We start from the raw sequence: 123,404 nt of genomic DNA on the forward strand, positions 1-123,404 counted from the left end.
GGAAAGGAACGTGACTAATACTAACTTTAAGAAAAATGACATATTTGTTTGGTTAGCCATTTATTTCTATTTTTATCAAGTCATTTAAAAATAAATAAAATAAAAACAAAAGTTAAGGAGAAATAAATAAATAATCTTTTATTTTATTTTGTTTTCATTTTAGTTTAATTTCAGGAAAAAGTCTTTAAAATTGAAAAAATGTATTTCATTTTATAAGCGGTTGTTTTCTTTGTAGAAGACATATTCATGTCCTGTGCCGACAACTAAAGAGGGTTTGGTATAAATGTATGCCAAGAAACGAGCCATGGCTGCTCTTTTCCTACATAGACTTAAGTAGCCTTTTAAAGGAGTAGTTCAGGAAAGCATAACATTTTTGTATTTCTGCTCCAAAAGTGTAGCCAATCAAATCAATTCATGTTTGGCATCTAAAATTTCCTTCTTTCATTTTGGACAAAAGTATGAGCTAAACTTGGGCTTCAACACAGCTGCTAATAGTATTGTTAGCTACTCAGTGTATTTTTATAGAGATCTTACAGTGTTGGAAACCACATCATCAGGCCTATTTGGGGATTACTGGGCAACTTGTTTGAGGCAAGGATATGATTATATAGATAGGTAGTTTACTGGATGGTAACTGGTGGGGATAAGCTTCCGTTACTTGCTAGCTACATAGGCTAGATTTAGATCTAGATTTTTAGATTAGATAAACTACAACTTAAATACCTGAAAGAACAAACTAGTATAATTACTTTGGGCTCTTTTCGCCACAACAGTAAAACTTTCTATGACAAGACCAGCGTTTGATTGAATCTTAATATCTGTTGCTTTCTATCCCAGAATATTGGCTGTGGCTCAGCAGACTGATCAAATAAACATGCCTGTGTGATAACTGTTCTAGCTGATATCCTTATCAGTTATTTCACGATTAACTGTGTTTTAATCGTTTATGCCATGACTCAAACCAACCATTAAATGAGGTATCTTGGTGAAAAAGTGCAATTTGTATTTATAGGTGTGTAAGTCTGTGTGGGAGTGTGTATGTGTGCTTGGGCCCTTTGTTTTGTGTGTGTAACCTAAGCCAGCCCTCCTTTTGTGAAGCAGCGTAGTCTCATTAACAGCAAGCCTCTCACACAGTTCCTGCTTACTGTCGTGAAAGCGTCTCTCTGCCACAGCCTAAACCAGCAAGTAGGCAGCAGCTTTCCTCCCTGAACCTAGAATGTACACAGTAATTGATGACAAATCCAGATTTGTCCTGCAGCCAGTAGTAGCCTACGTGATGTTAAGAGGTAATTGGTTTAATCTAATGGTGGGTGGATGTATCACTGCAACCTAATTGTTAAAGGGGAGCAATAAGATCAAAAGGCAAACTGAGAGAACTGTGACACATGACATGTGAGTGTTCAGAATTTCACCAAGTTCCTGCACTACATGCATGATTGAGCATTACCACCATGTTGTCCTGTAACGTTAGTGAAAGTACCAAACGACATTCCACAGTTTACTCTAATACACACCCACTATGTTGCTTGACTTGGTAAACAAAGCGAAGGCATCATCCTCACTTTCATTCCCTGATAAGCTGCACTAGAGGTAGATGATACAGAAAAAAATATAATATTGCGATACTTCAAGAAATTTTTGCAATATTTATTGTCACAATATTTATTTCTTTAGACATCTGATCAGTTCAAACCAGAGAAAAAAACTCAGTAGTGCTACGTTAAAAAAACTGTGAACACTGATTTTTATTCAATATTTGCATAAATCCAGTTAAACAGGACTACTTTAGCACTCATAATAATAAAATATGCAGCTGGTCAGTGTTCAGTGCATGCTGTATTGTATTGTCACATCATTTATCATGATAATAATGTAAAGTCATATTGCCCACCCCTAAGTTGTAAGGTAGCAACATAAATGAAAATCCGTGTATCTCTCCTTTAACAGTGCAATGACTTTCCCAGAGTTTAGCTTGAAAATGCTTGTTTATTCGTTCTTATGTCACAAACAAGTTGATGTTCTCGAGGCCTCCCACTTCAGCATGCTTAAATGTTTACATCACCTGTTTAAGAGTTAAAATTCATAAATAATTGATATGTTGCAGGTTGTGAAGGATCCAATTGGTTACCATGGATGAGATTTTTATGAATCGGAGGGAACTGAACAGATGTCAGTGCTGTCTGTGTAGTGTTGATGGAAGCTAACTGGTGAGGTATGTTGCTAAGAAATAATTTTTTTCTGTGAGTCATGGGTGTACAGATGTGGCAGCGTCTATATGAGGGCCTAATAAGGTTGTTAGGGGGCCTGGTTGCTATGCCACTGGTCTGGGCTTACTGTTACTGTTTGAAAACCTCGGTTTTGATTCGCAGTTGAAGCGAAGTCTGGATGAGCCTCTGTGTAAAGACTTTGAGAAAACCATAGCCTTACATTAGCAGATACTGTCATAAAGTAGTTCAGTACACTGTTCATACATGTTTGAAGGCTTTTTTTTCTTAACTACTGCTGAACCTGCAGCCATTGGCAGTACTTTTGTGTTAAGTTTAGATCATTTCACTTAATGAATTTAATTTAAACACGAGCTCACTCGTTAGGTTGCAGTGGCCACATCACAGTAACCGTCAGAACGGAGTGAACTTCAATTCCCATAAGCCCCTTCCGCCACTCCAGCATGTGCGCGCGTCTGATGTGTGTGTGCCGAGCCTGCTGACGTCACCGCTGGAACTGCCCTGTCACGCGCTGTTAGTAAAAGTTGGGATAGAGAGAGAGAGAGAGAGAGAGAGAGAGAGAGAGAGAGAGAGAGAGAGAGAGACGAACATAGAGAGAGAGAGAGAGAGAGAGAGAGAGAGAGAGAGCAAGAGGAACATAGACAGAGAGAGAGAGAGAGAGAGAGAGAGACGAACATAGAGAGAGAGAGAGAGAGAGAGAGAGAGAGAGAAATTTTACGGACAGCCCTTTCCACGACCGTGTTGATAAACATCGCCGAGTCTCCTCCCGTGCACGGCACGGCGGAAAATTACACACTCAAACTCGGTGCAAACTTTAGAGGAGCCGAAGTCAGCCGAACTCTCTGTGAAGGGTAACGGAGTTTGTGTCATCGGCAACACTCAGAGGGAGAAACAGAGAGAAAGAAAGAGCTTCATTAACAGGCAAAACTAACACGCTGCAGCGTTAGAGGCGAATTCCGAACCACGGACTAAACCCAGAGCAAAGTTTCGAGTTTTTTAGTAAATGTTGTGACGCGAAAGAGTTGACAGGCGAGAGTCGGCGCGGAGTGACGGGAGAGAGAGAGAGAGCCCGAGCTGCCGAACCCGATGACTAGTGCAAACTGCAGCGGGAATGAGGAGCTGGACTTCAGGCTGATTTTCGGCGAGGACGGGCAGCAGCAGCCGCCGCCGCTAGGCCCTGCAGGTCAGTGCATTATCCCCGCGCTGGGGACACTTTCTCCTTGGGACACCACGGTCATCTTGGTGCGGTTGTGTTTTTCGCCCGGAACGTTTTGGCAGTTAACGTTAGTTTTCAGAGCGCTAACAACAACGACTAGAGCCGGTGTTCGGCCGAGACAGGTTGGCGGGTTTTGTTGTGGAGAAGCCGCTTAAGTATTTCGCCTGTTTTCTTCGTTGTTGCAGAAACTGCCAAAGTGACCAGCTGAGTTTAGCTCCGCTAGCGACAGGCTGCTGGCTAGCCGCGTTAGCAGCCTTGCTAACCAGTATGAGACATGTAATTTGTGTTGACTTGGCTAAAAGTTAGCTAAGCACAACATAACGCCGTCTTCAGCCACCGAACTGATACTTCCTTCCGAAACCATTATCCTTGTTAGAAGCTGCTGAGTTAGTTTAGCTGTTTATCCAGTTCATGTCTGCGGTTGCCACATTACAGTAGTCAAGAAGTCCTGCTGAGCTAGTTTGACAGTTCGGTTCATGAGAGCCGCGATATGATGGTGCCCTCCACAGCATGACATGACGTGGAACGTTACTTGCACACACGTTGTTTTGCGGTCTTTTGAAACTCTTGGGTCAAAAAAGAAGTTGAAGCCAAAAATATATGTAATTTTTAATCGTGAAATGAGCCTTTGCACCGAATGAACCGGAGTATGCCGTTCACTGGCGCCAGAATGTAACTGCTGCACCATTTAAGGTGGAACGGAGAAATTCGAACAAGCAGCTGACGAATAAGAAGCCGACTTCAGCTCCGTGGAGCGTGACAGCATCTGTTCCTCCCTAAAATCTCTCTTTTGCAAACTTTCAGGACTTTGCTGAAACGAATGAAGATTGATGTTGTGCACATTTATTAATATGAAACGTGTAAAATCAGTGAAGGTGAATCTTTTATTATAATGTTATTAAGGTTGCAGAACAGTATTAGCTAACCTATAACACGAGTGTCAGTATCCATTGTAAATAGGGCTGGTCAGTATGACAGTCTTTATCGTTATCCTGCGATAAATTACGTGATAAATTACATCCCACAGTGTCACAGTGTTTTTTGAGTATATCGTAAATATCGTTAGTTCTTAAAGAGCACAGACTAATTCCATGATTTATTACAGGAGCAGAGTTAGTCCTGCTTTATAGCAGCACAGTATGTGAAATCTACAATATAAATCATTATGTTTATAGTTTAGATTTTGTTTCTTTTAATTTCCAATTCATCATAAAGTATATATTGTGGTATATCATGTATTGTGAAAGCTTCACATATATTGCCCACATTTATTTCATATTTGCAAGACAAACAGTCCATTTTTAACTTTTCCTGTTTCTAAAGTATCGTGATATTAGACTCTTGCTATATTGCCCAGCTCTAGCTGTAAATTAGTTAACAAGCATGTGAGAGGAATACAAAAAAGAATTAAGATCCACGCTTTCAGTGATAGTTCTACAAAGCTGCGCACTGTATCCTATGATGACAACCAAAGAGTCCCTGGATTTTATTACACTCGCCTAAGTTGAAGTGGAACCCCACCAGTTTGCCAACATTTCCGCAGAGTTAAACTGTTAATATGTGCACAGAGCCATTCAGTCTAAATATCAGTTTACAGATCAAAATATTAGATTTAGGCTGTAGAGAGTCTAGGAATTGTTCACAGTGGTGGTGAATGGAACCAGATGTCTGAAGTGTTTAATAACTCTGAAAGCTACTCCACGGAAGGCACGTGTGAAACGATTAGAGATATGTTGCCTGCCACCTATAACTTTGTTATGTGACAGTTTGGAGAAAGTTTTGGTTTAAAACATGTTCATTAATGCCGCCCATGCAGGATGTTGCAAGGCATAATACTGCACAAAGATTATTTTCCCTATTTACCAAAAAAAAAAGATAGAACTCAGATGATGTATGTTCTCCGGTCATTTTGGATCGCTACTTTTGCATTGTGGACATTACAACCGCTGGTACCTATCACCAGCATTGTAATCAGAAGGGGAAGTTTCTGCAACTCACTCTGAATTACTTTGTTTACACCTCAGCGATCAAATTATTCAGAAATTTCAGAGGAATTCCCCTTTAATGTGAAAGTATTATTCTATGATTGTGCATAGTTAGATTTTTCTCTCCTGTATTTGCTTGTATTTGTGATACGTTCACGATGCGTGATTTAGGAGTCCTCTGAGTGCTGAATAATTGTGAAAACTAAAGTGAGTTAGGCAGTGCCTCTAACTCCTGTCACCGTTTAAGTGTATGTGAACTGAAACTCTGTCAAATATATGAATGAATAATTAAATTGGGAGTGCATTGTGCTGCTAGTGGGCATTTCTGAAAGTTACAGTTACATTAACAGCTGTAAGCTGGTTTCGAGACCGAGATGGTTTGGTGAAACTTGTCTCTGTTTTGGCTCCTGCTCTGCCGGCACATGCAGAGTGTGTTAGTTTGATGCTGCCTCACTCAGTAGGGCCTGTTGTTCCCAAGCTGTGACCAGGAGGCCCTCAGTTTGAATCTGACCACTTTGGAACACATCTAAGTTTGCGTTTGTGTACTGGTCAGAGAGAAAATAAGACTTTGTTTGGACAGAGTGGCACAAATCAGCATCTGTCAGTCTGCTGGAGTGTGTCGAGAAGGAAGCAGATTTGTATAAAGTCAGCCCGCCATGCCTGGCGTGTAAGTGTGTGGGTGGATAAGTATGAGCCTGTTTTTATATTTTTATTGTACAAAGCCGCTTCATGAATGCAAAATGGCATTTAAAGAGTAGCAAGCAAGCCGTTTTGCATAGGAACACGACACAGCACCCGGTGCTCTCGTGCGGCATTGTGCATGTGGCTTAAATAAGTGGCGAAGAGGCAGAGAAAAATAAAAATCCCCACAAACTACTTGTGTGTTGTTACTTTGATTCCTAAATGTTTGAAGTCAGGCCTAGTTAAAGTCCTCTGTATAGTAGGCTCAGGCTAATTAAACTGGAAACCCAAACTGCAGTTTTTTTTCCATCTGTTCTCGACGTTCATCACATTGCCTGTTTCTGACGCCACTAATGGCCAACTGAAAACTACACTGGGAATGGGACATGTGGGAATGAGACCTTTGGCTATATTAAAAAAAAAAAATCAATAGATCAATAAATACGCCAACAAATAAATGCCATGTTTTCAGTTTAATATTAAATATAATATTAAAATCTTCAGCATTCAGTGTGTCCACCCTTCATCTTTGTGCTGTTTCTTTCCGTGGGCTAGTAGAATGTTTAAGTAGTTTGAGCATGGCGGTCAGCTTTTACATGCTCCTCTTAAAGGGGAATTCCACGTTAATGGAATGCGTAATTAAATGGGAAAGATGTGAATAATGTCATTCAAAGTGGTTTGATGTGAAATGCGACATTCTGGAGAAACTTAAGAGTTGCTTCACAGTTGTGGTGTCTGAACCACTAAGCCACTATCATAGAAAATTAGTACATACATTGGTTACATATACATTGCCTGATGCTTAAAACATTGTTTTATGATAGTTTTGTGGTTTTATTTTTTTAAAGCCACTGCTGGCAGAGAGGTACATTCAGGGCATTCTAAGGTGAGATGGATCACTTCAAGATTGATCACTGTTTATTTATTTAAGACAATACATATAATAACTCGGAGGACTCATGAAGGTTCATGGGTCATTTTGAATGGTAAATAAAATTGGCTGGGTTTGTGTTCTCTGGTCATTTACGACAGTAAATAAAATGGCTATGTTTGGGTTGTAGACATCACAACCCCAGGTTCATATCACCACTATCGTAAATAAATCTGGATTAGAAAGTTTCTCCACAATGCATCATTTCTCAGTCAGCCACTCTGAATGACGTTGTTTATATCTTAATGATTGAATTGTGCTGACATTTAGAAGTGGTGGAATGAAGTGCTTTGATCAAAAAAGGACATTTTGAAACAGTTTATACAAAAAAAGATCAGATCGGCTCAAGGTTTTAATGTTTGTATTGGAAAAGAAAAAACGTTTATGGCATTGTTGCTAATGATGGAGAAGGAGTGTTGATGAAAATTTGTCCCATCCGGGATTCTGCAGGTGAATGATTTGTCACATTTTCCCCAGTCATATCGGATTTTGTCTTTTTTTTTATTTTTCTGCTAAGCTCAACATTGCCTCAGTCCTTGGGTCTTGACATTGAGGTTTTTTTTGTTTTTTTTGCCTGCGTCTTTTTCTTGAATCTCAGGAAAAGTGATGAACCGAGAGCCTGGAAACTCTCTTACTCAATTAAGTTTTCCCTAATTTCAGTAAAAAAGAGTAATAATAATAAGGGCTGGAAAATGGGGCGTTTGGAGGGAGTATTTTGGTTGAAAGTGGATTTGGACCCAATGATGGAAAGTGAAAAGTCACTGTGTGGTTTTCCTCTCGCTGGACTTGTGGAGAGTCTGCACAGACTCACACACGTGTTAGCTGAGTGTTGAACTGCATCGCACAGCTATCTGGACCAGGGAGTGCATCCTGTCCTTGTTGAACCACTTTCAGATGTTGCACTGGGTCCCGTTTAGGCTGGAATAGAACCATAAAGACCCTCATGCTCATTAGAGTCCAATATGCAGAATTTAGACTTAGGACTTTTTGACAGTTTCAGTGATTTGATGATGACATAAATGTGGTCTCTAGAAAAGTTATCAGACAGGTTCAGTTGTATGCAAAAGTTTGGGCACCCTGGTCAGTGAAATAAATTTCCTACAGAGAACACACTTCTGCACATTTTACTGCACAATTACTGTTTATTTGTTGGAATTTAACAATACATACAAAATGTATTTTACATTTTAATTTTTCTCAGTATGTTAGACTGAATGTTGCACTGGAAATTTGCAGGCAAAATGCCATATTTAAGTTTGTACTCTGTCATGTTCATTTATTTTTACTTTACAAGGGGTCTGTAAGAGGGTCTCCTGTTTAGTTAGTGGCTGAGACATGTAGGTGTAAGTACATAGTAGTTATAGTAGTTATAGCAGTTAAAGAATAAGAAGTCTTCAGGTTAATAACTCTATACTAAGCTCAGGGTTCATAGAGTTCAGATTAATAATTTGAACTGCTTTATACTAGCTGTTTAATATTTATTATCACAGTCACTGCCACTTTACTGTATTCATAAGAACGTAAATCTTGTGTACATATTGCAAATGTCTCTTTATCTTTGTTTTAAATTATTAAAGTGTTTATTCTTTTACATAAATGGTTGCAATTGTAACAGCTGCAATATCCCTCTGGGATCAATAAAGGATTCTGATTCTGACAACTGCGTAATAAGCCTGTGGTAAAGCGGTTAACTGAGGTTAAGGTTGGCATTTGCTGATATGAGACGTCACTGTGAGTTGCAGCTTATGCTAGATAGCTATATTGCAGACAGAGCACTCAATATGGTTTATACCTTCTTTTATCAGCCACAGTTATGCCACTGTATAAGTGTTAAGACATAAAAGGCCTGCATTCATATAGCCTCCTGTCAATATGATTGGTTGTTCCATACTTCCTAACAGGCCAGGTAAAAATCATTTGGATAATTTTATGGTGATGTTTGCAATACAGCCATTAGGCTGTCACCTGATGTAATCTGCACAATTCAGCGTATTAATTTTCTGTATTTTAATATTACAAAGCAGCGGCATATTTCATATTTTACAAAAATGCATTGAAGTCTGTGGAGGAGCTTTGGGAAAGCATGCCACGCTGTAGCTTGGATGATTGTTGTTTTGGGAGAGAGTAATCTGTCTGTAGTCCTGAATTCTGCACAGACAGAGATCTTGACCTTTTAACATCCTGGTTATTTGCGGAGTTAAAGGCAGAACTGTCAGGTTTTTTTTACATTGCTAGGTCATCAGTAAAATTTAGGGGTGTCAAAATATACGTATTTTTGGGTCTGAGATGATTTTTGACTCAGTTATCAATATTTTGTGTTTTAAAAGGGTTGGGGTTCCACAGAGCTCATATACTGTGTTATTGGTTTGACTCAGAAAAATACAAGCCTTATTTCAAAACAAAAGATTGTAAAGTAACATGTCCATGTGAACGTACAAAACTATAAACAGTCTAGGGGTGGGCCATATGAAGATATTTATTGTAATCATGAGAAATTGTATTAAATACTATCACATACTGTATTGAATCTGATCAAGAGTAAAGACTGTGGTGTAAAAAGGCAAAGATGGTCTTATTGTTTTTATACCATTGGAAACCACTAGTTGCCCTTTACATTCCATGAACATTTCATGGTAAATGGGCCAATAGCAATGATCCAAAAGTACTTGGCATGAATATACAGTACTGTGCAGAAGTCAGAGACCACCAATATATTTTTAATTTGCAATAAAAAGAGAAAGAGGAGAATCGAAAGAAAGTCAGTGAAAATTAGGAGTTCTAAAATGTGAAGTTCACACAATGATTAAAAGCTATAGAGAAAATGTGACCCCTAAAAACTGCGCAAGACCTGGTAGACCACCAACACTGTCCCTATCAGATAAACAGTACTTAAAGCTTTCATGTTTGAGAGGGAGGAGAAAATTAACCTCCACTGTTGCTTCAGGTCTGAAAAAAATCAACAGGTGTTTCTGTCCATCCTTCCATTGTGAGTCACAACTTGACACTGTGAGCCTGAAAGGGTGTTTAGGTGTCGAGAATCCAACATCACTGAATGTGTTTGGGATTTCTTGGATCAAGAGAAGCAAAAAAATGCAAGGAACTTTCAGGACTGAACTTTGGAGATGTGGAAGAATATTCTTGCAGATTTCCTTGATAAACTGAAATTAAGTCTTTGAAAAAAGCTGCAATAAAGATGAAGGGTGGACACACTAAATGCTGAAGATTTTAATATTATATTTATTATGTAGTTTTCTATTCACTCTGAAAAATGAACAACTTGACTGGAAATTATGAAATAAATGGTGGTCTCTGACTTTTGCACATTTTACATACATTACAGAAGGTTCTTTCATTCTCCTTTGAAATTACTACTTTACAACAGTGAATTATCTCAGAAGGCTCATGTGTTTCCTTTCGGTGTTGCAGTGGTACAGCAGTGTTATGGCTGTGAGTCCTAGTGCTTTCATGTGTATTAGTGGCATTACTCAGGGCAGAAGGTTCCCTCGCCAGACTGTGGCGCTTCAGATATGGTGGAATTCTGCGCGCGTGTGTGTAGTTGTCTGGCTGTGTGCCCAGGCATGCCATGTGGTCCTCAGATGGCAGTGGAATTTAAGGGGAGGGACAGACGGACCACCGCTTCTCTCCCACTGAGACAGGAACAGGAAAGGTGCTCTCTCTCTCTCTCTCTCTCTCTCTCTCTCTCTCTCTCTCTCACCTCCTGTAGCCTGTAGTCTGGCGGTTCAGTTTCTGTCATTATATCAGCGCACACACTGCTCGAGTGCCTTCCCTCCTTCCTCTCTGGATGTGAAAGACCACCGATTACGAATACCCACGGGGGACTGAGCAAGACTACAAGTAATGAAGTTACTAAAGTTTGCGCTTAACTGATTGTTCATGCGTAGTGTAGATCAATGATTAGTATAACGAATGCTGTTGGCATTTTTACTTTTCTGGGATTCACTCTTTTGTCACGTTCTAACTTATCACAGCTTATAAGTCACTCATTAGTCATCTCAGAGAGTGGCTGCTAGTAAATTAGCACTATATTTGCCTCAGGTTCTAATGCTTTAACTGTTAGGGGTTGCAGTTATTGGCAGTAATAACCAAAACAGAATTATGTCTCCTTCGTAGCAGACAAATTTAGTAAAAAGTCTTTATTCTAAACGTTTTATCAATGTCACATTTGTATTTGTACGTCGTAGAATTCTACATTTGACGATGTTATTTTGTATATAGTTTTTTTGCAGGAAGAAAATATTCTATACATTTTTGCCATGGATTTGTCATTTTCTGACTTCAAACTAACAGTAAAAGGTGAAACTGTAGCCTCAAACCCAAAATATAATATTAATTGAATGTAATTAATTACATTAATAACTATGTAATGAACTATGTTTGGGCATAATTACATTGAAATATTATAGCAAAGCAACAGTAATAATTCTAGACTTCTTAGGCTTAGCAGCGTTGTGGACAGAGAAAGAGAGAGACCTCTATCAAAGTGCCAAATTCAGATGTAGTGCAAGGAGAAAGTGGCCAGTGAATGTTTAGCCTGCCCTGTTTGGAGAGGTAGTGCTAGCCTCACGTCTTGCCCCACTGGCCGGCTGTCTCAGTCGTGGGAAAGACTGAAATTACATCGCTCTCAGGGCCGGTTATTTTCAGCCACGGCGAGAGCAGGAGAGGGCAGACGCTCGGTCCTCTGGCCCCCTCGAAACAGGACGGTCCCGTCAGCTCACATCCCATTAGCAGCCGCACAGCTGAACAAGAATGCTGTGTGCTACTTCCCCAGGTGAGTGCGAACGCTCAGACGAGCCTAGGAGTTTGTGTATGTGTATGTGAGTGTGTAGCGGCTTGTAGGTCAGAGCGAAGGGGGGGGCAGGTCATCTCAGCCAGGCAGCTTTATTTAGACCTGCACTGCATGATAATAAGCTTCACAGGGAAACAGTGAGACGTGCAAGCAAATAGACAAATAACAAAATAATGATAATGGTTTATATCACACTAGAACGTATGTAGCCAGAGTCAGATATTGTTGAATATATTGTCGTGTTTAAGCTGTATTAGACATCTCCTGCGAAGTGATAAACTTTGCTTAGTTTCTATAAGACATGCTAATGTTCAAATAAAACTGAATCATGATAACAGCGTATACTACTTTAAAACATCTGAATATATATCAAAAGTCAGATGTTGCAAGCTGGTATTCAGAAGCACATAGAAAGTCTAAAGTCCTGTTTTAGCAACTTTATTTAGACCTGTACTATGTACTGGTAAACTTATCAGTGTAGCTCCGAAATATGCAAGCTTTACAGATGAAAAAAAAGGTGATATTATAAACTACATTCAAACTAATTTTGCCAGAATAAAATAAAATATTGTTGAGAATTATATTGAAAAGATCTGTGTGTGTGTGTGTGTGTACATCTATATATAAAATGATCTTGGACTTCAAGTTTAAATGAAACTAAATCATGATACCAGCTTATACTATTTAAAAAAATATTTGTGCAAAGTCAGATATTAGAAACCCCAAAGTCTTGTTTTAGCTGCTTTATTTATACCTGTGCTATGAAATGAAGCTCTGCACAAGCTATCTATAAGACATGTGAGCAAATGTTGAAATAAAGTCTTGATAACAGTGTATATTACTTTAAAATGTATGAATCCAAAGAGAGATACTGCCAGATATTGTTGAGAAGTATAAAGACAGACCAAAGTCCTGTTCTAGCAGCTTTATTAGACCTGCACTACATAATGATGAGCTTTTCAGGGTAACTATGAGACATGTGAGCAAATGTACAAAGGAAAGTAAATCATAACAGCTCAACTACATTAAAATGTATATACATAGTCAGATATTGTTTAATTAAATACAAAGGACCAGCGTGTGTGTGTATGACCTCTATAAGCAGTGTTGTCCATGTAACTCTTAATAATGCCATACTGTGTGTTCAGTGGACGACAGCTTCATTAGACAACTATGACTAGGCGGATAATGTAGCCTGCTTCTCAGCTGTTAGTGACTCAGGCATTGTTTAGGCAGCGATAAATGGGGACAACACACTGTGCTCTGGGCTTGAAAACACACGGGTACATGCTGACTCACTCAGGCCCCTCACTCGACTCTGTTAACATTTAACCCAAACGTGTGAACCAGCACCCTGCAACACTGAGTATATAGAAGGAACAAGGCAATTTATTTAGCTCCAAAAAGCTGGTGAACCCAACAAAGAGTGTCTGTCCACATGTATTTATGTCTCTGTTTAATAGATTAGACAGACTGAGGCTGCCCATATATTGTTGGCTAATCATTCGCATGGCCTTTGCAGTACTGATATCGCAGATAAGCCATGTGCAGATGAGGCCTCTAACCAATACCAAGTTAACCAATCTATGCTTTGCTCAATGCGTGGACAATTTTAATGTCAGAAAATTCATCACTTTACAATAGACAAAAGTAGGGCTGGGCGATAAAATGATAACATTAATTATTGCGATGTAACTTTCCTCGAAGGAGCGATAAGAAGTATTCAATAAATGTTTGATATAATAGAGCATCCTCACACTTCCACGTTCTAGGTACAGCCGTTGCGTTTTCTACTGCAAGGAAAGCGACATTACTCTGCTTTCACTGCAAGAGGGCGCACTTCCAAGTTTTTCGACAGGGGAGTGTGTCGCCAAATATACTTCAGCAATGTCTGAGACATGCGGTTATATGTTCCCCCTTTGATTGACGTGATAGGCGATCGGTTCTCCAGTGACCAAGTGTGAGTGACTAGATCAGTGGTGTAACTGTACTGTCCTACAGTGAACTCACCCCTTTCCTAACACTAGCTTTAGCAGCGGTAAATCATGTCTGCTCCCCACAACTAACAGCACAGATTTTACTACAAGTGCATTCACAAGCAACAAAAGTGAAAGAAAGCAGTGGAATAATACAAGTTGCAGCCCTGATTTAAACGAAAGGAATCTGAGGATGCCCTGTGTGTGGCATTGAGAGTTCGAGAATGCTAACCTAGCTTCCCATGCTAGCTGCTTTCAGCAGCTGGCTAACTTGAAGCAGCGCTCCATCACTCGTACAGCATGGCGAATTGATACTGTAGATCAAACAAGACAAAACTGATTGTCTGATTTCAGTTTAAACGCACCTAAAAAGAGGACTCACACTGCAGTTAATGTTTTTACACAGCGAACATCAGATACAGTATATTGCGATCCACCCCTCAAACTGCTGCGATAGAATAGAGAAATCCTCACGTCTTGTTAGCTGGTGTCTGAATACTGTTAGCGTAGGTACCCCTGTTATCGACCACCTCAAAACAAAACATCGGGAGTCTAAGCTAACTGTAAATAAATAAAAGCATTTTACTCACCCAAATCAGTGTTTTTTGGGAGAGATACATGTGTAGATTAATGTCCAAGAGTCATTTGACATGATGAGAAAAGAGTTTTTTCAATAATAACGTTTTAGTTTACTTTGACACTAGTATCACTAGAATGATGGCGGCCCCCTAATATCAGCCACCAGCACTTCCGGTTTTCCGAGGGAGCAATTTTTTTCCATCCATAGTTGTTCTTGTTAAACTGAAAGCCATGCTGCAACCAGCCACGCACAGAACACCTTTCTCCACAAAACATTAACCTGAGCTCAAATCATTTAGATGCCAAACTATAATAAAAATAAATCCTATTATTATATTAGTATTATAATAATAGGCTACGGCTACAGTAACGGCAGTCATTAGGCTACGTCACACAGCAACCTTTACTCATTTTATTGATAGGCTATTAAAGAGTGAACACTCCATTTTTAAAACCTACTGCAAGATCTACCAAATCATGGCAAAAATGACCAAACCATACAAAGTACTAAGTTTGCTTAAACGTTAAGAGCAAAAACACCAGAGGATAAGATGGTCTTACAAGTCTATTGGCCTTGCTCTGTCTGGATGGGTGGAGTCACCTTCTATCACTCTGAGATTTTAGCCCCTAAGGATTCTGTTAGCTAACTGTTAGCAGTTAATATTTTCCTCCAAGCATGTTCAGTTGTCCAGAGATGATGTGTTAATGACATCCAAGAAAGCTGAGAGACTTAGAAAACTTGCTACCATTCACCTTCCCAGGTTGTTAACATTGCTTAAAGAGGGAGATCGGTGAGTGGAATTGGCTACAGCTAAACTGGGGAACAATTGGGGGGGGAAAGTGCTATTTAACCTAATTAATTTAGGATGGACGTAAGATATGTAACATTGAGTTGCCAGTTTAAAGTGTTGTGCTACCTGGCTGGGTGTCCAGGAGAGCATAATTGGCATCGCTTTATCTGATTGGTTAGGATGGCCCTGCCCTTCCCCATGCTAGCCATCTCAGGCTTTTGCTGGTCAGTGTAACAGAATTGGCAGTTAGCGTTCTCTTTGGAACGCATTTAGCTGTCCAGTGATGTTGCGGTTGGCCATGGCAGTCTGAAAAGATGCAGTGGTGCTATAGGCTTGTGCTAACCTACAGTTAGTAGTGTGGTGTGATTGAGAAGACAACACTAATGGGTGGGTTTGGATATGAGCATTAGTGTTAGCGTACACGCCAACTTCAACCTTTTACTTGACAAATATTTCTGTAATACTTTTGTCCCTCATAAACACAGTATGCTGTGTTAGAGGGCTTGAAGACCAGTGGCCATTGCAGGTCCATTTGTGAACTTTAGTTTATTACATGTTTTTGTTTAACAGTTTATTTAGCGCATGACCTGACCTATGTAAGGTTATGTGCCATACTAGACTCCCCTCACCTAGTAGACCCCAGGGTCAGAGTGTATAAGATAGATTACTGTGTGTAGAGATGACTCTAACATGGCAAGTGTGTGTGGGAGTCATTTGTTTCCTGGGGCGAGGCACGAGCAGATATGTGTGGCATTTGTCTAGTTTAAATTTAGTGTAACTGAAGCCAGCACAGACTGCTCTGCATCAGCTTGCCTGTGCCATGTTACAGCGCAGGGAATGGAACTCTCACATTTTAACAAGGAACAAGAAGGAGACTAGAATGTGGAGCATCAGACACAAAATCCATCTCTGGCTCATATGGTTCCAGTACCAAGCGAATCAAAGCATTTAGAATTAACAACCATTTGTCACTGTGTTTGCACACTGTGAAATTAGACCTCTGCATTTAACCCATCCGTGCAGTGAAACACCCACATACATGCACACTAATGAGCACACACACTAGGGGGCAGTGAGCACACTTGCCCAGAGTAGTGGGCAGCCCTATCTACGGAACCCGGGGAGCAATTGGGGGTTAGGTGCCTTGCTCAAGAGCACTTCTGACTGTCAGCCAAGGGGATCAAATTGGCAACCTTACGGTCACCGGTTCCCTAACCTCCAGCCCACAACTGCCCCATTATACATAAATGTCACTTGTTGGTAAATCTGGGGCAAAATCCAAATTACTGCCAAACAGGAATCTTTGTTTTGCCAGTTTTTCAGAATTGCCACAACGTAGGCAAGTGAACAGCCTTGCTGCAACATGCTCAACAGGATTGGTCAGTGTTGATGATTAGCATTAGCATTAGAGATAGCACAATAGCATCATAGCACTTCTTCTTTTGCATTACTGTATTGAAACCTTAACACTAATCTTCCACCAGCTACGAAAATTTTCGTAAGGGAAACCAGCGACCATGTAGCCAGTATCTTCTTTAAAATCTTATTTATTATCTTCTCCAAATCTTCTTTAAATACGACTAAATTTAACTTTTTTTGTATTGACAAAATTAAGCATGCCATCTTGCTTATACTACTCAAACACTACTATCCCACAGGAAGAAATACACAACTAACATCACATCACACAATGTTAGTCTGTGCCATTTCAGGATAGATTTGTTATCAGATTGTGCCAGACTTATTTTTTCCCTCCTATATCTGATCTAACATTTCTGCTAATAGCAGCCTGATGCCTGGTTTCAGATCAGCACTGTCTCCAATTACTACTTTATCACATTTTTCCATGCTCTAGTGCTTCAGTTATGTACAGTCATATGCAAAATCTGAACACACCAGATCAAGTTACGTGTATTGTTGATTTTCTTAGGAAAAATATGTTAGCATATTATAGAAAAACACACTTTTTTGGGCAAATTTTAGCCCATAGATTCCATTTATTTGTAAAACATAATATGTAACATTTGAACATATTGGAGACAAATAAAATGTTAAATGTAAAAAGTGGCAACACTTAATTTCTCTTAGCTTATGTTTTAGCTGGGAAGTTCTTCAACACACCAGTGTGAAAAGTGCTCTCTGACATCTGCCCTCATGTGAACTCACAGCGGGGTAAAGCATGCTCTGCTGTTGATTTTCATTGATTTGTACCAATAAAAAAAAATGTAAATCTAGGACAGCAAGGATAGCATTTAAACTAGTTCAAGTAGTTCATTTAGCTGTGGACTTATTTAGAAATGATATGGAGAGTTTTGTGAAAGTTTGTTTGTAGTTATTTTGTGCTGTTGTTTGCTACTAATTATGGCTGGGAACAGTTAAACCAGGAAACAATTGACTGACCTGATGGCTACTAAAAAGCTAAATGGGTAACCTTATCTGTCCTTATCTGAAAGTGCTTCATATCATATTGAGGTCATGATAAACGTTACAACATGAATTGTTGTCCTTAGGAATATGCAGCTATAGCCTTGTATATGAAATAATGCTTATACAGCAGGGTTTATGGATGTCAAGGACATCTGCCTCTATGCAAGCCCTGCATGTTTACTCCTTCGATTTAACAAACAGCACTCACATTTTATTTTGTTGGCACAGAAAAGTTAAAGTCACGACCCTGGTAATGTGATTTCCCAACATGAATATATAGTGACCCGTAAAATGTTTGCATACCCCAACTCTACCACCTCACCCCAAACCCCCCCAAAAGAAAAAAAAAAACCCCGACCTAAAATCCCCCACCCTCACCGCTGACAGACTCAGTGATTAACTTGGCAGGCAGTGAATCGTGTTGAATTAGTTGAAACTCATCTCTGGCCCTTATAATTATGATTTAATTGCCTGTTCTGTAAGTTACACCCATTGCCCCCTCCTGCGTAGTGAGGTAAAATAGAAAGGTCCCCAGTCCCACCCTAGAGAATCTTCACCCACATTTGGCAGAGACGGTGGTGCTCATTTGAGAGCCTCGTATTTGGCCCAGGAGCAAGATGCAAGTTTAGCATACCATCAGTTCAAAACAGCAAATTAAAATCATTTAAGGTCATTTGGAAAGCCTGACATTTAATGTCTACAGTGGGTTTTCATTCATTTATAGAACTACAGACACGTACCTGTTTCTTTGAACCGTGTGTTTATCCACTGTCAATTAGTCCTGTGTTTTGGTGCAGCAAAGTAAGGAGTAGCAGTGCATTTTCGTGTTTTAGATATTTAAAACCCAGAAAGCCTAAATCTGTTTTCTTTCTGCATAGGTCAGTCTTGCTCTTGTAGCTACACAATGTACATGTACAAAGTATGGCTTGTGAACAAGTTTCCCTTGTTTAATAAATGACCAATGGATTTTACAAAACTCTCCTCTTTGGATGTAAACTAGGTGATCCTAATCTTGGGTAAAGCTTATGTAAGCAGTATCTTTACCAGTCACAGGGCTGATGGGATTGCCCAGCCCACACAGCTTTAACAAAACTGTGTTTTGCTGTACTTGAATCAAACTTTGAGAGAGAAAGCTAACAACCAAGCAAAAGCTAACAGGCATAACTGAACTATGTCAAGGTGTATTGGACCATGCCCAGGCAGTTCACAGATATGACTGATCAACAGTTTTTAACAAATGCTTTATTATATTTCCGTTTTTTTTTTTTTTATTCAAACTTTGCCAGATGTTTAATATACCGCTGAATTATAGTTTCATAGACACATTTTTATTATTTTACTTTGGGGGATTTTTAAGATATTTTAATTTTCAGTTTAGTTTATGGGATGGGGTGTATTTGTGTGGTAGAATCCAAGGATTCTTGGATGTGCCATTCCTGTCTCTGTCCAATTTTGTTGCATTTTGTCAGGAAAAAATCATGATGGACTAATAGAAATTCATACATTAACATTAACTTCCATTGAAAGTTAAGAATATGTTTTTTGTGTCCTATAAAGTTGCCAATTTAGAGATAAAAAGTTTTGTTCCTCACAATGATGATATGAGTTCGTCCTCTTGCATCAGTTTACCAGTGTGGTGTAGACAGGGTGATCAAGCGAAAAGTACAAATCATTTGAAATTGATTGGAATTGTAGTTTATAAATACCTAGTGTTTCAAAAAGATTCATCCGATTTCAAAATGTCTTATTTTTACAACCATGAGGCGCCTAGGAACCAATCACATACCAACTGAAAGAGAGGGGGTCATAGATGTTTCTGACTGTCATTGGAAGATGGCTCCCTTCAGGCAGTGAGGAGCTGGAGACCCCTGAGCAGAAATCGTTTCGCGTTCTCCACTTCATGAAATTGGATGAATCTTTTTTTAATCAACCTGTCTAATATTATACCACTGATTTATGAATGATAAGGACTTTGTGTCTTCTAAACAGCAACTTTTCAACGGATGAAAAACTCTTGTTGTTTAACACTTAATAATTTAAGCCGCTTTCAAAGGAAGTTTCATTTGTTTAATTTTACTCAGAGCTATAAAATTCATAACTACTATATTAATATGTAGACTTAAAACAAATAGCAACAAAAAAAATGCAGTGTTTTTGTGTTTAGTTTGCTAAACTATATATAGTTTTGGGGGGGGGGGGGTTAACACATTCTCTACAGAGAACACAATTACTGTTTATATGCTGAATTTAACATATTGGAAAAACATATATATAAAACATAAGATGATGTGGCCTGTGGTAAAACATTGTATAATTTATATTTAATGTTTTCTTTTTATTTAATGTTAAACTCATAAAAGCAAATAAAAATTTGCAAAAAAAAAAGTCATATTTGAATTGGTCCTCTGTACAGGATGCGCTTAGAGAATGATTAAAACATATCATGGTCAAACCGCTGCATACAGCTGTACCTGCGCTATAATAGTAAAATAATAATATGGCGGCATGGTGGCGTGGTGGGTAGCGCTGTTGCCTCACAGCAAGGAGGGCCTGGGTTCGATTCCCCGGCCGGGCGACCGGGGTCCTCTCTGTGTGGAGTTTGCATGTTCTCCCCGTGTCTGCGTGGGTTTCCTCCGGGTTCCCCGTTTTCCTCCCACAGTCCAAAAGACATGCAGTTAGGCCATTTGTGTAAAAATTATCAAATTGTAAGTCGCTCTGGATAAGAGCGTCAGCCAAATGCCGGTAATGTAATAATAGTAAAAGAGTGGCATGATTTTGAGGTTTGAGGGTGAATGGTCACAGTGTGTAAGATCCTGTCATTCTCCACTGGGCCACTGCCTCATTTCCTTCCCTTTCTCACCGTCCCTGAGGCAGCCTTACACAATTTGCCTTCTGGACTGTTGTGTAATTAAGCATGTGTCACACACACACACACACATACACACACACACAGAGGGTGGAGGGAGGTATGGGGCATCCTGTCAGTGTGTGAGGTGAGGGTCTTTATAGAATCATGTCTTTCTCTATCTGAGTTGTGCTGAACGTAGAACATATTTTTATGACTTTTCTTAAAAGAGGTGTTTTCCCTTTGTGATGCTGGGCTTCTGTCAGACACATTCAAGTAATTGATGTACCGTAGGACTGTGTGTGTGTGTGTGTGTGTGTGTGTGTGTGTGTGTGTGTGTGTGTGTGTGTGAGTATTCTTGCTCTGTACTTGAGGGGCTGTTGGTGTCAGACATAGCAAGATGAAGACTGTGCTAAAATGAGAATATTTTGTCACAGGGTTTATTGTGGGCTCTGTGGTGCACAGAAAAAAATATGAAAAATGAATTTTTCTTTTTAAACATAAACAGACATGTAATTTTTCTTTTTGAACTGAAAATTTTATTATTAGGGATTCAGAGTTAGAATTGGACAAAATCAGAAATGGCAGATTTCTACTTCAGAGAATCCGACAATTTAGTATTTGTGTTTTGGTCCTGTGTTGCAGTTTTTTGGTGTAAATAATGTGAGGCAGGTAAATGAATGAATTTGAATACTGCTGCTGTGCCTGTACCACAATGTCACTTGTAGGTAGTTTGACCAGAGGAGGATGGGCCCCCCCCCTGGTGAGCCTGGTTCCTCCCAAGGTTTCTTCCTCAGTTCTCAGGGAGTTTTTCCTTGCCACTATTGCCCCTGGCTTGCTCACCGGGGGGGGTTTTGTACATTCTTACAGTCCTGTTAAAACTTTGTCTTTTCCGAAATTCTGTAAAGCTGCTTTGTGACAACATCCGTTGTAAAAAGCGCTATACAAATAAATTTGATTTGATTTGATCATACCATAATTATATATGACTCTTTGTGCTAAATAGCTGGTTTCCTCTTCTCCCAAGTTGCACATTATCTGGTTTTCATTTTTTAATAGGAAAGGATCCAATCATGTTATGTTGTAACTATGGTTAATAGAAAGTACTGGAACTGTGCTAGTGTGTTTCATGAGTTGATTTAGCACACACACTGTAAACTTTGGACTAATAGAAAAAGGCTAATAAAATTGGCCAGTTTGACTGGGATCCTACATGATACCTAAACTAATGCACTTGTCCACATGTTACTGGTTATGCCAATATATGAATTTACTGGATATGTTGGAATGTTTCTTAGCTCAGGGCTCTTTTACATCTACCTTGTTTGCCGATAACCTGTTGAACTTTTTTGTGATGTATGAACGTTCCGCCCATATTCTTTGTTCTGCGACAAAACTGAACCATCGTCCAGCAAAAAGCAGTTTTTTGGTCTGCTTTCAAGTGAGCCCTGCTTCAGTTCACTGCTGATGGGAACACATTTTTTATAGTGCAGACCAAATGAAAGAGTTCAGCGTCAGAGTGTGCTTTTCTTAGTGCACATGAGAACAAAATGTCTAAATAATCTGACTTAACATTTTGTTCTTTACAAAAGAGCTACTGTTAATGGCAGACCCATGAAAAATAACAATATGCACTAGATTTTTTTGTGCTAAGATGATTTTGGAAAACCCAGTCTTGATTGGTTAAATTCATATTAGTAAACCATACGGAAGCGGATACAAAGTGAGGTTTATTACATTGGATGTTAAGACTATGATGTTATGTTATATGATGACATGTTAATTGTATTGTGAAAGATCAGGACGTTCCGATGATGCTGGGTTACTGTGCTAAAATGTCTTCATATGTTTAACTGCATGTCTAATGCTTTTTAAGTGAGTGTTGTGTGTTTCACATTCAACATGTTTTAAATAAATGTGTCGGCATTCGCAGAGATGTACATGAAAAATATTGGATGTTGGCATCTGTCCAAAATTCCGTCAGTGCATCCTCAGTAAAAATTAATTAACTATGTGTTTGTGTGATTGTGTTAATAGTATATCAAACAGTAATGACTCTAGACATCCATGGGATAAATAATTGTCTGTGAATCAGTATATATCCCATTGCTCTGTGTTTTTTTATTAGTTTTGATTTGTTTTCAGGCTTTCATTAATTTGCAGTGTCAACTTTATGTGAAATTTATCAGTTTTCATGATTTCTGCACTGCAAGTGGTGCTACAGTAGGCACTAAAAGGCAGTTACAGTAGAGACAGAACTGAGAGCATCCCGCTGTAGTCCATCCGTGACAGACACGGTCCGGACCAACTGGACCTGAGGCGTTGGCTCACCCTGCCGTCTGGGCTTTGTTTATCCTGTAATATTATCACACCATGGGATGCCTTAATCAGCTGGCTTTATTTAGAAAGCAAACATACGTTCCTGTTGGCTAAGGCCGCCGTTGGGCAGCACAGCGGACGTCCGCAGCCTGTCAGTGATGTAACCGGCTGCGGCGCTGCGAGGCTGGCCCTGGCTCAGCCGCACTGGGACATAGGCTGCATATCAGATCCTGTGATTATGAATGGTACTGAGCTTCAAGGTGTTAAAAGCAAAGCAGCCAGCGTTTACAAACAAGAGGGATTTGCAGCACAAGGAAAAAGCTTGCATGTAAATTGTGCACTAGGCAGACTGTTCCAGTTAGAGCAGAGAGAAAATGACCTTAGAATGAATCCCAGCTGTACTCTTTCAGCTCACTGTCTGATCGACTCACAGCATCCAGCATCGACCGATAAGACACGAGTGCACACACGTACACGCTTTGTCTCTCAGTCTGTGTCTCCCATTCATTCAATCACACCACATACACACTGGCCATGAGCATGAGAATTCGAATTTACAGGAAGAAAAACCTGTAGCATCTTATGTTTTAGTGCCTTTTTACATGAGTGTGTTTTGTATAACCGCAGAGAATATGTGGCTTCTAGTTTCTAATATTGCATCTCACATTAAGCAAAATGGCAAACCGTGTAAAAGTCAGTGACCACCCTTCGCTTATTTAATTTACAGTCAAAACAACCATTAATTTATATTCATTTTAACAGAAACTTACACAGAAGCCTCCACATCTTTTTTCAGTGTGTTCAGTCTTTTGGGAAATCTGCTTCAAAGTTGTTTTATTCTGTGCTTCTGGCAAACATCTCCAAAGTTCAGTTTTAGAAGTTGGTTGGGTTTTTTGCTTCTTGTGATCCAAATAATCCCACATTTAGTGATGTTGAGGTCTGGAGTCTGCGCTTGCCAGTTTATTGTTCTGAGAATACAGGCAACTTCTTTGCTCTCCGTTTCTCAGTAATGGCTTCTTGACAGCTGTGCATCCTTTCAGGCTCATAAAGTTGAGTTGTCTTCCCACAGTGGAAGGACAGGCAGAAAAACTTGTGGATTTTTTGAGATCGCAAGCAAGAGTAACACTTTATTTTCCCTTGCCCACCCTTTCAGTAGCATTAATCTGGTGCTGACAGTTTTGGTGGTCAGCTAGTTCTTGCATGGTTGTTAGGAATCCTGTTTTATGTATGTTTATTAGTTGAGTTTGGGAAACTTTTTTCACTTATTTTTCTTTGAATATCTTTTCCTATGTGAGTGGAACATCTGCTGTCCTCTTCTGTCTCATCTGTAACTGGTATCGTGTGATTGGATACATACAGAACACAAAAACGCAGAAATAACCCACTAAAACAGCGAAACTATCAGCTAATAGATGAATGGTTGTCCTTCTGCGCTTATTCATAACTATATAAGTATTCTCTTGGAACTGGAACAGTTCAGTCAAAAAGGCTAATGTTGCTAGCATGAAGTAGCAACAAAAGGCACTGCTTAGCTTTATGAAGATGACATCATGCTAATTACTGCAACCTTTAATTCATTGTGGAATTAGTGTGTTTAGTTGACCTATTGTTTATGTAAATGGGTAGCTATTCAAATGACCAAAAATTGGTTAAAATGCTCATCCACAAAGCAGACTCGCACTGTGCAGCCGCAGTTGTGAGTTGCTGTGTCAGTAGGCCTGCAGGTGTGGGCTGGGCTCAGGCCTGCGTCAGGAACTGTGTGTGTTTAAGAAGTGAAGGCACTCTGCCAGCAGTTCTTAGAAACAGGAGCTGAACAGAAGCCTGTTCAGAGAGCCTTCTGCCAAGCTACTGCATGCACAGTAATGACGCATTTGGGCCACAATTATGGTAATCATAGGCCTTTCCGTTTATTGGGTACGGGTTCAAGTTATCATACGTCTGAAAAGCATTTTTCTTATAAAATGAAAAAGATTTTCTAAATGTAGGTTAAATGCCTTTTGAAGTGAAAGAATGCCGGCAGGCCATTTTGGCACTGACTCAAAGCGCAGGAATTGTGAGTGAAGCCTTCTGCTAGTGAGAGAGTGCTGCATCACAGCGGGGACCCGGGCTTAAGTTACACCTGTCCCCACATAACAAAAGTGTGTATACACACACACACACGCGCGCGCGCGCACACACACACACACACATGCGCACTGAAGCCAGGATGTTGTGTAAGTAATGTAGTTCAGGAATCGACCTTGAGAGGAAGTAAGTTTGTATTACACAGCCTGTTTTAAAGCTTTGACAATGGATTGATATTAAAATTCAGTACTTTTTGGAACTTTCTGAATTACTTGATTATCGGAAAATTCATTCAAAATCAAATTTTAGTACCTAAGATAAGGCACCCACTACATGCCACTACAGACTTGACACTACTGAAGACGTAACATCCTGTTATTACAAAGAATACAGCAAAACAACAGAAGCAGAAAGGTCCTGTTAGCTCAACTACATCATCAGTCAATCAGTGCGAAGTATAACTAAAAAGAAATGGATGTCATTGCCTTGAATGGCCAACCGTCATCTCTGTATTCACAATACTGTAATCACTTTAGTAAGATTATCTTATATAAACTGTTCTTTAGGTCAGCTTAGCTTTGTCTTGAGTTTGTCGATAAAAGTGTGCTCTCTTTGTTACCTTGTAATTTTTATATTTAGTTCTATTCATGCTCTTTATACAAAAAATATCAATAGAAAGACAAATTTCGGTTGCAGTTTTCAGCCAGATGAGCCTTGAGTTTTGAGGGAATTTTTTATTTCTGTGCATCACATTTTATACAGTCAGATGCAATTGGAAACTTTAAAATGCTAGAAGAAAATATGAATATATGACGTGCTTGATTATGTGTGTGCAGGTGTGCTTGCAGGCTCCTGTGTGTGTGCTCTGACGCAGCTTTCCCGTGCTGTGTGTGTGTTTGTGTGTGAGTATTGCTGTGCTGTGAGAGCAGGTTTGAGCAGCAGTGCTTTATCCTCTAATGAGTGTGCCTGCGTGATGTCACACACACTCAGAGACAGAGAAGAGGTAGTGATGGCTGCCGAGCCTCTATGGGCAGAGAAAGCCCCGGCCGGTGCGTGCGTCATGCCGTGGAGTGGACGGGGCATGGAGCGGCACGCTGTAACGTTTTCCTGCTATTATTAGCTTAGGAACAGCAAAGCTGCTTAGGGCTCTTTATTTAACCGGATAGACAGACTGAAGTGGGGCTTAACGTCTGCTGTAAGCAGGCCGTGACAGGGACACCTCAGTGCATTCAAACTAGTGGACTGACCTAAGGTCAATTGATGACAATATAGGATCATACACAGTATAGCCTTAAGGCCAGGGCCTTTGTGTAAAACATCTAATTATGATTCTTCATATAATGTGTCTGCTACACGTGGATGTATGTTTGTATTTCTGTTTACAGTTTCTATGAAGGAAGGCACATGTGAATGTATGCATGCATTTTTGTTTTAATTGTCCATGATTTAAGGTACAGACCTGTTTTTGTTTTTTTTGTTTTTTTTGAGTCATGAATAACAGTACAAACACGTTTTCTGACTTGAGGCTCAAACACTGAACATAGTCTGTCAGTCTGCTAGTTGCTGTGGTTGTCATATACACAGCTTGTCATATACACAGCAAATAAGTTTGGCTGCTTCTGATTGGCTGAACTCATCCCCTACAAGCAGTTCACAAGGTCTGTGTTATTAGATAAAATTTTGCCCCTTAAAACTTATTACAGCAGCTCTCCACTCTTTGAGATTGTGATTTTTATATAAAAACAGATCATTTTCATTGTGGGGAGTCCAAGGGAGCACAATTGGCTTCACTCTTTGGGTGCGTAAGATGACCCCTCCCATCTCCTTTCATCAATCGAACGTGATGCTAGTCGGCACAGGCGTCTGTTAGCTTATGTAACAGAATTGGCGGTTGGCGTGTCCTCAGAGCACGCTCAGCTATTCAAATACATTGTATGAGCGGCAGTTCGAAAAAGATGTGGCAGCCCGCTGCACAGGTCTTGGATAACGCCTGTGCTAGCCTTCACCCTCCTAGCGCTGGTGGATTTGTGTGATTGAGGGAGTCCTAGCTAGGGGTTTAGAATTTGAAACGACTAAATTAGGGAGAAAACTGGAGAAAAAAAGTTCATCTTTAGGCACAACTTGTGGCAAGAAGTTTAGCAAGTTCATTATTAAAGAAGGAAAAAAAGGTTTATGTTCTACAGGCACTCTTGCAATTGTGCTCTCGCCATAAACTCGATGATTTAAAAATCTCTGATAGTAGGGCTGGACAATTTGTAGAAAATGTCCATAAATAAACGTGGAGCTGTTTGCTGCTGCTGCTGTTTTCTCTGCACAGTAAAGAAACAGCAGATAAACATGTTTTAAAAATGGATTTAAATGGATTTAAATGGATTTAAATGGATTGTGCTCATGCCTTAAACTCAGCTCATTATAAAACTTGAATCCACACATTGCTTTTTTGCTATTTGTCTTGGTTTACTTTCTGTATTTTTTTCCTTTGTGCCCTCAGTTTTCATTGGCTGTTGGAGAAGTTCAGACTGAGTCATTGAGCAGTATACAATACTAGTCGGGTCGAAAAAATCTGCACCCATCACACATTACAGCTTTTGCCATTTTAAAACTTGCACTTATTCAAAATGCAATTTTGAGGAAAGAATGATTAAAGTTTCAGTCCTTTTTGCTACGTCTGAATTTCTGTTTTGCCATCTTTTTCAATTGGCCTGTTGTATTTACCTTTTTCACACTCTCAGTTTTCCTGGACTTGAGAGAAGCTATATAAACTGAGTAGTTGAGCAGTGTGCACTAACGATTACATCTGTAGTCAGGTTGAAAAACTCAAAACATTTCATATGCTCTCATTGGTCTCAATGAGGAGGCCAAAAATCTGAATCTGCACCCTTTCCTCAGTCAAATACTCAATTTCCACCTCCAGCCCTGGACTCAGACTGCCGCAAAATCTGTAGACCTGGAGCATTGAAATTGGGGGACAATTGTATATTGTCACCCCAGGTTTAGACATGAGCATGTTCCGCTTCACAGTTGTTTCTGTGTACATCACAATGTGTGTAAGGATGTATAAAGATTGCATAGGAGGATAAAAACTCACACCAACATTTCAAAAGCCGCATATTTGGATTGCCATACAGAGGCCATCCATTGTAAGTAATATGTTAATGCTCACCTTTGATAGAATTGAAGCATTTAATAGGTGAAGTACATATAGATATGGTTATGTGCCGTAGCCTACAGCAACTGCGTTGTTGTCAGCTTTGCAGTCATCTGTATGGCCCTTGTTATACTTGTCTGCTCCCAATCTTGTTTTCTCCTCCAGAGGCAGGTGGTCCTGTCCTGGCCAGAGCAGGGTGCTTTCCCACTTGGCCTTAAGACAAGGCCATAAGCAGGTATCATGTAGCTGTCAGTGTCCTTACATAGTTCAGACGTGTGTTTGGGGGGCGGCTGTGTGATGAAGCAGTATTTGAGAGGGCAGCAGGTCCTCCATAAAACTTGCCCACAGCCTGCTCTCACACACACAAACCTGGAGCAAGAAAGAAACAGAGGATTAGCAGGGGGCCTGTTCCACACTTTCCAGCTTTGTGGTCTTCAGTTTTCTGTGGTGTGGTTTTATGATATATAGCCAAATCTTACAAGCCTTGCATATCAAAAGACTAGCAATGTATGCTTGTATTGTAATTACAGATTTCGATCACTAGGATGTACAAAATCATCCAGGGTGGTTTGATGTGAATTGTGCTCTTCTAGAATCGTTTGAATTGTTAGCAGTAGTGGCGGTAGGAACCAGACATCTGAAATGTGTAATGCTTCTGAGGGCTTTATCACAGAAAGCTCACTGAAAGCTGGTGAGACATTGTGCAATAGTTTTGAGAAGGTTTTGTCCTAAAACCTATTTTATGAAATTCATTCATGGAGGAGAGGTACGTGAAAGGAGCTGTAAGGCAAAATAGTCCCTAAAGAAAACTTTGTTTTTCAGATTTTTCCACTATTTTTTCAGATTATCCACAGATTTTTTACTATTGTAAGCATTTCAAGCAACAGTTTAGAAGACGTGTGTAGTTCACTGCTCATTTTTGATAGTAAATGAAAATTAGACATTTTCTTTGCACCTAGTGTGATTTTAATTACAATTTAGCTTGCTGTTTTTTTCTTTTATTATAGTAATATTCATATTAATAATATAGTAATTCTCTTGTAAGTCTCTTGTAAATCTCTTTCCTAAATTTGAAGCTGAAAGCAGTCATTTTTGACCATTATTAAAATATATTTTTAGGCTAGATAATAGAAGTGTTCACTTCATGAATCTCCACAGGTAACTGAAGCATGCTTACCTTGTTTACAGAATGGTGCCTATTTATCAGTCTGTTGCTTTGCCCAGCCCTTTGCTGTATCCTTCCATCATTTCGTTTATTTTCTAAGTTGCATTAATTTACAACTTGCTGTTAAATTTAAACAGAAAATTAAGTGAAGAAGGGTAGTGTTCTATATTTTGGGTAAGACTGGAGCTAGGGTGAAAGATATGTTGTTGTTTGGTAGGCAGAACGAGGCTGGATGCTTACCATGTTCAGTGAATGTTAACATCCATCCATCCATCCATTTTCTAAGCCGCTTCTCCGTCAGGGTCGCGGGGGGGTGCTGGAGCCTATCCCAGCAGTCTTCGGGCGGAAGGCAGGATACACCCTGGACAGGTCGCCAGTCCATCGCAGGGCGAATGTTAACATAAATGTAAAAATTATTATATCATTTCCCACCAGGATGGACATGATAACATGCTGTGTCATGACTAGCATGTTAGCTTGTGGCTAGTGCATTAGGCTGGTACACTATACAGCATAGATTTTTGCAAAATATCTTATTTAATATAACGTTAAATACTGTAATAAAATGAAAATGTAAACTAGGTTCTGTTCTGGTAAAACCTCATTTACTGGCATTTAAAAAAGGCATTCTCCACATGTAAACATAAATTAATATTTAATTGTTGAGTGAAACGACATCCTACAGTAATAACACATTTATTCTACCTACGGTAGATGAGCTTGTTGTAAAACCGCAGCTGCACTGGTTAAACATGCTCTGTGCAGCAGGTAGATATCATACCTGTATAAAAAGTCCCCTCTATTTATGTACATTTTAAGACACCACAGCGTCAGGTTTCAGACCAATGAGTGATTTCGGTTTTGTGACGAGTAAAATCGTGTCTCAGTTCTCGTTCATCAGGAGAAACATCACTTTGAATGAGCTGAGGTAAAAAGGCTTGAGAAAAGGGCAGTGGGCTAAGCTAAGTTGTCACAAACTCTCAGACAGTGAAACATGTGCTGTCCCGTTCACATGGCCAAATTAAAGAAGACAGTGTACTAAAGCCAACTTTAACTAAACTGCACTTTATTAAGTTCTTTCATTTGACAATTTTAAGAGTCAACACAACTATCTTCTCACAAGTGCACATCAGGAAAATTCTAGGAAGAAATACTTATGCATAGAAGGAATATACCCCACCACTCCACTCCCACCAAGGTTACAGTTTACAGCAGCTCTTTTCCACACGGTTAACTGAATAAAAGGACTCTATTCCTGGCACAGGCATCATGGAAATATTAACATATTAATGTAAGGCACAACTTCAGCCACTTTTTATTTTTGTTATATTGAAACATTTATTGAATCGAGTGTGCGGCCCTAGTGAGAATGAACAGAATTCTGTTATATTGAGTTAATAGTGAAGTATTTATCCCCAGTATCATTCAGCTCTTGTTACATTTCCTTGTTGTTTCTTGCCATTTCTTGCACCTTCAGCTCAATAATGGGTAATTCATTATACAGAAAATGATTGCTTTGTCTTGTTGCTGGAATCAGACATACATAAATGAGTCAGTGAAATGTAGTTTCCAAGAAAAAGAAAACATTTTCAATGAATGGAGAGAGAGAGAGAGAGAGAGAGAGAGAGAGAGAGAGAGAGAGAAAGAGAGAGAGAGAGGATGACAAGTCTACAATAGAGTATGCTCTGTGTCCTTCCTGGGTCAAAGTGCAGATTGCGCCCTGTGTGACATTCTGGCCTGGCGTGTGTCCTGTCCATCAAGCTCTGTTGTCACAGATATGCAAATCTTGCAACATACAGGACATGTGGAGCCGCTATAAATAAAGCCATTTATTTATAGGTTGAGACGTTGGTCTACATTTATTACACTTCTGGTAATAAAGGGCATGCATTCTGTGGAATACAGTCTGAGATAATACGAGTCTGATACTCTGATATTTGATATCGGTATCGCTTTGTATCGCTGGATCATATGTAGAATTGTATAAAAAAACTCCTGCTGTAAAAGATCTAGCCTGAAATAGTGCTGGGCAACATACCATCTATACCAGCATACTGTGGTACACACACCATGATGTTAATTTGCAGTGTTAAATACCTTATTATTGCTAACCTAAATGTCATCTAATACAGTCATACTATGAGGCACTAGCCTGAAATATTGCAGTGCTTACCAGCAAGGTTGTAGTATCTGTGTTGGTATCGGAAAAGAAAGACGTGCCATTGTGCCTTCTCTAAATGCAGATACATGGACAATGGACCCTGTGCCTAGATTAGTATTTCTGAGATGTTTCATACAGTAGATATGGATTATTGTGATCCACACAGAGAGTCTAAGGCTACGTTTACACAGCAGGTAAAAGCGACCCAAATCCGATTTTCTCCCCAAATCCGATTTTTTGTTTGGCTGTTCACACTATGTTAAATGTGATCTGTATGTGACATCAGTCTGAATAGATCAGCTCCGAAACCGACCCGCATGCGCGAAAGAACAACATGTCACGTGTCGTGCTTGTCCAGAGGTAAACAGTCATGACGGCCAGAGAACGCCAGTCGCTCCCGGAGCTTTCAGTTTCATCTTCGTCAGCATCACAGGAGCGATTAAAGTTCCAATGACGGACATCAACACAGTCTGTTTGGTTTTGCCGTAAAAAGGGCATGTTATTTGGCCACAGCCACTTATTTGGTTCGTGTCCTCTTTAAACTGTTCTCTGGCACTGCAGCCTTGGGCCCCTCTGGCCGCACTCGAAACCTCATCAAACACGGAGCGGCTGTGATGAGTTTCTTCTATTTTTTGGTACAGAAACATCAGTTTATGAGTCTCGGCAGCACGAAATTCTGACTAATGTCAAGTTGAACTGACATAAAAGTCGCATTAATTACGATCTGGCTGTTCAGAGTCGTATTGCCGCAGATCCGGTACGCATTGGATTTCAGTACCACATATGGAAGCGTCTCAGATCGGAATTGAAAATGTCAGATTCACTGCGTTTTTTGCTTTTCACACAGCCACGCAAATGACAAATCTGTGTCTCATATGAGGAAAAAGATCGGATTTGGGCCACTTTGTGTGGGAAACTGTTAGTACGAGTGAAGTCTGAAATATAACCTGGCCTCTATGCAGTACTATGCAGTCGTCAGACAGCTCTTCATTTATTTAACTTTCAGTCAGGACAGCCATTAAGTGTAAGTTATTTGTTTCTCAGATGTTTCTGAGGATAATCAAGATGATCCATTTCCATGAGGAAAGTGAAAGGAAATAAGCGGAAAGAGCAGAGTTTCCGAAGCAGGAGTTCACCAAAGGCCAACAAAACTGTTACCATCAGATAAACAGTACTTAAACTTTCATCTTTAAGAGATAGGAGAAAATCAAGCTCCATTCTGGCTTCAGATGTGAGAAAAATCTAAACGCTGTGGGACTGAAATGATGTGTAGTTGTACTAAGCTGTTACTAAGAAAAGAAAATAGACAAAAAAGAGGAAAATTCACACATCAAACAAAGAAGCTACTGGTGTTTTCTGAACAATATACTCACGACCCCAGAGTCCGGAGCCTTTTTTAGATGTGCTAACTTTTCACCCCTGAACAGCTTTTGTGTAGCTGTCTGTTTCCACTTGTTTACTATTCTGCTGTTATGTACTATTTTTACCTATCTTACCTTTCTTTGTTGAAACTTTCCCCTTTCTGTCCCTTCATTTGGTTGTCTGGTGGAACGTGCTCTCCCTCTTGCTCACTTTCCCTCTTTGGTTGATATGGATAGATCAGCATTGTTTGTGCACTGTAATACTTCTTTTGTTGACCTGATGCCAGAGTTGTAGTCTGGGTGGATTCCCTGGTGGCTTGTTTGTAGACAGCCAAAATCTTCTTCGGTCAAGGCCACCATAAAAGCACTCCAATAAAGGAGAGAGAAAGAGAGATGAGGAGAGCGTGCGAGAGAGTGAGAGAGAGAGAGTGAGTGTGAGAGAGAGAGAGATGGAGAGATGGAGAGACTGAGAGACCCAGAGACCTGCTTGAATGTTTGCTTTAATCTGTCTTATCAGTCTCCTGGGACTCCGGCCTTGAAAGATAGGAACAGATGGCATGTTAACCACGCCCACACCAGGGCCAGAAAAAAAGCTTGATATGCTACCTCAGTGATGAAAGCAGGCGGGTTTGCCATTTAGGTCATGGTCTTTAGTCTGGTGAATGTGATGAATAAAGCAAATGCACACACTTTTTCATGTATGGAAAGGCCATTTACCAACAGATGATGCTGTATTTAAAGTAAAGTTCACTTGAAATCTGAAGAAGTGAAATATGCTGAATTCAGTATATGTTACCTGTATAGTGAACTTTCTAACAGTTGTTTTGGTCAGCCACGTGCTTTCTTCGTCTCTGTTGACATCTTGTTGTCAGCAGGTTATGTGGTGACAGCTCTTAGCAACATCATACTTCAGCAAAACAAGGGTTGTTGCAGTTGCAGGCCTGCAGTGTCTGTTTGCAGGACATTCTTAGGTAACATTGACCAAAAAAACAGTTATGCATGAAATCAGCAGCTTCTTGCCGTGAATAATAGCACATTATATACTATATCATGATTATGTTACAGTTGTTTCTTGCTTTTCAATGATAATGATCTTAAGCACACCAGCTTCAGACTGTCAGTTCAAATATGTGGTATTTGTAATACATCAAATGCTTTAATTGTTGATTTAGGGAAGCAATCTTCAATTCCAGTTATTGTGCTAAATCGTTTTAGTTGAGATTTTTTATTGGAATTTCAACTTGGCTGAATCTTGACAGACTAGCTAACATTAGCTAAGATTAGCTAACATTACTTTTGTAGCGTAGGTCTTATGAAGTGGGTTGTTGATCTTCTACAGTGACAGTCGAGTTTTATTTGACTGGCTAGCTATCAGATGTTATTGTACAGGCAAGTCATAGTTACCTAGGTTAGCCGGTTTGCTAAACATTTATAGGAATCCAGTGCAAATATTATTATTTATCCTTTACATACTGGAATTATAACTTGCCCATGTAGTATGTGCTGTACAGATTTTCATTGTTCTTTCTTGTGATCTCATTTACCATTACCTATCAAGTTAGCTAGATGATTACAGAACAGAAAATTTACTGAATGGCTAGTCTTCAGTCCTGGCTGTCATGAATTCCATAATGAATGTATGTATTGGTACTTTTCTCACTACTGAAACAAAAAAAGACACAAAACTGAAAAAGATTTTTTTTGTAACTGCATGGCAGACTGTTGACATTGCAATTGGTGATCATAACGAGGAAGAATATTGGCTGTTTGTAACAAAGATGGTGATATTAATAGCATCAGCCTGACCAATAACTGGATGTGGTCCCAAGGTTCGCCTTGATAAGCCCTTCATATGTGTCAATAATACCTTCCTAAATAAGACTAGGGCATTCCAAAACAGCTTTCTCCGCTTATTTGTAAAGCGTCGAGATGTACTATGTAGCTTAATGATATCAATGTGTTGCTCAAGTTTAATTATAATGGTTGTAAATAAGTCAACTGTAGAAATTCAGTCAAGAGATTTTATGTAAAATGTAATTATTAATTCCCCACACAGACAGACAGAGAGATTCTAATCTTGTGGCTTAATCAGTACTTAACAGAAATGTTTTTCCCTCGTTTGCAATGGGTGTATAAGTTGCATGCTGTGTATTGAACATTTAATATGCCAGAAGTCATATGACATTTTCTTTATTAATCATTTCATGGGGTAGGAATTCAATGCGGTCAGTCGATAATTGACAAAATGTTTTTTTTATATTTAGGAAATATAATCCTTTTTTGAAAATCACCACCATCATCATACACCATTTTTTTGCTTCTCTTTTTAGATCTGGAGCCAGATGACAACACATCGTTCTACATCCTGAATGCTGCTCAGCCTCCATCAGTGACCAACCAGTCCCTTGGCATCCAGAGGCATGGAGTCCAGCTGCATTCACAGCTCACTGCCACCTCTCCTCCCCTGCAGCCGCTCCTTAAACCCTTTGAGCCTAGCTATGAGTCCCAGGGCTCCAAATACCCCCCTACCGGAGGGGGAGGAGTGGGGGGCGGTGGAGGTGGAGGGGGCCCACCCAAGGCCTTTGAATGCCCCAGCATCCAGATCACCTCCATTTCTCCAAGCTGTCAGCAAGAAATGGACGTGAGTGAGGACGAAATGAGGGCCAAGGGTCCGGATGGAGATTACCACGACAGACCCCTGTCCCGGGATCACCTGTACCTGCCACTGGATCATTCGTACCGGGATTCATCACTGAGCCCCAGCCCTTGTAGCAGCCTGTCGTCCCGCAGCTGGTTCTCGGATGCCTCATCCTGTGAGTCCATCTCGCACGTGTATGATGATGTGGATTCAGAACTTAACGAAGCAGCGGCACGGTTCACACTTGGTTCACCTCTGACCTCGCCAGGTTGTTCGCCCCAGGGTGGCCCACTGGAGGAGCCATGGCATCAGCAGCAGCCACAGCAGCATCATCACCACCCAGCCTTTGCCCACTCTCTCTCTCATCCGCATGCCCACTCCCTCTCGCCCCGCGGATCACCCTGCCACTCGCCCCGTACAAGCGTAACCGATGAGAACTGGCTCAGCCCTCGGCCGCCTTCACGCCCCTCCTCCCGACCAACGTCTCCCTGCGGCAAGAGACGCCACTCCAGCGCTGATATCTGCTACCCAGGCTCGCCCCACCACTCACCGACTCCCACACCTGGGCCCTCACCTCGAGGCAGCGTTACTGAGGACACGTGGATCGGGAGTCCCTCCATGGGCATGTCACCCTTCCAGTGCTGCCCTGCGGATACTGACATCCCCTCTAAGACCAGGAAGACGTCCCAGGACCGCACAGCTGTGATGCAGCCCGGGAAGGGTGAGCTTGTTCTAGATGATTCGGGGAACATGTCCCCACTGCTGGACTCACCGGCTGAAGAAGCCATGCACGGTTTGAAGAAGGACGGACCTGGGGAACAGTTTCTGTCCGTGCCCTCTCACTTTACCTGGAACAAACCCAAACCAGGACACACACCTATATTCAGGTAAAAAAAAAAAAACTCCACTAGAGACAAAGTCCATTGTTAGTTATTTGTAGCCATGCACTAGTATGAGTATTGTGGTTTGATGTCATTATTCAATATTTGTAATGTATATATTTGCAAATGCCCATATCAGTGCTGATGCATAAGCATTTATAAAATGTACAAAATCTGGTCTAGATCCTCCTGAGTTATTTTAACACTTGTAGATGGTTATAAGAGCAGTAAAATGAATAAAATGCCTGTACTTTAGCACAATAGCCCAGCATCGCTTTACAGTTCTGCTCTTCTAGAATACAGTAAATACCTTATCAAATATCTGTTTGAAATATCAATGACATATTGGTGAATTGAAGGACTCTGCATAGTACAGCACAAGTGCAGTTTAGTTTCATGTAGATTTCACGTAACAAAAGTTGCATGAAAGTTTAACAATATAAAGCCAGCCTTGAGCTTTAACAGGTGAAAATTAACATCTCACTCTTCTGACAAAGTTCTCTGGCTGTTTTCAGTTTTAGACCACAATTTCAGGCCTGATCAAGGCTGTAATCTGTGTTTGTCTGTTGTGGGGTGGAGTGGTGGAAAGAATGGCTTCTGTAACCGTAAATTAAGTAAGATTCCTAAGAGGTGTTGGCCTCACAGTACTACACACACTTTCTGTCGCACAAACACACAGCCATGTCTGTGAGCGTGTTGCTCCTCTACCCAAACAGGCCATGAAAGCTTCAGTCAGCCGAGCGCACCGTGTCTGTTCTGCTTAACCCCCGTCACAGCCATACTCACACAGCAGTGACATGATACATGATCTGGCCATCTGATCCTGCGACCTCGGCAACCAGACCTGCTCCTGCTGTGTGTGTGTGTGTGTGTGTGTGTGTGTGTGTGTGTGTGTGTGTGTGTGTGTGTGTGTGAGATATAGAAAGCTCTGGAAGCCTAGTTTTCTGAGCAGATGGTCTGTGTGGAAGTGTTGGCAGGGAGCTTTGGTGTGGAGATATCTGGGGAAACATGGCTTAGCGGAGCACATCTTCACACTGACAAACCCTTATTTCAGACACATACAGCACTCTATGAAAATCAGTACAGCAGTACAGATACCAATTTTGAGGAGCTAAAATTTTCAGTTACCAGTATTATTAGTGTATATATATTTTATATTGTCCTGAATGAAACAGACCCCACAAATTTTATTTGAAGAGTTCTTGACTGACTGATAGGTTCTAAAATATTAGTCAATTCTATGGCTTCTTAAATGAACAGCAGAAGCACTAAACCTTGAATGAAATAAATATTGAAGTGCGAGCGGGAGGGAGTAATCCATAATTCTTAGTGGTTTTTTTTTTTTTTTTTGCACTGTAAAAAAAAAAAGCTTATTTTGACTTTAAAAAATATGTGACCTGGTTTCCTTAAAGGTTTGAGCTAATTGAACTTTAAATTATAACTTCACTTAACAAAGTAAAATAAGATCATTGTTCTTTTAACTTGCTTTTTAGAACAACCATGGTTTCTATTAAATACCTGGTTTTTCCATGTTGTCATTGTTTCTTTTATCTAAAGATACATATTTCGTTTTATGCTAGATGTTAGTTTGGGATGAATTTTACTAGTATTTTGTTATTTTATCCGTAATGGCATTTGTATTCAAACAAGTTGAGCCTGTACTGCTGTGAAGGTAGACACTTAATTGCTTGCAAAATATTATAACATCTCTCTTTGACACATCTCTCAGCCAATCACAACCATATTTAGTTGCTGTTTTGTCCATAAAGCAAAGAAGATATAAGGTTGGGCAATATGGCCAAGATACAGTATTACGAAACTTCAAGACATGGTTATGATACAACATATGTATCACATGTACCGAACAGTTATGATAGAATTTAAAAGCATTTAGAGAAGTAGTTTATCAGAAAGTTCAGTTTCTGTTCCCGTAATAAAAAAAGTACAGGTAACTCTGTGGAACCCGAATTCAATGCAAATATCAGATTATGTAATTAAATTCAGGTAAATTGAAATAAATCTTTGTCCCCAAAGAGGGAAATTTACAATAGATTGCCTCCAGAGTTAAAGAAAACAATATTAATTGCATGCAATGCATTTAAATAGTAAATGCTCTTAGTGTAGAAGACCTGTGACTATCTTCGTACCTACTTTACGTGTGCTGTCTGTCGCAGCTAACTGTACGACTTCAGCACAGTGCAAGTGTGGGAAGCACCATAAGCTCAGCAAGCAATCTCTCGAAGCATCTAAATCTGCTAATATGAAACCCATGGATAAACTGATGAGGAAGCTCCAGCCTCACCTGAACCAACTTGATTTCCATCCAGAAACCGCTCCATAATCTTCACATAAACCTGTTTATAACTGTTAAAAGCTATTAATAACACTTATTACAGCTTATATTCCCCTGTGTAACAGAAATGACTAGTCTTTGCATTTTATTGAATGGCATCTGTTTTGGAACTGTTTCTGCTGACTAGTTTCAGGGCTAAGAGCAGTAGCTGTTCAATTAAATCAAGCATGACTGGCTGTGTCTTTTTCAGAGCAGAGGCTTAGACCTAGAGATGCATTTTAAATGATGTTTTCCGTCATTAGCTTTTTTATTTAAATACATTACTGTAAGAGATGCTGGGTTTTCCCTTGTACAGATAGTATAGATGTGTGTGGGTGTGAGAGGACAGCAAAAGTGAAGTAATGAGTAGTGAGAGTACTTTTTCCAGAAAGTAAGAAGTAATCCCATTACAGCTTGAGTGACTGAAGAAATTAGTAATTTGTATTGGATTATAGCACTGCACATATGCATATGTATGTGTGAGTGTGTTTGCATGTGTGTGTTTTGCATGTGTGTTATCTTCAGTTGCAGCAGAGAGATATTAGAATACTGAGGTCTAGTTTTAGCTAGACAGCAGAAATCCCTAATGGCTAGAGTATGTGCAGAGGGAGTGTATGAAATGACCGCTGGACAGAAAGGAGGGGAGATTTGTAGGCCACAGGACAAACTGTCACGCTGTTGTGAGGCCTAGGATTCCCTCGACAACCAAATCAGCTTCAGTTACCATGACAGCAGGGCACACATGTCCTATCCCATGCCTTCTCAAGGGAGAGGGAGAGATGGAGTGAGAGTTTGGGGGAAGAGCTGGAGGGAAAGAAATAGGGTTGAGGATGAAGAGAGGAAGCTTGTTTAGTTTTTTTTTTGTTGTTTGTTTTGCAGTTATAAGCACACTGTGTTTGTGTTGCTTATGATACAGTTGTGCTCTCCCTGGATTTTAAGACCTACTTGTATGTCCTAAACATATGAGAGTTTTGTCGTCTGAGTATGTAATTTATTATACAATTTATATCTGTTAGTAACAGATCTGCTAACTTCTCACTGCTTATAGCGTTTCTCTACATTAAGTTTATAACTGCTTATAACAGTTTTACTCTCTAGTTTTTTTATTACTTGTATCGTTTCTTTTCACTGAATTTGTAAGCTCTTATAACATTTCTCCTCTTGTGAGTTCCTATAGTGTTTTTTTTTCACTGAGTTCATATATGCTTATAACAGTTCTATTCTCTTTGAGTTCCTATTGCTTATAACACTTCTGCTCTTTTGAGGTCAAGGAATATTAATATTATAAGCGGTAAGAGCTCAAGACAGCAGGACTGTTATGAGCAGTTGTAAACACAGTAAACGGAAATGTTACACGCAACCGAAACTTTAGAGGCAGCAATGTTATAAGCTGTTATAAACTCATTAACCAGAAATGCTATAAGCAGTAATAACTCGAAAGAGCAGAACTGTTAAACAGTAATCTTATTGCATTTCTGTTCAATGAGTTCATAACAGCTTATATTATTGTTGCTTCCTTGAGTCCTTGTTGCTTAAAATGTTTCTGTTCACTGAGTTTATAATTGCACAGTTCTGCAGTCCTGAGCTCTTACTGCTTAAAATGTTAATACAGGTGCTGGTCAACGAATTAGAATAATTTGAAATAGTGCAATCATGAAATTCTTTGAATGCATTTTTTGTGCAGAAAGCAAATCAGGTGTTCACCGCACCTGTCCTACTCGTTAGACTAATCACAGAAGTCGTTACCTGTAGAAAATTTGCTCAGCTGAGCTTTCCAAAAGGCCCATTTAGGCCATTTAACTGTGACACTGTTGTTTTATTGAATTAGAATAATGGAGAAACCGTTTCATTGAATTAGAATAATTTTTATTATAATTACAATCATCACTTTCTCAGTATTTTGTGGCTGCCCCCTTGGCTTGTATGACTGCCTGAAGTCTCCGCGGCATCGATTTGACCAGCTTGTCGCAAGTTTCCGCACTCACAGCTTCCCAGGCAGTGGCGATGTTCTGCTTCAGTTGGTCCAGCGTAGTAGGCTTTCTGTCGCGAATTTTCCGCTTGACGATGGCCCAAAGGTTTTCAATGACATTGAGGTCAGGCGAGTTGGCCGGCCATGCCAAAACTTCAAGCTGTTTTTTAGTGAACCAATCTTTGGTCGACTTTGCCGCATGAGCCGGTGCAAGATCCTGTTGAAATATGAAGTCTTCTTCGCCGAACTGTTCCTCAACAGTCGGAATCAGGAACGTTTCCAGAATATCTTGATATACGGCAGCATTGACAGTCTTCTTGAGGAAGCAGAGTTTCCCTACACCTCGAGCGGACATGCATCCCCAGACCATAACGCTCTGGGGAAACTTGACGGATCTTTTCACGCACTCGTGGTTGTAGGTTTCGCCACCACGACGCCAGACACGAGGACCTTGGTCACCGAAGGAGATGCAGAAGCGTGATTCGTCACTGAAGACCACTTTCTGCCAGTCTTCAGCAGTCCACTCGCTGTGTTCTTTGGCCCACTTCAGCCGTTTCTCCATTTGTTTCTTGTTCAGCATCGGTTTTACTGCTGGAACGCGAGATTTGAAGCCGAGTTCGCGCAGACGACGGTAAGTGGTTGATCTGGAGACGTCAGCGCCGGTCTGCTTGTTCCACAAGTCGGTGAGCTCGGAAGTGGACTTGAACCGTTGCTGACTGCGATCTTTCTCAGCTGCTTGTTGTCGCGAGCAGAAGTTTTTCGGACGCCGGAACAGTTGGTGCGCTTGCTGCAGTTTTTCTTGAGAGCTTTGCAGACGGAAGACTGGCTGATGCCGAGCTGCTCAGCAATTTTAGTTTGGGTCAAGCCTTGTTGGCGAAGGGCTTGAATTTGAGCCACTATTCCGGTTGAGAGGTCGCGCTGCTTACCCATGATTGATTTTACAACTTAGAAATTCTACTCAACCCTGACTTTATACTGCACAGTGAACACTCTTCACAGAAAACAAAAATTCGAGCATTTATTCTAATTCAATGAAACGGTTTCTCCATTATTCTAATTCAATAAAACAACAGTGTCACAGTTAAATGGCCTAAATGGGCCTTTTGGAAAGCTCAGCTGAGCAAATTTTCTACAGGTAACGACTTCTGTGATTAGTCTAACGAGTAGGACAGGTGCGGTGAACACCTGATTTGCTTTCTGCACAAAAAATGCATTCAAAGAATTTCATGATTGCACTATTTCAAATTATTCTAATTCGTTGACCAGCACCTGTTTTCCCTGAGTTTATAATGGCTTATAAACAGGGCTGATTCCCTGAGTCCTTTTACTTATAATGTTTCTGTTTAGGGAGTTTATAACTGCTTATAAGAGTTATGCTGTCTTGAATTCTTACTGTTTATGTTTCTATTGACTGAGTTTATATCAGCTTGTAACAGTTTTGCTGTCCTGACTTCTGGCTGCTTATAGCATTTCTGTTCATTAAGTTAAATGTGGCTTATAACAGTTTTGCTCTCTTGAGTTCAAACTGTTCCCTGAGTTTTTAGTTGCTGACAACAGGTCTTTCTTGAATTCACATACTGTCCTTCTACTATAATCCGCAGTGCTGTGGCTGTAATTCCATTCAGAAGTTCGAAGCCTGTAATGCCTTCAAAATGACATGGACACAAAGCCCTCATTGACCAAAATGTCAGAAACATGTGCCACTTTTTTATTTCCTCTTCTCTGCTTTTTTCCTTCTCTCCCAATGTAAATGTCAACCCTTTTATTCATCATTCCGTTTTCCAGTGCATTTTGAGCCAGCGCTCTGACAAAGGCAGATCACTTAGGAAGTGACTTCTGACATCCTTAGCCTGCTGAATTTGGAAAGTTCGAGAAAGCGAGAGAAACTTATTAGATGACTTAGTCGTGTTTTGCTAGTGTATGCCATTGCTCGTTCTTCTGCTGACTGTGTGTGAGTGTGTGTGTCTCTAAACTTTGACGTAAAGCGCTCATTTTGGTGAGATTTATGTGCAGAGGAAAAATGCAGTAAGATTTGCTGGTCATTGAAACAGCAGCGCCAACAGCACACATTTTCACAGCATGCCAGAATAAAGCAAAACACACACTGAAGCCAATACACACACACACTTCTCTCCATCTGTCATGCACACACACATCCACATTCAGTCACACACACATTGGCGTTTACCTGTCTTAGTCTTAAAACATATTTCTCCTGTAACAGACGTTGCCACTTGTTTACTGTTGTATGATACGTGCTTCTAATGGCAGCATTGTTTGGGTTCCCCACCTCTTCAGTACCCAGTGTTTTAGACCATTAAGAGTTCGTTACACTGCAGCTGAATGGAATACTTGTCACATATACAGGCCCAATCTGATTTCTTATTTTTACACCTACCCCTTGTTTTTGAGGGTCATCTTGCCCCTTGGAACTGAGTTACAAGGGCTAGTGAATGAAATTGTCCCCAACGAAATGGGACAACCCTCAAATTAAAAAGAACGTTACTTCATTAACAGGCTGCTAGCGGTGCTCTGTAGGCGATCTGATCCCTGGCAATCTGCAGAGATAGTGGAGGAGGGTAAAGTTCAGCAACCTTGCCTAACCTTGCTGATCTTTCGTTAAATTATTTATTAATTTATAATTGTTAAATAATTGAAAACGATTTATTATTGCCCACCCCTAATTCTTCTGTGATATGAAGTTGAAGTCAGCTATTCGTTAGCCCCTTGTTCCAGTTTCCCCAGTTTGCTCCATTGGCCTTCAGTGGATCTGCAGTTACTTTCTGCCGCTTCGTGCATGGATACTGCTGGAGTATTTACGGTGGAACGGGAGATTTAGCTAGCTAGCTACCAAGACATTAGCATGCTATTAGCGATAATTCCGATAATGCAACGGTTCGTAATTTTTAATGGAGAAAATATGGGTTTCTTTGGTCGCTCACACAGCCTTCTTACCAGTTTTTCTTTTTTCTCATAACACTCCATTTGAAGTGTGCCTGTGAGAAACCTTTGTTTGGAGAGCCATGTAGCCCCAACACTTTGTGTGAACACGCAAAATGGAGGGCTGAGGGCTAAGTGGTAGGGGCAAGGGGTGAAATGGGATTGGACCACAGTCATTCAGGTGCCTCTGTCCAAAGCACCTGTTTGTAGTTGATTTTCTGCATTAAAATAAGTTAACACATCCTCTACAGAGAACACACTTCTCCACATTTTAATGTACAATTACTGTTTTCTTGCTGAATTTAACAAAAAGTAAAACATGAAATATGGCCTGTGCAAACATGATATTGTGTGATATTTTATTTATCAGCAAATCTCAAACATATTCAGTGCTGTTGATGTCAGGACTTTGGGGTGGTCAGCTTGTTGTTCTGAGAACACCAAAGGCTTCTTTGTTTGCTTTGCAGTTTTTTTGAGGCAGTTTGTCTATTTCCATTTCTTAGTAATGTCTTCTTGACATCTACACAGCCTTTCAGAACGATATGGTTGTCTTCTCACTGTGAAGGATTGATAGAATAGATCTCCATGTATAGCTGTTCAAATGTTTTTTGTTGCATATTCAATGAAAAGAATCTCATTTAGCCACATATCCTGGTTAGGGCCTAATGATTCAGCCATCAGTTGTCTCGTCTTGCCCTCTGACTCAGACTGGAGCTCCTCCAGTATATTTGAGGTGTCTGCACAAAGGAGAGTCCCAGGCCCAGTGATTCATGGCTGCTGCGTTTTACTCATACTCACTTTACTGCCATTTAGTAGCTGATTTATCAAAAGTGGCTTAAATGTAATTTACACACAGCAGTATGTGGGTCCATGTGAGCCCCCTCGAACCACTTGGGGTGAAATTCCACTCTTGTAGGCTAATCTCTTTCTAAAGTTTAGACCAGTAGTCCTTAGTTTACTAGCCTGGAGCCCATAACCACTGAGTCACTGCGCAGGTTGTGGGGTTTTGTAGTAATGTCAGGAGCAAAATAAATGTCCATTGCCTTTTAGCATGTACGAAAGTTGTCAGGTGAGTCATGCTTCAAATATAGCATGGCCAGTTGCTGGCTTTGTTTGTACTCCATTGAAGCTGGAGGCTCATCATCTTAAAGGTGACATTTTGGAAAATCAAAAATTCTTGCTTTTTTGATAAAAAATGTTTTTATTTGATTACAAATTACCATTTATTGCCAGTCCATGCAGTCCATATATGGAAACAAGCTGCAAATATCTAGTTTTGAATTCAGTGTTTGTCACATTTAAGATCAAGATTAGATTAAGTGACCCTTATTAGTCGCACAACGGGGAAATTTCACCTCCGCATTTAACCCATCCGTTCAGTGCATATTCTTTGTGTAGCCTTCCAAGGGATCCAGGCATTCAGAAGGAGTGGCTAAAGTTTATTTTTTCCAGCATCCCTGAGGATTTCAATCTGAATGTAACAGTTTGTTCCGCACATTTCATTCTGGGCTGTTTTTTTTTTTTTGGACAAGGCATAGAACAGGTCAGCCAATCACAACAGTGTTCTTTTACATGTAGCAGTCGTAAAGCTCACAAAGCCAGTCTGATGAATTTCTGGGAGTGAAGACACAGAAAATTATCACACAAGGATGAATTTTTTTGTAATGTAGAAACTTGTGTGTGTGCTTGTGTGTTTGTGTGCATGTGTGTGTGTTTTAGGACGTCATCCCTGCCCCCCCTGGACTGGCCCTTACCGAGCCAGTACGGTCAGTTTGAGCTGAAGATTGAGGTCCACCCTAAAGCCCACCACCGAGCACACTACGAGACTGAGGGCAGCAGAGGAGCCGTAAAAGCAGCCTCCGGTGGACACCCCATCGTCAAGGTGAGTCTCCACGGCAACCGGCCACCTGCCGACAGTGATGTAAGCGCACCTGAGTGTCTTGTTACCTGCCTGCTGAGGGTGAGTTTGTTTTGTTAGCCTCATTCTATGTTGTGGTTATACAGGGAGCAGAGGCTGTTCTTTTGATATGTGATACTGCACCAGTGCACCCCTAATATTTCAGTACACGTTGGACAGACGCTGGAAGCAGAACTTGAGGAGCGTGCTCTGTGTTGCGTGATTCATCTTTAGACGGCTGAATCTGTGCCGCGCTGAAGACTTTGATTTAATCAACACAGCCAATATAGAATTAGAATGGGTAAAGGCATTTCTATGCAAAGCAGTACAAAAGATTTGTATAGATTTGTTTAGGTGGATCGTCTGCCATTCGTAGTGTACCAAGTGCAGTGAAACTAGGTGAAGAACCTCTGTGGTGTCATATTTAGTAATATTTAGTTGACGATTATAAATCAGGGTTTCCAGCAGAAAGTTTATAAAAATATTTAAAACATTTTAAGCTCCTAAAATGTCTGAAAATGTCTTATTTACATTTGTTGGAGATATTAAATGTAAGGATATCAAATCCAGGCATGTTTAACAGATCAGGTATTGCCTAAAATCCGATCCAGGTCATATTTTCTGTTTCTGTTTTGGTTCTCCATCATAGAGGTGCCATAAACAGTGAGCAGTGAGGCACATTTTCACAAGTCAACGTGGTGTAAATGCCTTCAATGTGGAACTACACTATATGGCCAAACGTCCATATAAGGTCGCCTGAGCATCACTCCCATAAGAGCTTGTTGGACATCATATTCTGAAACCATGGGCATTAATCTAGGGCTTGTGGCTTTAACAGCCTCCACTCTTCCTGGAAAACATACCCAAGGAATATGTGTATTTGGAGTGTGTCTTTGGCAGTTTGTTGAGTCAAAAGAGCGTTTGTGAGGTTAGGCACTGATGCTGGACGAGAGGGCCTGGCTTGCAATCTGTGTTCCAAAATAATTCCAAAGGTGTACAGTGAGGTTGAGGTCAGAGCTCTGTGCAGGCCACTGGAGTTCAAACTTATCAAATTATGTCTTTATGGAGTTTCACAAAAATGGCATTTACAGTTGACCAGGGCAGATCTGGCATGAAAGAAGTTTCATCCTGACTTGGCAAAGGTGGCATCCTATGACGATCTTAATCTTACTGCGCTCTTCAATACGACGCATTCTACTACCATATGTGGAGATTGTTTTATTGTGATGAAACCATATGGCTTACAACGATATAAAATTATTGTGGTGAGATCAAATAATTCAGGCTAATATTTCTCATATATTTCCTCTGGGTTTCTTCCTTCAGTGCTTGCTACAGTAGTTAGAGCAGTGCTGAAATGTATCAAGGCGACAAAATGTATTTTGACCTTAACTGAAAATAATATATTTCTGTACTACTCCATTGATTGAATCTCCCATCCAGAGCACATCAGTATGTCTTGTTTCACTTTTAACTCTTGTTTATTCAGTCAGATGCACTTTTTTAACCTTATGGAGTATATGTTACAGGTACAAGTATGTGAGCTGACCTGTTGAAATGGTGGCCATGCTGATGTAAAATGAGGACCAATTAGTATCCTGCTGTGTCATATGATACTGCTGATCAGAGGTACGCTTACCTCAGAGCTCTCTCACTAAAGAACCCTCATAGCGGGAGAAGGGGGGGATACAGAGAGACTCTAAGGCAGCTTGGAACCTGACAACTAGTTTTTGAATATTTAATGGACTTCAGGGTGTTGGTTCTTTTTGTTTTGACCATATTAGAGCAAGAACACCCGGTCCTAACCAGCACAAAGGAACCTTATGGCAGCACGGGGTCAGATGAAAAGGGAAAAGTCCTAAAGCTGGGTCATTATAACAAATAAAACACTTTTGATACATCTAGATGCAGTAAAGGTGAATAATAGGAGACCATCCAGTTGTCTCTGATAACACAACCACGATTACAGACAGACTTTATTTAATGCTGAAACTGACTTCTCATCAGCCTTTTGTCTGCTGTGTAATTAATTCATCCTAATTCTGGGTTTTTATGACCCACTTTGCATTTCTCTCTGGCTTCTGGCTTCCCACATTGCACATCTTCTGAGCTACATGTGGGGTATAAAGTCTCCTGAAAAGAATGAAAGCTGTAATAAAAGCAAGGAGTGGACACATTAAATACTGCAAAAATTTGAATTATATTTAGCTGTTGAGGCTTCTGGATATTTTTATGTTAAATATATGTCTTCTGCTTTTCTACCTGATGCTGAAAAATGAATAGCTAACTAAAAAGGACATTTTGACTGAAAATTAGAAGTTAAATAAATGAAGAGTGGTCTTTGACTTTGCACAGTACTGTATGTATTTTAAAATCTTTTTCATGGCTTTTTTCCTAATATTTTGGAGTAGTTGAAAACGTCCATGATAGGTAGGTGATATAATAGGTGACGTAGCCAAAGCATACCATCACAAGACTTCAGAACATCTGAGATCTGTTAAATTCATTTAAAACCTTCTACGAAACTCTTTTTATTCAGTGCACTAAAATAAATTTCTTTTAATCAGATATGCAGTTGATCAGAGTTATTTATGTACTGTCGGTATCCACTAAAAGCTTATTTGTGATGTGATGTGAAGCAGTTAATCAATTTGGTGCTAAATATTGTCACATTGCCCAGCCCTGATTTCAATCTGCATTGTTGTTATTGAATAAAATAGCAGCAAAATTTGGAACTGTAGCGTATATCCTAAAACTAATCAAATCTCCTTTTCATTTTTAAAAAAAGAATTATTTCTATATTAAATGCTCCGGCTAATCAGACCTGATCCACTCTGGTATTCATCTTTAGCTAATGTAATTTAAAGCTCAGTCTAAGGATATGTGCTTTGCTTTAACTTTATGTAAAGCCTATGGTCTCTTTCACGTAACTGCAGCCCAAAATGTAGCCTGTGGATTCACTACAGCTGTGTGTACTGGTGTGCTCCACACGTTTGCATATGACCATCTCAATTTGCCAGTATCACACCAACTGATATGGGCATGCGGGTGTGACTGTGTTTGTTTATGTGTGTATGAATGTGTGTTCAGTTCATGAAAGTGGGTGCATGCGTGTTTACTAAACACTCATGTGCATACTCTCTGCTCCCCTGTGCTTCATTTGCCAACCTCTTCCACCAGCTCTCTCGGTTTGTCTGGCCGCAGAGCTGATTCAGTGTTATTATGAAAACAGCAATACGTCGATCACGTCCAGGATAAACAGGCCCTCGCGGCAGGAGCTGGTTGGATATGTGCTGATTTGCTGTTAGTCATCCACGTGGTGCGGCAGCAGTGGGAAATCGATGCCATTTCCTTGAACCGATGCTGAAATTGAGTTGGAATTGCACAGAGATACGGCAGGATCCCAAGCTGCGTGTCCTGAGCCACTCCGGAGGGGTATATGGGGCCATGATACGGACAGTACTGCTTCTATCTGTATCGCTTCTGCAAATATATATGCAGCAGTGATATGAGGATCATTCTAACAGAAATGCAGCCTACTCTATCTTTGGTGTTGCTTAAAGGATTAGTTTGGTTGGGGGGGGGGGTATACAACTTTTCTTTATTCTAAATGGACTTGATTGGCTAAGACATTCCTCTGTTTTCGTGTCCAAAGATTGCTTCTCTTGCACTGAGATACAAAAAAAGTATAGGCAAAATATAGGCTTTACATATTGCTTCTGTTTTTAGCGATGTGTTGACATCATTCAATTTATAGAACTGAAGTTTCCACATTTCTTAAGAATATGCCCACCAGAGTTAACACTTTGTGGAGTCACCTTTGGCAGAAGTTACAGCTGGGTAGCTGTCCGCAAGGTTGGCTTCCCCCACTTCTCTTTGCAGAACTGTTCAAGCTGGGAAAGATTAGTAGATTTTCACCGTCGACTGGAACTTTCAGATTTTTCCATAGATTTTCAATTGGATTTAGGTTAGAGCTTTGAATAAACCACTCCAGAATATTCACTTTGTTCTTAGCAGTGCACTTCGTTGTAGCTTTGGCCTTATGCTTGGGGTCACTGTCCTGAATATGAATATAAATTCACTGAATATGAACATCTGACCCATTTGTAGATGTTTTGCAGATGTCATCTGGTTCTCCTCCAGAATCTCCTTGTACTTGACTCGATTCATACTCCCCTTAATCTTGACATACCCACAAGCACTGTGATTCATAGTCAGAATGGTATTGATTTGGTGATTGGCCATGTTGGGTTTTTGGCACAAACGTTTGGCTTTGGTTTCATCTGACCACAAAACATTTTACCAATTTTTTGCAGGATCCTTCAGGTGTCTTTTTGCAAGCTTTAAAAGGGGCTCCAGATGCTTTTTGAGAAATGGCTTTCTTCTTGCCAGGCTCCTATATGTACCAGATGTGTACAATATCTTTGATGCACATGTTTTTCTCTGTTGCCCATAAAACCCTGTGGGTCTTTAAAGGTTGTCACTGGATTCTTGGCCTCTCTGACCATGTGTTGTCTCTACGGGTAGTATAGTTTTGATGGCCACCCAGATTTTGGCAGACTGTGTTTGGTGCCATGAACTTTCCACTTCTTAATTACAGGCTTAGCAGTGCTCCGGGGTATCTTCAAAGGCTCGGAAATCTTTAAACGCAGTTGGCTAAAATTGTTTGAGATTGGTTTGGGTGTTGTAAAAAGGGAGTATATGCTTACCAAACCAAGATATTGTAATTGAACCTTTTTAAATATTTAATAATTAAATATTTTAAGTAATGTTTTATTGTTAGCGTGTTACTTTCACATTGTTAAGTGTTGTGTGTAGATTAGCAACAAAAAAAGAATTATGTTAATTCCAGCTTATAGGTCAACTAAATGTGAAAATAGTCAAAGGTGGTGTATTCATTTTCTGTCCACAGCTAGTCTGTTTTAGATTGGATTTTTGAAAATTATTTGAACATTATTTCATGGTATTTTTTAGATAAAGTTTTGTAAACATATTTTTAAGTCAATTCATAGCAAAGAGACACATGTAGAGTATCATAAGGCAAAATAATATTCGAAGTAGACCTGCCCATGGTGACAGTTCCCTGAATTACTGTAGTAACACAAGCAATGACTATGACAGCTACAGAGACCATGGTTTTGGATGCTTAAATTTGTGTGATATTCCAATTAATTACACTTTTGGGGCAGTTGTGGGCTGGAGGTTAGGGAGCTGGCCCTGTGACCGGAAGGTCGCTGGTTCGATCCCCAGGGCCAACAGTCCATGACTGAGGTGTCCTTGAGCAAGAAACCTAACCCGAAACTGCACCCCGGGCGCCGTGGATAGGGCTGCCCACCGCTCCGGGCAAGTGTGCTCACTGCCCCCTAGTGTGTGTGTCTTCACTAGTGTGTATGTGGTGTTTCACTTCCCGGATGGGTTAAATGCGGAGGTGGAATTTCCCCGGTTGTGGGATCAAAAAAGTATCAGTTAATCAAACTTAATCACTTAATTTACCAAATTAAAGATGCTTTTACTGAACTGTGCTAGTATGTTCCTTTTATTTTGACAAGGATTCAGCCTTAACTCACACAGACTATCACTTTGTTGGCTCCCATGCTCAGAATTACTGGAAGAGATATTATTACCATTATTATTATCATTATTATTCTTAGTGGCAGTAGTGGTAATATCTCTGTACGATTCTTTTGGGCACATTGTCAGCAATGGTCCTGGAAGCATCAGCAGATGAACATACAGAGATGATAAGAATAATTAGAACAATAATTTTATTTCACATCAGACCACTCTAAATAGCTTTCTTTACATCTCCGTGATTAAATTGTGCGATTTACGCACACCACTGGGATAAGAGGTGAAAAAAGCACAAAGATGTTTTTAAACAGCTGTTTCTTTAAAATGTAAAGTCAACCGAACTGTACATGCCTGTTTATTTGAATCAAACTGAGGTGTTAGTCACTGTGCCTTTTTGCCTTTTGTGCTTGTTGAGTCGCCTGCAGTCTTCTCAGTAGATGTGTCCTGGCAGAACCAACGTGTTTTAGAACAGAAGAAAGGTTTTGACCTGAATAGCTGTTCAGGCTTTGTGAGTGTGTGTCTGTTAGATACATTTGTGTCTTTCAACCTTCACTCCTTACATTCCTCGATAGCTCTGTTCTGACACGCTTCTGGTTGTGGTTGTAAACCTCCGCTCCTGCTCAGCCCAGTGGAGAGGGATCTGTCCCAGTTGGCACAAGTCTTCATGTGTGAGAATGTGTGTATGTGTGTTCACGTGTGCTCCGAGCAGAACAGGGCAGTGTATGAACATTTCATGTATCTAAACTACATCTAATCATTATCAGTATAGCGATATTGACGTGTGCCTAACTTGCATAAATCTCAGAAGCTTGCCTTCATGCAAATGAGCTTTCTAGCCAATGAGAAAGCTTTCTTTGTGTGATGTGGACATCTTGACCAACCTCAGATGATTCTGTGGGTTTTTCGATGAATCAAAGCCTCAAAGATCCAGCCATTTTAATTGTATTTGCTAAAATAATACAGGCCAGTGTTTACCAATGTCATTTCAATACACACTATTGTGCTAAAGTCAGAGAGCAGAATTTCCAGTCAAAATGGCCATTAAGTACAGGTTATTCATATTTCAGTGTCAGTAAAAAGGCTAGAAAACATTTAACAGAAAAGTACATAGAACAACAAAATATAATGCAATAATACTTTTTCAGTTTTTTTTTATATCCACCCATTATACATTTTGAAATGATATTATAAATGATATTTTGTCCATGTACTGCAGCTCCAGTCATTGTTAAGTCAATGAAAGTGACTCTGCGCTGTGCTAAAGAGTGGTGTGTGTGTGTGTGTGTGTGTGTGTGTGTGCTCACAGTAGGTCTGTTATATTGATAAGAGTAACTGCCACAGTGGTCAAGAGGTTATGAGCCGAAAACGTCCAAAAATTTGCATAAAAAGAGAGCGTAAATGGCCTAATCTTACAAGTCATTACACACACACATACACACACTCTCCCCTCACTGGAGTAACCTGGTTAATGAGTAAGAAGCAAGTAGATCAGCGTGGTCAGTATGAGACACAATGGCTTTACTAATTTAGACCAATTATAGACGGCCTGGATGACCATTATACAGCAGCTGTAAAAACTTAATAGTAACGAGTAGCTGATTAAGTGTCAGCCAGTTGTCCTGTTCTCTCATTTTATTTTTTTAACCTGTTTTTTATTTGTGCTGCTATTCTTTCTTCAGCTTATTTTTGCAAACATGAAAATAAAAACATCATTGTCATTGTTGTTGCTGTTTAGATGGTTCACTTTGCTCATTCCAGCATGTTTGCAAACCTCAGAAAAACTAAATATCATTGTTGGAGCAAAACCTTCCTCTGAAAATAGTAACTTTACAGAAGGAGGAAAAAACATTTGTGGCTTTCAATGAAAGTGAGTATAACAGTATTTTAGGGCTGCAACAAATATTCAATAACATTTGGTAATACTTCAGACTTGCATTCAGTGGCCGTCATGATTGTTTACTTCTGGATAAGCCAGAGTAATGTCTCATACATGTGCAGAGTAATGGCACATACATGTGCAGAGTAATGTCACATACATGTCACGTTTAAGATCTTGTGAACAGTGAAACAAAAAATCAGGTTTGGTGAGAAAATCAGATTTGGGCCATTTTTAACTGCTGTGGAAATGTAGCCTTAGTTTTGCTTATCCGGGTTTGAATATTGAAGATAATGTTTGATGTAATATTTAAAAATATTCATTATTTGCAACACTTATTACAATAAAAATAATATCTGTGGCAGTATTTATTGGTCATCGTGGAAAGGTCACATAATGTTAAGGGCACCTGACATTTTTTACATTATAAGACAAAAAAATTGGCGCTACAAGGTTTTTTCCTGTGATATCTTATGTTGTGAAATGTGAAGTAATTGCTCAGCCTTAGTGTCACTGTGAAAGGTTAGTTTTGGTTCAGTGAAGTTTTGTTTATGTATTATATTTTCAGCCTTGAGTCTTGTTTGTGGATGGTTGTTTTTCTAAAAAAGAGAGGTGGAACTAAAAGGAAAAATGAAGGAAAAATGTGGTATATATGTGAAGCTGAAGGTTGTAAGTAAAGCTGCCATAACAGCAGCCGTGGGGCTGTGTCGTACAGTAGCCAGACAAACACGAGCGAAACAAAGTGACACTGTTTACTCCCAGTGTTTGGACTGGCCTGATTCACAGGACAGATCTAGGAGGAATGCTCCATATCGCCCTACAAGCACCCCGTCTCTCTTTCACTCTCTCTCTCTATCTCTCTCTTTCTCTTTTTCACTCTCTCTCTCTCTCTCTCTCTCTCTCTGTCTCTGCTTCAGGGCTAATGTTACAGGGGCAAACCATAATCCGCACACCTGTTGCTAGGAGACATGTAAGTCCCGAGCCCATCTGGCTTAGGCATCCCTATGTGTGTGTGTGTGTGTGTGTGTGTGTGTGTGTGTGTGTGTGTGTGTATAAGGGTGTGTGTGCGTGTGTGTGTGTGTGTGTGTAAGGGTGTGTGTGTGTGTGTGTAAGGGTGTGTGTGTGTGTGTGTGTGTGGGTGTATGTGTGTGTGTGCACGCATAATTAAGCCAGATAAAAACACACAGGCACACAAACATCAGACATGCTGCCCTCTACAACCCCCAAGCTTAAAGTTTTACTCAAATAGTCAGTGCTGCTTCTCTATTACTTTTAGGGGCAGTCGTGGGCTGGAGGTTAGGGAACTGGCCCTGTGACTGGAAGGTTGCTGGTTCGATCCCCAGTGCCGACAGTCCATGACTGAGGTGTCCTTGAGCAAGACATCTAACCCCCAACTGCTCCAAGGGCGCCGTGGATAGGGCTGCCCTCCACTCTGGGCAAGTGTGCTCACTGGCCCCCTAGAGTGTGTGTGCTCACTAGTGTGTATGTGGTGTTTCACTTCACGGATGGGTTAAATGCGGATAATAAGTATCATTTAATTAATTACTTAATTTATACTAGTAAATCTGAGTTTAGTCTTGGATTTATATTATTTTCAGCACTTTTCCCATTTTAACTTTATTCTCTGTGTCAGTTGCATATCAACTCTATCAACAAAGTGTCGAATGAAATAGTGAGCAATGAGGTGTGATAAAGGAGGGGTTTGAACTTATTGCTGTGGTAACTATTTACACCTCTCCTAATAAAAGATGGCCGTGCTGATATAAAATGAACAGTGCAATTGCAGCTTCATAGCAAATTAGTAAATTAAAGAATTTAAAAAAGTATTTAAGAGCAGTAGACATGCTTACTCAAAATCCAGTTTGCTTTCAGTTTTGTAAATTGTTTTATTGCTTTTTTTTCTCCAGTATGCAAATAAATAAAACAGCAAATAAATAGATACTGTGCACAATGGTGATGCATTCACTTGTGGTTTAACATCTTATTGTCCCTTAACACACTTTACCCTCTGCTGTTAAACTGTTAAACTGTTGCTTTGATACTCCATTTGGGTTTGTTGCAAATTTGTAGTTATTTCATGTTTTAGAATATGTAAAGAAAGAAGGCCTGTTCTGCATGGCACATCCTCGGTCTTCACTAGGCGGGGTGGTGTTAGATAACAGCGATATGAAATCCAAGATGGTCAACACCAGCCCGTAGGGTGTTGAGTTACGGCCGCAGAATGAGTTTGATGTTGTTGTCGCGCTCAAACTAGTCCAACAAGTGAAAAATACAGCTCTTTATAATGCTGAAGTGATTGTTCTTTATTATTGTACTTTATTATGTTTTCAGAGGATTTGTTCTTTATTTGAGTATTGATGGATTTGAATACTTGTACTTCAACTCAATTACAATGTCAGGAGAAAGTATAGCGTGTCTGCATTTTTTCATCCTTTATCAGAACTGAAGTTTTGCTTAATTTATTTAATGGTGTGTCATTGTCAGGTCTTTGTGACTGTGCTGGTTTATTGTGGTTTGTTTGGGAGAACTCTGATCAACGTCTCCTTTTTTGTTTTTCTTTTGTTTGGTTTACACCAATTGAAAACATGCTTTTACTTCTCCTAAAGCTACTACATCGGAGATACAAAGTTTTAGTATGACCGTGATTGAAATAAGCGTGTGTGAGAGAGAGAGAGAGAGTGAGAGAGAGTGAGTGAGTGAGTGGCTGTAGAGCAGCCTGAGGGTGTATTTGATGTGGATCTGATGCAGGCTGAATTGGAGTGAACAGGACACATACACACACACACTCTGCCGAGGTGGGGGAAACTGGGAAGGCCTTATACAGCCGGAATACACAGTACAGTAAATGCTGTGTGTGTGTGTGTGTGTGTGTGTGTGTGTGTGTGTGTGTGTGTGTATTGACCATGTTTAAACAAACGGCTGCCCAGCCTCCCAGATCTGTATGGACTCTTTCTGTCTCTCGTTCGCACTCTCACATTCTCTCTCTCGTACACACACACACACGTTGCGTAAACACAGTGGTGTTGAACAGATCTCTCTCATAGTACATTCACTTATTGCCCCAAGTTTGTCTCTTGTGGGTGTGTTCAATGCTGCTCTTGTTATCAAGTGTGGGCTTATATGCTGTTCATGTTCTGACAAGAATACATAGAAATTTCTGTATGTATCACTGTTTGGTTTCAAACGATGCCAATGCTAAACAACAAAAACAAAAAGTTAAAAACTAGAGGCTGAGGACCCCAGACCCCTGTGTCTGCAGGTAGTCACAGGAATTTGTTTGAGCCATTCATTTAAATGGTCACTTATTAGCAAAAAGTTTAGAAATTCTGAGTGTCCTTTGTCATTTGTCGCTAAATCACAGCTACACATCGCCTACTTCCATAGGAAATATCTAGTCGCTAGTTGTTTTGTCATCTGCTAATGTGAATGCTAAATGATTTGGGGGAATTATGCAATTAGGAAAAAGTTGGGATGGAGCAAAACAAGAATGAAAAGTTTATAAAATATTCAAGTTACTCCATTTTGAAATATTCATCAATATGCAGATAAAGTTGCATTAGAAATCCAACTTGAAACTGTTACGCAAGGAGAAAGCCATACCTCAATTCTGTGCAGGAACACCACGAGCTCTCTGGGCCTGAATGGGCCAGAAGGCAGCGGTAATGTGTGGTGTGGTCAGATGAGTCCACATTTCCACTTGTTTTTGGGAAAAATGGCAAAAGTCAGCACATGCCATGATATGGGGTGCATCAGTGCCCACAGTGTGTGTGAAGATACCATCGATGTGGAGGTGTATATTGGGATTTTAGAGAGACATATGCTGCCATCAAGTCAAGTCTTTTTCTGGGACGACCATGATTATTTCAGCAAGACAGTGCCAGGCCTTATTCTGCATGTGCTATGACTGCATGTCTTTGTAGCACCAGGTACATGTGCCTGACTGCAGTCCAGATCTGTGTCTTATTGAAAATGTGTTGTGCATCATGGAGAGGAGAATCAGACGATGATGACCACAGACTCAGCTAAAATCTTATATGAAGAAAGAGTGGGCAAAAATTCCAGTTGCAAAACTGTAACAAGTGTCCACAATTCCCACTGTTAAAAAGTGTAATTAGAAGGAAAGATAATGAAAAACAGTGGTAGACTTCCCTCTGTCACAACTTTAATGTGCTGCCAGTGTTAAATTCTAAATTTGTTTGTGTACACAATACATGAAAACACTGGAAATCTTTAGAATCTCATTGCATTTTCTTGTATTTGTATCTTTTCTGGAAATGTGGTTTGTAGCTTTATAACCCAGAAAGTAGCCAGCCCTTTCAGCTTCTTAGCTGTGGTATACTGTAGCTCAGGCCACCAACCCTGAAAGGCTCATAGCCTGAAAAGAGTCCATGGCTGCAGGGAATGTCTCTCTTAGCCTGGTAGGCCTCATAGCTGCAATGTAGCACTACTCAAGTGAACAGCACACTCAGCTTCATAGCTGCAGTTTAGCATAGCTGAAAAGGCAAGCCTCGTAGGCTTGAAAGAGTCCTTATTCATGAAGATTCCTCTCTGCCTGGGAGGCTTTCTAGCTTCATTGGTAGCATCACTCAGGAGGCCGGCCTGAGGAACTTCTAAGCTACGGGGTCGAAACCTGTTATTTTGGCAAAGAACACCAGAATATCCACCTTTTCTGGCTTGAGGCTTTAACACTGAACAATGTGCCAGAATGCTAGTTAGTTGTGGTTGTGTTGTAATAAGTTAAATTTCCTCACTTAAGACACGAAATACAATGTCTATAATAATCTAATTAAAGCTGTGGTTTGAAAATTGCACTCTTTTAAGTTGCGACCTTGCTGAAAATGATTTCTCTTTCAGCCCTGCTCTCAGTGTATGAGGCTGTTGGACTGTGGCAGCACGTTACGGGGCCAGGGGCCACTACTTTTTGTGTCTGTGTGAGCGGGTGTGTGTGTGTGACCTTGAGCGTGTACCCTCCCTTCCCCCTCAGGCACATGAATGCACACACAAATTTGCACTCACGCATGCACACACACGCACCGGCTGCCCCTCGCCATAGCAACTACAGAGCAACACAGGGAAACAACTCAGCAGCAGAGAGGGAGAGAGAGGGTTGGTGAAAATGAATGAGGGATTAAAAGCGAAGGAGAAAAAGAGAGAGTGCTGAAATGCTCAGGTGTAAGGAATGGACATAGAAGTCAACAAATGCTGCTGTGTACTTTTTTAAATAATAAGTAACAATGGTAACATGGTACTCTTTTTAAATGAGCTGTGTACAGTACTGCAAACGTTAGAGACACTCTTATTTAATTAATTTGTACCAGGAAAAAAAAACTTTATTTTTTAAAGAGCTGTTAGATAATCCACTTGCATAAGAAAGAGAAAAGGAAAGGGAAAAAAACAGGAGTTTCCAAAAGTGGAGCTTACAAAAAGGTGTCTATCCGTCCTTCCACTGCAAGAAGACGACACTGAGTCTAAATGGACGTGTAGCTGTCAAGAAGCCTTTACTGAGAAAAGGGAATGTAAAGAACATTTGCAAATCAAAGAAGCTGATGGGTTTCTTAGAACAAAGAACAGTCCACACCTCAACATCACTGAACGTGTTAGGAATTATTTTAATTGTGAGATGCAGGAAATGCAACCAACTTCTATTCTGCAACCAACTTCTACTGATCTTTAGACTGAAGAATGGAAGTTGTAACAGAGGCAAAGAGTGGACAAACAAATTGCTGAGAATAAATTGTTGTGGTTTCTGTGTTTTCTGACACTGAAAAATGAAGAACTTGTATATGTTGATTGTTCTGAATGAAAAATTAACTAAGTGAAGAGTGGTTTATAGACTTGCACAGTACTATAATACATTTTCATTTGTATTTTTCATGTTTGTGTTCCATCAGTGTCGTAATTCATTTTTGCAACCTCTGCCCTCCTTTAGAATTTAACAGGCCATTTTGATTGCTGCACCTTTAATACTGATATTGTTTAACTTTAAATGTAAGTGCATGTAAATAGGCTTTATTCTAAGCTATTTTGGAGAACTTCTGTTGCTCTTGGTTACTCAAATGATGTTGAAAAAATAGAAATCTTTTTTTTTTTTAGAAAGCGACAATATCTAAATAAGCCCTATTCTGATTGGCTCTCCTGTATTAAACCCCATTTGAAAACCAGCCTGGGCTAAAACATTCCTTATAACTACATTGTGAATGGGCAGAGCTTAACTGCTATAGGCTGAATAGGTAGATATATGTAAATACATCCTTCAGAATTCATTGTTTTTCAAAATGTTTGTTTTTGCTGCTGTCCTGTAGAGTGAATAATAAGTTTTAAAAAGTTTATGAATGCTTAGATTCTGCTTTAGACTTTGTCATTTAATAAACCTTTTCTTGATACGGGCACTTTAAAAATTACAAACACACTCTAAGCACACTTAGCAGACTCGGTTCAGGCTGTGTCTCCTTTGTACTGTCCCTCGTTCCATCTGACACTCTCATTCTCCCTCTCTATTACTGGAGCTGAGCAACAGATGCAGCCCGCACCAGACGCCTTTATTTAGCCTTCAATATGTAACGCTATCCAGAGGTGCTATTTCTGCCCCAGTTAACTTAGTCCATCAGTGGGACATGTGACAGCTATAATGTCACAAGTTTAATATAACCTGGGATGGGATGAGGAGGAAGAGGGAGTATGAAGGTGTAGGAATGGTTACAGGGGTTACAGGAGTGCATAAACCATCATTACAGATTTATATATATATATATGGATTAGTGCTGTTCAGACATGCCAATACAATTTGGAGCAAAAATAGAAGTTTCTTGTATTGTACTATTGTGTTGATATAGGTCAATGTAGCCAGGTTTATTGGTCAAGTACAATTGCATGACTGGAATTCATCTTGGTGGGATTAAGGCTTACATAAATGGAGACATAATGCATAATGCCAGTAGTGAACCAGTAATGCAGTAAATACAGCCCAACCACATTGTTTATATAATTCCAAAAGTCATTGAATGCCTTATCTTTACGAAACAAATGTTTTAAATAGAATCATTGATTGAAAATTGAAATTGTGAATTGTTGCAGTCTTAACATTATCTTCAAAATGGTAGTTGATATAATTATATTTCATTCCAAGTAATTTTGACACTTTTTGCCCATATGTCATGAAATGTCAACACAATGTAAAGGATAGGTGCTGTGCTCAAATGAAAACAAATGATTTCTGTAGCTGTTGGTCAATTTTGTGCAGTGGATAGAAAAGTATTCTGGTCCATTCCTTTAAACACAGTTTTAGTACATGTGTGTTTTTTTTTAAGATATCTTGCTTGAACAACCTGCTAACATCTTTTTTGCGTAGATCACAGACAGGCATGCTGATGTTTCGTTGTGTTTTTCTCTAACTCAGGCTGGAATTCATTGGTCTTTTAATGATTGCTAACCCGTCCACAGCCTCAGGCAGCGAAACAACCCTGCTCTACATTCTATTTACTATATACTCTCGCCACCATGCCTCACAGTTTGGATAATGTATATACAATTACCAGTTCAATATTGGGGCCATTTGGTAAGGCTGAAAGATTGTTTTTATGTTGAAATCACAATTTAAGAGAGTGCAATTTTCAAATCACAAGAGCTGCAATTTTTTTAAGATTATAGCCTGCCTTATCAAAACTGTTGTCTTAGGTTAAAGAGGGGAACATTAACCTAATAATGCAGAGCTTGTGAACTGCCTGTAGATGAAATACACCAATCAGAGGCTAACAAACCTCCATGTGTTATGATGTCAGAACCACAACTTACTGGCTTTCTGGCACAATGGATTCAGGGGTCAAGCTTCAAACCATAAACAGTGGTTGGACGGGTCTTCTCGGCCAGTGCAACAGGTCTGAACTTAAATTTAAAGAAAATAAACACAGTTTAAATTGCAGTTACAATATTAGTCCAAATCGTTCAGCCCTAGCGTTTGGTTTAATTGTAGATGAGATGAGGGGAAGTGGCAGTATCACACATACAAGTAAGGCCTGTCGACTTTACACCAGCTTTTGATTATAACTAGGATTTAAGAGGTACTATGGGGTCTGATAGGGTTTTCATTGGTTTTCAGGTTGAAAGGTTTCCAGTTTTGTGTTGTGCCTTTATAGATTGTTGGTTAGGTAAACCTTTAGCTAGTTTTACTTCATCTGGTTCTGATAGCTATACTACGTAACCTCAGATGTATGCAGAATTCACTTATTCCCAAACTGCTGTTTAGTTCATTACTATGTAGAAATGATCATAGTGGAGCTTCATTGGCTCTATACTCACACAAAAGTTACAAAGGACCCAAAGCATAACTTCCAAGTTTGCTGGCAAACTTTTGCTTTGCCAGCTGGTGCAGAAGCCTTTTACAAAAATTAATATAGCTTAGATAACAAAATGTAGTGTAGAGGTTTTTTTTCTGTGCATTAAATAAGAATCTGTGAATTAAATTAATGTAGAGTTAGCTGATTGATTGTACAGACTTGCAGGCACTGACAAGCCTAGCTGGATCTAGCAGAGTACCTTGTCTGCTGAGGTTTCCTTTTTCTTATGGTAAAGCCCTGAGCACAGACATTTTCAGGTGCCATAGACTGATCCTGAGCTGTCACCCTAGTGTTCTTTGTGTTGTCTAAGGATTTTGTTTTGTGCCTCTTTGCCGATCTTTGTTGGACACACTTCTAGTGAGCGCAGTAACTGTGTTAAATTTTGTCAGCATTGTGTATTATGAAAGTGAAAAGTGGAATTTTCACCTGGTAGAGTAGCTTAAACTCATCTTGTCACACAAGGGATCACATGTTTTTTTCTATTAATGACCTCTACCGAGTGAACCACTTGTTTTATGAAGATATGGTAGTGAAAATATTGTGTGTGTTTTGTTCCTTCTCCAAACCTCCCCTTGTGGCAGCGAATAAATTGGTATTATTATCCAGTATTTGGTTTGGGTAATTATTAGGTTAAATTAGTTGTGCCGATGATCGTTTGACTGGGGGTCTCCAGAAATCCAGAACCATACTTTGTTCTTTAGACTAGCTAGAGTAGACTAAACTAAGATAGACTAGCCTTGCTACTTTTTACTGTATGTATGCTTCTTATACACATACACATATAAGTGATCTAAGTGTGTGTGTGTGTGTGTGTGTGTGTGTGTGTGTGTATAGCCAGTACAGAAAAAGCTGTTCAAAAAATAAGTAGCTATTAATATTTAATTAGATTTTATTTAGTACAGAAATGAATCTGCTTATAATTTCATATTTTTGGAGAGATTACATTTCTGTTTACATGGCAAGAAAGAAAAGTAATTTAAAAAACTTTCAGCACATCCAGTCAGCACCACAATATTTTAATAATAATGTATCACTTCTCCTACATCGTCATCAGAATAGCTAAAGAATGGCTTTGTTCTACTTGGTTTTTTGTGCCTATGTCATGCAGCCCTCGTAGACTGTAGAGGAAAATGTAGAGAAACCTGCCGTGTTAGTGTATCGGTGTTTAAACAAATAAATTTAAAAAGTTTCATATTCTAAGCAAATTAATAATTCAAATGATTGAAAAGTACTCTTTGACAAACTACATTTGCTCAACAGAATGACATCTGTTGCTCATGGTAGATCTATATAATACAACCCACTAAAAAAGATTGTATTGCATGAAACTTGTATTGCTACACATATAATTGTATTGTTTCTGCTTTATCTTCTTCTTATTCAGCTGCTGCTTCTTCGTTTTCTTCTTCTGCGTCCTTCTTTTTCTTCTTCTTCGAGGAACCTCATGCTGTTTCTCTATGCTACATTATTATTTGCCTTTCACTTCTTCACTCTATAACCAGGTACTTCCTTTCTTTTTAACTAAGCCAGCAGAGTTTAGCAACATCTTTTCAAACCACAGTAGGCCCACCCAATGGAGACCAAAAGAAAGAATCTGCAGTGAACGCTCAGCAAGACTGCTGACACAAACCGAGAAAGCAAAGGAGCGGTTATAGGGAGGCACTTAAAAAAATGGGCAAAAAAAACAGTAAGCAGTGAGAGATGCAGAAGGGCAAATAGGAACAGAACATGGTGAGACCCGTAAAGCCTCTTACAGGCTCAGGCTGCTGCTGGCTGGCAGGCAGAGGCCAGAGGAAAGGCTTAGCTGCAGTGAGAAGGCCTCTTGCTTCCTGGAAGACCCATCAGTCTTCTGTGTGGACTTGCTTTAGAGGTCAGCAGTCGGAGGGCTGACCACTGGATGAAACAGAGGTTAAATGTCACTGTGAGGCTTCTAAGACATCTGCTTTCTAAGAAGGAAATCCTAGAAAGAGTCTGAGACTCTACGGGGTATACGTGAATGAACTGTCAGTTTATTTATTTCTTGCGACTGACCTCAGAATGAACTCAGTAGGAAATGTTTAGGAAAATGTTCAGAATAAACTGATTTATTCATTCACAAAATTGTATTTTATTAATAAATGACATAATTTTGTATTACAAGGCTACAAAGTAGTCTTGGGACAACTACCATCATTTTTTTTAGAATCATTTTCTAAAAACATTGTTAACGTTATTCATGTAATCAATAATAATATGGAAATTGTTTACCTATTTCTTGACCATATTCAAAGTACATAATATTAGCTATATTGTCAGTTATTAATCAATACTTTGGGCTCAATGAAATAATAGTGAACTACAACAGTTTCACTTTTCACAAAACTACTGGAAAGCCAGCAGAGCATATAACTCAAAATTCCATTAACCTTCTGAAAGGTGTTTAGAAAACTTGAATGTTGAGTTGAAGTAATTCATCAACAATATTTTTGCAGTACTGTGCAAAAGTCAGAGAGCACCCTTCATTTATTTATGTTCTGTATAAGTTATTAATTTTTTTCATTTTTAGAAAAAAAACAGAAAGTTATACTTAACAAAACATTACATAAAAGCCTCAACAAAAAATATAACCATTGTTTAGTCTAATTTTCTCCACCCTTTGCCTTTATTACGCCTTCGATTCTTTTTGGGAGACTTGGCTTTTTCCACACATCCAAAGTTTAGTCTTTGGAGTTGGTTACATTTTCTGCTTCTCACAATCCAAGTAATCCCAAACACATTCATTGAAGTATAGGTCAGGACTCTGGGTTTCTTCCTCTTTTTTTTCTTTTTTCTTTCTTTTTTAAATTTCCTTTTCTCAGTAGGATGTTCTACACATCCTTTCAGACTCTTACTGTTCAGGTTTCTTTTCACAGTGGAAGGATGTACAGAAACACCTGTGGATTTTTCAGATCTGAAGCAAGAATGGAGCTTGTTTTCTCCTCTCTCTCAAAGATGAAAGCTTTAAGAGCTGTTTATGTGATAGGGACAGCTTTGGTGGACTGTCAGGTCTTGCACGGTTGTTTTGAGTCTCATTTTCTCTGTGGATTTTAATCTTTCTTTTTAAACTCCAGTTTTGGAAACATCTAATTTTTCTCTATTTTCCTTTGACTTTTCTCTTCCTTATGCAACTAGATTATCTCACATAATCTCTCCAGAAATGGCTCTTGAAAAATTACTTTTTTTTATTAAATAATATTTGATAGTACTTTTAAAAGGAGAGTAAAAAATAACAAGTGGTCTCTAACATTAATAAACTGTACTGTACATAGAGACACTGTTTGTCCCACTAATTTTCCTTGCCTTGCTTATGTTTTAAATTGCTTTCCAGGATTGCAGTCCGGGGTCTCCGTTGTCATATTTCGTGCTTCATAATGCGCCACACATTTTCAATGGGAGACAGCTCTGGACTGCAGGCAGGCCAGTCTAGTAACTGCACTCATTTACTATGAAGCCACACTGTTGTAACACATGCAGAATGTGGCTTGGCATTGTCTTGCTGAAATAAGCAGGAACGACCCTTAAAAAGACGTTGCTTGGATGGCAGCATATGTTGCTCCAAAACCTGCATGTACCTTTCAACATTAATGGTGCCTTCACAGATGTGCTCGGGCCCAGAGAAGCCGGCGGCGTTTCTGGGTGTTGTTGATATATGACTTTCGCTTTGGATGGCAGAGTTTTAACTTGTACTTGTAGATCGAGCAACGAACTGTGTTCACTGACAGTGGTTTTCTGAAGTGTTCCTGAGCCCATGTGGTAATATCCATTACAGAATGATGTGGGTTTTTAATGCAGTGCCACCTGAGGGATCGAAGGTCACGGGCATTCGATGTTGGTTTTCTGCCTTGCCGCTTACTTGCAGAGATTTCTCCAGATTCTCTGAATCTTTTATGATACTATGGACTGTAGATGATGAAATCCCTAAATTCCTTGCAATTGCACGTTGAGAAACGTTGTTCTTAAACTGTTGGAATATTTGCTCACGCAGTTATTCACAAAATGGTGAACCTCACCCCATCCTTGCTTGTTGCCTTTCAGGGATGCTCCTTTATACCCAATCATGACAGTCACCTGTTTCCAATTAACCTGTTCACCTGTGGAATGTTCCAAACAGGTGTTTTTTGAGCATTCCTTAACTTTCCCAGTCTTTTGTTGCCCCTGTCCCAACTTCTTTGGAACGTGTTGCAGGCATCAAATTAAAAATTTGAGTGAATATTTGCAAAAAACAATAAAGTTTATCTGTTTGAACATGAAATATCTTGTCTTTGTAGTGTATTCAATTGAATATAGGTTGAAAAGGATTTGCAAATCATCGTATTCTGCTTTTATTTATGTTTTACACAACATCCCAACTTCACTAGATCTGAATTGATGAAATATTCCCAGTGAATACTTTGCTCTGTACAAAGTTGAATGTGCTGACAACAAAATCACACAAAAATCATCAATGGAAATCAAATTTATTAACCAATGGAGGCCTGGATTTGGAGTCACACACAAAATTAAAGTGGAAAAACACACTACAGGCTGATCCAACTTTGATGTAATGTCCTTAAAACAAGTCAGAATGAGGCTCAGTATTGTGTGTGGCCTCCACGTGCCTGTATGACCTCCCTACAACGCCTGGGCATGCTCCTGATGAGGTGGAGGATGTTCTCCTGAGGGATCTCCTCCCAGACCTGGACTAAAGCATCCACCAACTCCTGGACAGTCTGTGGTGCAACGTGGCGTTGATGGATGGAGCGAGACATGATGTCCCAGATGTGTTCAATCGGATTTAGGTCTGGGGAACGGGCGGGCCAGTCCATAGCTTCAGTGCCTTCATCTTGCAGGAACTGCTGACACACTCCAGCCACATGAGGTCTAGCATTGTCCTGCATTACGAGGAACCCAGGGCCAACTGCACCAGCATATGGTCGCACAAGGGGTCTGAGGATCTCATTTCGGTACCTAATGGCAGTCAGGCTACCTCTGGCGAGCACATGGAGGGCTGTGCGGCCCTCCAAAGAAATGCCACCCCACACCATTACTGACCCACTGCCAAACCGGTCATGCTGAAGGATGTTGCAGGCAGCAGATCACTCTCCACGGCATCTCCAGACTCTGTCACGTCTGTCGTGTGCTCAGTGTGAACCTGCTATCATCTGTGAAGAGCACAGAGCGCCAGTGGTGAATTTGCCAATCCTGGTGTTCTTTGGCAAATGCCAAGCGTCCTGCACGGTGTTGGGCTGTGAGCACAACCCCCATCTGTGGACGTCGGGCCCTCATACCGTCCTCATGGAGTCGGTTTCTAACCGTTTGTGCAGACACATGCACATTTGTGACCTGCTGGAGGTCATTTTGCAGGGCTCTGGCAGTGCTCCTCCTATTCCTCCTTGCACAAAGGCGGAGGTAGCGGTCCTGCTGCTGGGTTGTTGCCCTCCTACGGCCTCCTCCGCGTCTCCTGGTGTACTGGCCTGTCTCCTGGTAGTGCCTCCAGCCTCTGGACACTACGCTGACAGACACAGGAAACCTACTTGCCACAGCTCGCATTGATGTATATATATATTATACATCATATATATATATCACCACTTTCAGACTGAGTTGCAATGATGCATCATCAGTGCATTTTCTATGTGCTTGCTTGTTTGTTGATGTATTTATTTATCTTTTCATTCATATTGTAGTTGCTCTTGCAGAGATTGCCCAACTAAATTGATTGAGGAAATCAAGATAAAACAGATTGTTGCATCAGGTTTATGAAAGTCTGTTGTCAGTTGATACTTCCTGCAGTTTGCAGCTGACAAAATAGTCAGTCTGCTGTTCTCCAGGCTTATAGTGAGTCTAACTTTAAGTAGTTGTTTCTGATTAACTTTAGTGCAATTTGCTCTGAACAGCAGTGCATTTATTTCTCAGTTTTTAGACTATAATGTATGATTGATTTTTTTTAAGCTGTGGTGGCTAACTGTATGTTAACTATAGGCTTGGGCTGAATAAGTCAGACTTCGCCTCTGTGTGCTACACAGAGTGTGACTTTGCTCATGCAGCTCTGGCACTCCTAGAAAAATAAATGTAGCTTTGCTGTGACCCTATTGAACCTGACAGCCAGTTTCATGCTTCATGAGCTTGTTTATTTGCTCAATCCCTCTTTTTTCATCTCTCTCTCTCTCTCACACACACACACACACACACACACACACACACACACACACACACACACACACACAGTACACAGCATGAAGATTAATTGGCTGTGAGTAACAGTCCCTCAACTGTAATAAAATCAGATACCCCAAACGCTCACTTCTGCACTTCGCCAGTGGTGGGGTGGGGTGGGGGGTATATGAGGGGTCATGTGGTTTGTAGCCCCCTGACTCTCTATAGGCCTCTGAGCACAGACATGCCCCCTGCTCCAGGCTACCCCATTACCCAGCAGCCTATAGCACAGTTAGACCTAGCAGCTCCAACAAAAAGCTCTCTGTATTTTCAGTCCTCACCTCAGTGCCCTGCAAAGACCACTGCGCTTTACAGCAGCTCCATTTGTTTTCACTCGCTGACCCTTCTGCCTGCTGGTCTCAGCCCTCAACCTGCATGCACATCTGAGCAAGGCAGTTGAATGTAGGGATGCACATCATAGACAAATTGCTGTGTTTGTTGATATTGCTATAGTGGGGTTGATAAGTCTGAGACCACATTGAAAATATGGGAATTTTTTTTATTTAAACCTTGAAATAAATGACACAAAGTTAAAAAAAAGTTATAACAAGTCAAATGAAATATCCAAGATGATCAAGCAAATTTGTGACATGGGCCTTGTTAAAAGTCAGATTTTCTTTAGTCATATGCTGCGTTTGACCGAAGCTCAGAGCTCAGAATTGCATATCTCCAAGTAAGCTAAATCAAAGAAAATACGCCTCAACTGGGTATTCCTAATCAGAAAGTCAACATGGTGTACTCAATTCCCACCTCAGCATATGGCGCCAGCTCAACATGACTGCTCACCATTAATAGTAATTAGGAACCACATTTTAAATGACAGTTTAGATCAGTCAACATACAGACACTGTAGGTTCAACTATAACATTGACCACAGTTGACACTTTTTCGTTCGTCTGCCTTCACATGCATATGAACTTGAGTGACATCCCATTCTTAATCAGGGTTTTATATGATGTTGACCCACCCTTTGCAGCTATAACAGCTTCAACTCTTCTGGGAAGGCTTTCCATAAGGTTTAGGAGTGTGTTTATGGGAATTTTTGCCCATTCTTCCAGAAGCACATTTGTGAGGTCAGACACTAATGGATGAGAAGGCCTGGCTTGCAGTCTCCACTCTAATTCATCCCAAAGGTGTTCTATCAGGTTGAGGTCAGAGCGGGCCAATCAAATTCTTCCACACCAAACTCGCTCATCCATGTCTTTATGGACCTTGCCTTGTGCACTGGTGTGCAGTCATGTTGGAACAGGAAGGGGCCATTCCCAAACTGTTCCCACAAAGTTGGGAGCATGAAATTGTCCAAAATGTCTTGGTCTGCTGAAGCATTAAGAGTTTGTTTCACTGGAACTAAGGAGCTGAGCCCAACTCCTGAAAAACAACCCTATGCTATAATCCCCCCTCCACCAAACTTTACACTTGGCACAATGCAGTCAGATAAGTACCGTTCTCCTGGCAACCACCAAACCCAGACTCATCTGTTGGATTGCCAAACAGAGAAGCATGATTCGTCACTCCAGAGAACATGTCTTCACTGATTGTGGAGATGGTCCAGTGATGGTGCTTTACACCACTGCATTCGACGCTTTGCATTGCGCTTGGTGATGTAAGGCTTGGATGCAGCTGCTTGGCCATGGAAACCCATTCCATGAAGATCTCTATGCTGTTCTTGGGCTAATCTGAAGGCCACATGAAGTTTGGAGGTCTGTTGTGACTCTGCAGAAAGTTGGCGCTGTCATTTTACATGGCCTACCACTTTGTGGCTGAGTTGCTGTCATTCTCAATTGCTTCCACTTTGTTATAATACTACTGACAGTTGACTGTGGAATATTTAGTAGTAAGGAAATTTCACGAGTGCACAGGTGATATCCTATCGTGGTACCTCGCTGGAATTCAATTCACCCATTCTTTCACAAACGTTTGTAGAAGCATTCTGCATGCCTAGGTGCTTGGTTTTATACACCTGTGCCCATGGAAGTGATTGGAACACCTGAATTCACTGATTTGGATAGGTGAGTGAATACTTTTGGCAATATAGTGTACATAATGAACGTTAAACTTATCAGTCATGTCTGATGCTCCTGTTTCAACAGAAGTTGAAAATAACAGTTTCAAGCTCTAACTTCCCACTTCCGAGACAGTTTAAAACATTCTTCAAACTACTCTGATTCTGATCTTCTCAGCAGAGGCTTTTTCACAAACTCATGGAGACCAGTTCAAGTGCTCACAGTCATTAAAACAAAAGGGGGACATACGGTACCAAATATTAAGAAATTCTGAAATTCATAGAAATATGTTAACAACATAAAAGCAGAGTCTTTATGTTGATAATGTCATTTGTAATGAAGAACCTTGTAATAAATAAGAATTAATGCAAAATAGACACATTTTCATTAATGATCTCAGAATGTTGGACCCTGCTGTAATTATAGTTTGGAAGATTAATCATTTTTATATCTATATCAAAATTTGAATGCAATTTTAATTACAGCCTGTTTCATCAACAAATTTTATGTGAGGAAGCTGAACCTTGCAAATTGTCTATAGATGAATTAAATCAATTGGAAGAAACCAATGGCTAAATATTTGCATTTGAGGTAGATTTGCTTCACCCACCAGACACTGTGGATGGTTACCTCGCACAACCTATGTAAAGGTTGTGCTAATGCCTTCCTGCCTATTTAAACTAAAGCTTGACACCTTTGCTATATATAGTTTGCAATATTGGGTAAAATGTTAGTCGAAAAACTTCATGTGGTAATAATCCATAATTTTTTTTTGCCTGCATTTTTTCAAGCAGCCACCAGGAGATCACCTGGCTAGTGGCCCCCACGTTATTTGAGTTTGAGACTCCTGTTCAAAGGGATAAACTGCGGCAGGAAATGGTCATCTAAAAATGAATTATGACTTTTGGGAAAACAAAACTACACAAATGACATACATGAATATAAACTTAGATATAAAAGACATTAATCAGAAATGCGTCTGTTAAAACACATGAGTAAACCTTTGATTTTACATAATTAAACGCTGACCTGCATTCTTTTGGCCCAAATCATTCATGTTTATTGCATTGCATGAATACTATGATTCATCCACTCACAGACAGTCATTTAGAGCTGTGACTGGGCAATATGTTCATAGCATTCAATAAAGCAATCAGTATCACTAAGGCAAACGTAACAGTAGTGATGAAGAAACTGTAATTGTGCAGAATTTAGTTCTTTGTGGCTTGGAGAAACAGGCTCTGGCATCTTAACTGCTGTGAAGAAAAGTCAATATTGTGAAGCCAAATTATTTTGGTTTGATATTTTCTTGAGATACACATTTCCAGAAATGCCTGCGCATAGGAACCGCATTTTTACCTCCTCCCGCTTTTCCTCCCTCCGTCATTTTCTCTCCATCCAGCATTCTCTTCTCATTGGTGAGCATGTGGCTCAGTGCTACAGACATGTCCATTCGTGACGTAAAAGACATTTTTTGCAACTGCTGTGGTTGGGTGGATCTCAGTTAGCTGTGAATTGGGACTCTCTCCATGTCAATTTCTCTCTCTCTCTCTCTCTCTCTCTCTCGCTCGCTCTCTCTCTCGCTCTCTGGACAAGGGTTGCTATCGTTCATTTGCACATCTTGCCAGCCATAATGTTCTAGTAAATATAGACTGTGTGGTTTTGTCCCAGGTGTTTCTTTTACACACATCACTGGTTTGGAGGGTGAGCATGATAATATTTCATCGTTGCAATGATGAATCAAATCACAGAATGCTTTTTAGAGTATAACATGGATGTTATCAGTATTGTGCATTATAGATAATCTGCATAACAAATAGTTATAACAAATAACACTTTATTTGAAGGCCTCCTGCTTAAGTGCTTCATAATACATACTCAAGCATTGAATAACATACACTATATAGCCAAATGTATGTGGACACCCTTCCTAATTATTGCTAACAGGTGTGTAAAATAAAGAACACAGCAATGCAGTCTCCATACTGAAGAGCTTGCTGACTTTAAAATAATGCCACTTTGCCACAAGTTTGTGAAATTTCTCCTCTAGATCTGCCCCGGTCAACTGTAAATGCTATTATTTTGAATATGGAAGCATCTAGCAGCTCAGCCATGAACCAATAGAAAATGCAAATTTAAATAGTGCGCCGCCGAGTGCTGAAGCACATACCACATAATTTTTGCCTATCCTCATTTGCATCACTCAGTATAGTTTTCGAAACTGCCTCTGGAAGCAACATCAGCTCTATAACTATAAAATCAGTTCCACAGTTCTGAAATTAAAAGGGTTCAAAGTAGCTGCACACCAGCCTAAAATCACAGTGTGCAAAGCCAAACATCAGCTGGAGTGGTATATAGCATGCCTCCACTGGTGTGTGGAGCAGTGGAAAACATGGCTGTTTTTCAGGGTTTGGGCCCCTTAGTTTTAGTGAAGGGCAATGTTGACGCTGCAACACAAAAATATTTTAGTCAATTAAATATTTCCAACTTTGTGACAACAGTTTGGTGAAGACTCTTTGCTGTACCTACATGACTGTGACCAAAGTGAGCTCCTTAAAGACATGGTTTGACCAGTTTTTTGTGGAATGTATTTTTCTGTGCACTTCTATTTGAGTACTGTAGTGCAGTTTCTATTGAGAAAGCTTGTATAACAGCAGACGTGAATAACAGATTGTGAGTCACCAAGGACTCCTTAATAGAAATCATTTATCAGTTAATATAACATAACTGTAAAACAGTGTTTTAAAGTACAGCACATTTTGTCCATTCCATCTTCTCTGTAAATCTCTGAATGTCATATGTATCATGCATTGATTATCAAGTATATTTTTGCCATATTGCCTATCTTTGCTGGCTTGGCATCCCAGCAGCTTGAATGGAAACAATGAGTATCTGTGCAGGCAGAGAAATGTACTGGATGAAAGTGTGACTCTTATAATGTACTGGACCCAAGTGTGACGTATATAACTCCTTTTGCTGTATCTGTTTTACAATAGCAAGATCAAGATCACTCTTCTCTTTTCTCCTGTGTCATTTTTCTCACATATGCGCAAGCCATTCACATTCATCCCTTGCGTCAGTCTTATTGGCAGCTAAGATCTGCTTTGGATAGGTTTTAGAACATTCAGGCTAATGACTGAGATGAGGGTTTGAGAAAAGTTGCTGTGTGCACCTGAGTGGGACTTTAGTGAAGGATGTGAATGAGGAAAATGTGATGTTGAAGCAGAGATAAGTACCAGAGGCAATAGTGTTCTGGTTTCCAGATGAGTTCCCAGAACAATGGATTGTCCACCCCAGAGTCCAGACCTCAACATCATTGAATGTGTTTGAGATTACTGGGATCATGAGAAGCAGAAATGCTACCAACTTCTGAGACTAAATTATGAAGGTGTGATGTAAAATATCCCCACAGATTACTTTGAAAAGCTGAAAGTAAGTCTTCTGAAAAAAACGGAAGCTGTAATAAAGGCGAAGAGTGGACACTCTACTGAAAAAATGTGATATTTGATGCATGCTAAAAATGAATAGCTTATTATGGTTGTTTAGACTGGAAACTAAATAAATGAAGGGTGCTGTCTGAGTTTCATACAGTGCTGTATGTTCCATTGACTTCCCCTTTATTTCTTTCATTCTTTTTTGTCTTCTCAGCTCATTGGCTACAACGAGAAGCCCGTAAACCTGCAGATGTTCATCGGCACAGCAGATGACCGCTATTTGAGGCCACATGCTTTCTATCAGGTCCACCGCATCACAGGGAAAACAGTGGCTACAGCCAGCCAGGAAATCATGATCGCTAGCACCAAGGTTCTGGAGATTCCACTTCTTCCTGAAAACAACATGTCTGCCAGGTAGTGTTAGATCTGCTTCTGTTTTACATTACTTTGAATCCTGTACTACTTCACACACACACTTGAACACTGTAAAATTCAGATTCAAAGAGCACTGTAATGTCTTCCACTGTGGCTCATATTTATTAGGAACCAACAGCAAGTCTGATTCCAAGGAAAATGTATGGGCGTCTGACTAAGCAAAAACCACAATTCAGTTTTCCATGGTTTTACAACCAGCGTATACAAGTCATAAAACCTAGATGGTCAGATATTTGAACTTAATTTAAATTAGTTCTTCATATTTAACAATGCCCTACAATGGACTGGCAACCTGTCCAGGGTGTAACCTGCCTTCCGCCCTATGAGCTTTGGGATCAGCTCCAGGACCCCCGCAACCCAGAAGGAGAAGCAGCTCAGAAGATGTGTATTTAATGATTTAATGATTGATGTAATTAAGTAGTTGCTTAAAATATTCTACTATTGACTATTGCTGCCTTATAAAGAATGGCTGAAGAGTTTCAGTAGCAGTGAAGTCCACTTCTATTTTTGCCACTCCTTAAGGGAATTACTTCTGTATTCATTGTAAACAATATGGCTGTTAATTGAATTGTAAATTAAAGTGTTATTTAAAATAGTGAATTCATTTTTATTCTGTTCTTTGAGGTATGAGCTGCTGTATGTATTTGAACCAGGGTTTAAGAGGGACGTTGAGGAGTGAATGTAGTAGTATTGTTTCTTGTTTTTTCCTAGTATTGACTGACGAGGTTTTACTGCTGTCATGTTTTGTAGTATTGACTGCGCTGGGATTCTGAAGTTGAGAAACTCAGACATCGAGCTGAGGAAAGGAGAGACAGACATTGGGCGTAAAAATACACGTGTTCGTGTGGTGTTTCGAGTGCATATCCCACAACCCAACGGAAAAGTGCTCTCTTTACAAGCTGCCTCTATCCCTGTAGAGTGCTGTAAGTCATACACTTTAAAGGTCATTACACTGTTGGAAGAGGAATGGATTCTTCAAATGTTTTGCAGAATTAAATCATTAAGATGCAAAAAACATCCAGAGTTACTTGATTTGAAAAGAGAGAAACTTGTCATTTAGAATCTTTGTCAACAGCAGTGACTGGAATCAGATGTCTGAAGAATTTAAATAATACCAAGAAAACAAATCTGTTTTCCCTGCCAGTTTACATACATGTAATTTGTTTTTTTATATTCCATTTGAGAAATCATAAAATGTGATGTCTCTGATGTTTAAGGGTATTTTTAAGGGCATTTTGGCATTATTCTTGTCTAGAATAACCATAACCACCTGTTTCTGTCATTTTGCAATGAATGCCAGGTACAAACACCTAGTTGGTTTCTACAGGGTGAGTCAAAAGTCACAGGACACCCTTTTATTTGATAAACAAAAGGGAAAATGACATACCTGAATACCCCAGCAAGTAATGGGTGAGAGGGCCTATCTTTTAGGCTACATCCGGAACATGGCCGCCATCTTGAAAGCTGCAATATTTGATTGGACAGTTATCCAATCGAAGGTGGTCATGTAGCATATCAAAGAAGACCAGAATTGTCTCAGAAATCGATTGCCGCAATCAGATTCAGAAACAACTGGGGACGTTGCCTGTGATGCACAGCTATTTGACGTGTTCAATGTGCTGTCCCTGGTGCTGAACACAGAGCTAAAGGCACAGGATCCAATCGTTATGAACCCGCATGAGAATCTCTGGAGTAATGCTGTCACAAGCCTCCACCATGTGGTGCTGAAGGTGGTGTTTGTTGCGGATTTCTCAGCATACACAATTTGTTTGAGATGATCCCAGAGATAAAAGTTGATAATAAAATTTAAAAAATGGTGTCCTGTGACTTTTGACTCACCCTGTATATTTCAGTTTGACTGGTAACATGATGTGCCCTCCAGGATGAATGCATCCCTTTTGAGATTAATGATGTCAGTTCATGGCCGCATTTCAACTTGGAGTGCTGTTTTCTGACCTTCATCGGAATAGTGATCCAAAACCCGTCAGAGATGTCTATGCTTATGTTTAACATTAAATTCCTGTATGTATGCACTGGCAAAAACTGACAGCAAAAAAAATGCGGAAACATCCTGCTGCATCCTGATTGCTGGTTGGGCCTCTGCAGCAGCCTCTTCATGTTCTGTATCTGACACTGGCTTGAACTTGTCTCGGGGTCTCATGGCCATTTTTGATCCATACATAACAAAGTAATGATGACCCCGACTATGCCCCCTACCATGTTTGCACAGTAAGACTTCCAAATGGAGTCAGCCAATGAGAGTTAGCATCAACACCCAGAAAATGACTCTTTCTTCACAGATCAGAAAATTCTAGGTTAAAACACACTACAATTAGTGTGTTCTAAATTAAATGATTAAATTATTGTCTAAAATAAAGTATTTTTCCCTGTTCATCAAAGATGAGCATAGGGAAGTATATTAAACTGAGAAAAATAAGTAAAATATGTATAAAACATTGCTTCCTCCCACACAAAGATGTAGGAAAATCACAAGGATAGAGGAAAAAGGTGAACCAGATGTGCTGTCTGATGCTTGAGAGGTTATTTTTTGATAGTTTTGCAATAAAGCAGAACTCTAAGATAACTTATTTTTTGATTTACCATTATTTTATAATTGTCTGTGTTCCACATAGAAACTCAGAAAACACATGTAGGTTGAATGCAGTTCTGAATAGTAAATAAAATTACTAAATTTGCATCGTAGAAGTCACAACCTCTGGTTCTGATTTGGTAAGTTTCTCTGCAATATAACATTTCACATCAAGGCACTCTGATTGACTGTTCACATTTCAACAATAGAATTTTGTGGAAATTTGGGAAGTTGAGAAATTAGTTCCCCTCTAAATAAGTGGTTGATGATATAATTAGTAGCAGTAGCAGTGGTAGTGTTAGGCCAGTTGTTATTATAATATATAATCAACACATTGGAGGACCTATTATACACAGTTCTTTAAAAAAAAGTTTAAATATATAGCGGCGTAGAATGATCTGCTGCTGTTACGAGTAATATGACATTTTTTCATTGCTGTATATAACTACTTAGAGTCTAGGTTCTTCTTTCTCTCATACATGTGTTTATATGTCCATGCATGTGTGTTTAGCCCAGCGATCGGCACTGGAATTACCTCAGGTGGAAAAAGTCAGTGTGAGCAGCTGTCCTGTGAGTGGAGGAGAAGAGATGGTCATCACAGGTTCCAACTTCTTTCCTGAGTCAAAGGTCATCTTCCTGGAGAAAGGCCCTGGTAAGAGCCATTTCTTCGGAATCACTTGCTTTAGTGTGAGAGAATACACTGAGATTTGCTTTATAGAAGCGTCCACTCTAGGTATGTGCCTGTATACCTCAGTTAGCATTTGAGATGCCGGTGTTTGAATACTGAAATTGCTGTTTGGAGAAAATATACAGGCTAGCAAATCAGTGAAACTTTTATATGTTAACAGGACTGAAAGATTTTATATTTTGCTCATATTTGTGGGTAAATGTGTATTACACTGTGCCTCACCGAAACACGAGTGCATAAATGTGAGTGTGTTGCAAATGATTCCTTGTTAAGCGATGATTGTGTTATGATTTGAATTTGATGTAAAGTGTAGTCTTATTTGTGCCATTTTTATTTTCAGCATCAATGCAAATGTAAAAAGATTAGAAGTGCAGACCTACTTCTGACCAGAAGCGAAACCTGCTGCTAACGTAAATCTGATATAAATGTGATTGGTTGCGTAATTTACTGTTGAAGAAGTCATTGTATAATTACATTAATATAATGCATAATTGCATTATACATTACATAAGTTCATTATATTATATAGTATTATAGCCAAACTAAAGTAATGATTTTAGTTATGTTGATGTGCATTGTATTGGAAAGATGTCTGGAAGGTGGATTCAGAGTACTGATTCTTTTTTTCTGGAGAAATGGATGCCATATTTTTGTGGGAAATGAACCACAATCTCATTGGCTAATTTATTTCCCAGTATATGACTGCTTCCAAAAGAATATAATATTTATTTAAACTTATGATGCAACTAATCAGGACTGATGAGTGATGCAGCTGTGAGGCCTTGTGCCATTGCCAATGCAATCACATTTTCATCAAAGTTGTGTTTTTAAAGAGGGCTTGCATGTTAGAACCTGCTGAACTGGTAGCCTTTTAATAATAAAACTACAGGATTTAGCAACATGTTTCTTTGCACTAAATTTGCAATAATAACTTCAGTTGTCTGTCATACTTGAGGTCATATTCAAAGCTTTGGACACCATAGACAAAGTACATGCACACTGTTACTGTTTATTTCCTGAATTTAAAATATTGGGGAAAAAAATAAAACATAAAATGTGGCCTGCGCAAAAGTTAACACTCATTAAATATTTTATGTCTTTTTTCCCAAGGTAAGTAAATTGAATTGTTGCACTAATAACAGCAGAAAAATGTTGCATTTAAGTTTGATTAACTTGTAATTTCACCTGGGAGTGTTCAGATTTCTGCATACAATGGTGATTAAAGTAAAATGGATGGATGGATGGATGGATTACTGTGAAAAGACAAAAATAGAACAACTTACATTTCTGTGCATTTTTGTGCATTTTGTGTATTCATCATGTATTTTAATCCTTAGTAGTCAATAGTTGTTACTGTTATTTTGTTGTACTATTTCTATATAACTACTTAATTATATATGTAGTTATATCATTTGTTACGCAGTTCATCAAAAGCTTTAAGTCTGCCCTTTCGAGTTTTGTTTCAAGGAATGAAAAAAAACATGGCAAAAATGTAAAGACTTTTCATCAAATTCAAGCATAATGAAAATCTCCTGCTCATGAACACAAATGTTTATTTGGTTGAATGTTCAGTCTCTGAGTCTCTGCTTGTTTCAACAGCGCACCAGTGAGAAATATTTAACATCAAATTATTCCTTGCTTTTATGCTTGGCGTACAGTGACATAGTCCTGTATTCCAGCTTTGACAGCAGGTTGTAATATATATATACATATATATATATACATATATATATATATATATATATATATATATATAACAAAAATACATTACTAAATGCGATGCACAATGCTATTCTTATTCTTCGTATGTTCTTCTTCTTCCATTCACTCAGCCCTCAGCCCAATTTCAGGATATCACCATTCACACTCAATGTTGGTATGGAATGATCTTATCAGAAATTTGGGCTCGTACACAGCTTTTTGATCAGACGTATGGTTTCATACAGTTGTCGTTAAATGAGCAACCACCTAGTAGCTCCCTAGCCACCACTTGGGATACCAGGGCAACAACGTAGCAAACAACTGGGATATTGTAATAATGAGTTATAAAAAATTAGCTCCTAAAATGCCATAGTAACTATTCAGCAGCCCCTTAGCAGCCATCTAGCAACTGTTTAAGCCGTCCAGTCACTCTGCATTTATTTCAGAAAAGCCTTACTGGAAATCTGAAACGATAGGATGGCGTACTATCATATGCAAAAATATGAACAAGACGGTCAAATCACATATCTTGTAGATTTGCAAAGACCATATCTACTACAGAAAACAGCAGAATTACTATATATTTGCTAAATTTAACACATGAAACATACATAAAAAAATGCAAAATATGCTTTACGCAAAAGTTTCATATGTTTTATATTTTGTGTTTTTTATATGTTAAACTACTAAAAAGAGGTAAAAGTAAAAAGGTGCAGAAAATTGCCATATTTGCCATACTTATTTTCTCATGTATGTGAAATATAATTTGACTAGCTACGTTTAAAATTCTGCAGATGGCTGTGTAAGTACATTAGAATGCATTTTGTGAGTATTTTATTTGAAGTACACCTTAATTTTGCATACATCCTGTGGCAGACAGCAGAAACAGTGATGAGATTCACTGCTTACCAGTCTGCCGGTTATGAGTCTATAGATATAAGATCAACTTCAGTACACATAAAAACCCTGATTCTCTTACTTTAAGGCATGAGAAAAAGCTCTTAGAATCTGAAACAGCCCATAGACTCATGTTTCTCATGAACGTATGAAGTATTTTGAGCACTCTGTTTAGGAAATAGGCTTTATCTTGTGTAGGTCATGGAAATTAGACCTATTGAGTGAATGGGGAGTTGGTGGTTTTAGTCATTTATTAACTCAACTCATATAGAGGATGTGTCAGCCTTGTGTGTGAGAGAGTTGCGTAGATTATCAACGGTGTATCAGCAGCTTGACCTCCCACGGTTTCCCTTTCCCTCCAGGGTGTGTGTGTGTGTACACGAAAGTGTGAAAGACACCTACCAAAGCTCTCACACGCACACACTCACGAAAAAGGGTACTTTCATCTTTTTTCTTTTTTTTAAAGGAGATTTCATTATGTAAAGCCTCACTCAGCCACATATTTTCTTTCTCAGATCAAACATGCATGTGCTCTTCCATCATACAGTTGGGGGCGGTAGTTGCAGTAATGGCTCCTGCCAAGTTCACCTGGATCTGTGAGCACCTGCAGCTGTGGTGACTCAGGGGTCACTCACACTGCTGCATCTGCCTCAAGCCAAACTGTTCATAATTTCATTGTCCATTTTGAATTTCAGTTGACTTAAAGCATGTTGCAACCTAATCTCTGTCTTCTGCAAGAGGTAGCATGTTGTCAGTAACCACAGACATCAATTAAATTGTTTCCGTGTACTTTGAAAACAACAGAAATTTAATTGACTTCAAACCTTCCCATATAGAAGTCTTTGGTCAGTTGCTGAATTCTATGAATAAAACTTTGAAATATCTGACCACTCCTGTATGCAAACCTTTGAACACCCCTGGTCAAATGTCCTGCTTTGTTTATGTTTTTTGTAAATGTAAATGAGTTAGCACGTCCTCTACAGAGAGGATGCAAATTTTAGTGCACAGATTTTTCTACAAATTGCACCACATATTTTCTTGGTTGAATTTGACATACATAAAACACATAAAATCTAAAATGTGCTACAACATTTGTTAAATTAGCAAATAACAGTAATTGTGCTTTAAAATGTACATGTACTTTGAATGGTTTTATATACGCCTACATATAATATGAAACTGCAACCCTTACAATACACATCTTAGGATGTCTTACCGAAGCTGTTCGAAGCTGAACTTTTATTCAACTTTCAAACGCTGTGGCAACACATAATAAAAAAGCTATTTTGGTTACGTTCACAAGGTTTTGTGGTGTCCATGCGTGAGCTCGTTAAATGAAAATGAACATGAAAATACCTCAAAATTATTGTTTATAATCAACCATATTCCAGCGATTAGGTTGAATAACTCTGGAGTATTCCTTTAAATGTTTTCCACCAATTCAAGCAGCTGCTCTCATTTTCCTTCACGTTTTTCCATCACTTCTTGTAGTGGAACACAAGGGAGGTACAGTGTCAAGCAAGCAGTGGCATCCTGGGATCAACGAGTCCATGCCTGCCCTCAGAATGTGTCTGTTTGAGAGACACACTGTCTGATTCTAAGAGAGTTTTTTGCAGACACCCTCACACTTTTTGTTTTAATCAAATTAAAGTGTGTCATATGAATGCCACATAAACACTATTCTTACAATGTCTGTGAAACGTTTGGGGACACCTAACTTAAAAAAAAGATAAATGAGCAGGTTTTCTTTGCCTTTTTGCAAATTTTAACACAAAGGTTCCAAAGCCTGGTCCTGGAGAATCCCTGGACTGTATTCCAGAACCAGGGATGAGAACCACTAACCTGAAATATCGTATGTACAGCTGCAGAGATCCTGACAAAATGTGCCTGAAAATAAGTGAAAAAACAGAAATTTCCAAAAACTAGGATTTAAAAAATTAAAATATACAAAGAAAATGGGACTCTTAACGACTGTATGAGACCTGATGTCACCATCAGATAAACAAGCTTTCGTCATTGAGAGAAAGAGGAGAAAATCAAGCCCTGCCCTTGTTACAGATTTTAAAGAATCCACAGGTGTTTCTGTCCATCCTTCCATCGTGAGAGGACAAGTCAGTGCTATGGGTATGAAAGGATGTGTTTCTATCTTTGCCTTCTGTTTGCTGTCAAGTTTTCACACTCCACCACCTACCCAGCCCCTCCCTCTTTCACAGTCCTATCTCTCAGTGTGCCTCTGTTCATCTTAAAGCAGAAGCCACATAGATCTTTGGCCAGATCAAAGATTTGGTTCTCTCCCCTCCTACACTTATACAATCTCTTCTCATACTTCGACTAAATATTGAAGTGGTGGTCTGAACTAAGAAAAGAAATTCTGTGAAACAGTGCCATAGAAGAACCACTTTTGGTTCCCTAAAGAACCTTTCAGTTGATGTTTCTTTAAAAATTAACTGAAACAAAAGTCGAGAACCATACAATTTTGGGAGTAATTCTATACCACAGTCATCAGTCAAACTACCTTTGTGGCCAAAACATTTCATTATGTGTTTTTAAATATAGTCTGGAAAGGCAAGCAAATGATTATTTAGACAAAATTTGGTCTTTATGCCCATTCATTATGAAGCTAAATTAATACAAATAGGCAAAAAAATTTAAGCAGCTATTTTGTGTTAAAATCTTTGCAGGCTTTAACAAACATAACATAAAACTTTTTATGTTAAAACTTTTGCATGTTTTGTTCAAAAGTCATAGACCACCCTTTCATTTATTTCATTTTGAAGTCCACAAAGTTATTAATTTTTTGGTAAAAAATAATTATTCAAATTATTTTAAAAATGGGGTTTAAAAAACATCACAGGTGTTTCTGTCCATCCTTCTACTGTGAGAATGGGTCTGAAAAAATGTGTAGCTGTCAATGGCCATTACTGAGAAAAGGAGACAAAAAGAACTAGACATCTAAGATATGGAGTAAAGTTTTATTGACTAATTAGTGTACATTTGTGATTTCATGCCTTGGATGTAAGACTGAACTTGGAAAAATATCTGTGTATATATATATATATATATATATATATATATATATATATATATGACACTACACTGACAATGGAAAAAAACCTTAAATAAACACTTAATTGATTTTTTGAAGCATTACTCTGAACACTTCAGAAGAAAGTGAGATGTTCCCAAGCGTTTGATGGACAGTCTGTATGTTCTCCAATTGCACATCTCCTTTCTAATCAGCAGCCTGTGAAGTAAGGCTGTAAGGAGGTTCAGGGTGGCATTTGGTATTTGTCAAATAGTCATGGAGTGGAAAGGTAAAGGAAGCTTAGATGGGTGTGGTGGAAAAATGACTGCTGATTTTGAACCATAAGGAGAAGGTAATGACATTGTCTGTGTTTATCAGAGTCACGGTATGTTGAGCCTCTTCAAACTGCCGAGAGCTAAGCCAAGCAGTAGTGGTAGGTGGATGAGCGTTTGCCTCTTCTTGATTTTCCAGTCATGTTTGCCACAGGTGGAACTCCTTGGTCAACACTGCTAAAAGCAGAATAGCGTGTTTAGGGTAGCTGTGGAGTAATAGGCTGTCGTCTGCAATGAAGTCTGGGTGTATCGCTTGCGCAAACCAAGTCTGTGCATGCTGGGATTCCCTGACACGTTAATTTCTTTATCGGAATGCTGCACATCTTTGCTCTGGACTAACCCCTGTTTTGTTACTGCTCAGCTTTTCCAGAGTTGGGCATAAGGAAAGTTTGAGCTGGATCCTTTACACCCCAGGCTAAGGGCTTGGAGCCTGGAATAAGTGAGATGATGTCCGCAAATCAGTCCAAGATGTCGGAAAACGCTTGCCCTGGCTGGCCTGGCTGGGGGCCATGTGTCTGGAAATGCAGGCTCGGTCCCCAGGGACCACTCTTGAGTTGAGAGCCTTGCCTACAACCTGATAGAGGACAAGATCTTAGTTTTAGGTCCTAATCATGACTTACAGATTGAATCTAATTGAATTGGAGGACTTATTGGATCTACGATAATTGGATGGACTGATTCTAATCGCGCAGGTCATTTATACAATGCGCTTCTGTGTCAGTGATTCTTTCTGAAGTTCTTGATTTAAACGCAGCTATCAGTTATACCATGAGGATTGACCTTACTAGTATTTCTGACTTAAAACAGTCCTGGAAAACACACACACCCACACACATTTTCTAAAACACTTATCCTTCTGGGTCATGGGGGCTGCTAAAGCCTATCCCAGCAGTCATTGGGCAGAAGGCAGGATAAACCCTGGACAGGTTGCCAGTCCATTGCAGGGCCCCTGGGAATCATTTGGCCTTAAATTGTTCAGTGTTGCAGAATTGAAAGATTTGCCATTCCTTATAAGCACATTGGTTTTTCTACTCTCTTTAAAATTAAGTTGTCAGAAGGGTTCTTAGCACACTGCCATATAAGAACCACTTTTGCTTCCCTAAAAAAACTTTTATTAGATGGAACTTTTTGAGAACAACTTATGTAAATTAGATCTGAGTGAGAAGAAACTTTTTGAAGTTTCTTTTGGAACCTCCACTTAGTACAAAACTTGTAGGAAGCACCCTTACATTATGTGAAGATTCCTTTAAAAGAACCTTCACACACACACACACACACACAAATCTCTTTCAGAAAGGTTCTTTAGGGAACCAAAAATGGTTCTTCTGCAGCATCACTTAAAAAGCCTGTGACACCTATTTCTAAAGATTGTACAAATACAATTTGATATGTCTAAACTTAAAATCTGATATTTCTATTGAATGCACAGGCTGGAAAAGAAAGTGTGCCTCAGAAAAGATGGAAATAGAAGGTAATTCACTTACTTCATTGGAAGACACATCCTTCACAAAGTTTTGATTGAGCTCTCTTTGAAAGCTCTTTCAACAGACTCACAATCGTCAGATTCATCCACTTGGGGAAGAATTCTTAACCACAAATGGTGTTACCTACATTTCCACCAGATCCTGAAATCTTATGTAGGGTAGTTTTTGTTAGAGCATTTAAGATTATAAAAGTACAATATGTGAAGCAAAGAGTCCTGATCCAGCACTCTTACCAAAAGCTAATATGTCAGCCACAAATTAACGCACTAGCTACAATCTAACAGGCTAGTCATGATAAAGCGTTAAAATGCAATATGATATGCTACGATACAGGTTGATACAACACAATGATGTATTGTTATATTTTGCTGTTGTTGAAACACAACCTCGTATCTCCGAAATAATAACTTTACAGGAAAAGGAGGGGGGTGTCAGGGTTAGTCTGTTGTTTTTCATCACATTTAATGTTGGGTGTCAGGATGAAAAACACCACGAATGGAAGACTGCATGTGATGACTACTTGCGGTGGAATCAACTGCAGACCTGTAGGTTTGGCTGTGTTTTGGCCATTAATGACTGAGGAAGTTTTTACAACGGGAGTGGAGGCAAACCCTTAACCATCTGCTGGATATGATAGCATTAAAAACTCATTCGCTGGCGGGATATTCCTTTCCACATCTTGTCTCTTCAAATGCCAAAATGTATTTTTGCTGACTCTGTTTATTTAGGCACCATTCATACAGCACTGGTGTTTCTGGAGGGAAGGGTTGGGGTGGTGCGTGTGTCTCCAGGCCTCAGTATTTTGGTTCATGCTTGTACTTGCCTCCTTTAGTGCATGTGGGGCCCTCTCTGGTGTGTGTTGAATGTCAACATGTGCAGCAAAAATGCATTTCTCAATGTCAAAGGCATCCAAGGTCGTAGTGGGATTAGCAGAAAGCCTGTAGACACACAGGGGTCCAGAGCTAGCCAGAAATCCCTCACCGAGACTTTCACCAAGGTTTGATGGAGCTGAGGATTAGCAGAATCGTTTGTGTCAGTGCCTCCAGTTTTAGAAAAGGTGGGGAGAAACCAGTAAACAAGCATTAAAAGCTTTTAGGTGTGTGTCGTTGACTGTCAAGTAAAGCTGTTGCTATACCTGTTTCTCGTATAGAGCAGAAGCCCTGAAAAGCATGTGGCAGGTAGAGGAAAGTGCTTCAGTGTTTTGAGGAAGACTTTCTATGAAACATGCACACACATGCGTGTTTGTTTTTATACAGTGGCAAGACGTCACTGTTGTAACAAAACTTCATATCTGCTAAGTGTTAAGAAGAAAACAGAACTTAATGTTCATTTTAAATTAAATGCATGTGAAGTAACCGTGTTTATTAACTTTATAGTCATTTTGGATCATTTGGTCCATTCATCATGAAATATTCACATGGAACGTTCTGTAAATGCCAGCTGCTGTTTTCAAATTGCATAAAAAGAATAAACAAAAAAAGGCTGTTACAAGATTTTGATATGAAATCCATGATACATATTTCTCATTTACCTGATATGTTTACCTTTGTTTAATTTTTAGTCAAAGTTATTTATTTTTCAACAGAGAAGAAAGCAAAAAAACATGTTAACACAGGAGTGTTAACATCTATATGCATTATGTGATCACTCTTTATCTATATTACTTCCTTTCTTTCAGTTTTTCAAAGAAATCCGCAAGGATTTCCCACACCTCCAAAGTTCAGTTTCGGATGTTTGTTGCTTTTTCTGCTTCTCACAATTCATGTAGTCCTAAACACGTTCAGTTATGATGAGGTCTGGACTCTGTTCATGTTCTGAGAACACCAGCAACGTTTTTTTATTTGGTTTGAAATTTTCATCTTTTTATTAGATTTTTTTTCAGATCTGAAGCAGGGGTGGAGCTTGATTTTCTCCTCTCTCTCTCTCAAAGATGAACGCTTTAAGAACTGTTTATCTGATGGTGACAGTTTTGATGGCGTACCACGTCTTACACAGTTGATAAAAGTCCCATTTTCTCTTTATCTTTCAGTCATTTTTTGAGCTCCCGTTTTGGAACTCCTTTGGGATTTCACCTTCCTTGTGCGTGTGTTATCTTATTTCTGATCTATCTAATATCTCCTAAAAACAAATAACTTGTACATAATGGCTGTTTTGAATGGAAATTAAATAAATGAAGCCTATAACTGCTAATTCACCAACTTTTAAACCTGGTCACTGTACTACACCATACTATATATGGACAACAATCTCACCTAGCTAGTAGCTAATGAAAATGCAAAGAGAAAAATGTAAGTCAAACATTGATAATTTGCATTTATAAGCACTCCAGCTGATACTTTTAATCTGCAACAGGAAACTTTCAAACACTAAAAAGTCACTAGGCTGAAGTCAGCTCCTCTTTCTCCAGCTTCTTGTTTGAATTTTCCCATTATGTCTTAAATTGTGCAGCATTTACATTCTGGCACCTCAAGCACGAGTGAAGGTGGAATGCAAAAGTTCAAACAAGAAGCTGGAGAATGAGAAGCAACTTCATCCGTGTAAAAAGTTGAGCGTTGAGAGACTTTGTACAAGAAACTATTCCTCTTTTGATTAAAGAGCTGCCAGAGATGTGAGAAAAGCGGCTGTAGCTGAGCTAAGCCTTAAAGCAGAGCAAAGTAAGTCTGCGTTTTTGTTTTTATTTTATATTTTAGCCAATAATAGGACATTTAGCACATGCTCAGACATTTACAGCCAAGATGGTAAAATGCACATGGCTCCCAGAGTGTTTACATTTTTGTTGAAAGAGCAAAATAGCTCATCTTAACATTTGGGTTGCTGACCCCTGAGCTAAACCTAACACCTTAATTTCACTAACCCAAAAGTAGTGTTTTTACCCTTTCTTTAATATTTTAAAAATATATACCTTTTAAAAACCACTTCTGGGCTGTTTTTGTCCTGAAAATATACAAAAAACAAAAACATACACACAAACACAGGTGCACATCAGTCACATACAAGCCATTCTCCTCAGTGCCCACCTGTTACACTAGCTCAACTTCCCAGCACTTCAAAGAGAGTTTAAGAGGGCTGTACTGTTTCTGTTGTTTATATAGTGTGCACTGGGCCCTCTCATGGTAGCAGCATTGCTTAGACCCAGCTTCCCCAGCTCCTCATCGCCTCTCCTGATTGGCCTTCTGTTCTGTCTGGCCAGTTAATTAGTTAAGCATGCAGTAAGGAAAAAAAACTGTATGACTGTATGTTTCCGAGGGCCTCTGAGGCCTTTGGCGACACGAACACGTGGAGGCATTTTAAAACAAACTGTGTTGTTCCACTCACTGCTCCATAACTCTTCCCAGGCAAGAGAGCCAGCAGGACATTTCAGATACTGATTACATTATAATAGCTGTAAAAAAAGTTCACTGCGGGAATTCGGGAGGCTGTATAAATGACATCATTAGCCCTTGCAGGTCCCAGGAGCAAATGGAAATCGTCTGCATTCGACAGCTTTTGTGGTTCCCCTCGAAGAGTGTGGTTGATATTTCTATTAAGTGCGAAGGCTCTGGAGAGAACTAAAGAAAATCACTCCTGTAATGCTGTTCTCGCCTTTGAGACAGGCCTTTTTTCATGTAAATGAAATGACATTGACATGGCATGGCGTATGACATTGATATGATATGGCAAAGCTGAAAAGCTGAAATGTTTATCCATTGAAGTGTTTGGACCTCTTTTCCCTCTAGGAAACAGCCTTGTAGTTAAACAGCTTTTCTTTTGGTCAGCCGTTATACACAGAACATTTGAGAAAATGTGATTTGAATGCTAGCATAAACCACCTGTAAAAATACGGGGCAATGTAATTCTTTAAGGGAAAGTGATGTAACTCGAGGGCAATGAGTGGGATGAGTGCTAATCCAGAAAGGGAATATAAAAATTATTTGACAAGATTAGTCTTATGGTTTAGTTAAAAACAGCTGGTTTACCATCAGAATCAAGTCTTTTGCATTTGCTGCGGTCTAACCGCAGTGAATGCAGGCCCTATGGATTAAAACGTTGGTTTTGCTGCACAGTGGTATCAAAGGAATTTCAGATCAAATTCAGATGTATATATGCAACACACTGCCAAGAGTTATTAGTCAATATGGCCCAGTCAAATTAAAGCCAAGAGTGTTGACCCTGCAGTCTTGCTAGTGGATGCTAAACATCCCTCTTATACAACTGTATAAACATTATTATAAACAGCAAAAAAAGAACATACATACTGAATAACTGATCAGTTTTGAGTTCAAGTATTGTAAAGGGAAGGAGCTGGACATCGTAGTGAATCTGATCATGAAAAACATCATGACTAATATGAGGAACATGAAGGGAAAGGGAATGCTCTTGGATTTTTCTGTGTGCTCCTCATTATTCTGTATCAGGCACAACAGTGCTCCTTGGCAAGCTTACGGTAGAACCTGGTCCCCTTTAATGAGAAGTCTTTTAAAACCCTTGCAGTTTTACGTTCTCAGTTCCTTACAGACTGATTTGAATTTGTATGTTAGGCATCAGTAGAGAAAAATGCTGAATTCTTGTCGTCTTTCCTTTAGATGGTCGACCACAGTGGGAGGTGGAGGCAAAGATTATACGTGAGAAGAGCCAAGGAGTGAGTAAAATGAACCTTCTTTTATCCATGTATCTTAAAACACAGAATGCTATAAGCAAAAAAGCATTGTGATCATTGAAAAAGACTGTCATCAACTAATTTTTGGAAAAGTCCTAAGAAGTAAGGTGCCAGAAAGTGTTCTTTGGAGTAATATTGTAGACTAAGCTCTTTCAGTTTCTTAAAGAACCTTTCATTGGTTGTTTTTTTAACCTCTTAAAGTCCCAGTCAAATGAAATCCTAAGGCTTATTATTCAGTAATTATATGAACTACAGTGCAAGCTGGCTGATTTATTTTTAAGTTGTAGAAGTGTACAGTAAACATTTGGACAGCTTAAAGGGTTTTATCTATATTAATATATCAGCGTATAGAATCAACACTTTCTGTGTGCTACAGTGTTTCCCATCGCTGTATAAAAGATAGACAAGGCTTCTTTTATTGCTGGAAGCACATTTCATATCACTAAGAGCTTATTATAGTTCTGTTCTGTTCTATAGTATCAGACTAGCACTAAAGACATCCCTATTCATGTGTATACAAAACGTTTGTGAGAGAAATGACAAATTCTTGTTTGATCATATTCCTTACATACAACATCAGCACTGAGAAATCATGTTCTTAACGGCAAACAGCTTAAACCACCTTCATATGCAGTTTTATGCAGAACAAATGACGTGTTTTGTTGATTTTCTGAGTGAACATAAATTAACTCATCATTTACAGAGAACACACTTAAATATGTGCAGAGGTTCTGTTTATTTGCTTCATATGGGGAAAAAAAACATTACATATTGTTTTTACAGGCCACATTTTATTTCTATTTTGACCATATATAAAATTCAGCAAATAAACCGTAACTGTGCAGTAACGTGCAAAAGTGGGTTCTCAGTAGAAAATGTGTGTTTTTTGGTTAATTGAAAGTCAACAAAACCTCTGCACTATACCACTATACATGGTAACATTTTACTCAAACCGTGATACAAAGCAGTGACATAACAATGCCATAAACATGTCATGGCAGATGCCCTATTCTGTCATGAGCGCTGATAATAGTCATAGCAGATGCCACTAGTGTTTGCTGTTATTACAGCTTATATCACATGCTAATGTTTCATTAAGTGTACTCGAATTAGCTTTTATGACATCAAACGTGGCATGAAAATTACCAGTAATGGTAACATGATAGTGGTGTATGACTGGTGTATGTGCTGTCATGAGATAGCATGACACCTGCTATGACATGTTTATGGTATGGTTATGTCAGGTTTATGTAGCAGGGTTCAAGTAAAGTGTTACCATTATGTTTTAGACTAAATAAAGGGTTTTTTTAGAACGGTATGTCCAAGTGATAAAATCTTTTTAGAATCTTTTGTTTGTAAGATTGCTCAAAAACTTGGAAAATCGTCCTGTAATGCTTTAGCTTGAAGAGCTTTCTTTGTGATTGTTACCAGAATGTTGTGTTGTATCTGTTTCTAGTTGAGTATTGTGGTGGAAGTGCCGCCGTACCACAGCAAGTCCGTCACCTCCGCTGCGCAGGTACAGTTCTACGTGTGCAACGGGAAGCGGAAAAGGAGCCAATCACAACGATTCACCTACGTATCAGGCAAGTCACACATCATACCACATAATAATAATAATAAAAGTAATATTATTGTTGTTGTTCTTATTTTTAGTAGTAGTGTAATTGCCATTATTGTTCTTTAAATAATCTTTAAGTGTGTGTGTGTGTGTGTGTGTGTGTGTGTGTGTGTATCTATATATATATATATATATATATATATATATATATATATATATATACACACACACACATATATACACACATACACACACACACACACACACACACATATATATATATATATATATATATATATATATATATATATATACACACACACACACACTTACTGCTTACTCCTCTAACATGGTGAGGTCCGGGGTGAAGGAAAAAATAGATTCTTAGATGTGAATGATTCTGAATCGATTGTCAATTTGTAATTTTCTAAATTTTAATTTATAACGTAATGTTGACAGAACGCAAAGGGCGAATCTTGGAAGTGCAGCGCACGGACAGTCTGTGGCGGCATATAACCAAAACACAACTGGATGAGCGAGAAATCCGACCTGCTCCCTCTGTATTAAAGCCTGGTTATATCAGGAGTCACAAATGTTCAGAGGAGCCTTTTTGTCCTTTCAACAAAAATCAAACCACTGTAGGAGCCACAACATTTAATGCCCAGTATGTCTCAGTCTGTGCTAATGTCCTAGTATAGGCTAAAAAATTATGAACGAAAACTTTGCTCCATTTTAAGCTTTAGCTCAACTATAGCCGCTTTCCTCCCCTTTTCATCGGAAAATTTTTCCTCAGAAGTAGAGCAGCTTATTGTAAAATGTCTCTCAGCATTCCGCTGTTTAACGAGGCTGAAGTCGCTTCTTATTCTCCAGTTTCTTGTTCGAATGTTTCCGTTCCACCTTAAATTCTGACTTAGGCGCCGCATGTAAATGCGGCACCATTTAAGGTGGAACGGGAAAATTAGAAAGAGAAGTGACTTCTGCTTCACAACTTTTTATCATTTGACAGTCTCTCGTTGCAGATTTAAAATTCCACGAAACCAACTAAGGTGCTTATAAATGCGTATAAGTCTCCAAATATTCGTCTTAGGTAAATCTCTCTCTGCCTCTCTGCTACTAGCCAGGAGAGACTATGTTGCTAAGTGACCTGCAGTCTTGCTGAGAAACGGGGCTTTCGCGCCGTATTGCTCACGTCCCGTCTCGCAGATATTGTACTGACACAGGGACCCCTGACTGTCTACAACACAACCAAATCCAGAGTTATAAAATCACTAAAGAAAACAGGCAGGACAGCTGTAACGTGCTGCGTGGACATCCATTATCACTGGATCTTATTTCACCATAACAGTGCATTTTATCGCAGATGAATGGCAGCAGCGTCTCATGTGCTCCAAACAAAAGCAGTGAATAAGAGTCTTCCAGTTCACTCACCACATCACTTCCATTTGGTTTATTAATCAAAGATATTGGAAGTAAATTCATTATGGATCATTACAAATACTTTGCTTTAAAAGTACCAAGTCATCACACAATGAGAATAAAAGAGATCCTGTATAGAAAAAAAGATGCATCAAGATCAAGATGCATCGATAATATAATCGTTTTATAATCACATCGCGGCCCTCTGAATCGTAATCGAAGTGTGGGGTGCCAAGAGATTCCCACCCCTACTGAGGTCTGACTGACGCAGGGGTGCAGCTAAAATAAGGCTCTGCCTATTTAGTCAAACTGTGCGTAATTTAAATTTTAGAGGTTAGGATTTGGAACAGTCACCTCCCAACAGAAGGCCTATAAATGATGAATTTGTATATGTTTATTATAATCTCAATGGGTCATAACATAATCCTTAATATCAAATGTCAAAATACATATAGCTTTTTTAAATGTTTTTTTTTCCTGTGGGACTGCATGCACACATCCACACACTCACAGACAAATGCACATATATGTGTTACATATTGTTCTACTCTGAATAACTGCAGTTGTTTAACTGCAATTCATCTAGCAAAAAATTTTTGTCATCTCAAAAATTTTCTTTTTAAGTTTATGCCACATACAAAAAGCCATTGCGATGCATTGGGGGTGGCACCAAAGGGCTTTTAGTGCTCTGTGCTCTGCTAAGCCTGTTCTTAGTGAGTGTTTCCCTTTTGCATTTTGCTGTGTGTGGTTTGTTGGAGGTTACTCCTGCTAACAGTTGTGCACCTGCTAACCGCTCATGTTCAGCACTTTGAAACATGACTGTCAGATGATTAAGGAATGCATTTGCATAGAACTTCAAACATGCAAATGACATACACAGTAGGAGCCAAAACTCACACATCTAGCCTGCAGTTAGGAATGAGTCACAATCTGAAAAATGTCCTGACATTTTGCCTTCACTGAAATAACTAGTGATCTAGTTTTATGGGACTGGTCGAATTATTACCACTGATCACATATTCAAGGCCAAGTACCAGAATCCCACATCTGTCTTACCCAAGATTCTTGTTTGTTGCCAGTTTGACATGTAAAGTCATAAGTCACTCATTGACTGATGTTTTAACATTGGAGCATTTAAGACTGTTAAAGAGTAATTCTGCTGACTTTTCAAAATCTAACATTTAAAAAGTAAAGTAAAAAAAAGAGGCATTCATAGTGATCATTTGATCATCAGGCAGTCTTGTCTGGTTCCTGTGTCCATCTCTGCAAACAGTTCTTAGTACGCTTCTTTGGCACTTTCACATCAAACTTTCTGCTGATTTTTCGTTACTTCTTAATGATTAAATTACAAAGAAATTTTGATAAATCGTTGGAATTCCCCTTTTTACATTCTGTCGGAATTTATTGTTCTTGTTGACTTTCAGTGACATTTTGTTCAGACCTTCAGTGATCATCATTGACATTTTTTCTCTGCAGTCCTGTCATTTCTGTGGAAGTCTTAATATTTTCATGATTTATCTTCCATTAAGTCTTTTGTTTTTTTTCCTTAATTTTCAGTCATTTTTGAGCACGCAAGTCTAGAATAGTGTTGAGATATAGTCGTTCACAGAATGAAGTTCTAATGAAGTCGTTCTTCTGCATGTGTGATCATACTATCTCTGGAAGTGTATCGGTTTGTTATTATTTTATATATTTTCCCAAGGTGAGTCAAACCGAAAATCAGCGTTGGCGTAATTTAATCACACGTGAGCTTTTTTTCTCACTCTCTCTAACCTAAACGTGCAGCACAGGAGAGCGAGGCCCAGCCTCCCGCCCACCTGCCCCGCTCCACAAAGCGCCCACTCAAAAGCATGCTTCCTGTTTTCCACACTAACCCGCCCGTCCTCAGCCAATCAAGCAGCAGCATGGGCAGCGAGCGCAGAGCGGGTTGTGGCGGCTGTGGTTGCCATAGCAGCGGCCTGCTTTGGGCGGGGGTGGATGGGTGGTCTGTCTGGGTAAAGGGGCTTTAATGTATGAGCAGGAGAATGAAAAACTAATGCAAAAGGTGAGGATAGTACACACTGCACACGCATGGATTCAACAAAGCCTTTTACAAGACTATCAGCATAAGGCTTGCTGTCCAATTGATACAGTCTTTGGCCAGTAAAGCGGCAGTGAACTGGATTTTTTTGTTCCTATTTGGAGCTTTGCTGGAGGGCAGAGAGCCCAATGCCTCTCCCAAACCTGATCCTGGTTTCTGTGGCACTCGGAGCGGGCACCATATGCTCTCTCAGAGTTGACGCTGGGTAAAAATAAACCCCCACACGTGGACCAGGGAAACGCCAGATTGGGAAATGGGTTACTGATCACTATGTGGCATTTGCTTTTTGGGACAGTTTTCCGGATACGGACGAGTCTTGGACTGATTTATACTGACACTGGCAGCCTTCCATTCTTCTTTTCAGTCTAGGAATAGGCTAAATCTTTTAGGAACTATCCTTATTGTTGAGCTTAGCTCAAAAGTTTAGAAGTAAATCATTTAGGTTATTAGTGATTTTTGAAGCCTTAATTATCACTCATTTGTCATGTTTTGACAAATTTGAAAACAACGCAGCAAGCACAATACTTAATAAGGCTGAGTTAGAGAAAAAATGAATTAATATGTGTCTTCATTCCCCAAGTGTTTATTAAGTGCTGTTGAAAAGAAAGGTGATGTAGAACAGGGATAAAAGTAAACCTGTCATAGCTTTTTGAATGTGTTGTTATCACATGTTGTTGTTATCAAATTTGGAAAGAGTGTGTATTTACAAAAAAACAATTAAATTCATAAAATAGGTTGAATTAGTGTAAAGGATTAATTAAAATTGTGGGTCAATTTATATCTATTGTCTAACATTTTGTGTGTCTCCCTCTCTTTCTCTCCCTGCAGTTCTGGTTAAGCAGGAGCACAGAGAAGATTTGGAACCCCCTGCCGTCCCGCCTATGCCCATGCCCCTGGCTCATGCCACTGGCCTGGTCCATTCTCAGCCGCTGTCCTCCCCGGAGCACTCCCACCCGCAGGACGGCCTTCTGTCCAGCTCCCCACGCGGCCTGGCCCCCAGCCTGCACCCGCTGCAGGCACCCATCGCCCCTATGGGCTCCCCCACCTTTCCCCACCTGCCTCCTCACCTTCAGGTCCGAGGCCTCCACCCAGCTCCAGAATGCCAGATGCCCTTCCACCCGGCCCCAAGAGCATCCTACCAACCTCTCCAGCACAACTTGCCCTTTAATGGTCAGCCTGGTCTTCCCATGCCTGGCACCACTTCCCCTCAGGCCTATGAGCGCGTGCCATTTCAGCCCGACCCAGCCGGGTGTCAGCCTCTGGGCATGGGGATGATATATGGGCCCCCTGTTTCGGCCCCGGCCTCTTCTGGAGCAGGGGGTCCAGCCTCGAGCCCTAGCCATGTAGCGTGCACTGGCAGTAACCAGCCCATGGCCCACTCCACCCCTCACCTTCACTCTCTGGGCTACCACTGTCCCACCCCAGGTCAACTGCCCCCCTCACCCACTCATGCCCTTGGACAACCGGCCTCACAGCTTCAGCGACCACTTGGCTATCACCCGGCTGGCCAGCGCTCTGCCTCCTGCCCCACGCCCTCCAGTGCCCCGGTCCGGATGGTGCCTTCGCCCCACTCTGGCCCTTCTTCACCCCAGCTCCACTCATTGCCCTACCAGTCTCCCACCTCGCCCTCGCCAACCAGCAGCCCCCTGGGCCCCCTGTCCCACTCAGGACAGCCCTCACCCCAAGCCAGCAGCCCTGTCCTTACTGGGCTGCCAGCCACTGGTCCTCTTGTGCATCCTCTGACTCAGCAGCAGCAGCAAGGCCCATTCCCTGCAGAGGGAGAAAGGCTGAACATTAAGCAGGAGCCTGAGGACAGAGAGCTTACCTTCCGCTCCATTGGCCTGCAGGATATTACACTGGATGATGGTGAGTGCTAGTGCATGTACCCCTCTCTCTCTCAACATTTGATTCTAGCACAGTCAATCTTTTCCTTATACTTTTTTAGGGCTGCAACCACAGTCCTAATTTATTACATGTGTGATATATAGACAGGCGATACATCATTAACAAAGATTTTTCACATTACATTCTGATAATGAAATTACAGCTGGTAATTACAGTGTTTCAAAAAAGTTTACAAGAATAGTCATAACTGATTTAGCTGTATTATATAAATTAATTTATCAATGAGTTTTCTACACATTATAATTCAGTATTAGATTTCGGTAAATAGTTACATTAAAATGCAAGACAGTTAAAGTGATCATTTATTGATATCACTGGCCACAACAGGGTGTTATTTATCAGATATTTGTAACCAGCCCAGAAATTCTCTATCGATGCATTTGTAAGTTTATTAGTAATCAATCTGGTGATCACCTACTCAGTTGCTGTTTTTTTTTAATAGTAACAAACCTTGCATAGCCTTTCAGAGATTCCAAAATAGTTTGAAAAAGATGAGCAAGAAAACTGAATATATATAACACTATTAAATACTGACAAAATGGCACATAAACATAAGTGTCTGTCAGGCTCTGTTTTGTACTGTAAGAGACACCGGTAGGTGAAATTAACCCCTTAAAATCCCAGGCTTGTAACATATAAATGCTTATTTTTCAGCAACAACATAAATTATAGTGCTAACTGGCTGAATCATTCTTAGATTATAGAATTGTTTAGTAATATTTTGGACCTGCCAGTGGATTATGGTCATTTAAGAGGTTAAAATACACATTATCAGCATGCAAATTGCAAACAAACCAATGCTGTTTCATTAAAAAGTACATTTTAATCGATGCTCAAAGGTTTCCTTCCCTATTTTAATTTTAATTTCCCTCTCTGTCTCTGTGATATAAGGATCAGTGCTGCTTCGAGGCAAGGAGATTCTATTTACCAGTACTTGCATAACGCGATTAAGTGGTAATTAGCTGCAAAGTAATGATGCTTTATTCTGTTTGTAGCCGCACGTCAGCTGCTGACGGCTGTGTATTAATCTCGCCGGACCTCCTCGTGGCACAAAAGGAAATAGCAGAGGCTGATTGCTTACTCATTCATAAACTGGACATTGATGGGAATTGAAGTATGATTGACAGTCTTGGTAATTAAATCTCTGTGTGTGTGCGTACGGGATGTGTGGGTGTGTTGAGGGGTTCATAAGGCTCTAGTGGACCAGCTGGTCAGTAAATTCCCAATGCAGTGGACTGATAGGCAGAAACAAGCACTATCATTCATAGCTAATCCTCATTAGCTCCACTGAGACCTATTAGAAGAGGCCTTTAGCTTCTTAGAGAGGGGGGAGGGAGAGACAGAGTGTTTCTGAGCTTTTGTCAAGCTTTTGGAGTGGTCCTGTAATCAGCTTGTCTCATCTGTAGTAAGGCTACTTGTATGCTTGGTTATTTTTTATTTGTTTGTTGTATCTCCAGTGTCCAAAAAGCAAAACACTTTCGGGCCTAAATGATATAGCGTTTAGCAGATTTACCTGCTGAGAAAGCAGACAGAAAGTGGGGTTTTTTGTGTGTGTGTGTGTGTGTGTGTGTGTGTAAGTTGTATTATATAGGGCTCACTTTACATTTGCTCATGTGTGGAAGTTTAATGTTACGAGAGCTTTATTTACCCTTCTTCAAGGTTTAAGGTTAAGTTATAACATTATAGGAATAGTAATTGTGCTATTTTAGGGAAAGGAAAAAAATACACACACATAAAGAGAGAGAGGGAGAGAGACAGCTGAGATAATTGAGAAGTGAGACTATGATTTTTGACCAGTGCTGCCCAGATATGTGTCCAGAAAAGTTACCCTTAACCAACACCCTCACCCAAAGGGAGAACAAATATTTTTATACTATATATTACAAGAGATAGCATATTTATATCAATGGGTATCAAAATCAGGCTGCTGTCAGCAGGAAATGCTGCATCTGATATCAGAATCTGATCTGATCCTCTAACAAATCAGCCTGAAATGGCACATTTTCACGTGTGATATGATGATGTTATCTGTGTATTTCTATATGTGGGGTAGAAGAATGTTTACTAGTCTATAGTCTACTTTTAGATGCTCACCTTTAGTGATGTGCATCATTTTTAAGGTTAGTAGTTATTAATTGGTTTCACCTTGAGTATAGGCCGATACAGGTAGCAAAAATATCGTGTAATGTTAGAAAAATAAGCATTTTTGTAAAAAAGGATTTAACAACCCATTAAAAGCTACTTTATTTGTAAATTGTGTTTTTGTTGCTCGACATTGTTTAATACTTGACAGTTACATTACTCAGTAAACAACAACTTAACTAAAACTATTGGAACGCATAGCTGTATTCAAAATATTTGTCGTGTACATATGTGCCGATACTAATGCATAAACATTTATAAAATGTATAAATTGGGACTAGATCTACCTGGATTACAAATATGCAGCAGTATAACTATATATTAAATATAGTTATTGACTAATATAGTTCATTTATTCATAGTAAATTTATAGTCACTGCTCTTTTGAAGTGCAGTAAAAACATGATTAGATATCGATTATAAACACTGGTTAAATCTAAACATTGTCCAATACTGATATGAGTAGATATCGTTTTGCATCTCTTTTAAAGTCTATTTTGTTTCTAACCATATAAATTTGTCAGTTATTAATGCTAAATTACTGGACTTTTTAGCTATTTAAAATTGTGTTGCTGATAATTTCCAATTATTTCTAATGCATGTATGTCAAAATTGATTCCTTATGAATTTACAGCATTTTCTTGTGTGCATTCAGGCATGTTGTAGTTTCATTATTAACATGCAATAGAGAATGATGTGTGAAAGTAAAGCTCCAAGTGCGTCAGTGATTCAGCATTCCCGTTTTTGCTCTCTCTGGCTCACAGTTCTGTACTACCAGAATTAGCAGACAGTGGATAAAGCCCAGTATGTTTCAGACGGATGAGAATCACTCACTGTTACAGTCTTTCTAAACACTCAGACACTGTAATAACAAATACACACATTAGATGGGATCAAAAAAAAATCATTTTGAGAGAATTATTCGACTTGTTTCTGGAGGGACTTCATCATACCCGCCACTTCTCCCCCTCCAAACCACACATTACACATACAGAAACACATACACTCTGTTATCTAGAAATAGTGTTATGTAGATTTGTGTGTGTATGATGCTTCTGTGCTGTTCTGTGATCTGTGAGACTTTAAGGAGGTCAGAGCAGCTCTGGAAATAGACCACAGCTCTAATCAGTGAGATGAATTCACAATATCTCTCTCTCTCTCTCTCTCTCTCTCTCTTTCTTTCTCTTGTCTGTTTCTCTGTTTTGCTCTCCCTCTTTCTTGCACTCTCTTCCTTTCTTTCTCGTTCTCGCTTTCTCTAGCACTCTCACACTCTCTTTCTCTCTCGCTTTCCTCTTTGTCATGAATCACTGTTTTACGGTTGCTGAAGCTGACGCATTTGCAAGTTTCAGTTGGGTAAAATACAAAGGCTTTTTGGTATTGCTCAGTCAGGCTACTGGTTGTGTTCTTAATCAGGCTTTTCCCCTTTTTAAACGATCTTCGCCATTTACTCCCATTTTATGAATCACATTTCACTAGAACTTCACACAGTCCTAATTTAAACACTATGTATAGCTATGAAGGGACATGGTGCTATGGTTGTAAACTTGAACACACCGTGATCTTGCATCTTTCTTTGTAAACTGTATTGAGTGTCTGTATGAGTTTAAATAAATGCCTATAAATAAATTAATAAATTGTTTCTGTAGCTAAATCATGTATCTCCAAAATAAGGCATGCATCAGACGTGATTTTCTACAAAGCGGTTGATTTATTAATGCCATTGTGGGGTTTTTTTTATAGTTTTTTTTTTTACTTGAAGTACAGGTAAAAATATTTAAATACCTAAACATGTAGCCAAAGTTTTGTTAATTTTTTAACATAATTTGACATTTCCATAGTTTGAACTAACCTATACGATATGCATAAATGTAATTATTAATGAGGTTAATGTTCTTGAAGTAATTAAAGTTAAGAATGTTTTTTTTCCTTCTGTAAAGTTACCATTTTTGGAGAAATGACGTTTTGTCACAAAAGTGACAATATATAAGATTATTTGCTCTTTATGAGGCCAAACTTTAATTTCATAAATGCAAAATCAGTTGCTCATGAAAATAACAAGAAGCAAATAAAGTGGCAAAAGTTAGGCTTCTTTTCCACTGGAGGGCCGAACGCTTCTTAGCATGGAAGATAACGATTCAAGTGGCTTTTTCACACGCACAGTTCGACATGAAACACTTAGAAACCAAGCTCAGCACAGCTTTTTTGGCGCGGTCAGCTAAACGTACTCAGGGCCACAGAACCATTCGGCGGGATGATGTAATGACATAGCTGTTTGCTTACTGGTTCTATGTTTATGTTGATATTGTGCCACCATGTCCTGCAGCATTATTACATACCTGAAAACAAGCAAGTTCAGTTTGCTCACACTGACGGCAATTAAATGAAAGCGGTGCTTTCCACCACTTAATAAACGTCAAAGCTTCTATCTAACACCAATTTCTAGCTGTTAAAGGGCTCTGATAACCAGGAGAGAATAGCTAGTTAGCAGAAGCTAAGCTACCATGCTGCCAGCTCTGCTCACCACAGAACAGGTTCACTTCTGACTAACAAAAGCTTTACTGACACCAATTTAGATGACTGACTCAAATATGATGAAGTGAAGTCAAATGGCTCATTTTAGAGGAATGGGAAGTTAAAAAATGAAACCTCTTCTATGGTCTCTGGAGCTGGAGCCTCCTAGCTAAACTAATGCTACCCAGGTCCTCTATCCTAGTTTATTTAGCTAAAGAGTCAACTGATCGGTGTTGGAGTGACAGTAAGCCAAAGTCGGACCTGTTCTGTTGTGCTTTAAGCTATAACCTGCAAGGCTAAGCTAACGCAAGTGTAAGTTCTTACTACAATACAGGCTCGGTTCTAGCAAACCGATGATTAAGAACACCCTTTTAGAGGATAAAGACTCGTATCTGAGAGCACAGATTCAAATGATGTGTGTTGAAGTGACAGAAAGATAAAAAAACAGTTTTGTTCTGTAGTGCTTTGAGCTGTAACCTGCTTGGCAAAGCTAATGCCAGTGTAGTTAGCTGGCAGCAAGTGATACGCTGCAGAACAGGCTGTTTTAGTAACTGATAACTGGCACGTGTTTTGTGGTTGGTTGTGTGTGCGTAGTTTTCTTCAGTATTTCCTAGTTTTGATTTAGTTTCAATAACCGGTCTGGACCAATGTGGACATTAGCTTCTGTTCACCTTATTAGATATGAAAATCCACACTTATAGCGTCCAGTGACTTTTTTAAATGTAAACATGGTTTCCAGAATTTAGCTTTAAATTGGCCCACATTTCTTTTATCCTCTCTCAAACATGGATGTTTGCACTGGACATCTTGTAAAGCAGTGGACCTATTGCTGATTGTGTTTGGAACAACAGTCTGCTGATTTTTATCATGCAGCCATATCACGAATGATAACTTTACAGGAGAAGAAAGAAAAGTTCTGCATGCAACTGTAAATGCATGCAAGTTCAACAAATTCCTATTTCAAGTGGTTATATACCATTTCTATTGCTCCATTCATCATGAAGTATTTACACTATGTAAAGCTGGTTTCAAATCAATAAAAGCCCCAAAGGTGGAATTACAATGGTGGTATGCAAGTTTAAATCTCAGTGCATTTTATAACCAGGGCACTGAATGAGGTGTATTGTGGTCAGTTGATATTTTGTTTCTGTGCCAGTGTGTAGCACAGATGTGCTAAGTGGACTGGTTTCTGAAGTGATGTGCTGAGGGAACATGTGGAGATAATCTATTCCCTGCCATGTGATGGCATCAGAATGTGCCAGTTCGCACTGTCAGGAGTCTGCAGTGGCTCTAGAGTGGCTGAGTTTATGTTTGTTCGCGTGTGCACATTTTGCATGTACGAGTATCTTTGAGCATGTGTGCATATGTTTTATGTATATGCGTTTGCCCATACACGTAATTGAATACTTGAAGTGAGATTAAACAGTAGTTCATATTCGTGTTTTCATGCGTTTATCAGCAGTGAAGATTTTCGTCTTTTGCGTTTTGAAAAACAAAAAATGTAAACAAAAACAAAAAATGTATTTGTGTACCTACAGAACAGATAACATTCTATGTTTTTTTTTCTATTTATTTTGTCATTTGTACATATTTTTTAACATACAGCTTATATCTGTACTGGATTGCCCCAGGTGTTATTTTGCATGTGTGAAGGTCTGTGGGTGCATATGTTTTATATATGTGTTTGCACATACACGTCTATGTGTGTGTGTGTCAGCGTGGGTAAGTGTATAAGACGGCAGATGGCTCAGGTGTTATAGTCCCTTTGCAGGAGGTGAGGAGGGAGAGGTTCTAGACTGATGGACAGATGGGAAAAAAGGCAGTACACACAGTGGACAGTTTGTAGCATACATTAAATATGGTTTGAATTTGGAGGGAATGTTTTAAAGATTCCATGTTTTTAGATATCGTACAAAGCTGACCTCACCTGTGATTCACTTTACTGTGTGTGTCTGTGTGCGTGTCTGTTATATGGGCATAAGGCATAAGCACAGGCGCCATATTTCCTCTGATGGTGTTGGATGACGCTGTGAACAGAAGGAGCAGCGTATGCTGTGTCATTTTCTCTTAGAGCTTTGATCTGGCCTGAAATTTTGGTCCAAACCCAAATACACTTTGAGTTTTTTTGAACAAGCCTGATACAAACCATTGCATTTTCCGTCCAAATATTACTCAAGCTCGATAAAACATCTCTCTCTTACTATATAGAGCTGTGTATGTTTAATTTAATCACTTATATGTCTGATTTTCTGTGTCTGTTTATGCATAGGGTGTGTGTGTGTGTGTGTGTGAGAGAGAGAGAGAGAGAGAGAGAGAGTGGGTGTGTATGTGGGTGTGTGAGTGCTGCTTTGTTTGCTCTTTAGTTTGAGTTGAGTGCAGCTGCCACCTCGACATGAGCTGATCTGGGTTAATAATAGCTAAAACCTTCTGTCTTTTGGTCATATTACCATTGTACCCCCACACATACATACACAAATATACACACAGATGCTAGAGCCGCATCATGCATTGTCTCTTTGTTATCAGAAAATTGATCTATGCATTATAGACTCCACACTAGACACATAAATTAGTGAATTATGCTGAAGAAAACGAGATAAAAATCAACCATTTCTTTTAATGAGCTCACTTGTATTCAACAAATGAACCCCAACAACTCACAAAACAGCCCATTGTGTACTTTGAGCTCACTGATTAATCTCAGATGCTCCTGATGAGTGGTCAGTGAGTGTTTTCAGGAAGAACAGCCAGTCATGTGGTCTCACAGCTATACAGTCAATGTGTCTGCAGCTCTATCCTGAACCACATCACAAAAGTTTTCAGATTTGTTTTGTCTCGTTGCAATTGCAGTTGGCCCTGTTAGTGTTGTACACATTTAATAAAATCTTTTATACATATTATATATTATATTGGATGATAATATCAAGAGAAAAGAGGGAAAGCTACATAGTCTATAGGCCTTATTTGACATCTTTAAAAAACTATTCAAACGTATTTCAAAAGACGAGGCTTGTATTGTCTATATTAAAATAATGTTTTAATGTATCCAGTGTATTTTTGAAATATATTCTGAATTGTACAAAAAAAATAACCAAAGTGGAAGTTTAGTCACATAATTGATCATTTTCTGAAGAACTGTAATCAAATTGAACCATTGTAAGATCAGAGATTTGTGTTTGTGCTAATGCTTTGTATTTGCTTTTATGTTAATATCATTATACCATCGCTGTTGGAAGAAAACCACATATCTCCAAAATAGTAACTTTACAGAAGGAAAAAAATTGAGTTGTTTTTAACTTGTAATGGATGATAATGTAAAAAAAGTTTTTTTCCAGGTAATTTTTAGGCCATTTCCATTGGTCATCGCAAAAAAGACAGCAACTGTATTTTTATATAATAGCAATTTTATATAATAAAGTAAAACTGGCAAAAATGGAAATACAAGGTTCAGACTATCCCATATTATGACTGCATTACTCATTCAGTGTAGTTCAGTTCTTGAAGGTTGGGAATTCATATACTGAGAGATGAGGACTTCTCTTGTTTGCAAGTGGCTAGACTGAAGGTCAAAGCAAGCTGCCTCTGACCACACATCATCTCTGTCCAAGTATAGCAACACATTGGGAAATCACCCTTTCCACTCAGTCTGAAATAACGATGTAATCTTTTGGCCCTTTCTTTGCTTCGGCTGTTTTCGGGTGTTGCTTTGTCATTATTTCATGTTTTGTTTCTCAACCAGAAGTGTTTAAAATTGTTTTAAATGTTGTGTCTAATCAGCCACAGCAATTCAGAATCCCACTGAGATGGTGTAATGAGAGTATGAGTACAGTCAACTGCAGATAGGTGCTGCTTTTTTCTAGCCACTCCTACACGTATACATTTTGACACTGAAGTGAAATTGCAGATGTGTGGGTGAAATACATTTCATTTGAGTTGGATTTGCACTCCATTTATTTGACACAAAGCAGAGGATATTGCTGCAATTTACTGTTTTCACTATTCAGTTTCACACATTTTAGAATTTTTCACCAGTCTGTGCAACTTGAATTTGTATCATTTTTAATAACTGAAAATAAAATAGAAAAAATGAGTATAGCACATTCCATTATTTCAGTTGTCATTGTGTTAATCTCAACATGACATCTTATTTCAGTGTCTGCTCTGACCACAGATCAGCGATGTAGTCTTGCTTGTTTCCACCAGTCTCTCTACACTGGAAAGTCCATGATGCATCTTGTTCCAGCCTTACCTTCTGTAGCCACAGTTCATCAAGCAAGTCAAATTATTAACACCACTCAGCAATCACTAATCAGGGAAAAAACTAGAGCATGGAAGGAAAATCCAGGACCCGGGGCAAATGCAACTCATTAAGCAACAGTAAAAACATCAGTCTGCTACGGAAACAAGTGGAGAAAGCAACACCAGCTTTCTGGGTGCCACAGTGAGGTCTTGGCAGAGTGGGGCTACAGCCTTGCGGTCAGTCCAGTTTGCATCGCTGTGGGTTTCGGCCGCTGAAATGTTAGAACCGTGACAAGACACTCTTTTGCCAGGAAACCCCCGATCCAGAGTTTATCCACTTGTTTTTTCTGCAGGCGAACTCTGAGTGACACATTTGCTTTTGTTTAGATAGGTCTTTTTTTATATGCATTGTGGTTTCATTTGTGAGTATAAAGACTTTCCATCCATGCAGACCAGAAACCAAAGTCACGTGAAGGCTGCTGCTGTTTGTGAGTAAATGGATTGGTTATATTGCAGAGACTCAAAGAATCACAAACCAACATACTGAAGAGTCCAAATGAGTTTCTCTGTGCTCATTGATTCAGCTACGTACTGAAAGCTTTATTAATCATATGCTTTTAAAAATAAGGGTATTTTGGAGTGTTGCCATTGAAGGACCACTTGGTTCTATACAAAAAATCTTTCAACATGGTCCTCCAAAGAACATTTTTTGTGAATGAGGTGTGTGACTGTGAAGATGCTTTTAAAGGTTGGAAGAACCTTTACGATCCAACCTAAACGTTTTTCCTAGAACTGTACATCTAAGCCAAGATCAATTTAGGAAACTTTATTTTTAAAGCCCCTCAGCTCTGTGTTCCTATTCTGTCCTGCAAGGTAGCAACAACGTTCAAATTTAGGTTTTGGAATTTTGTAGCCGGGGAAGCCATTTAGACATTTCAGGCAGTATTGACTGATATAAACCTATTAGATGCCTCTACAGTGGCCTACAAATGCTTGGGCACCCCAACATGTTTTTTTTTGTTTTCTAAGTGAACACATACTCCATAGAGAACAGACTTCTGCACATTTTAATGTACAATTGCTGTTTATTTGCTAAATTTAACATATTGTGGCAATAAAGCACATTATCACCTGTGCAAAACGTATTTAAACATTTTTTGTGTTTTTCCCCTAGTATATTAAATGCAGCAATGTAATAGAAAGTGTGCAGAAAACTTATTTTTCATTTAGATAATCAACAAAACATAATTTAACTATGGGTTTTAACATATTTATATATTACTTTATGAGCTACAGTTTGGATCACTTTCTGTTTATGTTTTACGCATATGGCTGAGATGCAAGACTGAGACAAGTTATTAAACGTTGCTAGAAATGGCAGTTTGTTACCACAAGTTTTCCATTGGAAAATGCTTGGAAATGCTACATTTATGTCACTGTATTTGCTTCTGCTTGCCTTCTTTCGCTTGTATAATTATTCCTGCCGCCGGGCCTGGCCGCTATTGGTGCTCTGGCTGCACTTGTCTGAGTTGGTTAAGTAAGGCTGCTAATAAGAAGATGCAGTGAGGGAGCAGTGAATCACTCCTGTGCATTTGGAGGGGGAATCCACTGATGAATCACTGACCTATCTTCTTAATACATGTCTGTTCAAGTTCTTTAATCTCACACCCCTAAGAGACCCCAAACTGACCTTTTCTCGCTTTTTTCCCCTTTTGGAGCCTAATCGTGAAATGTTTCAGGAAACAGCAGGATAGACAGACATCGCTTGCTGTCTCTAGACTAAAAGCCTTCATTCCACAAAATGGAAAAAATATTATACAGAATACAGCTTTTTTGTACTGTGTTTCGCCAGGCTTTTCTCCTTGCTGTTTTATATTTTAGCTGCATGCATCTTGTGAGATGTTTGTCATTAGCTATTCTGAATGGAAACTCTTTAGTCCTCAGATCATTCCTGTCTATCTTGTGCAGTAGCTTTCTATATACCTTCCTCACGCAAAGTGAAAAAAATAACCAATATATTTATATGTGCTTTGCTTGCTAAGCTTTTGGATTCCTCAAGAACACTAATAAATATAAATAAGATTACTAATAAAATAATTTCACAGTATTGTAGTAGGTTCTGCAGATGTACCATAGTGAAGTAATACCAGTGAGTGAGTTTTATTTAAATATTTAACACAGGATAGATTAAAGTATCATTAAACAGACACTTATGGCTATTAGACAAACAAGAAAGACACACATTCTTTTAACTGAGTTAAATATAATTGCATTTATATACAAATAAACAGGTGTTTACACATCTGGATCCAGATGCCAACTTCCCATTAATAATTGCTTTTTTCAACAACTAAGTAAAATGACTAAGTAAAAAGTACTAGTACCAACACTAAAATAGGGGTCTTTGTACAATAAGTGGAATGCTTTTTGGTACTATATAGAACCATTTGTTAAAAAGTTCTTTAAAGAACCGTATACAGTTAGGGGTGTATAAATAAAACACAAAATGTAGCCTGTGCAAAAGACATGGCACTGTTTATATTTTATGTTTTATTTTCTTCAAGTCAAAATTATCAAAACTTTGAGCATATGAGTGTAACCATTGCCTTTAAAGAACCCATGAAGAGCTCCTTCTCTTCAGGGTGTGGCTATGACTGAATTCGATCCCTCTTTGTGCCTTAGAGCACTATTACACATGTGTGCTGGTTTTTTAGTGTATGCATTGAAAATTAGAATTCCACAATGCACTCATCATAGTGAACATCGTAGATCACTACAATATTACAGTGTAACAGACAAGGGAACGTTAGCTAATGTTAGCTGTATCCACACTCCTTTGAAACTTGTAAGACTCTCTGACCTCTTTGGCAAAACAATGTAAAAAAGTTAAAAACAAAGATTCTAATACATTTATTGCCTGCTGCTCATAATACAGCAAAAATGATGATATCTGTTGTAGGTTGTTATAATTTTGGGCTGAGACGTAAATGCCTGTTCTAGTCAAGACTGTACTTTTGAAAAGTTACTCCCACGTCTATAGCTACAAGCCAGCTTCCGCCTCGACTAGTGCAACTAATGCGCCTGGTTACTGTGACGCAGGATATCGATTAAAAAGTGTTTGAATTCATTTATCATGTGTTTTTACTGTTGTTTAGTAAACTGATTAGTTCATCGCTGAATAGTGCAATACCAAAATTAGTAAGGATCCCTTTTTGGTCACAGTCTGTGTCATTTTACTCACTCAGAGTAGACTGGAGAGCATCAGCTGAAACTGAAATAAGAGTTTTGCTAAGTATCCCCTATTATGGCTCAAAATTCCTGAATCTGCACCACAAAGAAAGGCTGCTGTTTCTGCAGCAGAGGGGGAAATCAGCATGGCATTACTGTTAACCTTAGTGGTCGTAAATTCCCCCTTTTTATAACTCACCAGACCAAAAGGGGTAACAAGTCCTATAGCAGCACTCTGAGTGGTCAGCTGAAGTGTCACTCACCCACCAACGCCTCCTCATCCACTGATGCAGTCAGAGCAGCAGGGGCTTAATGTTTAACTGTCCGTTATCAGCCACTATAAGCTTCGCTCTGTAAAACCTCTCATACTGGGAGTTGAATATATATGAGGTGCAATCAGAACTACTGTGTGTAATTGCAAATAAGGGGTGTCCCCCTGCAGTCCTCCAAAGAGGATCCCCTCTTTCTGAGAGTGAGCTAAAGATGTGCGGCATCTTCGAGAGATGTTCTAGATGAATCATGCTTTCTTACATGTGGGGAAACGGGACGCTGAAATGTTTTCTGAAATCCTTCAACGAAGCAGCGCAGCAATGGCTTCCCGTATTCGACTGAGTCATCCGAAATTGTGAAGCCGTGTCCATGTGTACTGTAATGTGGTAGTAATTTGATACACTTTAACTCAGAAACATGGACTGTCCATCAAAAGTTTGGGTACACCTTGCGTTCCTTGGCAATTCTACAAAATGTATTTGTCAAACATGTCACAAATATTTACACGTGCATTATGGTTTGCCTCAAAACAAACCTTGCTTATTTCTGTTTTGTGAAATTATTGAAAACATGCTAATGCTTATACAGTCCTGTGCAATAGTCAAGACCACCCTTCATGTATTTAATTTCTGGTCAAAACAGCTATTAAGTACAAGTTATTCATTTTCCAGCATCAGAAAAAGCATAGAACTTTCAACAGAGAATTACACAGAAGCCTAAAAAGAATTTGTTTCTGTCAGTGTATAGTGTGTCTACCCTTTTCCTTTATTACTGCTTACATTCTTGCTTTCAGAGACTTACTTTCATAGGAATCTCCAGGAATATTTTTCCACACCTCCAAAGTTCAGTCTTAGAAGTTGGTTGCAAATCTACTTTTAGCATGACACACACTCGTCAGTACTGAACAGTTGCGTCTGCCCTGTGATACGCGTGAGACTGAGGATGATTGTTCTATGCTTGAGGGCACCTCATATAATCAGATTGAACATCTAATCTTTTCTACAGCCTTTGATTTTTTGGTCTAGGTGAATGATGCAAGAGTTGAGTGGAGTTAGTGAGCACTAGTGAGTTTCTGGCACTTAAGATTGCATTTCAGAAACGTTAGATAGGTGGAAAATGTATGTCATGGAAATGTGTTGTATTAAACACTGTATTATGATGCACATAATGTGTGAATCACATGTATTGGATGACTACACGATTGTAAATTTACTTGGTTAGGTACTATAAAAAGTCTGTACAAGGTGCAAGACATTGAAATAAATAAAATCAGTCTGTTGCACATATGTAGTGGGTTAAGGTGCTAATTTATGTGCTCTCTGGTGACAGTTTGTGAACTGAGTCATGCCCTCATCTGACCTGCTGTCAAATAACGTCCAACTTAAGTTTGAGAATGTATTGTTATTGCCGTGTGTGTGTATGTGTGTTTACAGAAACGGAAAAACTGAGAAAAAGATTGTACGTTTATGTGGAAAGAGTCTTTCTCATTTCATTAAAAACTCCAGTAAGTCTGAATTCAGTCTGTGTTCGCTCTTTCCAAAATGACCCAGTTCCAAATGTAGAAGCCCAGAAATTCTGTCAGCATTTCATTGTCATGGGCCTTGATTAAAAACTTGTCTGTACACAATCAAGCCACTCTTAAAATAAAGTACTTAATTCTGCTTTTTGATTTACATACAGTGGGGTCCTAAAGTCTGAGACCACTAGTGAAAATGCTTCTATGTTGCATTGCTTTCTGATTTAATACAATGTTTTTCATTATGAATTATATTACTAGCATAACAAACCAAGTGAACAGTCAAATTTTTGAAATTTTAACTTGAATTTCAGAATTTCTTAGTATTCAGTATTTCCCTCAGTATGACACCGTGCACTCAAGCTGGCACTAGCAGTGACAGAAGTCCCTATTGAGAAGATCAAATCCACCTCAGTGGATCATCCATGGTCAGTGTCATACATTTGCTTTAATTTGAGTAGTGTGGAATCTAGAATCTTCCTCTTTTACTTGTTGTAACTTTTTGTCACAACAGAACTTCTTTCTTTGTTTTCAAGTTAAATAGTAAAACTTTGTGCTTTAAAAAAATTCCAGATTTTCTGTTTTGGATCCCAGTGTATACTTAGTTATTAAATACTGAACAGTATTTGTGACTTTTTTTTTTACTTAACATAGACATTGTTAAACATGAATTGTCTTAAATGTGTCATCAGTAAGGCTGTAATGACAATCATCCATTAAATCGGAATCAGAAATAATTAATTGGCAGGTCCCATGATGATAATGCATGTTTTCAATTCTGCAAATTGACATCCTTTATTATACATATTTTTTACCACTTAGTATTTTTGGTGACATTTTACTGAAGGGCAGCTTTTGTATTCCTACAAGACACCTACATAAGCCTTTCATGACAACTGGCTTAAACCTATATAAACATTATAAAATAATTATGCTAAGGATTAGTTGTTGTAAAGTCTACTTTTGTCCATTTTGACGTCAGTTCTTCTCAGTAAATGTTATGACAAATGATGCTTGTTGGAATAAACCTTTAAAAATTTTAAATGTTTGTCAGTTTTCATGAAAGGCTTATGTAGGTGTTGTGTAGCCTTGTGAAAAAAAGTATTAGGTATCTGTTCAAATTGTATGTAAATCCATTTACCTCAGCAGTATTTCTTTGTTTAAAAAAAAAAAAACAGAAAAAATACAAATAAACAATACATTGTGATTTTATATGTCAGTGTGTAGCCTAGCCGTTTCCAGACCTCTCCTGGAAAGAAGCTTGAAATCATCTAATTGGTCCTTCATTAAGTTAAATGAGGTGAGCTGTTGATGAAGCATGACAAATGCAAGCAATATCTGAATTAAACCCAAAAATCAGGAACCAAACCTGTAATTTTCTAGATGTATTCTTTTAAATGTTATAAATAACTTTATATAAACATAGTGTTCCCATTACAGTTTACTGTATTTATGTTTACTTGTATTTACTCTTAATATTTTATAGTGTCTTTACTGACAAACACAGATTTACTACTTCAAAAAATAGTTTTCTTGCCTGCCTAAAACTTTTTCACAGTGCTGTAAGTCTTTTTAAAAGGCCTCCATATATTTTTACAGTATTTTTTAATCTTTGAAGGACATTGTTTATTATTGTTCAGTTAAGTTCATTTTTATTGCTTGGCATTTTTTCATTTCCATAGTGACTCCCAGTTTTCAAGTATGCAAATGTAATCGTTCTTTCTTTATTACTTCGTTTTTAAACGCACGTTGCGTCTTGCGTTCAGCACTTTGAATTTTAGAAGGCCACTGTGTTCTCATGCTCCTTGCTTCAGCGTGATGGCACCCACTCTTGTCGTTCTGAAATCCTTACTTGTGGTTTGCTGGTCTCCCAGCCTCCCTCCCTCACAACTCCCACTACTCCGAAAGTGCTGAGTTGCCCTGGCTTGCACGCCATTCCCTTTGCTCTGAGTAGTGAGAGGTGCATGCTGCATTGTGTGTGTGCAGGAGGCAGGCATGCTGCTCATGCTGCTGCTATTGCGGAGTGGGTTAGCGCGCAGCAGCAGTCGTGGTGTCGGCCCACTGCAGCAGGCCTGTACGTGTGAAGAGCTCATACCAGAGGAAGAAACACACGCCTACACGAACAGGATGATCTGAGGCAGCGGCCGGGCATTTTAAACATCGCGCTAACCTCTACACTCACACACAGTGAACAATGCACAACAATAAGAGAAACCTCTGTACACAAACACATACATATGATAAATGAATATAGCCCCACACACGTAGAAGTTTGTTTTTATAGCGTCCAAGGACATGAGTCCTACATACATACCGTGCAAAGGTTTTAGGCTCCTAACAAACAAGTTAGAGTTAAAAAGCAGACAACTCAGTATTCAGTTATCTTCCAGCATCTGCTTTGATTAATCACTATTTCATTATGTTAAAGCAAGTGTTCTTCATACTAGCTCACAAAATATTAACTATTTTAACCTTTTTTCAAAATGAGAAATTCTTGTTGTTTGTTACTGTTTATACATGGATGGATGGATGGCTGGGTGGATGGCTGGGTGGATGGATGGATGGATGGATGGATGGATGGATGGATGGATGGATGGTTGGATGGATGGATGGATGGATGGATGGATGGATGTGTGTGTTGCTGTTGTCAGAAGAAAACCTCATATTGAAAATGATAACTTTACAGAAGGAAAAACATCTTTGGTTTTAATGTAAGACGGTGGAACTAGACTTTTTAATAAGTCATTTTAGGTCAGTTATTTGGTCCATTCATAATCAAATTTACACACAATGTGAAGAGTAACAGGTATTTCCGAATTATAGAGATACAAAGTTTAACTCATTTGGTAGAAAGCATTTGGTAGAGTCAGGAGCATGTCATTGTCCTGTTTTTCTTTCATGTTTCTACAGTGTCATTCACTTTTGTTCTGAAAGTTTTCCGACAAAACAAACACTTACACCTACAGCCAATCCCTGCGAAAGCAATCACGTTAAACTAGGACAAATACATAACTGCATATTGAAAAGTCATCTCTTAACATGCCAACTCTGCTCATAACAGTGCTAACAAAAGGGACAATTAAAACAAACATGAATGTTCATACTCATAAAAAGATTAAACTGTACATACACTTAAAAACCCTTAGTGTGTTAGTAAACAACACTGTACGCAGTTCACATAAAAGAAAACACTGCACACAACACCCAGAAGCAGCTTACAACACTCAGAACACCACAGCCAAAATAACATCACATCCTATATGTGCTAATGCACACTGCTGCTAAATTAAGCCTTATTTGACATTTAAAGCTCGTCTTGCTTTTTTTTTTTGTTTTGTTTTTTTTTTTTTGAAAGATCAGAGGGTCACAAGTTCAGAAGAAGATCCACAAAGAGAGATGCTGTATGTTTTGAACGTTCTTTTGTCAGAGCTTATAGAGTCATAGTATCTTCTTTCTTTTGTTAAAACTGGATGAAGACAAACTTCCCCCCCTTTTCTAACTATAGGAGAAGACAAATGTCTTCAGCATTCTGCCCTTTCCCAAAGCTAAAATGCTAACATGTCTTCTGGATGATGCCTTTAGCTTCCCTCATTTTTCTCTTCATGCCTCCAGTTAAACATTCTATAATGGGCTATCGTCACAAAAATCCTTTTTTTTTTTGGGGGGGGGGGGGGGGGGGGGGGGGGGTAATTTTTAATCCAGTAGCCTCTCAAGAATTAGGATTCTTGACGGTATCATTTTTCTTTAATGTTGTTGTAGAGCAGAGATACAGAACTAAGGCATTAAACGACAGAAACAGAGTGAGGCCTTTGTTCAAAGCTGTTTGAAATAGCTCACCTGTTATAGATTTTTTGTGAAAATAGCTTTTAAGCAAGACAAGCCTGCCTTCAGAGCCTTGGTGTTTAAGACAGTATCACTGCGCTTTGGAGCTGTGGCATAGTAGGTAGAAGGTCAGAGGTTGTCAGAGTGTGGAGCGCTCCTATTATTCAGCCACCTGCATGGGCAAGTACTGACTGATGTGTGCCTACAGTAAGCCCAGCCTCTAGAAGCAAAAGCTGTCTGGTGGGCTTTTTCTTTAGTAATGTCTGTGGTTTTTCTGTGTCTTAAACTTAAAAATAAAGGTGCCAAAAAAGAGGTCACTTGGTGCGGTGTCAGAGAAGAGCCATGTTTGGTTCCCTAAAGAGCTTTTCAGTTGAGTGGTTTCAGTTGTGATTTTTAAAGAACCATCAATTGAAAAGTTCTGTAGGGAAACAAAAATATTTCTTTGACAGCATTGGTCCAAAGAACCTTATTAGCAGCTTTTTTTTTTAAGAGTGTAGTTTTGGAAGTCCGTGGCTGTGGGTTAGAACCTCACCATAGTGTGACTGTCTAATGTTTTCTTGTTTTTTTTCCTCCCTTTTGTTACCACACCTATAGCACCGTGAGCATTAGGCTGCCTGAGAAAGTCTTATTGAAAGGTCTTTATCTGGCAGTAAATGCTTATTTGTAAACATTAATATAAAATTGTGGTTGTATGTCTGTCAGTTTGGTAGCTTCCCCATTTCCAGTCATCTCCTCAAGGAAGCCCACTATTTCCAGTTACGATCCAGTACCAAGTTAGGCGAAGTAATACTTCAGTACACATTAAATCATTGAACACATTGGCATTGAATACATCCATGCGAGTCCAATGAGAAGTTGGATTACATTTTATTGTATTAATGACTAATCAAGTAAAGTAATACTTGAATTTGAATACTTAAACTTGAATTAGAAATTGTAATATGAATAATATGGAGACATGACCAAGTCTGTGAGTCAGTTGATGATTTTTGCTTCGTGATAGGCAGGGAGTTGGAAGGGGGCGTTTCACAGGCAGCAAAAGGTACTACATTTTGATCAAAGATGACAGAAAAACAAGGATTTTGTCTTTTAAATAGTATGACAAAGTGTTGCATACATATTGCTATCATCCCCAATATTGTCGCTTAAATACAGTTCTGATGCACACATGCATTACTGAATGACCATTGCACCGGTGGTGTGGGATTCACATTTGAGAGAAGCAGTAGTAAAAATACTTATTGCAAAATCTGTAATGCCAGTATTTGGAGGGGTGGCATGACTAGCAAGGATTTCATTACATCAAATTTAATTAATCATTTAAATGTAAGCCATGCTAAAAAGCACAGCGACTCTTTGCGGCTCTGAAATGATTCAAATGTAAAGCTGCCCAGCCAGTAATACAATTAATTCATGTTTAGTATGTTTTATTTGAGACACAGAGCTCTGCTTTTACCAAATAAGATATTTTAAAAGTGAAATAGTGTAAATGTCAGTATTTATAAGCACCTTAGAGAGATGTAAGATTGAATCAGTAAACAGCATCAGCAGATACTTGAAGATCAAGTATCATGGTGGAAGGAAAAAGTGGTATTAATACGATATGATGATCTCTAATGTTAGCATTCATTAACATGGCAAAAAAAATGATTTCAGGCTAACATTGACATTTGATTGTGTTCGAGGGCTGGGTTTCTCAACAGCGTCTTAGCACAAAGTTGTTTTTTTTAAGGGTGGAGCGAGCATCACGCTAAACATTCCTTCTACCAAGCTGGTCTTAACACAAAGATGTTTTTGGGAAACTGAACCCAGATGAATAGTTCTAAACCAATGTCCTGGTTGGCCCAAGACTTTGCACAGTACAGAGTATTGCTGTGTCTGTTGTTCTGTGTGTACTGGATGGAGCAGTAGTTATCGAGCACTGGCTGTGTTGATTGACTGTGTGGTGGTAGTCTTGAAGAAACCCTCGCTGAGCTGCCTGCTGTGTCTTAGCCAATAAGACATGTGGAGACTTTGGCTTGGCCAATGGAGCATGTGGCGACCACTGGCTCAGCCAATAGAATTTTTGACAAGAAACTGCTTCAGTTTCACTACAACGATCACAGCTCAGTCAGCGGTTCCATTGAAAAATCGGCCCCATGTCGGGCTACATGCTGACTTATTTATTTAATATCTGTCTTCCAGTCTGCTGGAGTAATTACTCCACTTGCTTCAGTGCTCCTTGGGATGAGGAGCATATGTTTAAAGAGTGGATTTTTTATGTAGCACTAACAGTGCTCACAAAAAGCCAATGGTTGATGTACCCAAGGCCCATTAAACATAATTAGCTAAGGCTCTGTGCATCTAAAACAGGCTTTCAAAGAACTGGAGGATAATATTCATAGAAGATTGGCTGCTTGCTGTCTAAATTCACACTTTGACACTCTCTTTCACTCTCTTACTCTCACACACAATCTATTCGTGGCTATGCTGCTGCAACCACTGAATGGAATAGTTCTGCCTGTCTTTCCATTTGCCGCGAGTGCGTCACATACCAAAGTCTTGAGTTTGTTTGGGTTTTTCTTTTCTTCCTCTCTCTCACTGTTCTCTGTCTTTCCGTTGGCTCTTAAGAGCGTGGCGCTACTCTACCATGCACCACTGGCACAAATGACTGACACTCAGCATGGTTCAACACTGCCCTCTGCTGGTGAAGAGAGACTCTGCCTTCAGTAGAGAAATATTTTATAGCAGGTGTTTTGGGGTAGCTGAGCTATTGTGATCATGTATAGACTGCCTTTGTTTAAACCACATTTAGAGGAAAAATAGAAACGTAGGCTAAACTATTATGCAGATAGCCCCTTATAATGAACTATAACCTGACAGTCTCTGACCAAAGACTTTTCCATAGGTCAAATGATGCTTTGACACATTACACATATTGCACATAAAAGAAAAAGAAAAATTTTAACACCGCAGACAAATCATTAGTTTGGTTGATTCCAAACAGTGTACAAGCCAGAGATGGTGCCATCTTACAAGTAGGCCTGTCAGAATTACATAATGGCCTGAGCTGGCCGCAGTTATTTCCCTCATTGCTTTCGCAATCATTTGCTGACATCACAACGAACAGAATGTTCAAATGTTTTTTTTCCTCAGCTGGGTTAATATAAACTTATCTAAAATAAAAAAATCAGAAAATGCATTCATTGAGCCAAAATAACGAAAGCAGTTTATTTAGGCTCAAGCTGTTTCATGTCATGGGATATGTGAAGTATCAACAGCTAAAATCTAACAGTAGAATGTAATAAACCTATAAGACCTCTTGTAGGAATCGTAAAAAGGAACAGTAAATCGTAAAAAAATGAAAGAAATTTTGATGGGATTCTTGTTGAAATCTTATAGTAAATTATAATAAACCTAAAATAATATTTTTTAACACAGTTTTCAAATCTGAGGTCACAATTCTATTCAGTGTTTTAATATGTGATTCTACAGAACTCTAATTTTGTACTTCACACATCATTTCAGATAAACAGTAGTTCTCCAACTGAAGATTTCCAGTGAATGCCATGCCCCCCTTTAACAAAATAAGCCCCCCCCCCCCCCCCCCAAATTTAAATCCCTTGAACTGAAGTGTAGTTTTAATGTGGGTGTGTCCCTATCATAGGCCCTGCCCCATTCCCACCCGTTTTACTGATGGATTGTGTCCGGATGCCTGGTTTTGATGAATACTTGTGAACACATAGTTTTTAATTTGATTTAATTTGATTCATATTGAAATGATTAAACCTTTAATATATTGGGATATTTACTGTTTACTATAAAGAACTGCGTACATTTCATGGGTTACTATAACACAATATTATGGAGATGAACGTATTATAGATTATTATCTTAGTATAATAAGTGTCATGCAGAAATATAGAAATTTCTATATTACTATTTTTTCAGTAATATTGTATTGTGCTAGGAAATGTAGAGGAGCATTACCTTTTGCTTTAGCTGTAGTTCTATGTGCATCTGAACTGGCTTTCTGTCTTTGTTTTGTCTTACAGTGAATGAAATCATTGGCAGAGACATGTCTGAGGCTCCGGGGGTTCATGGCACCTCAACGGCACACAGTCAGTCCTAGCCCACCGCCTGCTGCTCTGTTTCAGGCAGCAGAGTGTGTGAGCAGCCCTGCAGAGCTGTGGACTCAGTCAGACCAAGCCACAGTACTTCCATCCACACGTCCAGGCAGGCCAAACATGGCACAGGGACGTCCTGCCCCGCGCTGGCATCCAGCTGGGCCGAGACCCCTCCCTTCACCTCCTGTGGACCTACCAGGCATCAAGAGAGGTGTCATGTGGAGACTTTTGGGGGAGAGAAAGCTCACACACACACACACACGCACACACACACACACACACATTCAGGATAATATTGGTATGTGGTTGTTCCAAACATGCATATTTCTCAGTACGTAGCTGAATAAGTCGAGTCTCTCGCTCTCTCTGCTTGTTTTTTAACAGTAGTTCTCAGGCTTTTTCTTCAGGCGGCAAAGATGCTTCGGATCAGCCATCATATGAAAAACAGCGAGCTATGCAGCCCATGATCCTTATAACTAGCGTATGCAATATAAACCCACAGTTGCGTCAACCATAATGGCCGAATATGTGTAGATGCTGGTGTCTGGGATTGAGTTGGAATGGATGGAACGGAATTCAAGAGGAATCAACCCTCTCTTTTTGCCCGTTTAACCAGCCTAAGAGTGCCCTCTTGAAATCAGCACCGTCTCAGTGGCGCCCTCTGGGGGACAAGCCAGAGCGTTGCGGACGTGTGAATAATATGCAACATTCCACACATTTCTAGTGTCCTTTTTGAGCTGTAGATATGATCCCCTCTTTCTCCTCTTCAGGTTGAACAAATGCCTTATAAACTTAGCAGCTTGGATTGACTGCAAAAAAGTTTTGAGTATAGATGTTCTTGTTTCTTTTCTCCTTCTTCAGACTATTTTTTTTCTTCTTCTTGAGGCTGAATTTTGTTTGAGGACACAGTCTAAATGTTCTAAATCAGGTTTGAGTGTTTTTTTTTGTTTGTTTTTTCATTTAGAGTCAAGCTATTCTGTGAGTGTGATCAAGTGTGTCAGTCACATATAACTCCTACAGCGCAGTATGTACAAACTAAATTGAATAGTGTCTAAAGACGTCTGTACTTAACTAGAAATGCATAGAAACAGATGAATCGATTTATTCAGAAAGCTGAAAACTCCAGTGTGCCTTTCAAACGACAATCATGCTCAGATCTGTAACAGAATCCAGATAGCATCTTTATTTCATTTTTTTAATGGTGGCCATATTGAAGTGGTTGGGAAAGCTCTTTCTCTTCATCCTGCAAAAGGCTGCATTTTGACAATCTTGACAATCAACAGCTATCTGCTCTTCAGTACGCTTTCCTAAATGCCATGAGACACAAAGTTTGTGTCCCAGATGGACACTGGAACAAGTGAAACCACATTTTCGAGTCTAGCCATTTCATTTTATTGTGGTAGCCAAAAAGATAGAACTGATTGTGAAAGGAAATTCCATCAGTTTTTCAAACTGTCTGCATAATTCAAACATTAAGACGTAAAGTCAGTCTGAGAGGTTTGATGTGAAATGTTCATTTCTAGAGACACGAAAGTCCGAATTATTCATAGCAGTGGGGATAGGCAAAGCTTGGAGCCTAAACAAATTACATTTTTGAATTAATTCATGCCAGAGAGGTACATTCAGAAAACCTGCATGTACGTCTCCATCATGAATTAATTTAAATAAAAAATAAGGCAAAAAGTATCTAAAATGTATCATTGTTTAATAAAAAATCTATTAGATGCATCGTAAATCTCTCTTTAAAGATTTTGTACCGATTCACAAAATATCCTCAGACTTTTACACAGGCTCTACATTTTCCCTTCTGTAAAATAAATTGAAACATCACCCTACATAAATACACAGCTTTGTTTAACAACCAGCTTGACAAGCTGATTACAGGCCAGCAGGCTAATATGTAAAGTTCAGAAGGATTAACTGTAAAAGTGCGATATAAAAAGTACATCACGTTTCCCGAATCTTAGAGGCTTCAGATGTTCACAGTCAGTCTACAACTGCTTTCACTAGTGTTAAAACCAGTGTAGGTAATCAACAGCAAAGTACAGCAACCTGAGCTTGGTGCTAATATAAAAGTGAAAATCTCATTAAAGAGTTAATGAAGGTTAACATTAATGTAGGCATTATATAAGGCTTCTTACAGAGTGGACGTTTCACTGCTTATGCACATGCTTAGTTAATGAGAAATACAGAGGGATAATATATATAATAATGTAGGCTGTTTTACCATCCAAACAAAAATATTGGTTTACCACTATTTTACCATAATTAGCATTATATGTAAAATGGTTGTAGTTGTGCTGTAGACATTGTGATCTCTGGTTCTTGTTGGCACCAGTTGGTAAGTTTCTCTGCTATGAACAATTTCACATTAAACTGCTCTGAATGACTTTGTTTACATCTCAAAGATTGAGAATTTGGTGGAATTCTCCTTTAAATAAGGTGCTGTACTATTTTGATTGCAAATCCAGTGAAAATCAGTGTTTGTGCTTATATGTGGACAAGCAAGTGTAGCCCAAAGTGAGAGAAAAATCCAGGGATTAATGGGATATGTTTGCATGGAGACTGGTCTCAAACTCTACAATTGATTGGGTGCTATCGTTGACTTGTACCTTTACTCATTAAATTAATTAATTTAGCGTAATAACATACCTGGGGTTTGATAGAAACAAATCTATGAAGAACTGTATTGGCTCCTTGCCTTAAAAGCTTTGATTTGAAAGTAATAACTATTGTATGTATATTTTTCTATTGTAAACTGGTGCAGCCACTTAATAGGTTTTTTTTGGAGGGGTCTTTGAGTCTAAGCGGTATTAATGACTGTTGTTATTAGTTGAAAAATGGAAAAAAGAATGAAAGAGATCTGCTATGCACTAAAAACCTGCCTGTTGCCTTTAAAAAAAAATAAACTAAAAAAGAAAACCTTGATGCCTCTAGACATAGTTGCTATAGAGAAGCTTAACTGTAGCTTAGTATGCCAGACGTTCTTTTTCTACATACAAGAACTGTGTGTGTGTGTGTGTGTGTGTGTGTGTGTGTGTGTGTGTGTGTGTGTGTAATCCTGCCTTTTAAAGGAATAGAGCGAGTGTCTTAGGAGTGTGTGTGTGTGTGTGTGTGTGAGAGAGAGAGAGAGAGAGCATGTTCATGTCAGCAAGTGTATCCAGTTAATTGTAGATAGCTGTTCTATAAAACTCATTCAGTTTCAGTGGTGAGAAAGCACATGGATGAATTTAGGCTATGCAAGGAGACAGACAGAAACGTGATATTTGGCATCAACTAAAAATAGCAGATATGTTTGATATTCAGCTCTTGCATTTATACATAATATATATAAATATATATATATATATGTGTAGTTTTTTGTTGGTGTATGTAAACCCATGTAGTACCAGGTGATTTCAATGCCACTTATTTAATTTAAACTATCAAATATACAGTAGGAAAGCCTTAACTTGTGTTTGATATACAGATGTGTTTGAACGTTTGGGTTTGATTTAGGAGTAGCATTTTAAAAAAATCATACGCAATAGGAGGGCAAAACGGAAAACGTGGGAATTCCGGGACTAAAACCAGGGCTCCCATCAAGCACCTACTTTTCGTCCTGTTCTTCAAACCAAAGAGCGAACAATGTGTTCCCATTTTACATACAGATGACAACACAGACTCTACAACTCTATTTTTGATACTTTGAAATGATGGATGTCATTCCTAAAGTCGAGGGGAATATGCATATATATATAATTTTGTAAAGTAAAAAAATTATATATATATATATATATATATATAATTTTGTAAAATAAAAGGGAAATACAAGTTGAGCTGCTGTTTACAGAGCCTTGTATTGTCATTTCTTGTACATTTTGTATTTTAAACCTTTTGTAATTTTTAAGACTGCTGTGCTTTTTGAAATTATCCAAAGGGAATAATTTGCATTGTAGGCTCTTCTGATGTAGTGTATCAATAAAAAATGAAAACTAAGGAAATGGCTATTCATTATTTTTATGTTATTGCTGTGTTCTGCGCCAATGATGGACAATATTCTAGCTTTTCTGTGTATAATTATTAAAGCTCGGAGCAGTAAATGAGACGCATTTTTTAAATGTAGTCCAGACAGTAGATGAGAACGTGGTAGTTCCAAGATGAAGTGCCGTTCTTTGCACTGTCCATCATGCACTCTTGATGAAATGTGTTGATTTAGCTCTTTGTATGTCTGTCGAGATCATCTCTGAATCTGCAGAGTAAACAAAGCTGACCCGATGACATCATGACTTGAAATACCTCATTGTAAATTTTACATGTAGTGAACTTCCATGTTCTTGCATTTTGACTGGTGTGTAAATAAGCAGTCAGAAACGTTTTCCCAGCTTGGCACTGACGTTGATGAAAATATGGCCTTTCAAATGACGCAAGGCGAGTAGTAGGAATAATGGAAACCTTTTGGGTTTGCTGTCTTTGTTAAGGTCCAGGCATAGTGCGCCAAACCCTACCAGAATTACTAGTTATTCTTCTTGTTAGTCTTTTTCTCCGCTAAAATGAATTGCCAGACTAAACCATCCTAGAGATATAAACTTGCGCCCAATCCCATTTCTTCCTTTTCACCCCTACCCCTTGTTTTCGAGTGTCACTTTGCTTCTTGGAACTGAGTTAACTAGCTACAAGGGTTAATGGTTCAAATCTTCCCCTATAAACGGAACAAACCCGCAAATAAAAAGAACTATTTCATCAACAGGCTACTAGCGGTGCTCTGTACTGCTGGTCTTTAGATACGTTTGGGAAATCATTCGCCTACAAAGAGAGGGTTGTGACTATTTATTTATTTATTTATTTATTTATTTATTATTATGGTCAGCTATTCCCTAACTTTTTGTGCGGAGCTTCCCGTTCCACCTTAAACGCGTCAGAAATGCAGCACCATTTAAGGTGGAACAGGAAAATTAGCTAGCTAGCTACCGAGACATTAGTATAGTAGCGATTTTTTATGCTTATTATGAAGAAAGGATGATAACACACTGAAACAACATTAAACTAAGACATGATTATTATCATAATTGTAAATTTGTAACTGGGAAAAAAAACATTTGTGGGTTTCTTTGGTCGCTTGCGTAGCCATCGTGCCGGTTTGTCGTCTTTTCACATAGCAGTCCGTTGGGAGGGCGTCTCCGAAAAACCTCCATCTGGAGACCCATGAAGCCCTGACACTTCGCTCTACACCTCTGTCTCAACAAAAATCAGGACACCCTACTCCTAGGTGTGAATGCACAAAACTGAGTGGTAGGGCTGTGGTGAGATGGGACTGGGCCTTGGTCAATAGGCAGTAGTGCCTCCCGCTGCTCTAGAGCACAATATGAGGTCTAATCAGTGTTGCCAACTCCTCAGTAAGGAAAGAGGCTATTGGCTGTCCTAAAAGTCACTAGAAGACACCAAATGATGTCATCACCTAATTTGCATAATCGTCTATTTGAAGCTGTAGAATAAAGGAATATCATGAGAGAAAAAAGTGAGTAAAAAAAACACCCTAATATCTACCTATCTATCTACCTGTCTGTCTGTCTCTATCTATCTATCTATCTATCTATCTATCTATCTATCTATGTGAGGTGGAACTGCTACTCTAAGATAGACTTTTATTATCCCACTGGGCGAAATTTGCATTGTTACAGCAGAATACACAGTAAGCAGATAAAAATGTGTATCATACAAAATGCAAATTATGATATACTATAGAAATAAATAAATAAACAAGGCACCTGTTAGCAGAAAAATATAAAAAATAAAATAGAAATATAGCCGCAAGCGGCGACGAGTGGGTCCAAGCACCCACAAGCAGTACCAGCCTTCAGGTTTAGTTCATTCAGCCTAAAAAGGCCTCAAGCTGTCTGGGTCTTATTCATAGGCAGAGTGAATAGAACTGAAATGGTGTCAGTTAATCAAAAGGCCTTCAGATGTCATAAACAATGAGCAGAGGTCTTTATACACATTATAAGTTTCTATTCATATGTACTGAGCTACACTGGTTTGTAGAACATCCAGGAGGTTGTCAACATAGATGTAAGAA

General features: G+C 39.2%; 1 protein-coding gene across 2 annotated transcripts; it reads left to right on the forward strand.

Annotated features, from left to right (window-relative positions):
- The first annotated feature begins 2,891 nt into the window (after positions 1 to 2,891).
- Positions 2,892 to 121,327, forward strand: nfatc3a (nuclear factor of activated T cells 3a). Of its 2 annotated transcripts, none has more exons than XM_017706175.2 (10): positions 2,892 to 3,408; positions 35,012 to 36,206; positions 45,161 to 45,323; positions 72,983 to 73,182; positions 73,954 to 74,126; positions 76,305 to 76,445; positions 88,483 to 88,538; positions 90,013 to 90,139; positions 94,439 to 95,476; positions 117,278 to 121,327. In XM_017706175.2, exons 1-10 carry the CDS (start codon positions 3,312 to 3,314, stop codon positions 117,352 to 117,354), a joined length of 3,267 nt encoding a protein of 1,088 aa, XP_017561664.1. In that variant the 5' UTR covers positions 2,892 to 3,311; the 3' UTR covers positions 117,355 to 121,327. The 2 variants fall into 2 exon arrangements, with proteins under 2 accessions (XP_017561664.1, XP_017561665.1); XM_017706176.2 differs by lacking the exon at positions 2,892 to 3,408 and adding an exon at positions 10,915 to 11,827.
- The last annotated feature ends 2,077 nt before the right edge of the window (positions 121,328 to 123,404 follow it).

The sequence above is a fragment of the Pygocentrus nattereri genome, chromosome 25 (genome assembly GCF_015220715.1).
Source record: "Pygocentrus nattereri isolate fPygNat1 chromosome 25, fPygNat1.pri, whole genome shotgun sequence".
Taxonomy (NCBI): Eukaryota; Metazoa; Chordata; class Actinopteri; order Characiformes; family Serrasalmidae; genus Pygocentrus; species Pygocentrus nattereri.

Bases quoted from the DNA above. Each gene is read 5' to 3' on its own strand.
- nfatc3a (XM_017706175.2), top strand. From the start codon at position 3,312: ATGACTAGTGCAAACTGCAGCGGGAATGAGGAGCTGGACTTCAGGCTG. The intron at 74,127-76,304 runs GTAAGTCATACA...ATGTGTGTTTAG, and splicing joins CTCTATCCCTGTAGAGTGCT to CCCAGCGATCGGCACTGGAA. The intron at 88,539-90,012 runs GTGAGTAAAATG...ATCTGTTTCTAG, and splicing joins TACGTGAGAAGAGCCAAGGA to TTGAGTATTGTGGTGGAAGT.